Raw genomic sequence first — 128,861 nt, 5'->3', positions numbered from 1 at the left:
TAAAAATCCAAAACAATGTACCTATCACTTATCAGTATCTGCGCTAAAAATCTGAAAAATTACACCTGTATGATATACTTTATTTTTTTAGATAAAAATAAAACACGTTTTGACTTCAGAAACACAATAAAGTCCTAAGTATTTTTCGACCAACAACATTGCGGTTAGTTGATGTTGATAGATCCACCTCCACCGGAAACCGGAAGTGAAAAATCAGCGAGCTTGCGAATAACTTTGATTTGATAGATCCATCTCCACCGGAAGTGAAAAATCATTGAACTTGCGAATAACTTTGTTGGTTTATAGCTCGGATTTAAAATATAATCTGTATGATAATTGACTGATAATCTTATTGCATCAAGTGCACAAATTGAATCAATATTAAGTAGGCTAAAGCTAAAAAGGTAACTACCAACTACGAAGTGATTCGCAGTCAACATAGGTATTAGGTACCCAGTATTCTTTATACTTATCAAAGTGAATACCTTTTTGCTTTCTAGACTCCAGACGAAGAAAAAAATGAGGTAGGTAATAGATCAGGTACTATAGTACGTACAGATACAGACTACAGAATACCTATACTCATTCAATTACAAAATTATTTTTCCGGCAGCTCATTTTATTCCTCTAACAACTCGTTTTATGTTTTGCTTCACATGAATAATGTAACATAGGTCCCAATTCTTCGATTCTTCTGGTAAGCATGACGAACGACGGCAAAAGTTCTTGAATTTATTCATATTAGGTATTCTCCAACTTTCAGTGGCGGATCTATGTAGGCCTAAGGAAAAAGGCCAACAAAAAAAACACACAGAAAGGCTCATGATTTGGATACAGTAGGTAGGTACTGGAACTTGTAGAATTAATTTTCTTATGGTATCATCATGATTTTTTTTTACTTGAATATCAGTACTCTTGCTAGTAATTGCAATTGTGGAAAACAAAAAACAAAAAAGATGTCGTGAAATGTAAAAAATTACAAATTTTTGTTTCTCTCACCTCACCTTTTTTTTGCTCATTTTTGAACAAAAACTATGATCAAAATTTGTCAAAAAGCATGAATCAACAAAAAATTATGATTTATGAATTTTTAGTTTTTGTCAAAAACACATGCAAAAGTGTACCTAGATAATTTTTAGAATTTTACAAAAAAAAAAAAAAACAGAATCACCGAGAAGAAAATTAACATAATTATCACGATGAAATATCAGAGAAAATTGTGAAAAATGCATGAAAAAGTGTTGAAAATGTACAAAAATTATGTAATTACATGGAAAATTTAAAACGTTGAAAAAAAACCATTAAAATTACATCACTCTAAAAAGCATTAAAAATATAGAAAATCAACAAAATTGTTGCAAAATTTTAGCAAAAATTGCCAAAAACTGCTAAAATTTCAGAAAAATGTATCAAAATTGAGTAAAACTTTCATACAACATCGAAAAAACATGTTAAAAATGGCATAAAAGCATTGAAAAAAAAGTGTTGAAAATTAAAATCACTAAAAATTAAAAAACTAAAAAAAATGAAAAATTTTATTAGTTTTGGGTAATTATAATTTTCAGTGATTTCAACGCATTTTTGACAAAATTATTCATACAATTTGGATCATTTTTACCATATTACGTATTTGAGTGTTTTTAGATCACTTTCATGCATTTCAAACATTTCTTCGTGCATTTAGGGATAATGTTACCTACTGAAAAATCATTAACTATACTTTTGGGTAATTTATGGCGATTTGAATGCGTTTTTGACAATTTTCACATCATTTACATTATTCTGTACAAACGGTCCATAGATGACCCTTGGTCTTGTCTAGCATCTTATCAAGTTTAAAAAAATGTAATTAGTAGGTACAAGTTTCAAATTGAAATTGCAATTTCACCCCTTTTGGAGGGATTGTTGGCAATATGGTGATCTGAAAATTTGGTCATGGGAGTTTTGCACCACAAGGACTAGTCAATTTCAGAATTACAGCTGCCCCCTACTTTTTCATTCTATCCGATTTAAAAAAAAAAAAAATCATTCACAAAGAACTGTGTAAATATTTGATTTTTTTTTTGTTTTTTGTTTTCAAATTCAAGTCCTTTTGAATCCTTCTTAAAACTAGCTTCAGTGGTCGTTTTCTACAGAAGTACCTAACTACTTAAGGGTGGGTAAGGTAGCCCAAGCCCAATATGGACCACATTTTTGTTTTTGAATGCCGTGGTCGCTGTAATAATGAGCTAAAAACTTCATTGATAGCTTAAAATGTACCTACATCTACATATCTACTTATTATCATATCCCAAAGCCTCAACATTTTTTAGAAAATTTCAAGAGGGCCAAAAAAATTGTTTTCTGAAAAATGTCAAAAATTGAAAAGTGAAGTTTTGGTTCCTAATATGGACCACTTTGAAAATTTATTTTAAAAAAGGCTACAATGTTGTAAAAATACGTTCAATTGCTGAAATGCCGTTAGAATATGCTTAATTAAGGCAATAAGAGTAAATTCCAAGTGGTGCAAAAGAATTTTTTTTCCTGAAAAGAGTCAAAATTTGAAAAGTAAATTTCGGGTCCCTAATATGGACTACTTTAACTTGAAATTGTCAAATCCATAGAAAATCTACAGGTAGTCCATATTAGGCTACCCTATATGTAACTTTGAACTTTGAAAAATCATAACTACATATAAGTACCTACCTTGAATAATTACTAGAATGTCTCGATCGATTCAAAAAACTGTAGCACTTTTCTGTGTTAAAAATAAATCACATCATCGCGTTTCCCCGGAAAATCTTTCAAGAATCCAGATTTTCGTGAAACTTGAAAAAAATGTTGACCCTTTCAATTTCGTTTTTTCCCTCTCAGTTCGCGAATTTTGACTTTAGGGCTTTGATTTTGGTCTCATTGTGTTTTTCTGTGAAAAATACACTAGATAAAGCTTGTTCACGCTAGGTAGTGCTCATAGACAACGAAATCGGCCGGTGGTCCATATTGGGTTACCTTACCCTTACCTACTTGAAGAATGAAAAAATCGAAACCTGTACCGACTTTATACAATCATTAGAAGGAGGACTGAAGTTCTGAGTTTTTTAGTGTGCGTAGCACACTATTAGTTTCAGTCTGAAAGTGGAAAAATTCTTTGGAACGAATGTTCTCTTAGATGGATGGGCGGATTTTTTTGAAATGTTCATACGTAGATGTGGTCTAACGTGAAGCATGGAATGCCGTAATTATAATTGCAATTACTCTATTAGCTTCTTGAGTAATTGCAATTAATTACGAAAATTTGTACCAAAAAAAGAATAAAAAGGGGAAAAGGGCCATATCAAAAGCGAAGCCGACAAAAGCAAAGCCGACGTCATATAAATTTTGAAATTCATGTAACACCACAGGGGTTCTAAAATCTTTTCTATTGTTCAATTTTAGAATTTATTTTTCAAAATTGAATAATGGAAAAGATTTTATCAAAAGCGAAGCCGACATCTGTTTTAAAATGTAACACCGCAGGTGTCCTAAAATATTCTTATCTACAGTGTTATCTTTCCCATTGTTCAATTTTAAACATTTCTCTATTGTTCAATTTTGAGAAAGGTTTTTAGAACACCTGCAGGTGTTTCATTTACACACATTCAGTACCTAGACACTGCAAGCAGGTGGTTACCCTTTCGGAACTGAAAGCAGGTGGTTACCCTTTCAGAACCGAAAGCAGGTGGTTACCCTTTTGGAATCAAAACCCACCAGTCATTTGTGATTTTGCTGTGCTCCCAAGAGGTTCTCTCAGTACCTAGTGCTTTTGGAGTCGCATATGCTTTCAACTGTGGAGCTTTCAGAATAGCATAGTGTACTTATTCGGAATCGCTTTGTGCTTTTTATTTCAAAATTACGTTGTGCTTTTTTTCAAATTCGCTTTCTTTTTTTTCAAAATCGCGTTGTGTTTTTTTCTTCAAATTCGCGATGTGCTTTTTTTCAAATTTGCGTTGTGCTTTTTTTTCAAATTCGCGTTGTGCTTTTTTTCAAATTCAAGTGGTGCTTTTTTTTCTAAATCGCGTTGTGATTTTTTTCAAATTTGTGTTGTGCTTTTTTTCAAAATCGCTTGTTTTTTTTCAAATTTGCGTTGTGCTTTTTTTTTAAATTCGCGTTGTGCTTTTTTCAAATTCGTGTTGTGCTTTTTTTTCAAATTCGCGATGTGTTTTTTTTCAAATTCACGTTGTGCTTTTTTTCAAATTCGCCTGTGCTTTTTTTTCAAATTCGCGTTGTGCTTTTTTTCAGAATCGTCTGTGCTTTTTTACAAATTTGTGTTGTGCTTTTTTTACTAAATCGCTAGTACTTTTTTTCAAATTTGCGTTGTGCTTTTTTTTCAAAATCGCGTTGTGCTTTTTTTTCTAAATTGCGTTGCGCTTTTTTTTCAAAATGGCGTTGTGCTTTTTTTTTATAAAATTGCGTTGTGCTTTTTTTTAAAAATCGCGTTGTGCTTTTTTTAAAAATCGCGTTGTGCTTTTTTTTCCGAATCGTGTTGTGCTTTTTTTCAAATTCATGTTCTGTTTTTTTTCAAATTCGCGTTGTGCTTTTTTTCAAATTCACATTGTGCTTTGTTTTCAAAATCGCTTGTGCTTTTTTTAAAATTTGCGTTGTGCTTTTTTTTAAAATTTGCGTTGTGCTTTTTTTTAAATTCGCGATGTGCTTTTTTTCAAAATCGTCTGTGCTTTTTTCAAATTTGCGTTGTGCTTTTTTTTCAAAATCGCGTTGTGCTTTTTTTCAAATTCGCGTTGTGCTTTTTTTTAAATTTGCGATGTGCTTTTTTTCAAAATCTGCAAAATTGCGTTGTGCTTTTTTTTGCTTTTTTTTCGAAATCACATTGAGCTTTTTTTACTGGAATTGCGTTGTGCTTCATTTTGTTTTTTTACCGAAATCAGGTTGTGCTTTTTTCCCAAAAATCGCGTTGTGCTTTTTTTTGCTTTTTTTTGAAATCACATCATTTTTTTTTCGAATTCGCATTGTGCTTTTTTTCCGAAATTGAAGGGCCTGATGGAAGAAGGGCCTCAGGCGGCCGGAGGCCCTTTTTCCGCCTTTTGGTGATTTGAGTTCCTTGAAGTCTTTACTACCTTTGGTGTGAGTTTCAGTTCATGATCTTGTTCCTAGAGCAAGCTACGTGATGTTTTATTCATATCTCTTTGAATAAAACATCTCAATCGGCGTACTGCCATACTGTAGGTGCCTGTTACAGTTTCATAAAAATTGATCTGGAGGCGAAAGGAAGCATCCTACAAAAATTTCAAATATACAAAGTTGTAGAGAATTAAATTTCCAATCGACATAATGTCGTTAGTTTTTTCCTAAAATGCTTAGTTTTTGATTTATATCACGTAAAAGATGAATTTGAATGCAAATCAAAATCAGCTTATAGAAAAAAATTGATCTGGAGGTGAAAGGAAGCATCCTACGAAAATTTCAAGGAATCAAAGTTGTAGAGAATTAAATTTCCAATCGACATTAGGTCATTAGTTTTTTTCTAAAATGCTTAGTTTTCGATTTAATCACGTTAAAAGATGAAGTTAATGAAAATCAAAATCAACTTATGGAAGAAGGGCCTCCGATGCGAGTTTTTAAATCTCATTTTTTTTGAAGATGTGGATAAATTATTTGGCAGGTGATGGTCAATACTTGTTGCTGACACTTCAAATAAAAAAAAAACAGCAACCACAAATCAATACGTTGAGTAGTTTTTAATTGGCAACAAAAGTAAAACTTTAAATGTGTTTTTCTCAAAACTATGTTTTTCCGAAGAGGCCCTTCTTCCATCAGGCCCTTCAATTGCATTGTGCTTTTTTTTTACTGAAATCGCGTTGTGCTTTTTTTTCAAAATCACATTGTGCTTTATTTTGCTTTTTTTCGAAATCGCGTTGTGCTTTATTTTGCTTTTTTCAAAATCACGTTGTGCTGTTTTTTGCTTTTTTTCGAAATCACATTGAGCTTTTTTTTTTACTGAAATCGCGTTGTGCTTTTTTTCTGTAATCGCGTTGTGCTTTTTTTTGAAATCGCGTTGTGCTTCATTTTGCTTTTTTTACTGAAATCGCGTTGTGCTTTTTTCCCCAAAATCGCATTGTGCTTTATTTTGCTTTTTTTTGAAATCGCATTGTGCTTTTTTTTGAATTCACATTGTGCTTTTTTTTCGAAATCGCGTTGTGCTTTTTTTTCGAAATTGCGTAGTGCTTTTTTTTTACTGAAATCGCATTGTGCTTTTTTTCAAAATCACGTTGTGCTTTATTTTGCTTTTTTTCGAAATCGCGTTGTGCTTTATTTTGCTTTTTTACCGAAATCGCGTTGTGCTTTTCCCCCCCAAAATCACGTTGTGCTTTATTTTGTTTTTTTTTCGAAATTGCGTTGTGCTTTTTTTTCAAAATCACGTTGTGCTTTTTTTTCGAAATCACGTTGTGCTTTTTTTTTGAAATCACGTTGGGCTTTTTTTTGAAATCGCGTTGTGCTTTTTTAACCAAAATTGCGTTGTGCTTTTTTTTAAAAACGAAATCACGTTGTGCTTTTTTTACCAAAATCGCGTTGTGCTTCATTTTGCTTTTTTTTGTTATCGCGTTGTGCTATTTTTTACCAAAATCGCGTTGTGCTATTTTTACCGAAATCACGTTGTGCTGTTTTTTGAAATCGCGTCGTGCTTTTTTTTTTCTGAAATCGCGTTGTGCTTTTTTTCTGTAATCGCGTTGTGCTTTTTTTTCGAAATCGCGTTGTGCTTTATTTTGCTTTTTTACTGAAATCGCATTGTGCTTTTTTCCCAAAATCGCGTTGTGCTTTATTTTGCTTTTTTTGAAATCGCATTGTGCTTTATTTTGATTTTTTTCGAAATCGCGTTGTGCTTTTTTTTTCAGAAGTCACGTGGTGCTTTTTTTGAAGTCGCGTTGTGCTTTTCTCCGAAATCGCGTTTTAATTTTGAATTTACGCTGTGCTTTTTTTCAAACAGGACGTTTTTTTCCAAAATCGTGTTGTGCTTATTTTTTCAAAATTACGTTTTTATTTTCAAAATAGCTTTGTTTTTTTTTTGAAATTGCGCTGTGTGTTCTTTTTTAAAAAATCTTGTTGTGCTTCTTTTTTCAAAATCGTGTTGTGCTTTGTTTGGAATTTGTGTTTTTTTAAAAATTGCATTGTGCTTTCAAAATCAAAATCGAGTTCTGCTTTTGAAATCCCAATTGCATTTTTTCAAAACCACGTTGTGCTTGGTTTTTCAAATTCGCGTTGTGCTTTCAAAATCAAAATTGCGTTGTTCTTTTTGAAATTGGGTTTTACTTTTGTAACAAAATAAGCTACGCACACTGTTACAGCTGCGCAAGCGCAGCTGTCTAGTTTTACCATGTATTCGATTCAATTTCGGTTATCAACCAGATTCGTTGATTTTATTACTACTCTTCTTGATCCTTCTTCGACAACTCAGCACCTGAAAAATTTCAAGCTTGTGTAGGTATCAACCACTAACCACTCAATGAGTAGGTAATTAATCCGTCACATCGGTATTTTATTATAGCTCAATATTGTTGCAGTAATTCTTTCAACTGAAATTACATTCATCGTTCATCAAGATGTCGAGTTCAGCCTCAGGATGATATTCAAATAGGTACCCGATAATTAAAAGCAAAAAAAAATCGCATCAAAATTAAAGCAAAAAAAAATTCCTACGGTTAGGACGACGGAATTATTACACCGGAGTGAGTATTTGACACGAATCAAGTAGGTGTACGTGAACTGCATTCCATGGTTGAATTTATGAAATTTGCATATAAAATTAAATCGGCGGTGCATCGACCTGCAACATTAAAATTTCCAATTAAAAATATAGCTTTATCGCTACCACTACCCTTGCCAAATGGTTTAGGCTAATTTCAAATTACATAATTTTCTAGAAAATTTATAATACGGTGTCACAACCGAGATTAATAATTTATTCGAGTTATTTCCCGCATACGAGTAGGTATAGGCTATCCTGTACCTTGGTATATACCTATACGAAGAAGAAGAAGAAGATTGCCAAAGATGAGAAGAAAAAGAAATCGTAGAGAATAAATGAAGCGAAGTAAAATTCGTGTAATTATACCGAAGAGCGTGAAAATTTAAAAGATGATATAAAACGGAACCACCCGAATCTAAAATTAACATATTTTGGTAATTTTATCAAGTTCAGTAACTGAATAATCATTTTTTACTGCCAGCTTCCATTTTGTATACGTGTAATGAAGTGAATCCAGAGAAGATGGGCAGAAAAAATATTATCGTTTGTGATTCGTGATAGAACTCCATTTAATAAAAATTGCGCTGATTTCATAAATAAATTATAGAAACAGAAAATGAACGCGAGTCGCGAACGGAATCGGCCTAGATCGACCATTTTTCTTCCCTTCCTTGCAATCGACATGTGTACAAAATTAAAGCAACGATAATCTTATGGAACTTATCACCGTCATTTATGTATTCGATTCAAATATGGCTTCCATTTTAATAAAACTGGTTTTTTGATTTTAGTCGTAACGTATTTTCTTTCAGCAGCATTTTCGCCATAAACACATTTTACTTTACAATATTTTTAAGAATAATCCGTTGGTTGGTATAATTATCATTGTGAAGTCGTAAAGTCCAAAAGAGAATAATTCGCCGTTGAGTTTAGAAAATAGAAATAATAAAACGTTGAATGTATTCCATATAAAAACATGAATTGAAATTAATTAAATCTACACTTCAACAAAAAAAAAAAAAAAAAAAAAAAAAAAGAGAAGCAATCAATAAAATTTATTTAATGGCTGATTCAACGTTATTATCTGTATCCAGAAATCGTATTTTCTGGACTTTATGCATGACATTAGAGTAAGATATAAGATTAGGATTATTTTGAATTTAACAAAATACCAACTAGTGATTTACATTCGAACTATAAATTTTAATTTGTGACAGATTTTAATGATACATGTAAATTGGATAGGTAGGTCTCGAGAGGTAAGTACTTACATTTGCTGCGAGTTCAAAATGATAAAAGTAGATCTTCGCTATTTAATTAATTCATATTAAAAGCAATTTATAATCATTAGGATGTAATTTTTTTTGTACTTTCTAGTCATTTTATAGCTTCATTTTTAGGTAACACTCGAACATATGTGATTATAGAGCTTCGGTTTGAATAGGAATCCGTGTATAGAATGGTAATTGAGAACATTCAGAATGACTTACCTTCTCCGCGTATAGGCTCATTGTAAAGGTCAATTATCCCGAAAAATATTGTATCGGTTATCATACAAATTTATATACTCGGACTTCCAAACTATTATAGCAATTTACATATCTTTTCATAATAATATCCAATTACTACGAAAACCAAATACTAAAAAAAATCCAATTCTACGAAAAAATAACTTTCAAAAGCTAAGCACGAATCACTTCTATAGAGAAACAAACTGTAACATATGACTTTGAAAACGTTACAAATGATAAGTTCTGAGAAAAATGACGAAAAGCCTTCCAAGTATATCCCCAAAAATATCAATTTAAACCTGTCCATGTACCATAAGACGTATTGAAAAAAGCAATCCTGTTATTTTCAATGCAGCAAGGGATGTTGGCGAAAATGCATCGAGAAAAAACTAGATATCGTAGACTTGTTTTCATTTATAGAAACTTGTTTCAAGTTGCAACGATGAAGATTTTTTTTCTTTTTTGATATGTAGCCGAAACCGAAGATCAGGTTGGCTTATTACAGTAGCATTGGGAGGAGCGACTAGTTTTGAGGGCGAAAGTAAAAAAAAGTGAACTGGAACAAACAAAAAAATGCATTTCATTACATCTCATCTCCGATTACCAACAATTCGGCGTGTTTTTTTTCATCTTCCAGAGACCTGTGACCTGTTCGGATGAAAAAGGGGTTCTCGATGTTGTCTTACATATGAATAATTTCTATGAAATATTTTATAATAGTAACCGCAACGATGCGATGAAGGCTGTGGATGCTTTATCGAATTGATTATTTATTATAGGTTATGCAAAAAGGAAGTAAATTTTGGAAATTTTCACATCCTCATTCTTGTCGCCAAAATATATAGGTACTTACTTAATTAGAAAATTAGTTACACTGACTCGATAAATATTAAAATGGGCTCTTTCAGCCTGACCAATGGAATATATTACCTAAAATATATAATTTAATGCATTAATGACTAGATTACGTGTTTTCAATTTTTTTATTTCGCGTATTCTTCGGTAATTTGATAGGAGAATAAATTATTCGTTTGTCCTTTTTTTTTTTTTTTTTTTTTTATTTGTTATGTTATGCAAATGAACTGCCATACCGGATTTTGTCTCGAAAGGACGAAATGAAATATTTTTAAAGCTTTCATAACGAATGTGTAAAATTTGTTTGGATGAAACGAAAAACTCTTATTTCTATAATGATTTAGAATTAATAAATAAAAGAGTAAGCTATAAGTTATGAATTTTTGCGTTATTTTAGCTCGTAAAAATGTTAAACAACTATATCTCGAGTTTGCTGATTTAGTGAAGAAGATGAGAACCAGCCAATCCAACTTTTTCGTAAAATGTGTAATGGTAACCGGTGTTTAAATTGTTCGAGTAGGTACCTACAAATAAATTCACGTCTGGTGAGATGCTGAATATCAAGAGAAAAATATCTGAAGAAGTAAAGATGAGTAATTTCAAAAATAAGAATGTCGAGTGCCTAATTTCAACTGTGACTAGCCAATCACTATCCCTAACTCAGCAATTTAGAGAAGTTCAGAGGAGGTTATATAAAATAATTTTCAAATAATTCATAATGAGAAAGAGATCTTTCAGTAGGCCTAATCTGATTACTTTTTCATTTTTATTTGAGGAAAATATATGAATAAAATAATATAGAGTACTTAGCCTATATATAGGTACCAATCATTATTTTCAAAAAAATAAAATGGGAAAAAGTCTTTTACGAATTCTTATCCTAGGTAAGGCTTATTTATCTACTCATAAAAAATTTTCAACTCTGCTTGAAAATAATCTCATGTCTCGAACAAGTTTGGCTGCATAACCAAATTATATATTAGGAAAAAAGTACTGAGCTGGAATGGTGGTTTCTTTGTAGTTTACTAAACTTGTTCTACTTTGAGCCTTCCAATCTCGAAGTATGCTCTCTCTTCTTTCGGCCAGACAGCGAAGTCGAAGCTATTGTATTTTATAAAAAGCGAGGAATACCTAAGTACTTAGACTTACCCAGCTCAGCGTATGTAACATCATTCATGTCATGACTCCAGCTAGCTAGTTTAGGAAAAAAAAAAAAAACTTCAAAATGACCATCAACGCTTGTGCTGAGTTGATAGTTTCTTCAACGATAGATTTTTCTGAACCTACCTTTTTGAAAAAATTAATCAGCTGAAACTGAAGCATATTCTGAATTCAAAATTTTTCGTCATTCTGTTCATGGTTTGATTCCTTCTTTGTTTTAGCAAAATGATCAAGGTGTTTGTACTGGATTGTCTTACAAAGAAATCTCTCGAAACGTCCACCTCCAATTTAACCGGGACAGCGATTCTTGATTTCTCTAGAAGACATAAAAATCAATCTGGACAGCTAAAAATATAGCTGTGGCTTACTCTTACTTATCCTCGAACTGTGCCCAAATAGATTTCCACGCCTTCTGGAGATATTTTTAAATCCTGGAGAAATCTAAAATCGCGCTGGAAGCTTCAGGATGACTTGAAATTGCGAAATTCGTATTCGGGAGGGTTGGTTTTAGGCAAGATATCTACAGCCATTCGTGCAAATTTCAAAAATTTCCCTACAAACAGGAAAGTTTTGATTTTTTGAATTTTTTCTTCATGAATTCTATCTAGTAAAAAAATCCGCTTGAGGTGTCCATCTGAAAATTAGCTCAAATGCAGATACATAAATTCTTCAAACAGGTTGAGGATAAGCCTCAACTCATTTTTAGCTACTCAAAATAATTTTCATGCCCTAGAGAAATTTTAAAATTCCAGAGAAATCGATAATCGCGTTAAAGGCCCAAGAATGGCTCGAAATTGTATTCTCACTACTGATTGTGAGCTTCTAGGATACCTACACAGATTATTGTCTTTTGAGGGCTAGTTTTTCGTTTTTCCTTTGCGTTAGATTGGTGGATGTATTGAAGCATGAATTTCGGCTTACCTATTTATTTTGATTGTTGAACACATAACTTAATTTTACTCGAAGTAAATAGCGTCGCAGAATTCTGTTTTGATTTTCACCATTATTTCACTTCAGTTCACCATTCTTAAAATTACGACAAAATGATGTACAAGGGAACCTTCAGAACTCACACTCTCCAATTTTAATGAAACCAAGCTAGATCGATAAAGCACACATTAAAACCTCTGTAACGACGGTAACCACAGGTGCAAAACTACAGTTAATTTTCGTTCGGACTTTTGGCAAATTTTTAAAAATCTAAAAAATTCAAAAAAATTGTTTGTGAATGGCGATTTTTAAAATTTTCTCAAAGTAGGTACATACACTAGTACACTACATACACTAGTACACTACATACTTGGGTAAATTTTTTTTTGAGCGAAGTGAACCAGTGTAATTAATTAAACATTGGGCATCCGTACATACATCCTCCTGAGATGTGCCTTGGAAACTGCACTATGCAACCATTTATACAATGCCAAAACGGGTTGTGATGTCAGCTGCTTGAATTAGAATTACCCAACTTTAGCGCTCCACCAGTGTTGAAAGTGAATTACAAAGCTAAAAATCTCCAATGAGACTGCTCCGAATGACTGTACCAAATCGTTCATTGTTATGTTTTATGTTTTTTATTTTTTATTTTTTTTTTAATAGTAATCTTTCTCTTTTATGGAATTAAATTATTATACTCCATCTAGATAATTATTATAAATCATTCCAAATCACTTTCTAATAGGTACTCCAAGTCTCTAAAAAAACCAGTCTTATTCTTAAGTTAAGGGAATAAGTTTACAGTCAAGTTCAGTATAGCCCAGGGATGTCTAGCCAATGGGATTGGCTAAAGCTAACGGCTAAAGCTAAAAAAATTTAGTGCTTTGGCTAAGCTAACGGCTATTGGCTAATGTCTCTTCATTGGCTGGCTATTGGCTGGCTATTAGCTGGCTAATTTTATGATTTTTTAAAAATCGAGTGACCCCTCTAAATACTCCTCTAAATGAGCACATTCCCATTATAGATATTATTTATAGTTTTAGGAAATGATTATTATTTCACAAACGTGAATCACAATTATTCGCATTCACTCATTATTTGATTATATTCATAAACTGATTTTTCACTAATTTTCTGGAACACAACGATCATTGAAAAAAATTCAGAAAAAAAAACCGGAACCGCCAATGTCAAACTACTTTTTTGGTCTTTTGCTTTTGATTTTATTACGAATTTTAAAATTTTAATTTTTTTTACCCACAGGAAACCCATTTCCTCACCTAATTATTTTCAATTTTAGCCAATCATTTTTAGCCAAAATCAATTGGCTAAAGCTGGCTAATGGCTAAATTTTTTCTTGATTGGCTGGCTAATGGCTAATGGCTAAACGTCAAAAATTCAATAAGCTAACGGCTAATGGCTAATGGCTATTGGCTAGCTAGACATCCCTGGTATAGCCCCTCGCCCCTCCTTCAGAAAAAGAAAATATGATTTTCGATTTTTTTTTCTAATCATAAGAAAGATGAACCAAGAATGGTTATTATTGGTAGAATCGTGAATTCTATGAACTAAAAATTGAATTTCAAGCGCTCATAATAGGTATGTTTTTAAAAACCATAGAATTAGAATAGGTATGCATTTAAATGCGTTTGTCACCAATATGGATATGGTTATCGTATGGAAAAAAATTTTGGGCAAAACAAATAAATAAAATGAAAAAAAATGTAGGTATGCATCGTCAGGTTTTGTTCGAATTACATTTTTCATTTTACTTATTTAGATAAAGTTACATCTCATTTCTTTAAAGGCTTTTCTGATACGTAGTTTTTATATAAAGCTGAAATAAGGGTAAAGATCTAATTTTTTTTGGAAAATGATTGAGATACCTATACAATAAAAACTGCGAAAATGGCCAAAACATGAAGAAATATCAAATATGTACATAAGATTCAAATAAAACAATCGCACGAAGTAAATAGGTAACTTGTCAAGTGGATGTTTTGTAACTTCGAACTTGAATAATTGTTTGAATGGCGAATGCTACAGCTCTAGAACGTCGGCCAGCGTAAAAAAGATTAAATTCTGCATATTTTCCGTTTTAAACACTGATAGGTATGATCGCTAAAAATTTCAAGTTATTTGGAAACAAAGTGAAATTTGGATTCCCCGCAATTAGTTTTTACAACTTCGAACTTGAATAACTTTTGAGTTTGGGAAAACCTAAAGAAGATGAATTTCTGAAAACTTCCTTGAGCTAGGTATTTGAAAATTTTGAGTAGATAGGTAACGTTAACACCTCGAAGTTGAATCATTCCCCCGTACCCGCGCAACATTAATTATGTAGGTACGTAGGTCCTAGGTAGATACATATTTTCCATATACGAGTATGTGTTAATTTTTCAAGCAGAAGAGAAAAAATTATTAGTAGTTTAGTTGAAGTATTAGAAAGTGATTTAAAAATGATTTATAATTATCTAGATGGAGTCTAATAATACCATAAAAGAGGAAGATGGAAGCGTAAATAAAATAAATAAAAATAAAAAACATTGTAACACAACAACTGGTTTGGTACAACAGTCATTCAGTGATTCGGAGTAAGTTTGAGTTTTAGCTGAAGCATCTTGGTTGGGAAATCAATGTGGCGAAATATTTTATCAAATTTTGGTTGTGTTCGATCGTTATGTTTTGATTAACAGGATATTGTAATTTACCTCTCGAGACATTATTAATTAATTGAAAATAATACCGTTTAATTCGTTCGAACATTTTAATTCATTGTATGATTGTATTTTTTTAATTCGGAATTGTAACGTTATAAATATGTTCCGTCTTAAGAGCCTAGTACAAAGATTATCCAAATCGCTTGTAAACCAAAAGTAAGATTTTTTCTTTAATTAGCTAAGTTATGCTTTTTAAGGGACCAGGAATGGTTTCTTAGTGCTTACGTAATTCAAGTGTTACTATACTTACAATAATTCAATGATTTTATAATTTCAGTAAACAGCCGACGAAAACCGCCGCCGTAGTCGCTCCAAGTGATCAAGATAAGGACCAAATCATTCGAAACCTGACGGAGAAAGTAAATGGTTTAGAATCAGAGAATAAAGGTTTAGAATCGGAGAATAAAGATTTGAAATCGATAGTCGATTCCAGCTACGGAAGTAGGTACCACTCAGTTTCCTTTACATTATAAGGGATGAAAGTGAACTTTTTAACATCAAAGTAAACTTTGCTTCACTCGCCTTCGGCTCGAATCTGTCTTACATTAGACATTGAAATCAGGTCATAGCCCAGAATTGAACTGTGAAAATATTTTCTCGCATAGTTTCTCGTGCTAATCACGAAAATATGGTTTAAAAAAAGGAGGATTTTTGAAATATCTTCTCTTTTTTATCTTCGCTTGTTCTATTGAAGTGTCTGTGCCGAGTCCTCCCTTCCATTTACCAAAACCAATGAAAATCGACGTAATCCTACTGTCTACTAAAAATTAAAATCCAGAACGCAAAATTCGTGCCTTTCACGTAGATACCTATCTTTTTCGTATTTTTTTTAAAACGAAATTTCGCACCACGTCGTCTACTCATAGTTGACCTCCTCCCCCCTCACCACACACACCCCCACACATGTTTTGAGGGTGTCTTATTTTATAACCCATTGTTTATTTACCTATTTTTATGTCAAGATAATATATTCAAAACCTTTTTTTTTTTTTCAGCGGAGTTGTCCCTTTGGGGTCCGCGAGTAAGGAAAGAAGTGGCCGAGAAGGTCAACTTCTCCAGGTTGAGTAAGTACCAAGATTTTTATCCCATTTTTTAGTCTGTTTTATTCCGAAGTACCTAGTCATGAATTATTATTACATGCCCAAAAAGCCCTGAAACGTTCCATTTTCTCTCTAGACGTGAAAATGTCTCAGGTAATTTTTGGCCAAATTTGCCAAAAGTCCTAGTTTTTGTCAGAAAGTTATATTTTTCCTCAACATTTCGAAGTAGAAATCTTGTTTTTACAAAAATTGTCAAAAATTCTTGCTTTCTGTCTAATGTTTAAAAAAAATTCTGTTTTTTTTTCAAAATTGTTCTTTTTGTTTTTTCCCTTATTTTTACTAATCAAGCATTTTGACTCTAAAAATTCTGGCTTGAACAAATTTAAACCTTCTCTTCCAAATTGAACCCCCTTCCCCTTTCCATTTGAGTATAATTGAGTATTTGAAGTGTCTGGAAAATTTGAAAAATTGGTTTGGAAACCTGATTAAGGTCAAGGAAAATCATTTCTTCTGTAGAATGTACATCTGATGTGTCTCCAATGAGGAAGGTATCCAAAATGACCAAAAATTTGGATGCTCAAGTTCTTTCTACATTAAAATGTTTGCTCGCATTTTGACATTTTTTGTTTACTTTTTGGTAACTTTTTTCCTGCATTTTTGGTTACTTAATTGGAGTGCAATTTTGTGTCGTATAATTTCCTAAAATTTGATAGAGATTCCAGAACTGTTCCAAACCGGTTCCAAGTTTCAATCGGTTTTAGAGAGCAAAAGTCCTCGTACTTCATACCAAATTTTGGCTAAATTCTGATTTTTTTTGCCTGACATTTTGACCCGAATCTTATTTAAATCAAAAAAAAGAACTTTACTGTTTGAAATTTTTTTAGCTTGCTCTTTTGATCTACCTTTGTTTAGACCCGAAATTTTCTTCGGGTTTGAATACTTTTTTTTTGTAAGGGGTGTTGAAATTAATTACGAGGCTCAAAGCTCAACCGAAGGCAGGAGGGTGCTTCTCGAATACAATTTCGCAATTAGGGTTAGTGTAGTTCATTTCCAAACACCTTGTATCATGTGCGTGTATGAGTTTACAGTAGGTCCTAGATACTCGTATGTACCTATGTAATGTACATCTGCTAACCAGTAATAGCATCGAGGCGAGATCTCGTATAATTATCGGAATTATAATTATTGGATTAGAGTTATCGGTAACGAATGATTGCTATGATTAGAGAGAAATGTTGCCATATCACTATAAGTTAGCTTTTGTAGAAGAGCGTGTGTCGTTGACGACGACGACGACAACGTCGACGTCATAAACGAAAGGGATAAGATATCACCGAAGCTAGCTCGAAAGCTCGTGAAACCGGAGATGTGATCAGTTAGTCGTGGGTCAAAATTTACCGCAGTATTATAATTTATTCGCCTCGCAGTACATCGTGTGCCTGTGCACTACGTAAGGTGATGAATTTATATTACGTGAGAAGCGATTTATATAAGGTTGAGTACAGTCGAGTTGAGAGTTTCGAGCATTTTCGAGTTTTTCAAGGAGTGGAGGTGAGGAGTAAAATGATCACGAAATAAGAAAATGAGTGAGAAAAATAAAGTCACGATGAAAATGTGTGAAAACTCATATTTTTTTGTGAAGACCTATGATATTTCAAGCAATTTTTGCCAAGTTCATCAATTTTTGGCAAGCTATTTTAGTGCCCATTTTGCAGATTTTTTATGCTTTACCTACCTATGTTATTTTTGCCAAATTTTATTGATCGTTAATGATTTTTTATGAATTTTTTTGGTACCTATGTTTTATAATCTGCGCAATTTGCAGAGATATTTCGTCAATTTTTGGCCATTTGCAAAATTCTGTACAATTCATGATGTCCTGTTTGTTTGACATTTTCTACTCACTTCTTTCATTTTTTAATCATAAAACAAAAATTTTGAGGCTCTCGACCCTTCTGAAAAATATTGAAGTATTTTTGGGAAAATGATTTGTTTTTCATATATTATTATTAATCAATCAAAATGTTTGAATTTCTCATTTATTCTTCCCTCATTTATTATTATTATTCTTTTTGAAATATGAATTTATAAAAATTTTCTGCCAGGTGATGACGAAGGGGGGGGGCATCTAAACATAATGAAAATTTTGAATTGAAACAAACATCGAAATGCTTTCTGAAGTGGTGAAAAAGTAATATTGAACAGTTTTCAAGATCAAAAATGTTGCTTTATTTATTTCTAAAACATTTTTTAAAAACCGAACAAAACGTACTTGTTTCAAATGATTTTCGAATTTTTTTTTAGACTTCGACATTATCCGGCCATCTTTGGACATGAATGCGGGGTCGATCCATTAGGTCGACTTCGTTTCGGTTGTTGAGTTTAAGACGGCGGTCACATTCAAAGGGGTTCACCCCGGTATTATTACTGCAGTAAGAAGACGTAGGAATGACTTTAATGATTATATTTACGAAATTCTTACTCTGCCGGGCAGTTCCCAGGATGAACGTCTGACCGACCCGTCGTTCGTCACTGCGATGGACTTAACCATCGACGGTATTACACGACGTACGCTAATATTCGACCAAGCTCAGTGGGTCGACTATCGACATTTCGTGCAAAAAATCGGTTCGGTTGACTTTTCCAGTAATTCGGGAAAAGCGTTGTTGAATTTTAATTATAGTCGCCCGTTTGCTTATATATAAGAACTAAATGTCTAGTATTCTACTGTTTGAACATTTGAAATACCTATTTCTTTTAGCTGATATAGTAGCTACTTTATAGCTGCTTTTGGGGAAGGTATATTTATCTAGTTACATTCCTTTTATTCGCAATTGAAGACCCCTCGCCAAAAAAGGCTCGACTGTATTTTTTATGACTCCGAGAAAATCGCAAAATACGTGTACGCCTAAACTATATGTATCACATTAGCAGATGAAAAATGCTCGTTTTTATAATGACAAAAACATGTAAAAAAAAAATATTTTTCCACACATCTCGTATTAGCTGAACTCTTTTGCACGTTTTTTCTTTCATATCATTCTGAAAATGTTTTTGTATGCAAATAAATGTTATTCGTGAGTCATTGAACGCACAAAATTTGATCAACGATCATTGCTCATCGATTTTTCTTTCTCGTGGCTTCTCTCACATAAGAGCTCGGTCTCGGAATTCGTCATCGTTTGACATTTTAAATTTTTTATTTTTTCAATGAAGTTTTTTGGAGAAATCGGTTACGTCGACTTTTCGACTAGTTCGAGAAAAGCGTTGTTAAATTATAACTATAGACGCCCATTTATTTATGTACCTATAAGAACTGGATATCCATTATTTTATGTATTATGTATGTATTTTTCGTAGAGAGATTCTAAGCTATTAATATCTGTGGGCAAGTGTGAAATATCTAATGATGTTTTAGTGTTAGCACTTTTTCGTGCATTTGAGACTGAGACTGATTTTACGAAAATTTCAGCACGTTTTCATTGGCGATAATTTTTTTATACCTTTTTGACAAATTTTGCTGGAATTTCAGGGGTTTTAATACTTGTCGTAGTTTTTTTTGACGATATTTTTTTGTTAGTGAAGAATCGATACCATTTAGAATAATGATTTACGAAAAAATTATTTTAAAATTACGATCAGTTTAACGCGTTATCACAAGTAGAAATAACTCGGGCAGGTTTTCACCGTTAATTTTATTTTCATTTGATTCGCTATTGGGTGTTCGGAGATTTCAATTCAACGACCATTAAATTTTTTTTGGTTGATCTGTGTCCAAGTTTAAAAAAGCGATCTGTATTTTTTGAAACGGTTAAATGAGGTTATTGTACGTATACTTTCTCATTCTTTCAGTAATTTATTCGTGAAGACCAAAACACACGTAGGTACAAGTTCTATCTCGAAATCTATTGGTCAGAAAATCTTGAAATTTTTTCGTCTTAAACTTTTTTTGTTTCTTAATTTTTTCAACGAAACTTTACCTACATGATTCTTCATTTTTTAATGTATTCCGATCAAATGATTGACGCGTTTTTTTGTTTGTTTGTTTAATGTGATTGAATTTTTTTTATCTGTCTTTTTTATATTTGTTCTGTTAATTTACGTGAATTTTGTGTGTACCTACATATTAAAGATAATTAATTCACGATTATATATATAGGTACCTATATATCTATTTGCTTTCTTGCTGGCCCTATTAATGTTAATGATTATGCGTATGTAAAATTATTGAAATAATATTGAATTCTGTATATTATGTCGACGTAAAATTTAAATTATAAGTTGAAGAAGTGGCTCTTGTGTGTTTTATTTCACTAAAGGTTCATCTGCGTCATTTACGGTGCACTGTTTACAAGTGAAATCGATATTTAGTGCGTCATACGGTTTTTGTTCCAAATTTGATTGTGGGGGGAGGGGGGAGGGAGGGTGTTGGGAATTACAAATGAATCTCGATCAAAACACGAAGGTGATATTCGTGTTCAGTATTGAAATGACAATACCTACTTCATGTAGGTATCACATTACCCAAACAATTGTTTTGGAATTTGGCCTTCAAGGGGGGAGGGGGGTATGGAGGTTTGCCATGAAGCTCAATCAAAAAATTAAGGTCACTTTTCGTATTCTGAACTTCCAAAAACATACCACGATACCAGTTTATATATTATCACACGCTCATATTATTAAAATTTTCACCTAAACTTTAGGGGGGGGGGGACGTACCTTCTCATATCTACTTTTTTATTAGTGTTATTACAAATTAGCGTGATTTATAAGTTATTCCAACATTTCCAACGTACATTGGAAACGGAAGCAGTGAAGATCTTATCTATCGAGCCGGGCAGGTAAGTGTATCACAATTACCTAGGTGTAGGAAGACAAAGGCGCTAAAGAAAATCCTGTCAAAAAGATAAAAATGATTCGCACTAAATTAGATTTTTTCTCAAATTCAAAATTCAGATTAATCAATTTAAAAGTAAATCAAATTTTCAGATCAATTTATTTTTTGAAAAAATCAATTTTCAGATTAATTTTTTTAAAACTCAAAAATTTGATGAATTATGAATTTTAATTGAATCAAATTTAAAAAAATTTCATCATTCAATTTAATATGAGGAATGGATTTTTTTCAAATTACATAAATTACCTATATTTTTTTAAAAACAATTTGTAAAAATTCGAATTTAAAAATTAAATTTTTTAAAACCCCATTTAAAAACAAATTACAATTTCAGGATAGATTTTGAAAAAGATTCAATCCATTTTCGAAAAAAAAAATCAAATTTCAGATTAATTTTCAAATAATTCAAAAATGTGTGATGTATTTTAGACTATAGCTAGTCGATTTCAATTTTTTTCCCATCATATACTTGACTTAAATTTCAGATTAGATTTTTTTCTGATTCGAATTTCACATCAAAATTTACCTCGAATCGAATGAGAGCATAAAAATTGAAATTTTGTCCTAATTATTAGACCCTGGACCAATGAACCAAATAAAACAATAAGGTAGGTAAAGAACGGACTGAAAGTTTGTTCTATTACGTGGTAGCATAATAATTAGGATTCTCTTTCATTTTTTCAAGTGGAAAAAGTCTAAAATTATAAAAAAACTTATCAAATTATGAATTTGTAGAGTGTAGACATATTGAGTAGAAGTACCAAAAAAAATACGCATTTCAAGGCAAAAATATTCGAAAATATTCGAAATGAAAAAATATGAAGTTGGGCTTATTTCATTATTTGAAAGGAAACAAAACAAAACAATAATTTAATTTTCAGAATTCCAAAAAAATCTAAAGGAGGGTCTATACTGAACTTAACCGTAAACTTATTCCCTTAACTTATACTTTAGCTTGGTTTATACTGAATTTAACGTACGTCAACATAAAAGTTGCCTTTGTTTAACTTCTAGGGTTAAGTTTAAGGTTACGGTTAAATTCAGTATAGCCGCACCTTGATTCAAGCAAAATTTTAAATTTTATTAAAATTGAATTAAATACAATACAAATTTGCAGAAAAATAATTGAATTTGAAATTTCAAAATAATGAAAAAATATAAAAATTATAAAATGAAAAAAAAAACAAAACTTGCTATTTGTGTTGGTGTGTGCGTGCCATGCGCCGTGCGCACGCGTCACGCGTAATCATCCAACATTATTTCGTACACATCCATGAAGTATAGATTGAGTCGACAAAATCTGAAAATCTGAAAAAAAATCTAATCAGATTCGAGAGAAAACAGTGAACGTGTTAATTTAAGAACAATAAAATGCACTAATTGTTGATGAATTAATAAGAAAAATGGACGCTGCGAACACACCCTCGGTTAATGGCACTGACTGTATGTTGAAAAGTGAAGCCGACGATGAACTTTTCCACTCAATCATCGACGTAAGTACCATACATTTCATGACCGTGTAATTATTATTCTGATAAACTCGCCTCTATCTATCTCACTAAAAATAACCACTTATCGAACAAATCGGTACTCTATCGTCTTATCGGTCAATTCACCTATATCTGTATTGTTTTCTTGGTAAACTGACTCTTCGTACTTTATTTCAGTCTACTGTGGATAAAAATACTTTCAATGCAGCCGAAGACGAAGAAGAGAATGAAGAAGTTTTGCCTCAGAATACCGAAATCAATATGAATAACGTTTCGGAAGTGTTGGAAAATGTCAACGTTTGGGAGAATAATTCTAACGTGAGTATACGTTAGAGGTGTTCCTTTAACCGTATTGTACATATTGTAACCGGAAAATATTATTTTACAGGATCACAATGACGAATCCAGAGACCAATTCATCGATATCGCAGTTACCGAGGCGAATAAAATCGGCGAAGGTATGAGCGCTTATGTAACGTACAAAGTCGAAACCAAAACCAATATCGGTATATTTCGCAAGAAGTCTATGAGTGTTCATCGTCGATTCAGCGACTTCCTCGGATTACACGAGAAATTGGTCGATAAACATCTACGATCTGGACGTATTATACCACCGGCTCCTGAAAAGAACGCTTTAGGTTTGTGAAACCGAACAAATCCTCTTATAGGCGTATAGTAATTCGTATTCTGATCGATGTGTTCATTTTGTTGAATAGGAACTACTCGTGTTAAGATGTCTAATTCTCAAGCCGATCATAGTGGTGGTTCGACTGAGTTCTTGGAGAAACGAAGAGCGTCGTTGGAAAGATATCTAAAACGAACAGCTGCTCACCCTATTCTTAAAATAGATCCAGATTTCAGGGAATTCTTAGAATCCGGTTCGTATTCTAGAATATGTTCGCCTAGTTCGTGAAATCTTTACTCATATTTGATGGTTTTTTTTTTCAGAGGGCGATCTTCCAAAAGCCACCAGCACATCAGCATTGAGCGGAGCCGGTGTCAAAAGGCTGTTCAACAAGTTCGGTGAAACAGTTAACAAAATTACTTATAAAATGGATGAAAGTGAACCAGTAAGTAATCGCGGCGGAAGTTCCCTCCTACACGTCATCTGTATTCGTCGTTATCAGTGTCTATCATTTACGAGATAATTATTTATTCTCAATTCGCAGTGGTTCGAAGAGAAATCCACATTATTGGATAATATCGACTTGCAACTACGTAAATTACACGGCTGCGTCGAGATGCTAGTATTCAATCGTAAAGATTTAGCAGTTTCTACTTCCCAATTCGCTAAAGCTGCCGCTATGCTAAGTAATTGCGAAGAACACACTGGATTATCGAGGGCCTTATCTCAACTAGCCGACGTCGAAGAAAAAGTACGCTCGGTTTTAGGATTTATCGTAGAAAATGTTTATCAACGATTCGACGAATAAAGATGAATCTTTTTTCAGATCGAAAGCGTACACAACGAACAGGCTAATTCTGATTTTTCCATTTTATGCGAATTATTGAAAGATTACATCGCGCTTATAGGCGCTGTCAAAGTAAGTTGAGAACGTCTCGTCGTGTTAATTGATTTTCGTCGAGTGTAATTTTCAATATTCATGAGACGAGATTCTATTTAAAAAATTCTAATTAGTTGTTTTCGTGACGTTCGATTCACGTTGCGTACGTGAGCTTCTCTTTTCTCATATATTATGTTTAAAGAATATTGAAATGTTTCAAGGTCTCGTTTTAATTCAATGCTAGAGCTTAAGACACAGGGTAAGCAATTGAATCGGGTAATATTTGTTTACTTTTCGTATGGGAATTTTACCCTATTCAATTGTGCACCCTGTAAGAGAACCTTTACGAATCGTCAATTCTGATCAAGCTGAAATTTGGTTCACTTAAAAAGCATATCGCCCCGATCTCAGAGCCAAATTTTCAGCTACCGAAATTGATTTTTCGATTTTGGGAGAATTTTTGAAAATCAAAAAAAGCAAAAATAGAGAATAGAAATATGAAACTCGGTTTATATACTAAAGTCAGCGCCTCGAATCGATTGGTACCATTTTCCAGTCCATCAGTGGCCTCCAGTATAAGTTGATGTTTCTTCAGCAACTTTAAATCGCTCCTGAAGGCCTTGTAAGCAAATTCAGCAGCTGAAAATGTAATCCTGTATTCGATTAAATCTGGTGATTGCAAATCTGAGGTGACGAGTTGAAAACTGTATTTTCTTTCATCAGTTGATTAATCTCAATTCATAAAAAAACTCCAAAGTCGTCAATTTTGAAAAAAAATGGTTCAAAACTTCGCCCCCCCCTCCAGTATTGATTACCACCATTTTGTTAGGCATTATAATCAACTTCGGCTGCTGAAAATTTATCCCATCGTTTTTCACAAGTTGAGAAGTTCAGTTTTAAGAACTGCGATTTCGTTAATTTTGCCTCAATTTCTCCAAAAAATCTTCCACCTCCTCAAGTCGACTTACCCCCACAATCATGGCAGGCTCAGGGCTCATTTTTACAGAATCAAAAAAATGAATGTCGTGTTTTTGGAGTAGTATTGCGAGTTATTTGAAATTTCTAAAGAAAATGCCACTTTTGCTGGAACTTCCAGATCGATCTAAAAATAATGAAAATCGATTCGAGGGCAGATCTCTCGATCATTTTTGATAAGATCGATCACTATTCACTCCTTCTGATTGAAGCTGAAAATCATAAATCGATAAATCGGAAATATCAATTTAAAAAAAATATAATTTTGAAAAATCTTTTCCTAATAAAAATGGAGATGAAATTGAAAATATCGAAAATCAAAAAATCGTTTTCTGAGACTGAAGAGAAACGTACTATTTGTCAATTTTTTCTTGATCAAAACAAAAGGAATTGAAACGTACAAACGTACTAGCCTAATAAAATGATAATCTTCAACACGACCGATGAAATTGATAGATTTTTGGCGTTCGATCAATCGATTTTCGATCATGATCGATTTCTAATCCTGAGGTCTATTTTAGACACGTTTGATCATTTTGAGATCAGAAATGGTAAATGAATCGATTTTCGATGTTCGTCAATTTAATCGATTTTCTGGGTTCGATTAATCGATTTTCGATCACGATCGATTTTTTTATCCGGAAGTATTTTTTTAGGCTGAAATTGGATTTTTCATTTCGAAGCAAATTAATCGATTTTTGAGGTTCGATGTTCGATTTCCGAGGTTTGATTAATTGATTTTCTGGGTTCGATTAATCGATTTTTGATCACGATCGATTTTTTTATGCTGAAATTGGATTTTTCATTTCGAAACAAATTAATCGATTTTTGAGGTTCGATGTTCGATGTTCGAGGTTTGATTAATCGATTTTCTGGGTTCTATTAATCGATTTTCCGATTTTTTATCCGGAAGTATTTTTTTTCTCAGGCTGAAATTGGATTTTTCATTTCAATTGATCGATTTTTGAAGTTCGGTGATCGATTTTGATTAATCGATTTTCTGGGTTCTATATTAATCGATTTTTTTATCCGGAAGTATTTTTTTTAGGCTGAAATTGGATTTTTCATTTCGAAGCTAATTAATCGATTCTTGAGATTCGATGGTCGATCTTCGAGGTTTGATTAACCGATTTTCTGGGTTCTATTAATCGATTTTCGATCACGATCGATTTTTTTAGGAATATATTTTTTTCACTTTTTTGAGCGGAAATTGGGTTTTTCATTTCGAAGCAAATTAATCGATTTTTGAAATTCGATCGATCTATTTCCGTTAGTGATCGATTTTTCATCCTGAAGTTCATTTTTGAGGCCAAAATTCATATCTCATTTTAATCATGGTCGATTTTTGATCGATAGGGTCGACTTCAGGAGGTCCATAGATGAAATTTTAAGTAATTTGTTGCAAGAATTGACGATTTTTGTAAAGGTTCTCTTTGGTAGTAGAAGTGTATTGGATTCTGGTAACAAATTTATCAAGAATGAATTATCTGAGGATGAATTTATCGTGAGACTGATACAAATATTTAATTTTTTTTCTAGGAGGCATTCCACGAACGTGTAAAAGTTTACCAACATTGGCAACATTCTCAAATGATGTTGACGAAAAAGCGCGAGCAAAAGGCTAAAATCGAATTGACCGGACGTACAGAAAAATTGGAACCAGCTTCGAACGAAGTCATCGAAGTATGTACCAAAATCACCTAAATCTTGATTTTGCTGTCGAGTCTTTACTCAGATGATTTTTTTTTCTTCAGTGGGAAGCTAAAGTGGAACGTTGCGAGGAAGAATTTCAAAAAATCTCGAAAATTATTAAATCCGAATTCGAACAGTTTGAGAAGAATCGCGTCAAGGAATTCAAAGCGGTGGTTACCAGCTACTTGGAAGCTTTAGCCAAACACCAAGTTCAAGTAAATCAGATTATTTTCATTTCCAGGGGGAAATCATTGGATCTGATTCGATCGAGATATTTCGTGGGTTCGATCAGGCCGGGTCAGGTCAAAATTTCGATCGGATGGGATCAGTTGAGACTTGATCTGATCTTTATCAGACCAGATCAGATCCGCACATTCCCTGAATCCACCCAGATCTGTTTGAATCTGATCAGATCCAATCAATCATTTTCCACCAAGTTATAAAATAATATTTGGCTAATTTTCATTCTCATTATTATTTTTTTATCACCAGGTTATGAAACATTGGGAAGCGTTTTTACCGGAAGCCAAAGCTATTGTTTGATTAAATTTGAAATGTTGAAGATGTTTTGTTTATTTTTTATCTTAATCGCAATCTAATTTTGCATGTCCTTATTGTATCGTCAGTCCATATGTTAAATAATATGTTTATATGTACTATCGAATGTTGCTTAATGGAAATTTGTCTATTTACCATTTGAAAAATTATCGTCATTGTTATTATTATTATTTTTTTGTATAATATCAATTTCTTCGTAACATTTTCAAAAAATCGTTTCGCTTTTTTAAATGTTGAAAGAACTGTTACGAAATTATCAAGTTTAATTAAATCAAAAAAAAAAAAAGTAGGCACTACGTCTTGCCAAAAACTGCGCAAAATTTCCTTCTTGTTGTAGTATTATTGTTTTTTTTTTACATCTGTATTCTTTAAATGGCTATTTTCCAAGTTATTTATACTTATATTTTTTATATTCTATGTTTTTTTTTCTATTCGTTACAGGTATTTTCTATTTCTGTATATCAAAAAAAAATCATAATCAGTCCAAAAAACCGATTTTTCTTTTTAGTTATCTCGTTTTATTATTATTTAAAGATGTGATAAGTTGATTTTTATTATTTTTGCTAATAACGTTTTTATTTCCCTTTTTTTCTCTTTTTTTTTTATTCATCATACGGTTTTAACTTCACTACTATTGTGCTTACTTTTATGTAATTTATTTCCTCGAAAATGTATGTGATATTTGATATTTCCTATAATATACATTTGAGTATTGTGAATTTCGCTGTACATACTTACGTTTAGTTTGGTTAGATGAAAAGACCTTCGAAAATTGGGTTAAAATATTATCTATTCGGAGCGAATATAATGAAAGAAATGAATTCTACAAAACATCCGAATTGTTTTTTCAGATTTATAGCTCGAAGCAACGCGGCTGGTATGAGTAAGCATATATTATAAAAACAATCTGTTCAAACGAATGCCTACGGTTCGCATTCGTATTCGTACACCTAGAATACAAAGTAAATAGAATTACAAAGAAGTAACTACCGAATGTGTGTAGTTTGCCATTAAAGTCGCAATTTTACGGTTCTGACATCAAAAATGAGCGTGTTAACTTTTACGTTTTTGATAACTTTCGCAATTAAATATGCTTTATTGGCGGCGACTATTATGTTCGTGTTAGAAAAATTACAAGATATGCCGATGTTGGCGTTCCTCGTTATTGGACTAATTTTATGGTTTTTCTTTACTATTTTTTGATGTTCGAGAATTTTTTCTTTTTCGTGACCAGTGACGGTAATTAGTGCAGTACTTGTTCGACGATAAAGAGTTATAAAATGTGTTGGAACTGTTGGAAAATGAATCGTACTCGTAACTCGTATTGGTGGAGAATTTCGTTTATTTTAGCCACTTTTAACCGTAAGAAAATATTCATTTATATTGCTCTCGTAGGTAATTCGAACGAAGAAGGTTGAAGTTGAAATTTTCCTTCCAGGTTACGCAGCTATCGTCGTCGTTCGTCGTAGAACCGTAATTGTTTTTCAAACAGAGCAAAAACTGCAGTCAAATTCGAATATGAAATGTAGCCAAGAAATCAGGAGCCCTCAAGATAACGTGTTCGAATTCCATGTACGAAAGTTTCCCATCACCGTCGACGTCAGCTTCTTCGATTACTTTTTCGGCTATTTGAGTGATTTCTTCGGAACTCAGTTCATTTCGTGTTAATAAGTGAGCTGCTTGTTCTAGATCCGATAAGCCTATGTAACGATCGCCGTCGAAATCTGAAAAAATATATAGTATTTTGGTTTGATTATTATGTCATATTGTGTTCAAAGGTAATTTTGTATTAGGTGGATTGACTGACCGTATATTTTAAACGCGTAGAATACTTTGATTTCTCTCGGAGCTTGTTCGCTGAAGACTGATAATAGGTCTAGGAAGTCTTCGAATGTTAGATTTCCTTTTCCATCGCGAGAAAATACTTCGCAGATTCTTTTACGAAATGGGTTTTCCTGTTGGATAAAATTAAATGAGATATGAGATAGGTATTGAAATTAGAAAAAAATAAAGTATTAATACGTTGGGAAATTTCAAATAGGTTCTTGATGTGGAATTTTTTGTTCAGGTGAATTGAATTTAAATTGTAAAAATTGATCGTTTATCAATAAAATACCTGGTGGTGTAATTTGAAAAAAAAATTAAAAATAACTTTTTTCTTGACTTGTTTGCATTTTTAAAAATGTGATAACGAAATTTAGGAACCACTGTACCTATTTCTCATATTGAACCCCTTTTTTTGGTGCCAAAAGAACAATTATTGGGCTAAAAATTTCACCATCTTATCGTGTTGAATTAATTAGCCCACATCTTTGACTGTTTTTAATCAAGTTCGTTGATAAAGTTTCAATTTTGATTTGGTTCATGGAGCAAGGAGCATGAGGCTAATTTGCAATCTGCAGTGCAACAGGCAAAAAGTACTCTAGAAATTGAATTTGGCTGGAAATTTTGCGGTCCAAAAAATTCAGCTAACTTTTTATTGTAGATAACCATGGATCTAGAATGCCTAAAATATTTACACAAAAACGTTTTCTGAGGATTTTTGAAGAATTTCGAACCGAAAATTGAATCGTGATTTTTAGGATTTTTCAAAAAGGGTCCGCGATCGTATCAAAAAGGGAAATAAAAATTTTGGCAGAATGACAAAAAATTTCATCATAACTTTTTTGGGGCTATTTTGAAACGTTTTGAGCTCAAAATTGGTCAAGATTTTTGGTAATTTTGTAAAAAAAAGTCGTATAAACTATAAAGTGTCAAAATGGAATGAAAATTTGGAAAAAATTCAAATATTTTGACAAAAACGTTTCTTTGAGGATTTCTGAAAAATTTTCAGTCCAAAATTGGGATATGATTTTTGGAATTGTCAGAAAAGAGGCATAAAACGTATCAAAATGGATTGAAAATTTGGAAAAAATTCAAATATTTTGACAAAAATGTTTCTTTGAGGATTTTTGAAAAATTTTCAGTCCAAAATTGGGATATGATTCTTGGAATTTTCGAAAAAGAGGCATGCAACGTATCAAAATGAATTGAAAATTTAGAAAAAATTCAAATATTTTGACAAAAATATTCCTTCAAGGATTTTGAGAAATTTTTCAGCCCAAAATTTGGATTATGATTTTTGGGACATTTGGCAGAAATTTTACCAGGAAAACAAAAATTCACATCAACACCATATCTGAACATTTTTAAAGCATTTTGGGCACGATTTGTGGGATTTTCAAAATGGTGTCATCCAACCTACCAAAAGGGGTAAAAATTATGGAAAAAAATTGAAAATTTCTACAAAACCTTTTTTGAGAATTTTTGAAGAATTTTGAGTTTTTTTATTTTTGAAAAAAGATACCCATTAATGAGTTTATAACCTATCAAAAATACTTGAAAATTTGTAAAAAATTTAAATTTTTTGACAAACATGTTCTTTAAAAGTTTTTGAAAAATTTTGATCCTAAAATTGAATCATGATTTTGGAATTTTTGAAAACGTGCTATGCGACCTATCAAAATAGGTTAAAATTTCGACAGAAAAACAAAAATTTCTATTAAAACATTTTTTGAGCATTTTTGAAGAATTTTGAGCCCAAAATAGGGCTAGATATGTGGTAAAATTTTCAATTTTTTTGGAAAGTGTTATGGGGAGCATCAGGCGGTCCTATAAAGAGAAAGTGTAATGTTTTGAAAATTTCCAATGTCGAGAACATGGTCAGTAAAACTTTCAAAAAGTAGCTTCGAAAAATTTTGATCCCAAGATTGAGTTATGATTTCTGAGAATTTTCAAGAAGGTAGTGATATCATCATCTGTCAAAAAAATTGGACCAAAAATCTCTAAAACCGCGACCAAATTTTGGTCGGTCCGAAATTCTTCAAAAATTCTGAAAAACATTTTCATCAAAATATGTTATTTGAGATTGTTGTAAAATTTTAAGAAAATCACGACGCAATTTTGGGCTCAAAATTCTTCAAAAATGTTCAAAAAACACTTTTGTCGAGATACTCGAATTTCTACAAAAATGTCAACCCCTTTTTGGTGGATCACATCACCCTTTCTCAAAAATCTCGTAAATCAAAACTTTATTCGATTTTGATGAATCACACGACACTTTTTCAAAAATCTCGAAAATTACGAATTTATGACTCAATTTTGAGCTGAAAAAATCCTTCAAAAATACTCGAGAAACATTTTTATCGATTAAATTTTTATAAAAATGAGTCCTTGAAATACAAAACATGCTAAGTGCCCTGGAGTGAATTTTACAGGAGAGCAAAAAGTAGTTTTGCAACGATTACCTCGCAGCTGCAAATGGTGTACGAGTGTCGGTGATGGTGTAATAAGGTACTTTGTTCAATTCTGCATCTTTTGGTATAAAAATTTTTCCAAAAAAAACATTTTGAAGCCCCAATTTTTCAATTCAAAAATAACCTATTTTTGAGGGTTTTTTTTTTTTTTTTCTTTCAAGTTTGTTTTGGTAAAAAAAAAAGAAGAACAGAGCATAGAAATTCATTTTTTATTGTTTTAAACATCGATTTTAGGCACTATAACGAAGGGTATTCGTAAAAATATCGAATATATTGAAAATAATACTCGTAAACACTGATAAAACGACGTAAATATTTTCAAAACAGTTCCTGGATAGCACAACGGTAACAATGGCACTTAGCATGTTTTGCACATGGCACTTAGCATGTTTTGCACACAACGGCGATGGCACTTAGCATGTTTTGCACGAAAACCGGTCTTGGACTTAGAGAAAACGTGATCTTTAGGTAGGTATTTAGGTAGGTTCCGCAGTGTTGCCAAATTTTTTGAATATGTTGGTGGAACTGCGATGGCACATAGCATGTTTTGCGCGAAAAAAAACGAAATCGAAAAAATGGCACTTAGCATGTTTTGTATTTCAAGGACTCAAATGTTAACCTCATAATACAGGGTGTTCCGAGAATCGTCTGCCAAAATTCAACTGTAGATAGTCCTCGAGGAGACGAACAAAAAACGTTTTTATGACTGGTTGCCTATCTTGTGAATTGAAGGAGCTACGTGCTTCGCAAAAATCGAAATTTACTAATTTCGAAAAAATCATCAAAAATAAGGAAACGTTTGAATCATTTAAAATTGATGCCCATATCCCATATAGTACTCGAGTAGACGAATAAAAAATATTATTATGACAGATTGCCCATCTTCAAAATTGAAGGGGCAACCTTGATTCAAAATTTCTAAATTTGGGATGCTTCAAATTCAAATTTCAAAATGTGTTGGCGCCTTTAATTTTGAAGGTAGGCAATTTGTTATAATAACATTTTTTGTTCGTCCATTTGAGCACTATGGATTACTGAAGTCATTTCAACGAAGCAGACATTTTCTTACTATCTGTAAATTGAAGAAGTTGCACAATTTTTGGCCAAAAATGTACCAATTTTGTCAAATTCCCTAAAAATGAGAAAATGTTTGCATCATTTCAGTGACTCCACTAACTCATAGTATTTGAGTGGACAAACAAAAAAAGTTATTATGAGAAATTGCGTATACCTTCACAATTGAAGGGGCCAACACAATTTGAAAATTTGAAATTTTCAAAACCTAGGGCACTACAAATTTGGAAATTTTGAATCAAGTTTGCCCCTTCAATTTTGAAGATAGGCAATCAGTCGTAATAATATTTTTTGTTCGTCTACTCGAGTACATGGGTTATGAGCATCATTTGCATGATTCAAACATTTCCTTATTTTTGATGATTTTTTTCAAAAATTAGTAAATTTCGATTTTTGCGAAGCACGTGGCTCCTTCAATTCACAAGATAGGCAACCAGTCATAATAACGTTTTTTGTTCGTCTCCTCGAGGACGATCTACAGTTGAATTTTGGCAGACGATTCTCGGAACACCCTGTATAACACTTTTTCTGAAATACCAATAAGGTACCAAATTTTGGAATTAAAATTTTTCAAAAATGCTCGCTAAAAAAATTTTGATAGGAATTCTTGTTTTTTTTTTTTTTTTGGTCAGAATTTTAACACATTTTGATAGGTTGTAGTCGTGGGTACCTTTTTCGATCCTCAAAATTGAGAATCACTTGCAAATAAGTAGGTACCTATTTTCAAGAAATAAGATAAGTTTGCATTTTTCCTTGCAATTTTAAAATTATCTTTCCTAGAATCGACTAAATGTGTGTTTTTTTTTCAAGTTATCAATCAACGATACATTCACGTTCTACATTCAACAATCAACCTGAAAAGTAAGTAAAATATTGAATCAGGTAGGTACTTCCTATAGCCCAATATAATTTTACTTTTGAGATAAAATCTGATAAACAAACCATAAAGTTTCACGTGTAAGTACCGAAAGATTTCCCCGAATCAAAGCTTGCAGAATGCATATAAATGAAAAAAATTCGAATCCAATAGAATTTCAAGTGCCGTTAATAAGAAACCAGAATATCAACCTCGTAGAGGAAGAAAAAAAATTGGAAATTCGATTGCAGATAAATGACAAAAACATTGCCACCTGAACAAGCGAACAATACCTATTGAATTTTTTATCAAAGCTATGATACTTAATGAGAAAACTAGTTGAGACAAAATTGTATGTAGATATCTGCCAAAAAAAAGTTTCAAATCGTTCGAATCAAGTTTAATTCGCTATCATGGTGGGTGGGTTTGTAAGTATTCGTGGTATGAACGTATTAAATGTGTAGGTAATTAAAATCAAATAACATAATTTTGATTAGTACTAAGTATAAGTAATAAGAACACCGGAGAGACCAGCAACTGTGAAATGAACTCGGTGCACGTGGTTTTTATTTTTTAATTACTCGTTTATTATACCTACCTTCGTACTTGACCAGTCGTTTATTGGAGAGAAATGACTTTTGTATAGCTAACCACCTACACTTTATATCTCGTTCAACTTATCTCAGATATTAGTACATGAGCACGATTTATATCAAAATAAGCAGGTATTACACAATATTAAATTGTGAAAAAAAAATGAGTCTATGATAATTTACTTTTAATTCTGGTAACTTCTCCATGTATTCTAATGGCACTTTAACTGTTGCAGCTTCATTTCCAGGCATACATTGTGGAACTAGATCTGGACATGTTTCTCTGAACTTCTTGAATACCCTAATAAAATGGACCAAGCAATCATAGACTATTTTTAATTTTGTAAAAATATAAAAAAATTCTGAATGTAGTGATAATTTAACAACAAATCAAATTATATTAAACCTTCTAACGTATGATTAGGTACATAAAAGTAAAAAAAAAAAGTTCGTAAACAGGATTTAAAAAATACACAAATTTTACCTTAAAATTTCTTTCCTAGTGAAAAACGTACAATCCTGAAAATTCAAATCATCAATGATCTACCTATTTGAATTATTTTTATAGGTAAAAGAATCAACTGATCAAAACACGTACTTGATAATCTTCGATTTGAGCTTCGCTAAATACGGTAACTTTGTTTCCCATTTCTGAGCGGATTCCAACTGTTTTCAGCTGTTGATATTTCCAAATAGGCGGGTGTGGCCTTTGCGTGTTCTAATATCATTTGCAGTAAGTACATAGCGAATTGTACCGGACCGGACGACGATATTAATTACTTAAAAGCTTTGCAACGACTTATAGGTAGATATAATGCTACCGTGTGCGTTGCATTCTACGAGTATACGGATAATGAGAGCCGAGAGGTGACGAGTATTATTTCCTTGACATTTAAACTCAAATTGTACAATAATCTTTACCTACTCGTATGTATAGTGAAAGTAAATCAGTTGGTATGAGACATTAATGACTACATACTGCTTCGAGTATGATTATTATAGATTATATTTTTTCTCTCTTGGTGCATTGCTCAGCATTATTAGGTTTGAGTACCTATAGAGTTACATATTTGAATTTATAAGTTCATTGAGCAAAAATTTAGACAATAGAATAGGTATAGAATTACATCACAGATAATTCGTATATGTGAGATTAACATTCAACTGTGAAAACTTATACAATCAAAAGTTTTGATTTTAGGTTATAGGAACCTATCTGTCTGGTACAAGTTTGGTGAAATTATACAGAGCTGAGCACGTGGTTCGAGAATGGAATAACCTTCATCGAAGCTTGGTGCTGTGAAGCATTGTGTGCCATCTGCGAATTTCAAAATGTGAACATTCTACTTGAAAAATATTCCTACCTATGGTTTATTAACTCGTATAGGTTATAGGTTAAACTTCTGTCACTCATCACTCCCCAGTGCTATGTTCAGTGGTCCTAAAATGTGTTACATCGATGAAATTTTCATTTTTGAAGATTTTCAGCTACATTTTTTCGTACTTGAGGGAATGATGAGCTTGACTGGAGTCGTTTTTGAGATTTGGGAACATGATTGGGAAGGGATTTGGGGCTGTAATCACCCCCCCCCAACCTAAAAAAATCCTTAGATTGAATTTATTTATTTCGATTTCTGGCATAACAAATTTTCTAAAATTTTCATACTTGCTTTATTCAAACCAAATTGTGTTTTCCTACAAAATTTTCTAATTTTGAGGGTAGAAAATATATTTTTGCCCTCTTTTTGCTCAGTCAGTCCAGTTTGCTTTCCATTTTCGAAATTGAAATTTCTGAAAAGTTCTTATTTAAATCCGAGGAGTGTTACTTAAATTAAGATGTTTATCATAGGTACCTGATTATCTGAAAGAAATGTTCATCTGATAAGCGGATAATCGCTATGAGATGTACCTACCTATCTAGAAATTCTATCAAGTAGGTATAGTATAGAATCTAAGGCTTCTAAACTTACTCAGATCGAGTAAAAAATGAAGAAAGCTGATTTATTAAGTATATTTTTTTTGTTATCAGACTTCATTTGTTGTGTTATGGGTATTTGGAGTTCGAGAACTTTAGACCCATATGCAAGAGTAAGTACCTACCTACTATAAGTTACTGTATGTTATTTTCCTATGATTACCTTACATTGGTCTACATGACCATAAATTTTCTCGATTTGTAGGAACGAAACAAGGTACTTAAGGATTTGGATCACATAAAAACCTCACGTGAAGCTCTATTAGTAAGCTGGCTGGTTAATGAAAGAGTGGAAAGGACACAAAAAGAGGAGGAAATTGGAGTTTTAAAAAAAACTTTGGTAAGAAGTTACCTATTTTTCAAATATAAGTGTAGGTATGATGGTATGATGCTATAAATGATAACGTGTGGCTGATTTTAGTGTAATCTGATCTTGGCTAATCCCTTTGCTGTTTCTTTTAATGCTTTGGAGTAGAGCGGAGGGGGGGTTAAAAAAATGTAAATTACAAAAATATATATTTTTTAAAGGATGACACGAAGAACATCGCCCTGAAATTATTCGTAATTCCATACTTTTGTCAAAAATTCGAATTGTACGGAGAACATTGGGATACGAATCCGAAAGAAGTAGTAAAAGATTTTAATCCAGATGATTTATCTGGGACCAGCATTATTAAACATCACCTAGAAGATGAACAAACACGTGAGTTATATACAGCGAACGCCAAGAAATGGAACCGTATCTTGAGCAAAAGTGCTCACCCTCTTGCAATCAAGTTCAAAAAATCATTACAAGAGAAATACCCGGATGTTTCTTTATCTATCTTAGCGAAAAATCTGGGACTAGCGATAGCCTTATTAAACAACGCAAAACATGGGGTTGTTGTTGCTAACCTTCCAGAAGCTCTGGAATTATTGCAGACTGATTCAGCAATTGAAGCTTTAAGCAAGTGGGGTGGTTTGTCGGATCCGGTAATATTGGATGTTATTTATGAATTTGAAAAAACCACATCGAATCGACAATGGAAGCCAACATGAATCATTGTACGATTAAGATAATCTCAAAATTGTAAATATGTATGTTCTACATAACTTTAATTCTAAATAAAACTATCTAACCCCCCCCCCCCCCGGGAGAAAATCCTGGATAGGGGTCTGAGGAGGATACGTATGTCAATCTGATCAAATTTTCATTTTTTTTCATGAAAAATGAACCAAAATTCAAATGTTATAAAAATTGGTCAAAAATGGAAAAATTATTTTCATTTCAAAACCTGAAATTTTTACTTTAAGGGCGATTTTAAGGCAAATAAGGCACAAAAATAGCTGCTCAGATTTTTGATTGGACCCAATGTACGGCCTCCAACAATTTTTTTTGACTTTTACCAATTGGGGGAGGTTCTGGGAGCCATGGGTGAGGTCAATTTGAAAAACGACGGCTATATTCGTGTTCAGCGATATCGAAGACATACTATTTCATGTGTCACACGATTGAAACCATTTTTTTTTTTTTAGATTTCCCCCATTGGAGAGGTGCTGGGGACTGTGGATGGGTCCAATCAAAAATCTAATGTCATATTCGTGTTCAGCGTCACCAAAAACATACTATTTGATGTGTCGCACGAAAAAACCCCTATTGAACTTTTACCCCATCATTTGGGGAGGTGCTGGGGGCCGTGGATGGGGTCCAATCAAAAATCTAACGTCATATTCGTATTCAGCGTTACCAAAAACATATAATTCGATATATCACATGCCCCAGATTTTTTTTTGAATGTTTTGCTCCAAATTGGGGGTGGGGGTGCTCCTCCTCCATCAAGAGATCCCATCTCAAAACTTGAATATTTAGAAAAAACATCAAAAGAAACATCTATGGAAATTTTTTCAGAATTTTAAATGGTAGCTCCCACTTACAGCGCCATTTTGAAATTTAAACTCTCAATTTGACAGTTCAACGTTCAAATTGTGAAAATTTCAAAATAATTAAAAAGTTTAAAATGTAATATCCTTTCGAACTGTGAAATCAGTTTCGATCAAAGTATCATAGTTTTGGAGGAATGCGCTGCTGAAGTTGAATACCTCGAGACAATGTGAAAATAATGGAAGCCCCCCCACCCGCCCCCTGAGGTGGCTGGGACCAAACTGATTGCAGGTTTCTTATTTACGAGATGTGTAGATATTGTAAAAAAATTGAGCGAAATCGAAAGACATGACTCGAAAACGTTGGTCGAATTGACATGGAATGACCCTCTCATCAAAATCTCATTTTGAGCATTTCTGAAAAATTTTGATCACAAAATTGGGTTAATTTTTGAAGTGTCATGTAATCCATCAAAATGGGACACATCTTTTTTTCAATTTTAATTCAGTTCGCTCTGAGGTATCTCTGGATCTTTTGGACCTACAGAACCTGTTTTGATAGGGTCAGAAGTACAACTTTTTTTCATAGCCCATTCCAAAACCCTACTCAATTTTAAGCTCAAAATTCAAAAAAATGTTATCAAACATTTTTTCCTCGATTTTAAATCATTTGGATAAATCCCACGACACCGACAATGTTTCAAAAATCGCCAAAATCATGACCCAATTTTAAGCTCAAAATTTTTCAAAACTGCTAAAAAAATTGAAATGGTTTTGATTTTCTATCGAAGTTTTAATTTATTTTGATCGGTTGTCTGACGCTATTCAATTTTTGAAAAAATCCTAAAAATCATACTAAACTCAATGAGCTTGAAATTTTTCTGATCCACTCAAAAAAATTAATGGAAATTTTTCATTTCTGTGGAATAGGAGTGCATTCTGATTGGTTGCATTACATTTTTTTCAAAAATCATCGCCCCATTTTGAGCTCAAAGTTCTCCAGAAATGCTCAAAAAGTATTTTCGTTGCGATATTTGAGTTTCTCCTGACCAAAGTTTGGGAATAAAATTCTTCAAAAATGCTCGAGAATTACAATTTATTTTGATACCTAGGTTGTAAGACCAACTTTTCAAAAATCCTAAAAATTATTTCCAAATTTGATCTCAACATTTTTCAAAAATGCTGAAAATGTATTTTCGTCTCCAGACAAAGTTTTTATCAATTTTGGTGGGTTATTCAGAAAACATTTTCATCGAAATACTATTCAAAAGTTTTTGTAAATTGAAAATTCTTCAAAAATGCCGAAAAAATCTTTTCATTGAAATGTTTTTGTCTCTGGCAAAATTTTAACTCATTTCGATGGATTTGAAACATTTGAAGTTCTTGTAAATCAATAGCCAGTTTTTATACGTGGGTCACAAGACACGACACTTAAGAAATACCAAAATCAAAGGCTCAAAATTCTTCAAAAATGCTCGATGTTCTGATATGGACTTTTGTCTTTCTGCTAAGATTTTAACCCATTTTATTAGCTCGCATGACACTTTCCTACTTATACTCGTATACCTGTAGGGCACGGTACTCTCCTACAAACGAATCGCGGTGTCGATCTATAAGGCCGCAACTCGTAGCGTCCTGGTTCGTCCGTTTTTGGTTTTCACGCAAAAAAACCTGAGTGACCAATGTCTCGAAAAATCCAGGTGCGCGTCCGGAATAAATACCCCAATCGGATACATGAACTCTGTTGTTTTACGCCCGGAATAAGAACCCCGTGCGTGCCGCGTAATACTAACCACGAGCCAACAGACCCTACTACCTTAAAAAACTATGCCCGGAATGAAAACCCCGTGCACGCCGAGTGATGAAAACCACGAGCTAAAATACCCTAATAGGCGTGAAGAGAGCGCGAGAGAACGGAGCAAGTAAACCAACATTTAGAGAAGTGATATTATTTGTTTCGAACTGGTTACAAAGACTGAAAACTAAGCTAAATACAGCTTATATTTATATAAAAAGGCTTAATTCTATTAACCAATAGAAAAGAAGCTAGCCAGCAACCTTTTTTCGATAACGTTGTTTTGTAATGTAGATTGTTTAACCAATCACATTACAGAAAACTGTATAAGAAAAAAGGTTCATTTTAGGTATACTGGCTAGTATTCTTCACTAGCGTACTACTTCGTGATACATATACAAAAAAAAGCGATTTTTAAATGTATACGTATCACTGTAGTATGTAGAGGGTGGATGTGAATGCATCGGACTCGCGAGAACCGCTTTTAGATACCTGGAATGCCGTTAGGTAGAGTCGAACGTAATACAAAGGCATCTCGCGTTGTCAGATGCGATCACAGATACCCCTACAGGACTCCCCCCGTAGAGGCGGAGCCGATAAAAAAAATTGAAGAAATATGTACACAGTGTAAAAATAAACAGTGCAGAAAAAAGCAAAATTGACATAAGTTTCAAAGAATTGAAGCACTGTGAGTCAAAATTAAAACTAATTAAAAAGGAAATTTACATTAGAATATTAAGAAAAATAGCGAATATCTTGTAGGTTGGTTGCCCATGTTACTTGTTTTTTAGTATTTAGGGAAGCAACATACTGGTCTGGTTATTTGATTGTTCTCCCTGATCTCGTGGTGTACTGTACAGGAGCAGGATCAAGGTGAGGAAAATTATCAGGTTCATTCCAAGATGGAGTTTTGGGTTCATTGCTGTTTTCCCTTTGTTTTTCTGGGTTTTCATCCAAGTAAAATGCAGGCTTCAGTCTGTCAATGCTAACAGTTTTTATCGTACCATCCACATCAATTGTAAAGACTTTTTCAGTTCTTTTAATCACCTCATATGGACCAGTGTAGTTGAACGAGAGTGGCTGCTTTACACTATCCGTTCGGAGATATACTTTTTTTGCAGTGTGTAGTTTTGGATGAGTAAAGAATGATTTTGAAGTCTTATGTAAGAAGGGTGCCAGTCTGAGGGTGGTGAATGCTGTTTTTAATCTGCTTACATAGTCTGGAAGAGGTAGGATGTCTGGCTTATCTGTTGATTGAAGGAAATCACCAGGTAGACGAATTGCTTTCCCAAACATAGTTTCAGCTGGGGAAAATGGAAAATCATCTCTGCATGCTATGCGAAGTCCAAGCAGCACAACTGGTAGAGACTCGGTCCAGGTTGAGTTGTGGCATTTGAGTGCTTCTTTGAGGCGGCAATGTAGGCGCTCAATTATGCCATTACATTGAGGGTGATAAGCTGTAGTAGCGAAATGTTGAGCTCCGAGCAGAGTGATGAACGAATGATGGATTTCTGATATAAATTGGGTCCCTCTGTCAGTTGTGATGACCTTTGGGACCCCGTACCGGGAAATCCAGTTGTCCATTATGGTTTTCACAACGGTTTCTGCTCTGATGTTTGGAATGGGCACAACTTCCATCCATCTGGAAAATCTGTCAATCATTGTGAGCAGATATTTTTGGCCATAGCTTTCAGAAAATGGACCAACTATATCGATGTGGACTCGTTCGAATTTTTCGGAAGGTGGAAATGCCTGGTAGCTGGATCGAGTGTGTCTTGTGATTTTGGCTTTTTGGCAAAGGTCACAACTTTGAGCCCAGGTACGAATTTGTTTTCTCATTCCTGGCCAAATGTATCTCTGTTGAATTAGGCGTAATGTTGCATTTGGGCCAGGGTGAGATAAGTTGTGAAGTTGTTGGAAGATTTTGAGTCGAAGATTGGCAGGTATGTATGGCCTTGGATCATTGTGCTCATTTGTGTCGCATTGTAGAACTGAGTTGTCATCTAGCAGGTACGGAGTTAAGGTAAATGGACAATTTTTGGTGCCATCTAGCCATTTCTTCAGTTGAAGGCAATTTTTCTGTTCATTTGCAATAGTTGATTGGTTGATAGGTGCAGAAATTTCATGGACTCTGCTCAGAATGTCAGCTACTTGGTTGCTTTTTCCAGATATGTGTTTGATGTTGGAGGTAATTTGAGCAATTTCGTCAAGGTGAGCTGCGCGCCTGGCGTTGTATCGTTTATTGCTGACTGGTTTTTTCGTAAAAGCGTAAGTCAGTGGTTGGTGATCCGTGAAAATAGTGAAATTCGGATGACCTTCGATCAAATGGCAAAAATGGAGTAAACCTTCGTGAATGGTGAGAAGTTCGCGATCGTAGGTTGGATAATTTTGCTGATGTTCGTTCAATTTGGCAGAATAAAATCCTAGAGGCTGGATTACACCGTCCGGCTGAATCTGCTCTAACACTGCTCCGATTCCAGTGTCAGAGGCATCTGTGGTGAGTTGTAGAGGCAATTTGAGGTCTGGTATGGCGAGAAGTATTGCATTTGCCAAACGTTTCTTACACTCAGCATAGGAAGCTAGAGCATGGTCATTCCATGGAACTGGGGTTTTATCACGTTTCTTGGTGTGGCCTTTGAGTAAGTCGTTCATCGGAGCGAGTAGAGTCGCAGCATTCGGTATGTGTTCACGGTAGAACGAAAATGAGTTTATTGCTCTCCGCAATTCTGCTATGGTTTTTGGTGTTGTTAATCCAAGAATTTTGTTGACATTTTGCTGCTTAGGAAGGATACCATCTGCCGAGATGTTGCGTCCAAGGAAGGTGACTTCACATTGTCCCAGTTGGCACTTCGCTGGGTTGATTGTGAGGCCAAATTCGGATAGGCGCTTGAAAATGAGTCGTAGATGTTCTAGGTGCTCCTCTTCATCCTTAGAGAAAATCAGGATATCGTCCAGATAGCACATAACGAAATCAAAATCTCTCAAAATCATGTCCATGAAGCGTTGATAAGTGCGAGGGGCATTCTTGAGGCCGAATGGCATACGTAGATACTCAAAAAGCCCGAATGGAGTAGTTACAGCTGTTTTTTCGATGCCATCTTTATGGACAGGAATGTAGTGGAAAGCTTTAACGAGGTCGATGACTGTGAAGATTTTGCAGCCCACTAGTTTTGGAGGAACATCGCTCATGTGAGGCAGAGGGTATTGATCAGCTTTAGATATGGTGTTGAGTTGACGATAATCTCCACATGGTCGAAGTTCACCATCAGATTTTGGGCGCAGGAGTAGAGGTGAAGCCCATGGCGATTTTGAGCGTCGTACAATGCCCAAGCGTAACATATCGTTGAATTCAACCTTAGCACATTTATACATATCTGGTCGCAGACGTCTTGGTTTTGAAAATACAGGAGGGCCAGAAGTTTCGATATGGTGCACAACGTCGTGCTTCAGTTTTTCTTGAAATGGCGCTGGCCTGACCAATTCGGGAAACTTTTTCAGCAATTCGGAGAATTTATCAGATGAGTTGAGCATATGAACGGATGGTGTTTTTGCGGTTTTTATGGTGCCAGGAACGTACCAATTATTTCCCTTTACTAAACGGCGGCAGCGGAGATCAGTCATCAAGTCATGTTTGTACAAAAAATCAGCTCCGATGATTGGACAATCGACGTCGGCGATAATGAATTTCCACTCGGTCGATTTTGCAAAACCGAGGTCGACATCGAGAATTTCATAGCCATAAACTTTAATTTTTCCGTTGTCAGCGCCAAACAGAGAGAAAATCGGTTTGAGTTGTTTTTTTCCTTGAAATCGGGAGAGACTAGGTGGCAAAACAGAGAAATCAGAGCCGGAGTCGACCAAGTATTCAAGTTGAGATTTTTTGTCTTTGATGTGTAAGCGGCGAGAACATGGAAAAAGGAGCTTGTGTGCCGCAGCCACGAACCCAGTTCTTAGTTTTCCTGATTAGTTGGTGGAACCAGCGGAACGAATTTACACGGCTGGGTGCATTTGGTGGCGTCTGCACCGAATTTGTAGTGATACCAACAGTATGTGTAAGTATGAGAGCGAGATCTACTTCGATTTCTAGGCCTATCCTCAGAACGATCATGGTCTCGTCCTCTGGACTGGCGTTGATTTTGGATGGTCACGGCAGAAATTTGAGCGGTGTGCGCAGTGAGAGCAGCGACTTGGGCAGTCAATTCTTCGATTTTTTTACTGAGCATTTGTTCGAATGACGAGAGTTGAGGTGGAGCATTAGGTTGTGGTGAAGGTTCGGGTTGTGGCGTAATGCTGGCTATCGAACCGATACCAGGTAGCATAACAGCATGTAACGAGTCGGCCATAACTGCTAAGCTGTCTAATGGTACCCTATGAGTTGAGAGATGTTCTTGCATGCGTGGTGGTAATCTGCATAGCCATAGCCTTTTCAATAAATCCTCGTTAGGGCACTGTCCGGCGAGCAAACGCATTTCAGTTAACAAAACTGAAGGTTTTTTGGTTCCTAAAGAAACGTTTTTTAGGAGTTCATCTAATTTCTCTTCATCGGATACGTTGTACAGTGATATGATGCGAGCTTTCAATTTGGCAAGGGTACTGTCAGCGCTTTCATTCGATTGTAAAATATCACTGGCTCGGGCTACAACATCCGGCGGTAATTTAGTGCACAGAATTCCTAAGATTTCGTCTGGGTCTGTTATTTTATGGGTACAAAATTGTCGATCCGCTAATGTAAACCACAGTGAGGGGTTTGAATGTAAGAAATCTGATAGTGTAACTCGGTTGAACGGCATAGTTGAAAAAAATGGAGGTAAACCACTGGCTGATGTGGTTGTTGTGGTTCCAGGAGTCGAGGTTGATACGATGGTGATAGGCGGTGTGATGGATGGTGTAGAGATGGTCGCAGTTGTGGACGGAGTCATTTTTGATTTTCGCGATTTTTTCGATTTTTTAGTCCCGGGTTTCGGCACCAACTTTGTAGGGCACGGTACTCTCCTACAAACGAATCGCGGTGTCGATCTATAAGGCCGCAACTCGTAGCGTCCTGGTTCGTCCGTTTTTGGTTTTCACGCAAAAAACCTGAGTGACCAATGTCTCGAAAAATCCAGGGGCGCGTCCGGAATAAATACCCCAATCGGATACCTGAACTCTGTTGTTTTACGCCCGGAATAAGAACCCCGTGCGTGCCGCGTAATACTAACCACGAGCCAACAGACCCTACTACCTTAAAAAACTATGCCCGGAATGAAAACCCCGTGCACGCCGCGTGATGAAAACCACGAGCTAAAATACCCTAATACGCGAGAAGAGAGAGAAGAGAGCGCGAGAGAACGGAGCAAGTAAACCAACATTTAGAGAAAAGATATTATTCGTTTCGAACTGGTTACAAAGACTGAAGACTAAGCTAAATACAGCTTATATTTATATAAAAAGGCTTAATTCTATTAACCAATAGAAAAGAAGCTAGCCAGCAACCTTTTTTCGATAACGTTGTTTTGTAATGTAGATTGTTTAACCAATCACATTACAGAAAACTGTATAAGAAAAAAGGTTCATTTTAGGTATACTGGCTAGTATTCTTCACTAGGGTACTACTTCGTGATACATATACAAAAAAAAGCGATTTTTAAATGTATACGTATCACTGTAGTATGTAGAGGGTGGATGTGAATGCATGGGACTCGCGAGAACCGCTTTTAGATACCTGGAATGCCGTTAGGTAGAGTCGAACGTAATACAAAGGCACCTCGCATTGTCTGATGCGATCACAGATACCCCTACATACCCTTCGTCAATGCTTGCTCTGTAAACCTAATAGTTTACATAATAGTCCGGGAGCCCACTTAAGGATAAATTGCACCCCCCCCCCCGGTCGATCCTCCGGGACAACTTTTTTCTTAAAGAGGGAGTCCTAAGGAACATTTCTAGCCCTTTGTACTCAAAAAAAAGTGGCCTTACTTACAAAATGGCGGCCATTTTGATTGACAGGTCAGTCGAAATCGCAGATTTTGCGTTCCAACATAGGACTTGCACAAAATTTTTCAAACTGTACAAAGGTAGATCGAAAGATCAAGCACAAATTTATCACCTGTCAAAATTTCAAGTGCTAAAGTGCGTTTTTCGATTATTGGTGAATTTTTGAAAATCAAATTTAGGCCAAAAATGAGGAAAAAAAATCAAAATTTCACCAAATTGACCAAGAAAGCTGAAATTTGGGATACACCCTATTTTCGACGTGTCAAATCGATTGGAAACTGTTTCAAACCGTTTTGAGCAGTTCTGGAGCCTCCAGCAGATTTTTGAAACTCGAAATTCCCACAACATTTCACCCAAATAGAGTAGAAAAGCTGAAATATATTCTGCAAACTAATTTCAATACGCTACGAAGTCAACTGCAGGGGGATTTCAAGTCGTTTTGGTGCCTCCGGCGACTTTTTGAAAATTCCTGGAGCCTCCATCAGATTTTTGAAATTTTAAATTTTCACAAAATTTCATCAAATGCGGAGATGGAAAGCTGAAATTTACTCTACGCTCCAATTTTAACACCCTCTGAAGACGACTTCAGGTGGGTTCAAATCATTTTGGAGCCTTCAGCGCCTTTTTGAAAGTTACTGGAGCCTCCAGTAGATTTTTAAAATTTGAAATTCCCGCAACATTTTACCAAATAAAGTTGGCAAGCTGAAATTTACTTTGCAAACTAATTTCAATACGAAGTCGACTACATGGTGGTTTTAAATGGTTTTGAAGCTTCCAGCTACTTCTTGGAAATTTCAATTTTCCAAAAAACACCATAAGACCTCTCAAAAAGTGGCTGGAGTCTCCAAAACGACTTGAAATCCACCAGCAGCAGACGACTTCGTAGCGTATTAAAAATTAGTTTGCAGAATGAATTTTGACTTTCTATCTCCGTTTGATGAAATTTTCAGGAAATTTAAAGTTTCAAAAATTTACTGAAGGCTCCAGTAATTTTCAAAAAATTGCTGGATGCTCCAAAACGACTTGAAATTTTGACAGGTGATAAATTTGTGCTTGATCTTTCGATCTACCTTTGTACAGTTTGAAAAATTTTGTGCAAGTCCTATGTTGGAACGCAAAATCTGCGATTTCGACTGACCTGTCAATCAAAATGGCCGCCATTTTGTAAGTAGGGCCACTTTTTTTTGTGTACAAGAGCTAGAAATGTTCCTTAGGACTCCCTCTTTAAGAAAAAAGTTGTCCCGGAGGATAGACGGGGGGGGGGTGCAATTTATCCTTAAGTGGGCTCCCCGACTTTAAATAATGAAATACCTGTACCTACGAATCTAAACACAAGAACATTCAAATGTCAAGGTATAACTTTTCAAAAATATGAGCTTTGAATCGATCCTGAAAGATGATACGTATCGTATAAGTGATTAAGTATATAGGTAGTACCTACATTAAAATTGTGTAATGACGTCAACAAAAGTCAAAACCCACAACATAGGTAGGTATAGGTACATTTCTCACGCTAGGTATTTGATTAAAGATCGTATCTTACATGTTGTTAAAATTTTCAGCCATATTTCAACGAGGTTCAATTGCAGTAGGTATAACTGTTATGACTGAATACATTTCCATTGTAATGATCCACGATAGAAGAAGAGAGGAAAAAATCGTACATCTGGTAGTCGTGAATTCAATTCCAAACGAAGGTTAGGATTAGTTATAATCCTGCTACCTGTAAATTTTGGAAATTACCTGAACCTAAAAATTGAGAAATTTTGCCACATTTTAGACTTTGGTATACCTATCTGTGTCAGTAAAATGTCACAATTTACTGCTTCTGATCATATTTCGTCATTTGCAGAACTCCATGCATCGTTTGATACCCGATCAATTTGAACTTTGAAGAGAAAAAAACACACAACTTGCTGCCATTTACGGTAAGGTATAGAAAAGTGCAAGTCAATATTCCAACAGCGTATATGTCTCATGCATATGTAACATACTAGGTACCTATATAAGCGAGCAGATCAGACGAAGGTATAATTATTCTTTTTTAATCGTACCCACGATAATTGTTCGATCTGTATGACAGTGCGTGAAACCCAGTAACCTTCTGACCGAACTAGTTAACCATGAAAGTCTGGCATTACAAAGATTCTCTCCTCGTTCGCCCATTTCTTTCACTTATAGGCATATAAAAGTTCTAGTGATCGTGAACTGTAGGACGACTTCCTTCCGTCTGATGAGCGAGGGTATCGTCATCTTCGCTGGCAAACCAGTTTTTTGTTTCCTTCTTGTGTGTTTGCGGTTCAGTTGCCGAGTCAGGGCAGAGATGATGTCGATTGAAAATAATGTATTGCATAATAATTTTAAGATTGGTATCGTCTTCCTAATCTTTGCAAAATGATGTTGTGGTGTACTTTATCCGCATCCTAGTTTGTATGATGACTGCAGTTTTAAAGAATTTGGTGGTAGATTCAATGACTATAGAGTGATATCAGTTTTAGTTGGATGGATTAAAATGGAATTATTCATATTTTTTTAGATTACTTACCTAAGATACCTGTGAATTGAGCTAAGCCACGTGAAAAAATTAGAATATTACGTACCTCTACCTATACTTACCCATTCACATATAAAATTTGAACCCATTAGTACTCATCATCCTTTAAGAATACTATTTGGGTAATGTCGTCTTTACCTACACGAAAATCTACTTTGTTCCATTTCAACTTTTAAGACAAATATGGAAATGTAATCATTTTCGTACCATGGGGTTTGAAAATAATAAATTCAAAATTTTGAATACCACTCTACATCATTATAGGTACTTACGAATTTTTCGGTGAATTTTATAATACCCTCGAATATAAACTTCTCTAACGGGTTACGAATCAATGTAGCACCAAGACCCAAGGGTATTACCGAGGACTTGTTAGTTGTTTAAATTGCATTCATAGCTGCCGGATCCAATCACACCATAATTAGTTTAATTTTTCACGCTACAAATCGTCAGTTGATTTCCCAAAATGCATAGCCTTGTTCGCCGCGAACGACACAAGAGGAAGTTACGAATTAATTCATTTTTTCTTCATTTTTGAAAAAATTATTGTTGTAAAACCTGAATAGTGGATTCCAGTTTTTTTTCTCTTATTTTTTTTTTTTTTCAACACCAAACTTCATTTACCTACCTTATAACTTAATCTTGTTTTCGTTGCCTCATATTTGAATTTTTATACGTTTATTCGCACAATGACGTAAATAACCAACGAGAAGATCCGTATTGGTTGGTTCGCTTGTCGGCGTTATTTTTATGATGTTATGTAATTAGGAATGGAGTTTCCTTATTATCGTGCTGAAATAGATCTGTGCGGTTTTTGACGCAAAACTGAAAAGTGTCTACAATGTCGTTGTCGTGTAAAGATTTAAAAAGCCGAGGTGATTTTTATAGGTTGTTTGCAACGAAGAATTGAGTCTCCCTTCTCTTTACAGGATTTTTGAGTATTAATTTTTATTTAAATAGGTACAAAGTCATCTGCCTCGTATTTACAATCTGCTCATCTGCTGGATCATAAGATGACACTATGCGACGTCAGCATGACTAATTCTCCAGTTTCAAATTTGGTGGCTTACTTACCAATGTCTTTATAAAACACAATCAGCCTGAGTCAACTTTGAATAGGAGGTCATTCGTGTTTGGAGTGTCTTTTGGACAGCGAGAGAGAAAGGAAGGGGATAAAATTCATATTTAGTTGGGGAGCCCGCATGAGGATCTATTGCACCCCCCTTCGATCCTCCGGGAAACCTTTTTTCTTAATGGGGGAGTCCTAAGGAACACTTCTAGCCCTTGTCCTCAAAAAAAAGATGGCCCTACTTACAAAATGTCGACCATTTTGATTGACAGGTCAGCCGAAATCGCAGATTTTGTGTTCCAACATAGCACTTGGACGAAATTTTTAAAACCGTACAGAAGTAGATCGAAAGATCAGGCAAAAATTTATCACCTGTCAAAATTTCAAGTGCTAAAGTGCCTTTTTCGATTTTTGGTGAATTTTTCAATATAAAATTCAGACCAAAAATGAGGGGAAAAATCAAAATTTGACCAAATTGACTAAGAAAGCTGAAATTTGGGATACACCCTATTTTTGACATGCCAAATCGATTGAAAACTGTTTCAAACCATTTTGAGTTGTTTTGGAGCCTCCAGTGACTTTTTGAAAATTACTGGAGCCTCCAGTAGATTTTTTAAACCTGAAATTTTCGAAAATTTCATCAAATGGAGATGGAAAGCCGAAATTAATTCTGCAAACTAATGAGTCGTTTTTTGGAGCCTCCAGCGACTTTTTGAAAATTACTGAAGCCTCCAGTAGATTTTTTAAACCTGAAATTTTCGAAAATTTCATCAAATGAAGATGGGAAGCCGAAATTAATTCTGCAAACTAATGAGTCGTTTTTTGGAGCCTCCAGCGACTTTTTGAAAATTACTGGAGCCTCCAGTAGATTTTGGAAACTTGAAATTTCCGAAAATTTCATCAAGTATAGATGGAAATTCGAAATTCATTCTGCAAACTAATTTCAATACGCTACGTGGTCAACTGCTGGTGGATTTCAAGTCGTTTTGGAGCCTCCAGCGACTTTTTGAAAGATTGTATGGCGTTTTTTGGAAAATTGAAATTATCAAAAAGTGGCTGGAAGCTTCAAAACGATTTGAAACCACCATGCAGTCGACTTAATATCATATTGAAATTAGTTTACGAAGTAAATTTCAGCTTGCTAACTCCATTTGATAAAATGTTGTGGGAATTTCAAGTTTCAAAAAACTGATGGAGACTCTAGTAATTTTCAAAAAGTCGCTGGAGGCCCCAAAATGACTTGAACCCACGTGAAGTCGTCTTCCGAGGGCGTTAAAATTGGAGTGCAGAGTAAATTTCGGCTGTCCATCATCTTCGTTTGATGTAATTTTGGGGAAATTTCAAGTTTCAAAAATCTACTGGAGGCTCCAGTAATTTTCAAAAAGTTGCTAGAGGCTCCAAGAGACATTAGTTGCAGTGTAAATTTCGGTATTCCAACTCCATTTGATGAAATTTTGTGGGAATTTCGAGTTTCAGAAATCTGCTCGAGGCTCCAGAACTGTTCAAAACGGTTTGAAACAGTTTTCAATCAATTTGGCATGTCGGAAATAGGGTATAATCCCAAATTTCAGCTTTCTTGGTCAATTTGGTCAAATTTTGATTTTTTCCCTCATTTTTGGCCTGAATTTTATTTTCAAAAATTCACCAAAAATCGAAAAAAGCACTTTAGCACTTGAAATTTTGACAGGTAATAAATTTTTGCCTGATCTTTCGATCTACTTTTGTACGGTTTGAAAAATTTTGTGCAAGTCCTATGTTGGAACGCAAAATCTGCGATTTCAGCTGACCTGTCAATCAAAATGGCCGCCATTTTGTAAGTAGTGCCACTTTTTTTTTGAGTACAAGGGCTAAAATGTTTCTTAGGACTCCTCCTTTAAGAAAAAAGTTGTCCCGGAGGATCGACGGAGGGGGGGGGGGGTGCAATATATCCTTATGTGAGCACGCGGACTAATTTGCATCATCATTGCTACAAAATAATTTTCAAAATTGGATCTCAACATTGAGTGGGGGTGGACCTTGATTCTGATTAAAATTCAAAAAAAAAAAATTAATGACGTGACATTGATTGTTATTACGAGTAATTTAGAAGTTCTGAGTTCGAATATTAGCTTATTTTTTTGGTCCAATTAATCTCATCCTTTTCCTCCATCTGTGCCCTTCACATGGTCAAAATTTCAAAAAATTGAAAATGACGTAAGTACGATATCGATATGTTGTTTGTAAGGTTTTCATGGGTGTAGAATTCGAATACTTATTCGTGTATTTTTTAGATACCACGTCTGGATCTCCCGGTCACCTCCTCCTCCCCGTTTCAAAAGAACTTCAAAATACAGGTGTGACATGTCCATTTACGTCAGTTCAAGATTTTCGAGCTCGAATACCTATTCATTTTTTGAATTTTACCCTTTGGTGCCTCCCCAGTGATGCATTGGTGCTTCCAACTACCTCCTCTCCCCTCATTTCTGACAAAGATGCACTCAAGGAGTCGAGGAGAGAAACCAAGATGTTGAAAGTAAAAATTGTTTAGAAGCAGCGATTCTGAGTTGGCTTATTTTTTCGACATGAGTCCCTGACCCCCCCCCCCCCCCTTCAACGTTGACCCTAAAATGGTCAAAAAATTTCAGAAAATTCAAGTTGGGTACATTTTCGTAGGTGTGGAGTTCAAATTTTTGGAAATTTTTGGATATAACCTCCAAATGTATTTTTACTCCCCCCCACCTTAATTGTGAAAAATATCACGAAAATATAATGATGAGCGTGTCGATTCCCTCTGATTCGAGGTCACTGGGTTCGAATACGCAGTTGGGTACTTTTTGAATCTGATTCTTTGGTATTCCCTTAGCTACGCCTTTTCACCCTTCCTCCCCTATTTAAAAAAGTGAGAGTCTGGAGGGAATAAATCGAGGCTTTGGAAGTGAAAATCGTTCAAGCATAAAAATCGTAATAGAAGTTACTCCTAAAATTTTGTTTTTCCATTCTAATATTTCGAGAGGGGGATAAACTCTTAATTTTTGAAGAATTTCTGTTTTTTTTTTTTTTTTTGGAATATAGGTAACTGCATTTTGAAGGCTAATATGTAGGTAGGTACATATATCAAAACTAATTGAATTTGAAAAAATTTATTTTGCAGGGTTCCATGAAATAATGAATTAGAGAAAGAGATTTGAAATCGGTACCAAATTGAAACTTTAAAAGCTAAAGTTGAACTTCTACAGCATGAAAAATTGAATTTTTTATATCCAGTCCATTGTGGAAAAAACTGCCTCCTTTTTTCTAATGAACTAATTTTGAATTGGGATTTCAAAATTGTCCCATTTTTCGATCTAACCCCCGTGAACCCTTTCACAGTGCCTACACTAATCATGAGCAAACAAACTGTCGGTCAGGTCAAGTTTTTAAAAGTAAGTCATTTTTGAAAGTTTGGCATAATTTTAGCAATTTAGATATTAATTTTTTTGCAGTTCTCAAAAGTCTAACCTGAAATTTAAAAGTTTTGAATCGCTCACGTCTGTAGAATCTTAAATATCTATTTTTTGCTCCCTCAAAATAGGAATCCTCCCCCCCCCCAACACTTGGTGAACATATTTACCAAAAGTAACTTGATGTGCCAATTTTTTAATTTTTTATCCTTCTTTTTTTGACGTTATTTTCCCTAGATTTGCAAAATTTCTCAAGAATTCTGATGATCAATTTTTCAAAAAATTCTTCACTTGAGAATGAGAACCATTTTTCTTCAATTTTGTCCGCTATAATTTAGGTAGCAAAAAAAATTTCAGGTCACAATGGTCGATAAAAATCAAACGTCGTACCGGCTGTGAGGTGTTTTGAAAAATTACCCAAAATGATGTATTTTTAGGAGCAAAAAAGTCCAATTAAAAACATATATCGTTGTGAAATGTGTAATATATAGCGTAATAATGGCCCCATTTTTTAAATCCATTTACACTACAGACATTAATTAGCGCTGAAATTTGAACAAAAAACGTCATAATTCAGCTATTCCCGCATTACCGAAGTTGTTACAGATTAAAATTCAATATTAACTAATTATATTTAAAGAACCAGTTCAATTGGATATGACGCGAATGGATTCAACTAAAGGAGATACGATAGGTAGAATTTACATTTTTATCTGGTATAATTACGTACGTATTTTTACCCATAGATTCCAAGAGGTAGGTCATCCATAGGTGTTTATTTGCAGATTTTTATTTAAGGATGATACCATCGCCTGTTTCAGTTCAGGTAATCGAATATAGATTATTATTGACTCGAGAAGCCAGGGAAATTCCATAAACTGGTTTCAGCCGGTTTGTCAAAAATTTTCGTGGAAAAGATGGTGAAATTTTTCCATAAAAAATGGAGATTTGGAAAAGATTAGACGAAAGAAAATATTGCCATTTGATGCAATTTTGAAGAATTTCGCCCACCAACTGCTGAGGCAGAAGAGCCTGGGGCATTTTGAAATTACCCTAGAGGATGATCTCTGCACGAAGGAGACCTTATAGGTGCGCCAGGTCGAACCAATTCTGTAGACGAGACAACGTAGGATGAAGTGGATAGTCACCTTGATAAGAAAGATCACGACTTGGCAGAGGGGCAGGAATCTGGCAAGGGGAAGAGACCCATACACGAAATTAAAAATGTTTAAATTAAACGTTAGGTGCTCGTGTTCGAACTTACAGTGTTGCAATTATTATCATACGAGATCAGACATCTATATGAATTGGTTGCATTATTTAAAATTCGATTACATTGTCATAATTCAACAGTATTCAAACTATACTGCCGGCTTCAAGGTTGGTGAACGGCCTCCGGCAAAATTATGACGTCACGTGTCGCCTACACCACTGGCAAATCTCCGAAGAAAAAAAAGAATCAGGTTGGAATGTGCGAAAACCACCACAGAGCGGCCAATACCCTTTTCCCAAAAAACCACTAATGAGTGGAAGGCGGTAAAAAGTGAAAAAAATAGGTATTTCTTAATGGGGGAAAAAAAACAAATACACTTCCGTCGAAAGTTATCTAATTTATAGGTTCGACAGTGAGCTATGAAAAAACCGCTATAAAGTGAATGGAAACACCTAGGTCCTTGGTTTGTGCAGATGTACATGTCACGATATGGTATAATGCTGTGTTTAGTGTGTAAGTTACTTTCAAAAACTCGATGCGTGACCTTTCGTTATAATTTATCTAGAGCTGGGAGGGTTTTCGAAAATTTTTCCAATTTTTATGAGTCAGAGTCACATGAACCTATAACCAAGTTCTCTTTGCTATAGCTTGTTGCTTGAGGTTGGAAGTTGGAACGCTGATAATGCCACAGAGCCTCGTCTGTTGTCCTATTTAAATACGTAGAGGATTTTAATCGATGACTAGGTATAAAATACACCGATGCGAGTGTTCGAAGAAATTTTTCACTCAAACCGCCGAAAGATAATAGATTTATGTCAAGGTTTTGTTTATTTTGGAAATTTCTTCTCGTGTCGTTCTTATTTTTTGGTAGTTTTAAGATGATATTTGTTTATGAAGATCAATACATAGATTTCTTTTTTTGAAATAATTTTTGAATTATTCTGAATGACTGATGCGATTTCAATTAGGTTAATTTCTTGGAAATTCCAACTTAATTTTTTCAAAGATCATTGCCCACATTGCAACTAAAACAACAAAAGTAGGTACATGTTTAAAGTTGAATTATGATGAGCACTTCAACCTTGGCTAAAGCGTACAGCAAATCACCGATAACATTTCCCATAATATGAATAAATTTGTTACACTTATTTAGGATAGGTACCTACCTAATGTAATTTTTTTTTAAAAAAGTGTTTTAATTTTCAAATACTCGTGAGAGTGCATGACGAAATGAAACAAAATTTGAATAGAATGGGGTAGGTATATCTGCAGTCTGCACGTTTTGTAAAAATATTGGGTGGCCAAAAATTTTTGAGGTCATTGCCTTGTGTATTTTGCCAAATAGTATGAATAATAATTGAATATTAAATACCACAATCATCGTTTTTCAACATAAAAGTTTAAAAAGTTGATCATGACAAGTTGAATGGGAGTCTGTAAATTTAATGTAGAAGACATTCGAGGGTGATGAAGAGGGAGTTGATGAAATAGTGTCTACTGTCTAAATTCAATGTCAAATGTATGTGTGAGATTTTAAATTATCAAATATAGAAAAATGAACACTCGACTGATTTCATGATCCCAAATAAATATAATTCAAATGAATAAATTAGGATAAATAATAAATAAAGTATTACACACAATTCATTTGAATAATCTGAATAGGTAGAAGAAAAGAAAGAAAAAAAGAAAAAATTGTAAAAATAAATTAAACACAAAAAAAAGAGAAAAATTCACAGCTACGCTATAAATAATAATAAATAAATGTCGTTAAATAAATTAATCCAAAATAAATATTGCATTTAACAACATCTCAAAAACAACAATCAAATAACAAAAATAAATATGTACATTTTGAAACATACCTCATAGGATAGGGTAAACAAAAAATAATAAAGAAACACTCGTAATAATAAATTAAAAATACATCATTCGTGTAGGTACCTATTAAACATGAATAATGAAGGACTTGGTAAAGTTCCTAGTTCGTTTTTACCAGTAGGTACTTTACAACGTTGCAACGTATAAAATAACATGAAAAAATATTTTTTAAATGCTTATCATCATAATTTTTTTAAAATGTGGATACTTTTTAATGGATTTTTTATATACCAAAATACTTTTTACCAACATAGCTTATTTTTTCCCCTCAATACTTTAGATTCTTCCTACTACACTTTGACAATGAATAGAAGAAGAAAAATACTTATACATACATGAAAATCCATTTCGATTAGCATCCACATAATTTATATAGACCTATACTTTACTTAATAGAATAAATATCACATTTGGTTTAGGTAGGTACATAAAAAAAAGTCATAGTAGGACATCAGATGTTGTAAATACCTACATGTGTATAATTGCTGTGCAATATAACATTTTATATTTGACTTATAAAATTAATAATATTTATAAATGCAGTCAAATGATTTTTTACACCTATACCTAGGTATAGCACATGTTATTGGTCACTAAATTTTATTGTGCTATAGAAAACCATATCATTCCAGATTGGCATAGGATCACTTTATAAAGAAGAAAGATGGCACAATTGAATCTGATTACATAATAGTGTAGGTGTAGTTAAATACCTAACTTTAAAAGGAAGGGGCATAGAGAAAGAGTGAGAGGGAAGAGGAATTCTCACTCTAGATAAAATATAATAAATGTTTAAATAAAAAGACACTACCTTTTTAGTATACATAAGTTAAAATACTGAAGAAAAATTATACCGGCATTGTTTTCATTATTTAGGAAATAAGGATTGAAATGGGTCCACTTTAGGTGGAAACTGATCTCATCATGGACAGAAAGATCCCAATATATGGAGATTACTCTGGCAGAGCATACTCAATTAATTCCCTTTGAAATCCACGACCACCATCAGGACCTCGAGGTAACCGCACAATGGTATCAGAATTAGCCAAATTACCAATATTATTACCGAATGAGCGCTGCCTTACCATACCACGTCCTTCACAGTCAGATAATCTGCGACCAGACTCAGAAGCTGATGAAACACTGCTGTTACGTGACCAGGGACCATCGTTGTTGGTTTTTGTGATAGATGACCTCCTCTCAAATGAACCATTGCTTCGATGCAATGGATAATATTCTGGTATGGATTCTTTACGATAAGGTCCATCACAACTTTCCCCACTGTTGCAACGTGAAAGTGGTGCTGCATGGTAACCATCATCTGATCCCCTACCAACAGAGTAGCGACGTCCAGCACCTCCGGAAGACTCACATTTCGGGAAACTGCAGCAGCAGCAGTCGGGTTCTTTTCGAGGTAGTGAGTAACGACGCATGTGGAACACCTCAGGAATGGAGACACCGCTGTTGGAACGAGATCTGCATGAGCTGTAGCTATCCGAGCTGGATTCCCAGCCAGCTGAGAGACGTCTCTGCTCTGGAATGTAGTAAACTCCGCTGTTGGAGCGAGAACGTGAGAAACTAGAGGATGAACTGTCTGTACCAGAATCTCTAGACCAGCGACGTTGACCCCAATGCTGGTCACCAGAGTTATTGCTACCAATTGGTTTATTGGTCAAATGTGGCGATGAGCAGCGTCTTTGCATATGCAGTTTATACCTTTCATCAGTTTCAGAGCCACTGGCACAGGATGATGTGCCATAGTCTTGGTCATAAATACGGTTCGGGAATTTAGTTTTGACAGCAACCTTCTTTTTCGATGGAGGAGCATTTAGCTCGAGAACTTGGATATGATTTGGATCATTTTCCGCATCACGATTCAAAGCATTGTGAGCTGATTCAGTGCGCACAAATTCAACCAATGCGCTCACAGTATTATGCATTTCAGGATGCTTGTTGTAAAATGGGCGTACATCAGCTGGGATTGGATTGCCAGGCCTAAGGATGCGTACAAGGGCTATTTCACCACAAGTGCGGAATAACTCAGCTATACATTCAATAGTAGCCTTTTCTGGTGGGATATCAACTGCAACCACAGTTCGTGAAGGTGTAGTTTGGTCATACAAGGGTAGCGGATCTTTTCGCCTGAGCTTAGTGCCAGCTTCATTAATCTCCAGCTTGGTGGATTTCTCCAAAGCTACACGAACAACACGCCAATCTCTAGCTATATGTTTAACTCGTTTAAAGCTGGCAATCAGCTTGAGGGAAACGTATCCCTCTTTATTTCGACGAACATGTTTGAGCAGGAAAGCATCCTTAACAATATTCTCATCAGAAAAATAATATTCTACCTGATCAACAATGCGTTTGGTGAGCTCTTCATCAGGTGCCTCAAATGGTTCTTCGTCATTGCTACTATCACCACCACTATTGGTTTTTATCTTCTTCGATTCATTACCAGAGACAGCTGCATCAGAAGATGAATCTGTGTGGCTGCTACTGCTATTGATACCAAAATGGTTCACAATCTTAGACTCGTCATCTGTGCTGATGGTGAGTGAACTACGAGGTGTAAATGGAACAGCATCGTAAGATAAGGAAATACTGCTATCCACCGATGATATGCTACAACGATTTTCCAACAATTTTGCTGATTTTGTGATGATCAAGTCACCCGATTCAGTCTTCTTGACAGCTGGATCCAGAGCTACTGGGACAGGCACAATGGCCACTGCTGTTTCCTCATTTGAGCTGGTAACATCTGACATTTTGAGATATTTTTTGCTATTTAACAGGCGAATAACGAACACACGCACAAATCACTATTAAAAAATGAGACCAACGACGAAACACAATAAATACTATGAAAATTTAAAAATTTGATAATAAATATATCCGAGAAATAAATTACGATATACGATAATAAACAAATAAATTAATGGATGATTGAAAACGAAACCGAAAACAGAAATCGTTCATCAAGCCGGTTAAATAAATAAAAACATCGCGCCAACACGCACTTTCACTGTTATTTAGTAGCAGCAGGAATGCAACAGACTGTGTGGGAACCACAGTACACTTGCCTCCAAAGTTGATGCAGACTGAAAAGCGACTTATATAAACGATTATGTCAGGGTTACAGTGCAACACTCTGCCACCACCACAGCCATCCACAAACTCTATGTACCTACCTGGTTTTTTCACTCTCTTTACCTGCTACCGTCAGTGAGAAATAACAAGTACCGCGTGTGCGCAACAATTCCAAAACCAGACATACCTAATGTCAGGGTCCTCGCGACATTGCACTGATCATTTCCGATTATGTCTTTCAAATCCAAATGTTGTTTTCCTTCCGCACATTTGTTGTTGCCGAGTGGACTTTGGTATCACATCGCGAGGTCGATCCATATTCTCTGCACTCCTCACACCATCTTTCATCGCCCCCTCATACTCGAATACACGAATCATCGACTGAATCTTACCCATAGAATTTTTTTAAGAGTATGCACATGCAAGAGACTCTCGATATACTCGTAGGACCTTGCCCATGAAGGTGGCTTTGTTTATACCAAGGGTGAGAAACCTAGGGGGACAGAGACGTAAAAAATTACAGAAAATAAACAAACCTCCTACCAAAGCCAGTTCCACGAACTCATTTTTATTACACGATCATTCGCTTCCTTCCTATTTGCAATTTTTCATAGCTGAGGCAAGATCTCAAGCACCAGGGATGGCAGTGTTGAAGAGTCAGTTGTTCCAATTACGCAGTTGTTGTGGCACTGATTTCTTGTTTTTTTGCGATGACTCGTGTTTTTTTTTCTTCTTCGATGTTTTTTGAACAAATTTTTTTCTCATTTGCTTAAAATTGGATGATTTGATGTCGTATTATTGTTATATGGTCGTGTACTATTCATAAAAGTAATTGTTTTGTGATTCGAGGTCGCAATTGGAAGATTTCGAGTGTTAATTGAAAGAACTGGCAGAATAAATTTTGATGGGTTTTTTCTTTCAAATGACGACGCGATTGTTGAAATTTTATCGAATTTTTTTCTTTTTTATTTTACGAGGTCGAAAAATTAGCAAGAAGTACTTATCTATCTACCTAGTGATTTGATTGCAGAAATCAATGTTTTTGTGTCATTTTTAAATTGTTTGCCATGTGAATTTTTACTGAATTGTTTTTTTTCTCGTGATTTCAGTCAAATTTTTATCTTTAATTCAATTTTTAAATTCAAGTACATACGAACATTACAAAGGCGAGGCAGGGTTCATTTTTTTCAATATTTTTGTCGCACAGTTTCTTACTTTTATTTTTAAGTTTTCAAGTTTCTTACTTGATGTTTTTCGTGATTTTTACGTATTTCTGTAAATGACACGTGGAAATTCAAAAAAAAAAAAAAATGTACCTAATGAGGAAAAAAGAGGGTTATATATATTTTTGTTTTGAAAAGTAATGCTTCGAACTTTCTAGTATCTATTTGTTCGTTTTCTTGGCGAATTTTGGGAGTTTTCATTTCAAAATGAGCGAAAATAACTTTTTTACTCAGATCAAGAATCATAAATTATTTTTTGAGTGTTGTATTATTTTATCACTACAGATTGAATTTAAGAATTGAAATTAAAAATTGAGATAGATATTTTCAATGAATTTATAGAAATGGCGTTGTTCTCTAATTCGAAATTTCAAGGATTTGTTTTCACAGTCTCTGTTTTATCGAAAATGTACTAGAATGTTTTTTTTTTAAATTTTATTTTCAACTATTCGATAAAAACTATCAATTTTGACTTTGATATTTATTTTTAAAAATCTCTCTATTTTGTGATTAAGTAAGAGGAGGGGGGGGGGTACGAAGAGATGAGAGGTCGTTAAATTTTTTTTAAAAGACTGCTAAAAAGTTGAAAAATTTGACGTTTATTTTTAATTTTCTTTTAGAACATTTTTTAGAATTTCTAAAACTGTCTTCTCGATTTTTCAAAGTTTAAGTTGAGGAAAAATATTTTTTCACTTCTTATGAAAATACGTACCTAGACCTACCTACTTAATTTTTTTTTTTTAGAATTTTCATTGTGTGATGAAATGAAGAAAGTATGGAGCACAATATTTAGTTCTTAAAAGTCGGAAAATATGATCAAAATTTATTTTTCAACTTTCATTTAAATAGTCCAGTCATTTTAGCAAAATTTATGGTCGAACCTCGAAAAAATTGGGGGAAAGCTGAATTTCACATTATTTGTTCAGGTTGGTCTCTAGAACAACCCATCAAAAGTTGTACCCTGCAACTTGCCAGCTACCCCCGCAAGAGGTCATTAACCTTTGCCGATCCACGTTTTCCGGCTGTATCGCCGAAATGAAGAGTCTGAGAGAAAAAATGTTTGAACAAAAATTGTTCCACGCTAAATTTCCTATCAGCATGACCAGTTCAGCTTTTCCCAAAATGGCGATTTCACCCTTACTGAGGAGTGGGTAAAGTTATCAATTTTATGAAAATTGTTTTTAAAAGTGAAAATCGACAATTTAAAACGTGAAGTCGATTAACAGTAGACTCGAAAATATTTTGACCAAAGTTGCACATCGCAATTTGTCGGCCACCCCCGCAAGAGGTCATTAACCTTTGTCAATCTACGCTTTTCGAATGTATCGCCGAAATGAAGTGTCAGAGGGAAAAAAATGATTGAACTTAAAATTATTCTACGTCACATTTCCTATAATCATGACTAGTTCAGTTAAAATATGTTTTTCGATTTTTTGGTGAATTTTTGAAAATCAAATTTAGGTCAAAAATGAGGAAAAATCAAAATTTTACCGAATTGAACTATAAAGCTGATAAATTTGGATCATACCCTATTTTCGACCTGCCAAATCAATTGGAAACGATTTCAAACCGTTTTGAGCAGTTCTGGAGCCTCCAGCACATTTTTGAAACTTGAAATTCCCACAAAATTTCATCAAATGGAGTTGGAAACCAGAAATTCACGCTGCAATCCAATTCAAACACGCTATTAAGTTGAATGCTGGTGGGTTTGAGTCATTCTGTGGCCATCAGCAACTTTTTGAAAATTCATGGAGCCTCTAGTAGATTTTTGAAACGTGAAATTCCCACAAAATTTCATCAAATGGAGTTGGAAACCAGAAATTCACGCTGCAATCCAATTCAAACACGCTATTAAGTTGAATGCTGGTGGGTTTGAGTCATTCTGTGGCCATCAGCAACTTTTTGAAAATTCATGGAGCCTCTAGTAGATTTTTGAAACGTGAAATTTCCACAAAATTTCATCAAAAGTACTTTAATTTCATTCTGTGTACTAATTTCGATACGCTAGGGAGTTGACTGCAAGTAGATTTCAAGTCATTTTGGAGCCTCCAGCGATTTTTCGAAAATTCCTAGAGCCTCTCCACCAGGTTTTAAAAATTTGAAATTTCATTAAAAGCAGTTGGAAAGCTAAAATTCACTCTGCAAACTAATTTCAATACGCTATGAAGTCGGCTACCGGTAGATTTCAAGTCGTTTTGGAGCCTCCAGTGACTTTTTGGAAATTACCGGAGCCTCCAGCAGATTTTTCAATGCTCGAAATTTCCATAAAATTTTGCCAAACAGAGACACTTCATTTTTGACATTATTCTGAGGTGGATCGCAGGCAGTTTCAATCCGTTTTGGAGTCTCCAGCAAATTTTTAGAAACTTTTGTTTTTCAAAAAATGCCACAAAATCTATCCGAATTAACTTTTTTGGAATCATTTTTGATTTCAGTCGACGATGATTACAGATTTGTCTGTTCGAATATCGTTCATATTATAGGTAAAGGAACTATCACCTAAAGCATATTATTACCTACTTCCGAAAAACAATTGCGGTGCATTAGACGGTAACAACCTTCACAATGGACGCGATAATATTGCAAATGGGTCTCGTCTATGGACATAGGATTGACAATATGGTGACAAATAAAACCGATTCTGATTTGGGCATCTTGGGGAATTTTTCAAAGTCAACTTTAACCTTAAAATTAATTGCTTTCGAGTAAATTTGTGTGAATGTTTGCAGAACCATTTGTCTCATACGTGTGTATAAAAGTAAAAGGGCCTTGGATAATGCAGAAAAATACGAGTATATACCTATCTTTCTCCACGACGTATAGGATCTTGTTGTGAGGCTTGATGGAAGTATAGCGAGTACCTATGTATTTATGCAGGGCACATTCGACCTTAAGCAGTTGCCAATGTACTTAATAAAGGAAAACTTCCGCTTTATAACTTCTTCCTGGTTCCTGTGGCAGCATTTTTCCTCGCTTCTGACACAGTCTTGTTTATATATCGAAGTTGATTATTGCTATTATGATTTTTCTATACGCTGTTCCAGCTATTAAAAAAATACGAGTATCAGCGACCTTGCCAAATGCTATATCGGAAGTAAATCCGACTCGCATAGCACGTTTTGATAATCATAAATGTGAATATGTTTCGAATACCTAGATGGATAGGTATATAGCTACAATAACTAGCTATATATTTAAACTATGTACGTATTATGCGAGTAGGTATATCAACTACCTATACAAATGTCATTGTTGTGTATTACGTGAAGGATTTACACGCTTCACAGAGTAATAAGATTATCATCATTAAAACCAGTTTGCCATACGAGACGAGCACGTGGTGCATTATCATTTGATTTTAAAGAAAGACTAGGTACTCTTATCTTGTTACATCCTACTTTATTACGATCAATATACAATGTGGTGATCTCCTACAGAGTCCATGTGGGTTTGGACAATAAAGAGAGACTGAAGACTCAGACGATTCCTTAAATACATCAAGCAATAATGCCCGCGGAAATGAAAATGAGACCTTGATTTTGATTCCATTTATATCCAGCTCCAATTTGCTTGGACAAATACACCGAAAAGGAAGTAATTAGATCAAGGTATAGGTATCGGAACTCGGAAGTGCCACGAGCCTGAATTGTATAGGTTGCATTTTTGTAGAAACGTTCCAATGTTCTCGAATGATAATCACTTTTAGCTACCGTAATTAGTTATATATGTACGTTTCATTAAGTTTTTGACGTCCATTTGGCCAAATTTATTTATTTATTTTTTTTAGATAAAAATGTAGGACGTGGTGGTGAGTGCTTTCACTTTACTCTAATCATCACTGTGTTGTAAGTAGGTACCTAATGCACCTTCTAGTCACACATTCAACTGATCTTGACCCAATTCTTTATTCTTTGCACCATTTCCTTACTTTTTTCAAGTTTTCAGTGCATTCATAATATTGTGTGCGGAGGGCAAACTTTTTTGTGTTATCTGTGTTTTATAATTTTTTTTTCTCAAAGTGACTCGCGGGCACGTTCCTGATAAGCGAGTGAGTTTGAATTTGCAAATTTGTTGCAAAACTGGAATCGTACCTACTCTAATAGGTATTTTCCTTTTTTTATTTCGGTGGAGGCGAATATTTCCCATTTTTTATGAGCTTTTCCGGTTTTGAGGAAAGCTTATAGTTAGATATGGAAACTGGTTCGACGATGTTTGGGTTTTACGAGGTGATAGAAGTAAGCTTTATGGCCTAGGTAATGGGCTCGGACAAACTTTGAAATGTGAACTTGACTCGTTATACAGGATTAATTAATTTGGTGGAGGTATCATAATTTCAATGAAAAGTGTGAGAGGAAGTGGTCGTGAGATGAGTTTTTCCATTCCATCGAGTACCTATTCAAGGTAAATAATATGTAATATGAAAGTTTGTCGTATGACTATGGAAGAGGGAAAAGAAGAGAAGAGGTAGAGTAAGCGAGGCGAAAGGAAATTTTACCTATGTCACATTGAAAAAGGAAATTTACCTTAATGGGAATTACGTTGTATATTTTGATTTTTATCATTATTTCTCGTTCATGCATGAATCATTTTACTCATATTTGACATGGAATACTTATGTATCTACTTATTCCATGCATACATCGTATTTCTTGGTATACGTAGATCGATTCAGGGTCAAGTCGATTCCAAATCATGTCGATTACATACTGTTATTTTGATTTATAGCCTGCTTACTGCTTTCATTCATGGACATGCCTGCTGTCTCACTTTCGAAGCCTCTTGAAAATTATTTTTTTGCGATTGTTTTTCATGATTGGAAAAAACACGTTGAAATCATTTGGGTAAAAATAATAATTTAAAATCGCGAATTTTACTTGAAATTAGGATAAATTGGAACTGGGTCAAAATTATAGCTGAAAGTGACCTTGAACTTTCTTATGGAAGTATGAGTCTTCGGGAAGTGATCTACATACGAGTAGGTATGCCACTTTCAGCGAATTTGAAAAAAAAATAATTCATATTCACTGCAGGATGAAATGTTTTTTCATAAGTACCTACTTAATTTAAATTTTTGACTCGTATAAAATACTTATACACAAAAAAAAACATTCGTGGTAGGACCGTGATTTTTGAAGAAAAAAAGCGTGGTTTGAAATGAACAAAATTTCAGCAGCCCAAATCACTGTTTACTGGAGAATTTTTTGAAAATTTGAAATTTACCATTTTTGGCGATTTTTAGAAAATGTGCTATTCTTTACCTACTTATTCAGTAAAAATGATGGAAATTAGTTCTGAAATACTAATATCAACTCCCTCGAATCGAATTTCACCATTTCTGACCATTCTGGAGCCTCCAGTGTGATTTTTGGATTTCTTCAGAATTTTAAAATTTCTCCAGAAAGTGTGGAAATAAATTTGAATTTGAATAGCTCAAAAATCGAGTTGTTGTTTATCCTCGACCTGTTTAGAGGTTTCATCACATTTGAGCCAAATTTTTTTCAACTGGAATATTATTGAGAAAAAAATTTAAAAATTCATATCATAACTTTTCTGTTTGCAGGGAACTTCTTGAAATTTGCAGCACGAATGGATGTATATTTTAATTGCCTAAAATCAATCGCTTTGAGCCATTCTCAAACCACCACCACGACTTCTTATTTCTTCAGAATTTCAAAATTTCTCCTCCAGAATGTTTACAGAATAGATAAATTAAACTGCTGATACCAATCGATACCTAGTCGCAGGCCCTGCATAAGGATCTATTGCACCCCCTCCGTTGATCCTCCGGGACACCTTTTTTAAAAGGGGGAATCCTAAGAATATTTCTAGCCATTGTCCTCAAAAAAAACAGTGACCCTACTTACAAAATGGCGGCCATTTTGATTGACAGGTTAGCCAAATCGAAGATTTTGCGTTCCAACATAGGACTTGTCCGAAACTTTTTAAACCGTACTAAGGTAGATCGAAAGATGAGGCGAAAATTCATCACCTGTCAAAATTTCAAGTGCCAAAGTGCCTTTTTCGATTTTTGGTGAATTTTTGAAAATCAAATATACAAGTAGGTCAAAAATGAGGAAAAAATCAAAATTTCACCAAATTGACCAAGAAAGCTGAAATTTGGGATATACCCTATTTTCGACATGCCAAACCGATTGGAAACTATTCCAAACCATTTTGAGCAGTTCTGGAGCCTCCAGCAGATTTTTGAAAATCGAAATTCCCACAAAATTTCATTAAATTTAATGGAGTTTGAAAGCCGAAATTCATTCTGCAAAATAATTTATATACGCTACGAAGTCTACTGCAGGTGGATTTTAAGTCGTTTTGGAGCCTCCAGTGACTTTTTGAAAATTACTGGAGCCTCCGGTAGATTTTTGAAACTTGAAATTTCCCAAAATTTCATCAAACGGAGATGGTAAGCCGAAATTTACCCCGCACTCCAATTTTAACACCCTCTGAAGAGACTTCACGTGGGTGTAAGTCATTTTGGAGCCTCCAGCGCCTTTTTGAAAATTAGTGGAGTCTCCACTAGATTTTTGAAACTCGAAATTTTCACAATATTTCATCAAAATGAAGTTGGAAAGCCGAAATTCATTTTGCAAACTAATTTCAATACTCTACGAAGTCAACTGCAGGTAGATTTTAAGTCGTTTTGGAGCTTGCAGCGACTTTTTGAAAGGTTGTATGGTGTTTTTTGATCCTTATGCGGGCTCCCCGACTACGAGTTGTGAGCCATTCTGGGTCTTTTTAACGGATTTATCGACATTTGAGCCGATTTTCAGGGAGACATCTCGAGTGCGTTTTTTTGGCCAGAATATTTTAAATGATAAATGGAGAATGTTGCTCAAAAAACGCACTCGAGGCACCCGCCTAGAAATCACTCGATTTTTAGCTGCCTAAAATTATCCCCACGCTTTCTGGATATGATTTAAAATTCTGGAGAAATCGAAAATCGCGCTGGAGGCTCCAGGATGTCTCAAGACTTCAAAATTCGGATTCAAGGAGTTGTGTACATTTCAACATTTTTTCTGCCAACAGAAAATTTTTGATTCTTTAAATTTTTTTTCTCAAAAAATATTCTGGTCAAAAAAATGTATTTATCTCTACGCTTTTTGTATAAGATTTAAAATTCTGGAGAAATCGAAAATCATGCTGGAGTCTCCAACATGGCTCGAAATTTTGAAATTCTGATTTGAGGAGTGGGTTTTAGACAATGAGACAACCACTCGTGCAAATTTAAAAATTTTTCCTGCAAACAGAAAGATTTTGATTTTTTGAATTTTCTCTTCAAAAATATTCTGGTCAAAAAAATGCACTTGGAGTATTCGCGCCTGGAAATCGGCTCAAATGCAGAAAAATCCTTGAAACAAGCCGAGATAAGCCACAAATCAATTTTTAGTAGCCCAGAGAAGTTGATATTGATTTTAGGGTTGATTTCCATCATTTTTACGGAATAAGTAGGTATGGGTACCTAAACTTTTTTTTAAAAACATAAATCACCAAAAAAATGGTCAATTTTGAATTTTCCAAAATTCGTCAAAAATTGAAAAACCAATTTGGGTGGCTCAAATTTTATGGGGGTTTCAGACCATGCTCTTTTCAATAATCACGGTCCTGTTCGCATTGGAGGTGGATGCCTTCGTGAGTTTGATTCCATAACAAGGGATTTTCCTAGATTTCATTTTGCTCAAAAGACGTTATCCAATGTATCTATAAAGGATCTGATTTTCCAATTTATGAAATAATTGATCACTTGTGAGACGAAAGAGTTTTGGATCAAACAAAATTAAAAACAACATAAAGATAAATCTGAAAAAAATAGGCAACCTCAACATTGTCAAAATGTCAGCTGAAACCAATCAAAACTTTGGGTCCATATACATCATATAAATGAGGCTTCACCTATATTTTTCCATCTATGTAATAACCAAAGTCAATAAACTCGAAGCCTTCAACTGGATGCCAAAGAGTTGGAAACAATTCTCGATGTAATGAGTCAAAACGCAAATTAGAACCTTATTTCAGACGAGAGTGCAAGTGAGAGAGACAGAAGTAGGTTGAGAAGAGAGCAGAAGAGAGAGAAAAACTGGGTTTGTAAACATTATGACTATGACTAGTTATCCTTGCTAATCCATCTTCGATGATGTGATGCTGTAGACATGTTAAACTTACCTATTTATATACTTACTAGATGATCATAAATGGTTTGAAAAATACATTTTTCTGTGTCCATAAGGACAAGGAAGGCTCGCTTAAAAATTGTATTTTAGTACTAAAAGGTGATATTTTTTTAGCATTCACCACCTCTTGCTTCTGTTAAATCTAGACTGTACCTCAAGATGAAAAAATGATACAAATTGATCCAATTATTCGAGATATTCAGAGGAGAAAGATGCTGCATGATGCTTTATAAAAACCTCATCACTAGTCAACCAAGGCAACCTTAGATCATTATAATTTTACATCGTAAATGTACTCGTAGGTAAGTTACGAGTAAATTGAACCGGTTGTGTGCAGTTAACAGCCTCTATATGTGTTTTCTTTACTACACTGCCGACTTCCTTTCCGTTTTCCGATTCTGTTGACCTTGCATGTATTTACTCTGTGTGCATTTTAATCGATTCTCGAAACGTTACATAATACAAGAGTGTCTGCTGCTACGAGTTTTAATTATCGACCAAATCGTCCTAATGGTGTGGTAACCCTTTTTTCGATCTTCTTTGTCTTCGCAGGCCAGCAAATGGCCATTTTACTTCAGAGATGAGTTATTTTTGCGATCAATGATCATAAGTAAATTGTATAGAATATTAATCATTCGTCACATTTTCTTGTATTATTTTTCATTTCAATTAATCTACATTTTATGCAGATGATGAAGCTATTGTCTCATGCCTGATTGTGCATTATTTGGAAATGATCCAAAAAATCAAATGTCAGAAGGAAATTTTCTATAACTAACAATGTAAGTTTTAATACATATGTATTTGCTAATGCTAATTTTGATGGGCATGAAGTTGATGGTAATTTTATTAGCGTTCGGAAGGTCATAATCATACGAGTTCATTTACGTGTCAGCTAAAAATATGTAGAAGGAGAGCCGGCGAATAAAAATATAGAATAATAATATCTAATTGTAATTGTATAAGTAAACAACCATTTTATGGTTCAAGTTACACACGATGAATTAAAAATTATTATATACCTATTTACGGAAATGCTGAAAAGTTGAACGATAGATAATTCAAATAGGTAGGTATCTACTCTTTGAGCAATTTTACTACCTACCCACCTGGCTATTAACACCCAAAAAGAGCACATTACACGCTCATAAAACTGGACAAACGGATATCCGATCAAAAAACGATTCTCAAGTGATGCTCGTGCTGGTGACTATGTCCTTAGAATCCAAGGCAAATTGCATTGAATTGATTTTATACGCTCTGGACACTATAGCGTAGGTAGGTATTAATACGCGGATGTATAGACGAAAAGACGCCAGTTGGAGTCGTTTGCGAATTGTACAAAAAGCAGGTAAATAGGTAGGTACATAATAAATAAATAAATAAATAAAAAATAAAGCTGAAAAAAACAATACGAAGTATGCTTAAGGGTATCAATATGAGAACAGTGGTAGGCCTCGTCCCAATTTTATTACTCCCATCATCTGCACGTTTGTAAAAATTCAGCGAATTCGATGATTAATCAAAAATCTCCAAGACATAAGGCTATACCTATAGCTGATGATTGATTTTTTTCCTTTTATGTTTCGAATTTTCTCCTACACTTGATGCGATTTTAGACATCCTAATTAGTAATTACCTATAGTAGGTACCTGCCGATGTAAAGTTTCGAGTTGAAATTTCGTCGAGTTGAATTCGGTTGAAAATTTTTTCAACTGCGTAGTAGAAAAAATTTCTATTATGGATTTCTGTTTGGAAAATTTGTCATATGGTTGAACGGTAATTCGCAACGGTGACTGTACCGTGTGTACTGTGTACCTGTGCCCTTTATATTGTGTGCTCGTTAATTATGTTAGAAGCCGATGAAAATTGATGGCTTAGCTCAAGTGTCACTTGTCATCGTACACGTATTTACCTACGTTGGTAGAATACCTGCCTGCCTGCTTGTCTTTTGAAAGGTCTTACTCTGAATGACGTTTTTCTAGATGATTCAAGGATCGATGTAGATACGTAGATTATCTTTTTTTTTTTATTAAAGTGACATTTAATGAGTAGGTAGTAAGTTGAGGTCATTGATGAGTATGGCAGACTATATACTATATTAGGGCAATGACCTGGGTTTTGATTTTGAACGGGTATTGAGCCTTCAAAGGATATCATTTTTTTTTTTTTAATACATACAGGGTGGCCCATCTAAGAGTGTGCTCATTTTTTTTATTTTTTTTATTATTTTAATTTTGAGATCAATTTGGAGGCGAAATGGAGCGTTCTACGAGAAAAATATATCGACCAAACTTGTAGAGAATTGAATTTCCAACAACCTACAAGAGATTCATTTTTCTCCAAAATGCATATTTTTTCCGTTTTTTCTCAAAATAAGAAAGTTTTACGAATATCATCATAAGATCTTTGTTTTTTGAGAAAAACGGAAAAAATATGCATATTGGAGAAAAATGAATCTCGAGTCTTTTAGGTTGTTGGAAATTCAATTCTCTACAATTTTGGTCGACATATTTTTCTCGTAGAACGCTCCATTTCGCCTCCAAATTGATCTCAAAATTAAAATAATAAAAAAAAAATGAGAGGCGTTTCGCGATATGGGTCCTTGTGGTGATTCGATGTTTTTTTTTTTTATTGACGATTCCGACTTACTTTTTCACGAGAAATCGAATGGTGCAATCAGATTTCGCCTATCTCATCAACTTCTCGTTTAAAAATTACTTGAACATGAATACTCAAAAACTCACATTTTTGGGAAATCGAAAAACAAAGTTTTTGTTTGTTTTTAATTTTTTTAAAAAAAGAAAAAAAGGTCGATGGAAAAATTATTTTATTGTTGTTACCTATGTAAAATTTCATGGCGAATCCGAATTTTTCCGTATTTTTTTGCGGGGTAGTCTGTAACGTTGTGTAAATTCGGCTGTTCACCACAAGGTCCCTTTTCTAAATCAGGGATATCAGGCGATGATGAACGAATTTCGTCAAAATTTCACTTCCAACCTATGCGCAAGACAACACTGCACCCAAAAATCAAAAAAAAAAAAATCGAAAAAATCGAAGCAATTCGATGTTTTCTCTCTCCTGAAAAAATCGAAATATCACCACAAGGGCCCTTATCGCAAAACCCCTCTCAAATAAAAAAAATGAGCACACTCAAGATTTTTGTTTTTTGAGAAAAACGGAAAATATATGCATTTTGGAGAAAAATGAATCTCTTTTAGGTTGTTGGAAATTCAATTCTCTACAATTTTGATCGATGTATTTTTCTCGTAGAACGCTCCATTTCGCCTCCAAATTGATCTCAAAATTAAAATAATAAAAAAAAAAAAATAAAAAAAATGAGCACACTCTTAGATGGGCCACCCAATAGGTAAACTATTTTCTCTCAATTAACTGATAATTACTTTTTTATTTTGAAATTTGATGTTTAAAGAATTTAAATTTTGTAAAAAGAATTATTACTTACTTACGTCTTTTAATTCTGAAAGCTGATTTTTTGCCCTCTTTAGTGATTTCAATTCAATTTCAACTTTTAAAATTTTTATTCAATTTTGGCGAATAGTTATACTTATATCACGTTTTTTTTTCAGCTGGAGTCGATTTTTGATAAACATTTTGTAATTTCCAAAAAAAAATCAATTTGTTTAAAAGTTTTTGATTTTTGTGTCAAAATCCTTTTAAATAATTCCCTTTTAAAAACTTTTTCTTCAACTTTTCAAATAATTATTGGTTCCTTTCTTTGATAGAGCCCTTCAGAGTTGGCAAAAAACGAAAATTCAAGTCTGTAGGAAGTTTTTTTAATTTTTTCATTTCTGGTCAAAATTCTTCTAGGTTGTTTGAAGGATCAAAATTTTGACCAAGAAAGAAAAATTTTCAAAAAATTCTCACAGATTTAAATTTTTGGTTTGTTATTTTTGGAAATGGGTGGGGGGAGTGGGGGGGGTGTCTATACAAGAAGATCCATATTGTTTGGAGAGCCGAGGATTTTTTTGAAATATCATTTTTATTCCATTTCATGATTTACTTCCATTTTATAAGTTTCTGTGAAGGGGAACCGAAATAGCTTGAGGTTAAGAAAGATTCTATTTCCTCAAAAGTTTGTTTTTTTTTTCATTTTCTGCAGTTCTGTTCATGTATGTATCAATGGAAATATTTTAACTCGAAAGATTTTTGGCTAAGTGAAATAATTTTTGACTGGACCTTTATCTCTTCATCCAAATCGAAAAATCTGAAAAAAATTTCTGATATTAGTAAGTCATTTTTCAGGCAAAATCAAAATTTTTTAAATGTTGGCCGAAAATTGGCAGAACTTAATAATTATTATTATTTTTGCCAAAAAAATTATAAGACTTTGATCTCGACATTCTTGATAAAAAAGGCTCTATTTTTTGCAATTTTTCTACAAAAAATATTTTGGTAATTTTGACAAAAAAGTGAGAATTTTTTTATGATTTTGACAAAACGAGATATTTTTTTGGCAATTTTGATAAAACATGACTTTTAAAGAGCATTTTTGGCCAAAAAAGAAAGGAAGACGTCTTGTTGGTCGGTTTGGTCGACAATAAGCTTTTTTTGGAAAACTATTTCGATAAAAAAAGTATGTAGTAGGTTTTATGGGCAAGTTTCTTTGGTGGAAGAAGTACATAAGTACCTACCTATAGGTAAAAGTTTTCAATATTCGATATTTATAAGAAAAACGAGTTTTTTTTGGCAATTTCGGTAATTTTTTGAATACCATTCGAAAGGCCAAAGACTCTAGTATATTGTGTAAAACAAAATTTTTTTTTTGTTGAAAACTCACGGAGAAATTTGAAATTTAGAAAAGTGGCATAAAAAGTACAAATATGGACTCGGGTACAAATATGGACCCCCTCAAAAAATGAATAAAAATTTCAGAAAATTGTACAAAAATTTATTTAAAGATGTTTTTTGATGCTTTGGACTTGTCTTCTTTTCTCGGTATTCTAAAAACCATTGAATCAAAATTAGATGGGAAAAAAATTTAGGGGTCCGTATTTATACCCATGCAAACAAATTGGTCAAGTTGATGAAAAATGAAAAAATCATGGTCTCATTTTTGACACTTCGGACTTGTCTTCTTTGTTAATAACACTTTTCTCGACATTCTAAAAAATATTGAATCAAAATTAGGTAAAAAAATTTAGGGGTCCATATTTATACCCATGCAAAAAATCGGCTCAGTTTATGAAAAATGAAAAAAATTATGAAAATCAGTTGAAGTAAAGACAAATATGAAAGTAAATTTTGAAAGTACTCATTGTAAGCTATTTACTTCGCTAATAATTTTTTTCCAAACTTTATTTGAAGTTGATGAATTACCGAATGAAAAACTTGTAAAATTTTCCATTGGGAAGAAAATAATGCGCAAAAAAAAACAATTGCTGATGAGAGACACCCAAGTATGCATGGATCCGAAATAAGTACTTGGATCATCGATACTACACTACTAGTATAATTTTTAGTACTCAGCATGACCATAGCGCTAGTAGTTGTACACTAAACCATGGGGGGGGGGGGTTCATATTTGTACCTGGGTCCATAAGTACCTTCTCCTCTAGTACTTTTTGGAGGCATTTTTGGCAAAAAAAATGTGAGGCTTTTTCACAAATTTTGGTGAAAATGAGGCCTTTTTTTGACAATTTCAGCAAGAAATATAAGGTAAGTAAGTAGTTCTTTTAGAAAATTTTTTGATAAAATAATATCTACCTAATTTTTGATACTCAAATTTTTACAAAGAGAGAAGTAGGTATACCTAAAATTCTATATCTAGTAATTTTGGTAAAAAAAAAACCCTTTCGGTTACTTTGGCAAAACATGTACCTAGACTTTATGACTATTTAGGCAAAAAAGGAAAACTTTCTGCTTTCTGAAGATTTCTTCAAAAAAAGGAAGATTATTTTGCAATTTTGACAGAAAATTATAGGTATTTTTTGGTAAAGAAAAAAAATGAAAACTTGAACAAAACACGAGATTTTTTCGACGACTTGAACGAAAACTGAATTTTTTGGCAATTTTAGACAACAACAGATGTTTTCTGACAGTTTTGCAAAAAATCGGGCTTCTTAGGCAGTTCTGTGAAAAATTGGAATTTTTATCCATTTTTGCCAAAAATCAAGCGTTTTTGTCAATCTCGTCAAATGATAAGACTTTTACGAGATTTTTACAATTCACTGTTTCAACTCTCAGTCTCAACTAATTCTGCCAAGTCAACTACGTGTAAACTATGGTTTGATTCATTATTTTTCAAAATGTTGAGGAAAAATGATGTGAAAAAGTTAAGACTGCCAGACTTGGAATTTTTCAACATTCGTGTTATTTTTTGAATCCTATTCTTAATTCTCGTGGTGGTGGGGGCGGGGGGGGGGTGGATAAACTAAGAAATTGTCAAATTAATGAAATATGAAATCAAGGCTCCCAGTTTAATGAAACTATTTGTCTCATTTAATTTCACCGATAAAATTGGAAAAAAATATTAGTGAAAATAGCAACTTAAATAATTTCCTAAAATTGTTGTTTCGAAAGTTTGAATACCCCCTTTCAACTTCACTAAAACATAAGAATAATTAACTCATTAAAAGATGATAATATATGTAGGTACCTATTTGTGGTATTTTCATCATACAAAAGCAATTTCTTAAGCAATCAATACATTGTACCTACCTTTTTATTTTCATTACCAAACCACTTGGCGAAATTTTTCAATGGGAAATACAATACATTCACTCTGTACTTCAAACTAATCGCCAAACTATCAACCTTCGAAGAATCATATTTATAATTCGAGCTCGTGATTCTTTCATTATTCATCTACAAAAGTTCCTATCTACCATTTCTCATTAGGAATGACAGAATAAATATCAAATATGAACTAAACCATGGCCCACTTAACTTTGTTTTTTTTTCCAACATTCATTCGAAGAATAAAATTTTGACAAAGGTTCCTATGAAAATTTAACTTCATTTTTATTTTTCTTCAGTCTCCCTCTTCACACTTCATATGCCTGAAGAATAGAAGCTGAAATTACTCGAGCATTACAGACACGTGGCAATGAGACGTGAAATTTCACTGCATCATCGGCTTAATTCGTCCTTCAATGGTTTAATACTAACATTTTTCCAAACTATTATTGCTTCGATTGTTTTCCATGAATAGGTGCAGGGTAGGTACCTGTAATAGGTAAGTGCAGATTTCTAACTCAACTGTAGGTAACATTTAACAATGTGGAAAAACATCTTGTAAATTTTTTTTTGTTTTTTTCAAGACGATTTTCATGTTTTTGTTTTGAAAATGTCTGTATGAAGTAATCAAGTATTATTGCCTATAATAAATTAATACTTACCTATAAAATTGAATTAAGTGTTGTTAACTATATTTTTTTATGCTCAATACACAGATTGGTAATACTTTCATAGTACCTACATAGATAAGTATTAAGTATGAATGATTCACATAATACTACAATGTTCAACATGTAAACGTTTCTTCTTTGATTAAATTTTACAAGAAAATCATACTGATAACTCGAACATATTGTTCATGCCTACATGAACATTTTCACGTGTCCTTAGTTTCTCTCTTCCACACACGTGCGGTTGAAGTACCTAGTTGATAAGGCAGTAGGCAGTTACATGTGTTTGGATTGTTGATATAATTGTCAAAAACCCTTACTCGCGCGGAATCTTTCTCCGAAAAAAAAATTCTGTCTACGAGGACAAGCCCAGGTACAGGTACCATGTGTTGAACGAAATGAATTCTGTCATTATAGTTATAAAATACCGTACCGGTCTACCGGTACAACCATACTTTTTAATGAACCGAATCGAAGAACTTTTTTTGTTTACCAGCTGTAAAAGTACGTCATATTTTTACACGAGGTATAAGTACTGTATTGCAGCGCACATGATTACGATTGCGACTTGGCAAGAGACAATTTGCCAACCAGAAATCAGACAAGTCAAATTATAATTCATCAACGGGCTCGTAGTGTTATAGGAACTGTTACACAGAACCCGATTAATGAAATTTAATCATCGTTATAATTCTCAATTCAATATGAAATGAAAAAAAATTGAATGGTGTTTCAACACTGTGATAAATTAGATACCTAGCTATCAGTAGATAAGATCGAAAATGAATTTTGAGCTTATGTACGTGTTAAAGTACCTACGTACCTATTGCAATCGTGTAAGTAGGTAACAAACTAGACTGCAAAACGTAAACAACGAAAACTGAAAAAATTTAAAAAAATAAAAATTGCTTTGCCAATATTGTCGAACAGTCTTGCTTTTGTGCCAAAATTTTTATAATAAAGTTCAATTTTTTATCTTTTTTTTTAGTTCGATCATTTGATTAAATAAACAGAAATTCTTGAATTGTCAATTTTTTTAAAACCTAAAAATACTTTTTTTTTTCAATCCTGTTTTGTGTCGACATTGCCAAGATTGAATTGTCAAAAGGTCATTTGTTTCGCGTCAAAATTTCCATGAAGTTCAACTTGTCTCGCCCAAATTTCCAACAATATATTTTTTTGTCAAAATTGCGAGTAAAGACTTGATTTTTTTTCATTTTTCATTAAAACTTTAGAATTTTTCATTTGTTTTCTTCTTCTTTCAAAATTTTGAATTTTTCTTCATTATGAATTCTCTTTGTAAAAAAAAAAATTGATCTGAAAATTTTATGAACCGGATGTGTTTATTTTACCTTCCTCGGTTCCTCCTCTCCTACTCATCTCCCTAAATTGAAACATTTACATGCGTCCCGGTTTAGCCAGTAGTCCTATTTTTTCGACACCCTGTTAGTGATTTTCCTTGAATAAGTTGTTCAAAAATGAAAAATTTAAGAAGTTCTCTGGAGCATTATTACCCACGTGGGTATGCCGTTCAATCTCACAGGATAGGAGTACTTAACAATCGATCTTCATTATAAATAGAATATGTTCGAATGGTTGCCTATAGTTTATCTTTTCAGGCACTTGTCAAGATCGAGGCATGAATATCAGAAAATAAATGATTGAATAATTCAGATGAATTAGTCAGCACATGACACATGAGAAAAATATAAAACAAAAATAATTCATTCATTTTGTGCCTATGCAAGTGTGAAAATGATTTTTTTGTGTTCATTTTCAAATAAGTTGGTGTATGTATTATGTATTTATTACTTGTTTGATTTCTCACTAGTTTCATAGATTGGATTTGCAACTGTATTTGTATTTTTTATGCAGAATTAAGCTTGAGTATAATATCAATGTGTACATTTTTTCACCTTTTGGTTCTTGTTATTGCTCTATTTTATTTTAATTTTGGTTTACCATGTTTTTTTGTTTTTATAATAAAGAACCAATAAATAATGGCACATTAAGACTATATATGTACATAAAGAGACTTAATTACTCAAGCCAATAAGCAATTGCTATTCTAGCACATAGGTAAAGCAATAATTGATGTCAATAAGTACAGGAAAATTTATTTTAATTCTGCACGTTTGCACGCCTGCACGTTTGCACGCCTGCACATTTGCACGCCTGCACATTTGCATTACTGCACGCCTGCACATTTGCATTACTGCACGTCTGCACGACTGCACGTCTGCACGACTGCACGTCTGCACGACTGCACGTCTACATCCGCACGACTGCACGACCTCATGACTGCACGACCACACGTCTGCACATCTACACGACTGCACGTCTGCACGACTGCACGTCTGCCCATCTGCACGGCAACACATCTGCACAACTGCACGTCTGCACGTCTGCACAACCACACGACTGCACGACTGCACGTTCGCACGACTGCACGTTTGCACGACTGCACGTTTGCACGACTGCACGTTCGCACGACTGCACGTTTGCACGACTGCACGTTTGCACAACTGCACGTTTGCACGACTGCACGTTTGCACAACTGCACGTTTGTACGACTGCACATTTGCACGACTGCACGTTTGCACGACTGCACGTTTGCACGACCACACATTTGCACGATTGCACGTTTGCACGACTGCACATTTGCACGGCCGCACGTCTGCACAGCCGCACGTCTGCACAACCGCACGTCTGCACGACTGCATGTCTACACGACTGCATGTTTGCACATTTGCACGACTGCACGTTTGCACGACTGCACATTTGCACACCTGCACATTTGCACGTTTCCACGACTGCACGTTTGCACAACTGCACGTTTGCATGACTGCACATTTGCACGACTGCACGTTTGCACGACTGCACGTTTGCACGACTGCACGTTTGCACGACTGCACGTTTGCACGACTGCACGTTTGCACAACTGCACGTTTGCATGACTGCACGTTTGCACGACTGCACGTTTGCACAACTGCACGTTTGCACGACTGCACGTTTGCACAACTGCACGTTTACACGACTGCACGTTTGCACAACTGCACAATTGCACGTTTGCACGACTGCATGTTTGCATGACTGCACATTTGCATGACTGCACATTTGCACGACTGCACATTTGCACGACTGCACGTTTGCACGTTTGAACAACTGCATGACTGCACAACTGCACGTTTGCACAACTGCACGTCTGCACGACTGCACGACTGCACATCTGCACGACTGCACGGCTGCACGGCTGCACATCTGCACGACTGTACGTCTGCACAACTGCACATCTGCACGGCTGCACGGCTGCACGTCTGCAAGTCTGCATGTCCGCATGACTGCAGGTCCGCATGACTGCACATCTGCACGACTGCAAGTCTGCACGACTGCACATTCGCACGACTGCACGTTCGCACAACTGCACGTTTGCACGACCGCACGTTTGCACGACTGCACGTTTGCACGACTGCACGTTTGCACGACTGCACGTTCGCACGACTGCACGTTTGCACGACTGCACGTTTGCACGACTGCACGTTTGCACGACTGCACGTTTGCACGACTGCACGTTTGCACGACTGCACGTTTGCACGACTGCACGTTTGCACGACTGCACGTTTGCACGACTGCACGTTTGCACGACTGCACGTTTGCACGTTTGCACGACTGCACGTTTGCACGACTGCACGTTTGCACGACTGCACGTTTGCACGACTGCACGTTTGCACGACTGCACGTTTGCACGACTGCACGTTTGCACGACTGCACGTTTGCACGACTGCACGTTTGCACGACTGCACGTTTGCACGACTGCACGTTTGCACGACTGCACGTTTGCACGACTGCACGTTTGCACGACTGCACGTTTGCACGACCGCACGTTTGCACGACCGCACGTTTGCACGACCGCACGTTTGCACGACCGCACGTTTGCACGACCGCACGTTTGCACGACCGCACGTTTGCACGACCGCACGTTTGCACGACCGCACGTTTGCACGACCGCACGTTTGCACGACCGCACGTTTGCACGACCGCACGTTTGCACGACCGCACGTTTGCACGACCGCACGTCCGCACGACTGCGTGTCTGCACGACTGCACGTCTACGTCCGCACGACTGCACGACCTCATGACTGCACGACCGCACATCTGCACATCTACACATCTGCACGACTGCACGTCTGCCCATCTGCACGGCAACACATCTGCACAACTGCACGTCTGCACGTCTGCACAACCACACGACTGCACGACTGCACATTTGCACGACTTGCACAACTGCACGTCTGCACGTTTGCACGGTTGAACAACTGCACTTCTGCACATCTGCACATCTGCACGCATGCACGTTTGCACGACTGCACTTTTGCACGACTGCCTATTTGCACAACTGCACGTCTGCACAACTGCATGTTTGCACGTCTGCACAACTGCACGTTTGCACAACTGCACGTCTGCACGACTGCACGTTTGCACAACTGCACGTCTGCACGACTGCACATCTGAACGACTGCACATTTGCACGACTGCACTTCTGCATGTTTGCACGTTTGAACAACTGCATGTCTGCATGTCTGCACATCTGCACGACTGCACGTTTGCAAGACTGCACGTTTGCATGACTGCAAGTTTGCAAGACTGCACGTTTGCATGACTGCACAACTGCACATTTGCACGACTGCATGTTTGCAAGACTGCAAGTTTGCACCACTGCACAACTGCACATTCGCACAACTGCACATTCGCACGACTGCACATTCGCACAACTGCACATTTACAGTGCTTTTTAATAATTATTTATCGTATAATGAGTGCATTTCTAAATTGTTTTCATTTTTAATTAATTTCTTTGGTTTTTTCAGGCTAATTTCAGTATGAGTTTGTATTTGCAGTGGTTAGGTGAATAAAATAAGATCATGTGAGTACCAATTAGGTGAACAATTATATTTAGAGCTCAGATTTTTATGCGCTCAAAAAATCATTTTATGCGCATAAAATATGCACTTATTTTGATCAAATTATGACAAAATAAGCCCTTGTCCATCAAAATATGCACTTTTATGCAACATCAATATGGGTATCTATAGAAAGGATTTTTCATTTTAAAGGTGAAGAGAAGGCTAGAAAATTGAGAAATTCAAAAAAAAAATAGGTACAAGTCTTCAATTTTACTTTGAATAATCAATTTTAGGTCAGCATACAAATCGCCTCAACGTAGTTAAAAAATTAAAAAATAATTTTTTCAATTTTTTTCCAGAGTTTTTCGATTTTTAATGAAAAATACCTTACCAAAAACCGATGTTTTGGCCAAAATTTCCAAAATATGACTGAAAAATGGAGAAAATGGCCAAAATATGACGAATATGCGCTAAAAATGTCTAAAATATGCAAAATATGCACTAACAAGTTGGGCTCATTATACTCAGAATTGTATGATTCACAAAAATCCATAGGATATGCGCGATCTTCTGCGATGAATAAAAATATGACAAATCATAAAAATCCGAGCTCTAATTATATTATACATACAAGATACTCGACATGAATTTCTTGTTGAATTCATATCTGTTTGAAATGAATTCATCAGCAAAATTTAATACCTTTATTTTAAAGTTCATATGCTTTAAAAAGTGAATAATTGACTTAATTTTATCAGTTTTATAAAATCTTGCCAGTTTTTTTTTGTTTTGTTTTATAACAACAGAAATAAAAATGATTAACTATGTTTACATGTCTTTTTCCCCCTTATTCTTCCTTTTACAGCGATACAGGATTCGTGAAAAATGTAACACTGAATGGATTAATATTTATCTACTCGCAGTTCAATAACGATGAATGTGTGAATGACAATTGAGCTGTCTACTTTGAAAAATGAAGGCATCACGTCGTAATTCGAACTTCGAAGAATTTTTCTAACAAAATACTGGCCAGATACGTTTCCACCTTTCCTTTAAAAAAAAGTTGAAAGGTCGGAAAACAATCACTCCAATATCGTATTGTTAATAGATCTCATTTCCTGCATGAATCACTATTGAGTATTGACATTTCAAAAATACCGTTTGATGGTTTTAATCTTGAAATACGATAAATACTCTAATGACGATAATTCTTTCTTCCATTTTCCAATTCTCAGAATCATTTTTGTCTTAGGATAATAAGATGATATGTAAGAGCTAAGAGACGGCGTCACGCTGTTAAATTTCATAATGACGCGGCCCAAACTAACTGTATTACTTTGCTTCTGCCAGAATAAAAATATCCTAATGTTGGCGAAACGTAGAAATAGATAGTTTCATTTCAAGCTCTCGAGTTGTCATGCTTCGAAAAGCTCGTAACTCGCGAGGTATTTTTCTGCCCTGCCTCCTTCATTATTATTATTATTTCATTTACATTTTATTTAAAAGAGGGGAACGTGAAATTGAGTCAGCCTAATTTGATTTCACAAAAAGAAGTAAGAACCTCTTTTCCAGACAAAATCGATACTTGGAAAGACGCTTTCTTCCTAAGTGTACGAGCTTTTTAGCGGGAAAATAATGTACTTGCGGAGAGGAAAATGGGAAAAAGCTTGTTGATCAGCTTTTTTGCCGGAAAACTCGGTTCCGGTATTTTCCGAAAAATTTCTCAGAAAATTTTCTGTGATTTTCGAATAGTTAGGTAGGTGAACGTTTACCTATATTTTGATTATCGAATGAAACGACAACAAGACAAAATGTTAAATCTTGATTATAACTGCGATAGTTCGCTTTCAAATGATTAATTAATGTATTTTTCGAATTAATAATATCATTTAATTACAAAATAATTCGAAATAAATCGAAAAATACGAATAAAAAAAGAAAAAAACGAATAAATCCAACGTCACGTTTTCGGTAACGTCACCATTTCGCGCGACCGGATGCCACTATCCAGTATACGTTCGTAACACGTGGGATGTGAATTAACTTTTTTGTTTTGTTTGATCACATGACGAAAGTCTTATAATCTCCATGTCGTTCTGAGGTAGGTATGTTATTATTAAATTTCTTGGTTTTATTAATTTATTACGACATGTTCGATTAATTCCGTTGTTAGTTATGAATAAATCGGTTCTATGATCAAATTATCGTATCTGTAGAAATTCTCGTCGTCAGGTAAAGGTGCACTTTTCACTCACGATTCGTCATTCTCTCTGTTATTATTATTAATGGCGTCGCACATGTTTATTAAATATCCGGCTAAATTATTTTAAAATGGCGGTATTCAGCGGCGATAATTAAATTTCCGTATAAATATCCGATTTACCGGTACGAATAGTGATGCAACGTAGATATCGTATGTGCCGCGTATACTCGTTCTTTGTTAAGTCATAGAAGTGTTTATGGAAATGGCACACGAATAATCACGGCCGTAATAGCATAGTATAAATGGTGATAACACATCGTCTCTTCCTAGTAAACCTTGTTTATCGCTTACTAAGAATAATTCGAATCGAGAGTTAGGCTCGTAAGCCTACGAATTAACGATATTTGATTAGTTAGTGTAATCGTGTACGGTTTCGTTATCGTAGCTCGAATGTAATTCGGTATGTTTGGTGTGTATTTCAGGTTTTATAGTACTGTAAATACATTTGTACATAGTGGGTGTTTGTCACACAATGAGCATGGTGAACCGTGCTGCTGGACGCAGTAGCAAAAATGTTAAAATAGACACAGCTTCTGTTGCCAAACAACAGATCACAATTACAGAAAATGTCAAAAACACAGAAAAGGAGAAAAAACAGGTACCTAATTCTAAATACATTAAAATCAAATTAGCGTTATACGAACTCAGAGATGAGTAATGTGTTTGTTTATCGAATATTTTCGCAGCCAACTCCTGATCAAATTAGACTCGCATCTTTAATATCTGATAAAGGCGAAACGCAGTCGCGAGAAATACAAGAAAAATTGGATAAAGTAATTATTTCTACGATGTGTATCGATCGAGTCGATCGTATTAGATATTTGTAACCGGTAATGGTATTTTTCACAGATTAGAGATGTTACTTGCAAAACAGAAGATGAAATCGTCACAGCTTTATACGATTGCGATAATAACGAAGAAGCGGCTATTTCATACTTACTCGAAGGCAAAACAGTACGTTCGAGTTACTCTGCTCGATTCACCTGTTTCGGAGTAGGATATTGAAACTTCTCTGTGTGTTTTCAGGACGGCTGGTCAACGACAACTAAAAAGAAAAAGAATCGAGCTGCCAGCGCATCGAAAAACGACACGGCTGTAAATAATTTTAAAGAAAATACCGACAATTCCGAAGAATGGGATAAAGATACGTCAACGAATGCCGCCAACCAAAGCGATAAAAGTAACCGTGGATATCGCGGCCGACGAGGAAGCGGTCCTAGGCCAAATGATCGAGGTTCCTACAATAGAAACAAATGTAAGTATCGTCTACGGTCATCGAACTACCCTCCGAATCGTTCGCTAATTTGGAGACCTTTTTTTTTGTTCAGGGCGTGGACGTGAAAACAAAGAAAACGAACGCAACGCCGAAGACGGTAGCTCGAATAATGCACCTAGTGGTAGAGATTTCCGTGGCAGAGGTGATCGTGTCATGAACGGACCCTCCAGACTGGGCAGAGGAGGCCGAGGCACCAGAGGCGGTCGCGGACCCGGTACATCTCGTACGTTTCAAAGTAGAGATAATAATGATCGAGGAGGTAGTGGCTTCCCTAGAAATATCGATACCTGGAATAATCCAGAAACTGAGAATACTATTAGTAAAGTCGGTTCGTATCCGAACCCGTTCTAATTAAACCTCGGTTTGCTAATTATTCCTCGCTACGGTACATGTTAACGTGTGTTTATCTCGCGCAGATGAATTCCCCTCGCCCGAAGACTGGGATAACGAAGAGTACACAGGGTCTTTAGCCGATAGTAAAGTATTCACTCCTAGCACAACTGTTGAACCTGAGACTGCCGATTCAGCGCCCGTTATCGAAAGTGAGATTAAAGAAGAATCGTTATCGTTACAGATGTCGATGCAGTCCTCGCCAAATGTAAGTTTCTCTAAGCCTTCATCTTTCCTGATCGCGTTTTTGGGATTAATGGTGGATGTATCGATTACATGGTTGTAAATGTTGATGTTTTCCTTATCACAGTTTAAACCTCGGATCGCGTAAAAATACGAACATATTTTTACCTCACGTTATCAAAGTCATTATCGTCGAACGTTTCTCTATGTTTGTTTTTATTTTACCTACGTTTAATCGTTTTTAAATCCTTGAAAATTATGTTCGGTTACCAGTGATGAGTCATTGGAAAGGGGTGGGAAATTTTTCGTCGACTGTTTCATTCGCTAACGTGAATGATGATATCTGTATTCTGTACTATAATTTCATCAGATTTCAAAGTTGTAAACGTTGGATATTTACAATATTTCGTTAGGTTTTCTTCAAGTCCCTGGGAATGATGAAATTAACTGCATCGTTACTTCGCCGTTCTAGGTTTTATTTTAGTCGAGATGTTTGGCAAAGTAATCTAAGAATTAGATGAGCTTTTCTTTCAAAAAAATGAAAAAATATTGCATCAGGTGGGAAGAAATGAAGGCCAACTCCATTTTTGAAACCCGAAGTGATGATTTTCGTTCTCCTGCCTCTTTCAGTAATTTTCTTTCGGTTCTTTCTTGATTCTAGGTGAAAAATAATCAAATCTTGTGTGTTATTATGATCGAATGTTTTTCACCTGTGTAGCTAATAGCTATGTAGGTGACACGTGCAGTATGTTTTGAGTAGAACGGATCGGTTGTGAGTCATTGAGACGAGCGCGCATGCGCACTTCTTTTGTTTGGCTAACGAACCAGTTCCGTTATGTGTGGTTGTACTGGTTGTAGAATCATCAATGCTCGAGAATATTGAAGCCGGAAGAGGAAGGATGAAGGAGAAAAGAGCTGATATTTTTTTCTGAATGATTTCCTTTGATTTTGTGGCAGGGCTCGTATTCGGTCAATTTTTCAAAATTTTGGATCTCGCTTCGTTGCATAAAATTATAACGCCTCACTTAGTTTCGCTCTGTGGCCAAAAATTGCCAGAAAGCCTTAATTGTTGACAAAATTGTCACTTCTCACTCTTCCTCAACATTTTGCATAAAAAGAGTCACTGTTTCTCAAAAAAGTTGAAGAAATTCACTTTTTTCCAAAAAAGTTGAAAAAATTTACTTTTTTCCAAAAAAGTTGAAAAAATTCACACTTTTTTAAAACGAAAATTGAGAAAACTTCTCTTTTTTTACCGAATTGCTAGTAAAATCTTCCTTTCCAAAAAAATGTCCACTATCTCACTTTTTGAAAAAAATTGTAAAAAGTCTTAGTTTTTTTGGACACAAATTTTTTTTTCAAAAATTACTCAATAATCTTGCTTTGTGGTTGAAAATGACCAAAAAGCCATGATTTTTGCCAAAATTGTCACTTCTCACTCTTCATCAACATTTTTGAAAAAAGGCACTTTTTTTCAAAGAAATCGAAAAAAGGTCACTTTTTTAAAAAAAATGTTGAACAAGTCACTTTTTTCAAATATGTAGTTGAAAAGAGTCACTTTTTAACAAAAATTGAGAAAATTTCTCTTTTTTTTACCAAATTGCTAGAAAAATCTTCCTTTCCAAAAAAATGTCCACTATCTCATTTTTTTTTTAAAATTGTCCAAAGTCCAATTTTTGGACACAAATTTTTTTTCAAAAATTACTCAATAATCTCGCTTTGTGGCAAAAAATGACCAAATGCCATTATTTTTGCCAAAATTATCACTTCTCACTCTTCACCGACATTTTTCAAAAAAGAGTTACCTACTTTTTGTAAAAAGTCACTTTTTAAAAAAAATGTTGAACAAATGTCACTTTTTTCAAAAAAGTTGAAAAAAGTTACTTTTTTTAAACAAAAATTGAAAAAAATTATTTTTTTACCAAATTGCTAGAAAAAGATTCCTCTTCAAGAAAATGTCCAGTCAGAAGTCAATTTTTTTTAAAAAATTACTCAATAATCTTGCTTTGTGGTCAAAAATGACCAAAAAGCCATTATTTTTGTCAAAAGTGTCAACGTTTTCTCTTTTGCCTTCGTTTTCCAAATTAAGTCTTTTTTTGTACAAAAAAAAAGCAAAAAAGTCTCGCTTTTTTTCAGCAAAAAAGTACCAGTTATTTTCAAAAAGTAGATATTGCTTTTGGCCAAAAATTAACAAAAATTCTCGTTTTTAACAAATTGCTAAAAAAGTTTGCTTTTTTATCTGAAAATTGTCAAGAATTTGACTTTTTATCCTACATTACTAAACATTGTCTTCTTTTTGCACAAAAAAAAAATCAAAATTGATTGTCACTGCAGCTTTTTTGCCAAATTGGAAATTGTAAAATTTTCTTCAGTAATTGCCAACAAGTGTTTTTTTAAAGAAATATGTTGAGGTTGTTTTCGTGTTTTTATTCAAATGATTTGCTCACGTCTTGTAACTTTTTTGGAAGTTCTGAAGTTACTATTTTTTTTTTTTTGTTGAAAAATTGAGTACGAGCTCTGGGCTGGTAATGCTTTTTGGATGCTGATACCGATGACGAAAATCAAGTCAGATTCTGAAATTGAAATCAATTTCTTAAAAAATTCATATTTCGAGTTACGAATTGAAATTTTGAAAATTTTTGAGTTCTATTTTCCCCCTCAGAGCTTAATTTGGCACCGAAGAGTCTTATAAAATTTTGATTTTAACTCCTGTATGAAAATGTCTCAAACTTCGATGCTTTCTCTGTTCCTTGGATGTCCATTTTTGAGAATAAATGTCGAGTTTGATGTAAAAATTGAATTCATTGTTTCCTCAGATCCGAGGTTTCGCATCAAAATAATTGAATTCTGACCCATCCTTTGTCATAATCTATTCCTGCACCGCTCTCACCCTCTCTTCTTCTACGAATCTAGTTCTTTGTTTCTACGTAATTTCAACTCGATCGGTATATTGGCTGATTTCAGGCGCCCATTCAATCGATGGTCGCTGGTACTAATCAATTAACGCCGGCCGAACGTCAATACTTCAATCAGTTAACGGCACAAGCCAGCGAGAATCGCCAGAAGCAGGCCCAACAGCAAGCGCAGTCGACCGTACCGCAGCCTTCGCAACAGCCGGCCGGAATATCGGCGGGCAAGACACCGTCGCCAGCGCAACAACAGCCGTCGTCTGTGATATATAATTCGTCTATTACGTCTCCTCAGCAGCCGTTCAAGTCGCCCGTAACGCAATCGTTTGCCAGCGTTTCGCAGTCTACGTATCAATCGGTGGCGGCGTCTCAGCAGCCTCAACCGCAGCCGACGTACAACGCTATGGTCTCTTCGCAAACGTTCCAACAGTCGCCTAATGCTTCGTATCAAAGTCCGTCGTCGATTCCGGGTACCGGTACGGCAGCTTCCTATTCCAGAACAAGCTGTAAGTTGTCGATGATATTGATAATCAATCGGTACCTACTCGTTTCAAGTGAAATAATCGAGAATGATTTGTAATGAGCATTTTTTTTTTGTTACGCAGCCGAATACACGTCTTCGAACTTCAGCGACGTTATGAATAATTATAATTCGATGCACGTTGGTCTGCAGACGAACGGTTCGTTACCTCAGAGAAGTAAGCCTCAAAGGCCTACGTCTAGACAAGAAACACCCACCAAAGTAAGCCATCTAGCTTCACCTACAGAAGGGGAATCGGACGAAAAGACGCTAATATCTTGATGTGTTTTACAGGTGATGCCCGGATCCGTAGATATCCCTTCGGCGGACGGTTCGATCGCTATTAAATATTTAGACGCACAATTCAGCGCGGCGTTGGACTTCAACGCAGCGGATAACTTCGATGGTACGGCTTCCGGCGCCGATCAGTCCTCCGTCACGGCGGCCTTGTCTAACAAGTACTCGCAAAGCGTGGCAGCTAACGCGCCCCAACACGGTGACCTACCGTCCATCAATTCGTTCCAAGCCTCGCAGCAACCCAAACCGAATCTTCCATCTAGTACCATTGCCTCGGTTTTGAGTCAAACTAACGAAGTAAGTACCAACCTACGTAGGTGAACTTCTAAAGGATTTGTTTCCATCTCGATACTAATTCATAGTTGTTTGAATGTGTGCAGCTGTCGTCGGACGCATCGTTACAGAACGACAATAGCGTGTATTCATCGCAGACGATAACTAATTCGAGAATGGCGCCGGCTATGCAGGATTTGAAGAGTACGAGCGAAGTATCCTCGCTACCGTACGGTATCTCGGAAGCGTACCAATCGCAGCAACAGCCTCAGAGCTTTCAAAAGTCTACTAGCGTTTCGCAAACGTTTCGCGGATCGACGTACGGACCTACGACTCCGGTGAGTACGACAGCTAAATGATAGAACTCTTTGTTGGTGGGATTGTTTGTGTTTGAAAGCGTTCTGAATCGTAGGAATGATGGTTTTTATGACGATTGAATGTGATCGAAAGTGGTGAAATTGAAAATTACATATCTGACGATCGGATTGCTGTAGAGAAGTGAGTTGGCTGATGGGTGATTGAAAGGGAGAGAGGGGGTCCTAAATGATTCCAGAATGTGAATGATGGAAGAAATGGAGGAAAGTTTTTTGGAATGGAAATTTGAATTTTTTGATCTGAACTTCTCAATTCGTTGTAGTTTGAAAATTTTGAAAATGCTGCTAGTGTTGTGAGTTTTCTGACCGGGGGGGGGGGGGGGGTATCCTTGGTTTTTCACATTTCATTCTACAATTTTCGTTTTTTTTTTCAATCATTTTTAATTTAATACGTAAAATGATGAATTGATGACAACGATGATGATGTTTTATCCACCTTAAATGATATTGATGATTTTGATTTTAACATGCACTACCATCTGAGTTGTTGTTCCATTATTTTATTTTCATTTTTGAGAAATATTATGAGTTTTAGTTTTGTTTTTTATATTTTAATGATTTTTTTTTCCGAGTCGACTGATCTCAGTTTATTTTCTCCCCTCCCTTCTGATTGAAAAATAATTTTTAATTGAGGTTCTCACGATGATGATATTTTTTCCACCTTTAATGATATTGATGATTTGGATTTTAACATGCACTACCATCTGAGTGTGTATTTTTTCTCATTCTATATTTTTTTGAAAAGCTTCATTTTCACGATCATTGTAGTGTAGATTTATGTTGTTGTAAAGTCGTTAAGTTGATCTCTCCATTTTTTTTTTTTTGAAAAATAATTTTCAATCTAATGTTTGAATGATGACAGCGATGATGATGTCTTATCCACCTTAAATGATTTTGATGATTTTGATTTTAACATGCACTACCATCTGAGTTGTTGTTCCATCATTTTATTTTCATTTTTGAGAAATATTATGAGTTTTAGTTTTCTTTTTTATATTTTAATGATTTTTTTTTCCGAGTCGACTGATCTCAGTTTATTTTCTCCCCTCCCTTCTGATGGAAAAATAATTTTTAATTGAGGTTCTCACGATGATGATATTTTTTCCACCTTTAATGATATTGATGATTTGGATTTTAACATGCACTACCATCTGAGTGTGTATTTTTTCCCATTCTATATTTTTTTGAAAAGCTTCATTTTCGCGATCATTGTAGTGTAGATTTATGTTGTTGTAAAGTCGTTAAGTTGATCTCTCCATTTTTTTTTTTGAAAAATAATTTTCAATCTAATGTTTGAATGATGACAGCGATGATGATGTCTTATCCACCTTAAATGATTTTGATGATTTTGATTTTAACATGCACTACCATCTGAGCTGTTTTTTCATAATTTTATTTTCATTTTTGAGAGATTTTAGTTTTATTTTTTATTTTAGTGATTTTTTTTTCGGATCGACTTAATCCAATTTTTTCTCCCCCTCCCCTCCGTTTAAAAATTATTTTCAATTCAGGTTTTGACGATGATGATGTTTTTTCCACCTTCAATGATATTGATGATTTTGATTTTAACATGCACTACCATCTGAGTATTTTTTTTTCATTCTACATACATATATTATTTTGAAAAGCTTCGTTTTTATGATTATTGTAGTCTTAACTACGTTGTTAAAAAATCATTAATTTAATCTCTCTCCATTTTTTTTTTTTTTTTTTTGAAAAATATTTTTCAATTTATTACAATATGAATATACCTAAGTATGAATGGTGACAACGATGATGATGTTTTTTCCACCTTTAATGATATTAATGATTTTGATTTTAACATGCACTACCATCTGAGTTGTTTTTCCATCGTTTTATATTCATTTTTTGGAAAAATTACTACTTTTTGTTACGTTTTTCACATGCGATGATGGTTTTTTTTTCAAGTCCATTGAATACGTTACACGTACGTTTATGCCAATTAAATTAATTTTCTACCCTCTATCTCTCGTTAGAAAAATGAATTTTGAACTTGTTTTTGACGATGATGATGTTTTTTCCACCTTTAATGATGTTGATGATTTTAATTTTAACATGCACTACCATCTGAGTATTTTTTCATGTTTCATTTTCGTTTCTGTTTTCTATCTTAACGTTTTTTTCATTTTTTTTTTCGCTCAATGACTCCTATTTCATTTTTTTTTTCAGTGCCTTCTATTTGGTTTATCATTAAGTAATGTTTTTTTCTCTTTTTTGTTACCCTTTTACCTTCAATGATATTTTATTCCTGCAGTTTTAAGGAGGATTACGTATGTAATGAAAAAATATCAGTTTTTTTTTTCGTTCTCGAGATAGAGAAAAATATCACTAATACAAAATGTTTGAATCTCCCTACCCTCTTCGAAAAACTTGAAATTCTGTCTAAAATGTTGAGCAATTTTTTGGTCAAGGAGGGATTGGCATTTCAGGGTGCAGAGCGTTCAATTTTTATTATTTTAATCAAGTTCAGAGCAAATTATGTGATCTTAATGGAACTTTTAGATAAAAAGACTGGACTTTCATCAGATTTTTTGCGAAACTTTGGCAAAATACATATCCCCCCCCCCCTCAATTAAGTAATTACTAGATCAGAGAAAAAGATCAAGAGAACCTGTAGAACGTTGTGTAATTTATATTTGACATGAAAAATTTCTCAACTTCGAAAGAAATTGTTCAAAAATTGAAAACGTGAAAAAAAATTCACAAATTTGTGATTTTACTTTATAATATAATTAATTTCTCTATCTGCCAAACTTCGAAAAAAAATCGCTCGAAAATGATTATCCTCCTCGTTTTGTTTTCATGAAACAGAATTGAAATTTTCATAGGGTAATTCATCCCCCCTTCCCCCCGATTTCCTTTTCCCATATTTTGAGAAAATTATCTAAGTTCCTGGAATTCGCAATTTTTTTTTAAACAATCCAACTGGTTGGATAAATTTTTCCAAGAAATGGACCAGTTTACGTGTCATATTTTTTTCAACACCAAAAGTTTCGAATCCAAAAATAAGTAATTCCTACTTGATGAAATTTTTGAGATTTTTTTATTTTAAGGGGCTAAAAACATAATCCTTTGATAAAAAAATTGAAGAATCGAGATAGAAGTTGAAAAAATTCCCAAAGAAATGATTTTGAAAAAAATGAAAAGAAGTTTCGAAAATATTTCCAACAGTTTGGTAGTCTTTTCTCCGAATTAACCCCCCTCCCCCCAAATTCACTCTATAATTTCATCATAAAATGGGATGGATTTTAACTGAAATTAATTTTCAATTATAGAATTACATAGTCAAATTCATTAAAATTTAAAAAAATCTAGATGAAAGTTATAGAAATTTCAAAAACTTGAAAATTTTTAGGTTAGTTGATTTTTTGATTTTTGGCCAATTTTTGTACACTGAAAACCGACTCATTTTGTATGAAAAGTTCGTGAAATTTGAAATATATATGTTCATCTTGAATACTCAAAAAATAACTTTTTGATTCATTTTTACATTTTGAAGCGATGCTTGTCCATTTCGTGCTTCTTTATCAAAGCATCCAGCGAGATAGTTGAGTTTGGAGTTCGGAAGCGAGAAGTGACTCTCAAAAATTGAGTCTTTGTTGAAAATCGAAAAATCAACCAGGATGACTAAGAATATAGTGGTAGGGGTAGAAGGGTTAAAAGGAGGGGGAGGGGTACCATTTTGCCTCCAAATATTCAACATTTTGAGATTTATTTTCTCCCTCTCCTCGTTTTCATATTTTAATCTTATGAATTTCACAATTGAAGTTTTTCCAGAATATTTTTATTTTTTTCGGAAATGAGTATTGGGCGAATTTTGTGAATTTTTTCGGCTTACTAATCTCCATTGACGATGATGATGATTTTTCCACCTTGAATGATACCGATGATTTCAAGTTTAACATGCACTACCATCTGAGTACCTATTTATTTTGAATTGGTTTATTCCTTTGTGCATTTCATTAACAATTTTTGGGCTCTCATATAACGATGATGATGATTTTTCCACCTCAAATGATACCAATGATTTTGAGTTTAACATGCACTACCATCTGAGTACCTATTTTATAGCTCCTTGTTTGCATTTTCAACAGTTTTTTTCATCTCTTTACATTTCATTTACAATAATTTGAATCACACGTGACGATGATGATGATTTTTCCACCTCGAATGATACCAATGATCTTGAGTTTAACATGCACTACCATCTGAGTACATTTGTGATGATCTCAATTTTTTTTAAATAATTCATTTTTCATTTTTTACATTATAATTTTATTCCTCATCGAAAAAAGTCTCTCAATTTGAGAACTAACATACCGTAAGAGAAAGATGGTCGTACAAACTCTTTTTGATATTTGGACGAGTGTTGGGAGGGGGTGGTTTCGTATTCCTCAAATTTGATAAGTACGTAGGGTTTTTCCAACATTTTTGCCAGTAATTTTCAAGTGTTTTTTTTTCGCGATTCTTTTAGAGTATTTTAATGACCTCTCTTACTAACGTTTAGTTTGTTTTTTTGTTCCAATTTCGCAGATAACGACGAGCGCCGGAAACGTGTACTCTGGTCAGCAACAGCAACAGGCCTCGCAGCCTACGCAACAGCAACAAACGCAGCAACAGACGCCTCAACCGCAACAACAACAGTCACAGATCAGCGGTAGCGGCGTTTCGAGTGGCGGTAGCGGTACGGGAGCCGGCAGCGGCGCCGGTACAGCGTATCCGACCAGTTCGACGTCTTTCTCGGTGTATAGTAGTAATAGTCATAGCGTCGCGACGGCCACGCCGCCGCTACATAATTCCGTTTATCATAACAGCTCGTACCATCCGTCGGTTACGGGCAGTTTTCCTTCGTACGTGTCGTATCCGGGATCGCTGATGCAGCCGTATCAGGTACGTGGATCTAATATATACCTCTGTCTGTATCTTATCGAGTTATTTTACGATGGTATGATTTCGTTTTCAGGGAGGCGCTGCCGGATTAACCCAAGCTCCGTACCTGGGAACGCAGTATGGCGGCCAATCTTTGCCTAGTCTCGGCGCTACCTACGGAGCAGCACCGTTCCATAGTAACTACGGCGTTAGCGGTAATATGCAAACTCCCGTAGCCACTTTACAACAAACCCATAAGATTTCCAGCTCGTTATCGACCAGCGCCGCTGGAACGAAGGATACGCAAGTGAGTGGAGATTTTCTCAATTGTAATCAACGGTGCTGTGTGTCGATGAAGGATGTGTGTAATAATCGAATTGTTTCTATTTTCGCAGTATGATAATTTACAAAGTATTACGTCGGCATCTAGTAATACGGCGAATACGACTAGCGGTAGCGTGATTAGCGGATTATCTCAACCGTCGTCGACGACGTCGTCAGCGAAAGTTACGTCTAGTTCAACTTCAGGTGTGTATTTAGCCCAGATTAGAAGATCATCGAGTCGAACGTGAGTCCAAGTATACGGGAATATGATACTAATGAGAATATTTTTCCAATTACAGGTAGTAAATCGAGCGGCATGTTACCGAGCATTCCACCCGGAGTAGCGCCTCTATTAGGACCCCAATATATTATGAGTCAAGGTACCTTACCGCTGTATCAGCCGGCGTTCACGTTAAATTACGACGATATTCAGTATTTGCAACGTGGAATGCATCCGCCTATGGTGAGTGAAAACGTTTTAGAATCGAGAATCAATTTTTGGTTCGTTGTTTTACTACTTGTGAACTCGTTCTTGGAATCAGAAGGGTACTAAAAGGGTCCCTATTGAAAATGTTTTCAAACGAATTGTGCATTTAACCCTAGAGTTCATTCAAGTTACTAGGAAAATTTCGATCTGGGCTCTCTTTCTCTTTCAATTTTGAAAAGCTTTCAGATTCAGTTTTTGGCGATTTTGAAAAGTACGCAAAATCGACTGAGTTTGAGAGAATGAAAACTGTAACGAAATCGAGAAAAAAAAAACTTACACATTTAGTTCAAACCCCCCCCCCCTCCCCACTTCCAAAGGGCTTTCCTATCTAAAAAGAGAACTCTTCAAAAGAAAATGTTCCTGGCTACTGATAACTGGCAGCTAAGTCATTGAAAAATTTTAATCTGAACCCCCTCCCCTCCCCCTTCCCAATGTTACGAAAACCGAATCGTACGTATAAGTGATGAGTAATAATTCCAATTTTTCGTGGTTCAGTCAGAAATTTAAAATTGTTGGGAATTGAATTCAGTTTGAAAAAAGAATAAGTATACGAAAATTCAAAAAAAAAAAAAATCAAGTTTTGAAGTTTTGAGCTGAGTTGGAAAAAACTAGAAAAATCATTCAAAAGCCAAGTTTCATTTGGCTGACGTTCTATTTTCGACTTCTCAAATCGATAAGCATCGTTTATTTTGGACTCTCTCTAGCTTTTCGTTGATTTTTAGATTTTCTGGTTTTGAAAAATACCATAGAATTTCTCATTATGAAATTCAACGCACTACAAACTTACGAGTTGATTAATAATTCATGCTCTCATGTCTCCTTCAACAGACTTTAGCAGAGTTTTCCTAAACACTTCTCTGATGGTTCAAACGTCAAGGCTCGAACCCAGCTACTTTTCAACGTTTTGGTTACTGAAGTTGATTTTTTTTTGGAAACAAATTTTCAAAGATTATTTTTTTCATACATCTTGAAGGAAAAAAAATGTTGAAAATCAACAAGTAAATAATTTGCAAAAGTGATCAGGTTTTTTTTTCTAAAATTCTGAAAGTTATGCTTTGTGTCAAGAATATCAAAAAGTGGTCGCCTTTTCACTAAAAATTCCAAAAATTACCTTTTGCAAAAATTGTCAAAAATTCTCGCGTTTTCGGAAATTGAGAAAACTTTTCTTTTTTGAAAATTTTCAATTTTCCTGCTTTCGTATGAAATACAGTTCCTACAATTTTCAATACAGGAAACTTGACTTGATACGAGTAATATTCAACCAAACAAAAGTCCTGTTTTCTACAAAATTGCTCGAGAGCTTTTTTTTGTCGATTTTTCCCTCAAATTCTTTCATTTAACGAATTGTTTGAAAATTATTGTATTTTTTTTTCAAAAAATTTCAGTTTCACTTTTTTATAAAATTGGTAAAAGTCTTGATTTTTTCACAAAAATTGAAAAAAAGTCTTGCAATGACAGACATGTTCACTTTTTAACGAAGTTGTTGAAAAATTTCACTTTTTCTCAAGAAATTTCGAAGTCTTACCTCTTTCTAAAATTGGTCTAAAACTCTCTTATTTCCACCAAAATTTAGCAATATTGCCAGAAATGGCAAAATATTTCACTTCGTTGCCAAGAATTGTCGAAAAGTCTCGTGTTTTTTTTTTTCACCAAAAAGTTGCAAAATGGTCTGCAATTTTTCAATTTAAAATGTTCTGTTTTTTTTTTTTTTGGTGACTTTCTCCACATTAAAATGTTTTGCTCGCGTTTGGTCACTTTTTTGATTGTTTTTTTGAGCTTTTTATACTAAAGTTGCTTTTTTGGGGAAAAAATTAACAAATAATTTTGAAAAAAATCCTATCTGGCAATTTTTTTTTCAAATATTCGTAGCTGAAGGGTCTTTTTGTATCAACTTTACCTAAAAAAAATGCAATTTTCAGTCTCATATCCTCCGATTACGGTTAACCTACTCTCCCAACGAGTAAGGGAAAACAGAATTGATTTGCCCAAAGCTTCTGAAGGGGAGAGAGGTGAAAGCTTCGTTGCATATCGTGTAATTATGATGTTCAGCTCAAAACTGACCTCACCTCTCGAATGCACGTGTTTTTGATTCTGAAACTTTCACGAAAGTTGAGCTTTTGAATTGAAAATTCCACTTTCAAAATGGCGCTGTAGGTGCGAACTATGGTTCAAAATGTACATAATATGTAAAATCGTCATCGACGTTGATAACTTTTAATGGAAGGGAGCACCTCCCCCAACCCCCCTTCGAAATTTGGGGCGACGTTTGAAAAAAATGATCGAAATCGAGCGATATAACATTGAATTATGTTTTTGAAGGTGCTCAACCCGGATATGTCCTTATTTTTTCGATCTGACCCTTTCCACCCCCCCCCCGCTTCTCTCCAGCTTCTTTACGCGGTCTAAAACTGGAAATATCTACGAAGTAATCTAACCCCCCCCCCCTTAATTCGAGGTGTCAATGTGTAAAGAAATTGGCATAGCAATGTGACGTATCGAAATTTTTTCATGTTCTCGAATGTGCTAAACGCAAATAAGATCTCATTTTTTCGTTTCAATTTTTCCTAGCCCAATGAACTTTCGCTAGGAATGTCCATTGGAAGCACAGAGAAACATGGAAGGGTCAAGTCGAAAAAATAAGGTTATTTTTGGCGTTTATGTATCGCATGACTTCGTAATTTTTTTACAATTTTACCCCCAAATTTAGAGGAGAGGCTCCCCCTTCAATCGTGAGTTCCCATAAAATCAAACTTTTTTCAATAAATGCAAGTATCTGCTAGTTATCGACGGTCAAGTTTGGTCAATAAATGTCTGTGGGAAGTATTGTTGGAAGGGTGGGGGGAGGGGGAGTGGCTCCTTTAGAAATGGGATGAGGGAAACTCGAGGTATATTCGAGTTTTTTTTTTTATTCTGAACAATTTTTACTCTCGATTTGGAGTTCAATTTTGGGCAGCTTTGATGAAAATCGCTAAAAACCAGGATTCGAAGGATTTATTGTGCAACTTCTCAATTTTTTTCTTATTGTGTTAATTCGCATACTAATTAGATTTTTGATTGTTTCAGCCTACGGGATTCGTAGATTTGCACTATCCGGCAGCACCTCAAACGAATTTGGCCGCAGCCGGACGCGATACATTGAGTGTTCCTTTCTCGACGATATCGGACGTAAGATTCCCACGTCCGGATAACACAACGTCTCCCGTACCTCCGGCGGCCGCAGCCGCAGCTAACGCATCTCTATCGCAACAGGTTAGTGACCGTGTGTGTGTGTGTGGTGTGCGTGGGTGTGTTTCGAAGGTATGTAAAATGATGTGTGTATACGCTTAAGGGTGGATATTTGCGTGTGTGGTGTGATCTGTGTGTGTATGTGTGTAAGATGATGGCACGATTTATGTACGTACCAAATAAGAAGCACGACGAGTAGAGAAAGACTCTAAAAAAAAGACGGTCAAGCGTCGATGTACGCTCAAAAAAAAAAAGAAGATGATCATTTTTTTGGCATTTTGATCGATCGTCTCGTGGTCTGTCTCTCTGTCTCTGGCCGGCTTTGGCTTTGGTATCGTATAAGAGAGATTGTATTTGTAATGTTTAGAATACGGCGCCAACGCATCAACAACCCCATATGCCATTGTTGCAGACGTACGCGGCAGCTTATATCTATCCATCGTACCAGCAGTACACGACGCCAGTCTATCAGGTATGAACACGAAACCGAATTGTTGTTGTTGTTGTTGTTGTGTCCGCAAAAAATACGACCTACCTACCTACCTCTACTACCACCTAAGTAGCCTACCTAAATAACTAGACCTACTTAATGTACTCCCTCGTACGCTACTACTAGTAAAAATAACCAGTATATCCAAGGCATACTGGGGGGTAACGTATTTAGTTCATAATGTTTTTTTGTTCTTTTTTTTATTTTTTTTAATATTATCTACTTATCTAATTACACCGAGCTTTTCAGCTTTTGGGTGATATTAATCTTGCTTCTTTTTTTTTTCTCGTTAATCTGTGTTCTAAGTAGTCTTCTATTTTTTTTTCATTACTCATTTTGTACTATCGAAGGTGGCACCTACCGCAACGCCAGCCGCTCCCGGATCGTCGAATAACGCCGCTCTGACGGGAACGCCATTCGCCAAAGCTCCTACCGGATACAACTCGACCGGATACGCGTCGCAATACGACTCGTTGGGTAATAACCAAGCTAACGTCGGAGATTACACGAAAGGTAACTCGGCCAGCTCGTACTCGAACGCGCAGCAGTCCAGTAAAGCGAACCCTAACGCTAGTAACGTCTCCGGTCAAAATGCCAACAGCGGTAACAGCGATTTATCTATGTATGGGAAGTCGCATACGTCTTTGACGAAGGTGAGCCATGTTTTTAACCGCATCGACGAGGGATGGTCTCCGGTGAGGAGTTTTTTTCGAGAGTTGATTGGAATTATTGTTGTTGTGTTGAAAATTCGATGGATCGGTATCTCGAATGGTGTTAAGTTTAGTACATAGATTCTGAGATTTTTGTGATATATTTTTTTGTCTGTGACTATCGAGTCTCTAGAAACAGCCATAGCCATAGCTCGTGAGTCGAACTTTGACACATCTATAGGATTAAAAATGACAAGCGGTCCTAATGATTTCATTCAATTTTTCGTACGAGTTTCGGTTGATGGTCGTGTAAGGTGGAAATGATTATTCCGGGCCCAATCGTGTCGTGAGTAAGGAAGGAAGGAGGGGAGGGGGGCTCGAAGACGTATATCTCAAGACTAGTCGAACGAAAAGCGAACTTGGTGAAACGGGCGAGTAAATGGTCAATTTTAAATCGATAATCGAAATTCGAACGTTCGAGGTCGACGCTTATTTTTTTCATAGGTAAAAAAGTTGAAAACCAAAATTTAAAAATTTGAAAAAAAAACTTCAGTGAACACACTTTTTTATTCTCTTTGTAACAAACGAATTTTTTTCGAAATTGATCTCAGAATTCTTCAGGGGTCCAAAATCTCTCAATTTCTTTCAAAATTCAAAACGAAATCCAAAAGTGGAAGTAGCATATTGATGGTTTTAATTTGAGGATATTGAGTTCGAATATTGATTTTTTTGCGATTTGATCTCTTTGAGGCACCCTCTCCCCGTAGGCCCTTGAAGATAGTAGAACTTCCAAAAAGTTGGAAACGACGACGTGTGAAGTCTCGTTTGTTAGATTTTTGATAGTGCCAAATTCGAATATTGATTTATTTTTTGGATTCGAATTTGGGTGTTCCCCTCACTCCCTCTTTTTTTCCAAAATGGAGAGTTAGGGTGACTCGGAGAAGTTGAACTCAAAATTGTATTAGGAATTTGATCTGAGTAACGTTAAATTGTTGAGATCGACGCGCAAGAATTTTGTTTTCATTTTTCGGCAGTTTTTCCCCGAAATTGGTAGACTTGACTCCCAAAATGCATTTTTTTCTCAATCGAAGTTTTAGTTCAGCGAGAATAACTAGAATAACTCTGGTTCCCAGGTTTGGAAGATGCTCACAAAAAAGACATGCGCGAGATGAAATTATTTCATACAGGCTCACTTTTTACCGAGCTGAAATTTACTGTTAAACTTTCATTAAAATCCGATGGGTAGTAGAGAGAGCGGTATGAAAACCAGGTGAAATTCATTTCATAGCGTCAGGCTTCAAAGTCCAGTATTGAATTTGAGAATTTGATTTCTGATTCCTGGAAAAGGTTTTTTTTTGGGATTTAGTTCTGGAATTGGAATATTTTTTTAATGACGAAGAACTCTTCGTCGATGTTGGATTCGTGAGTAAAAATCTTCTAATTTCAAAAATTGGTAATTTTTTTAGAAAAGAAGTTTTTTGATATTTATAAGTAGCGAAGAGTTGTGTTGAAACTTGAAAAATTCACAATTCGAAAAATTTTGGAAAATGGTAATCTTTCATGTTTTTCTGATTAATGTATGTACTTGAGGTGCAAGCTTTAAAAAGCACCGAATTAGAACGTCGGAGCCGAACTTGACACTTGAGGTTGCATATTTTTTACGGAAAAATATCAACAAAAAAAACTCTGGAGCCGAGTAGGGCCCTGAAGTCAAAAATAACGACCTTCAGCTCCTACGAGTATTTGCCCTAAAATTGATCAAAAATTCTACTTTTTGGCCAAACTTGCGAAAACGTCCTTTTTTTTAAATCTAAACTTTGAAATTTTTCATTTATTTGCCTTTTTTTTTTTGAGATTTTTTTTCTTGTTCACTTCAAAAATAGAAAAATTTTGTTTTGAATAATTTTAACTGAATCATTTGAAAAAATTTTCTGTGGCCGGGAAGTCTTGTTGTTTTGTCAAACTTGCCAAAAAGTTCTCATATTTTGTCAAAATTTAAAATAGCTAAAAAAAAATCTTGCTCATTTCCATTTTTTTCAAACAAGCTCAATTCAAGTATTTTCTGTTTTGTAAAAAATTTTGATTTTTCCGTTTTTTCTAGTTGTTCTTTGAAAATGAAAAAAATTGAATTTTGACTTGATGAATTTCAACTCGACTCCCTCCCCTTTCACTAATTGAAACATCTGAAATAATTTACTGTAGGAAGTCCCATAATTTTGCCAAAATTTAAAATTGCTAAAAAAAATCTTGCTCATTTCATTTGTAACAAACTCAATTGATTTTTTTCTTCTTTCAAAATTTTGATTTTTTTAAATTTTTTGTTTTATTAAAATGACAGAAAAAAACGTTGAGTGAATTTTCACCTCTGTATCCCTTCAAAAAAAGTTGTAAGTAAGACACTCCTTTTTTTCTGCCAATTTTCGAAATTTTTTGTTCACTGTCTCTTTTCTTTCTTTCGACATTTTTATTTTCTTATTTTTTCAAAACAGAAAAATTTTGACTCGAATCTTCCCCCACACTTTTTTTTAATTATTATTATTGTTTAAAGCTTCTCTATAAAAATTCTGTTTTTGGTTCTCAACTTCTCATGTTTTTCAAGTCACTTAAAGTTTGAATATAAGTTTTCTGTAAAATTTTAATTTTTAGGAAAATATGTACATAGAGGTTTTGATTCTGATTCAATGAAAGAAGGAGCTCTGATGCTTTCACATTGAATAAATTCATCAATTTTTGGACAAAAGCAGCAATGGACTTACTCTCTGCCTTGGACCATTATCGTTGCTGCGATTTTGATTGTTTTAGTTGTCGATTGGGAACCTATTGGTATTTGAAACGTTGATTCTTAGAATTTGATTTTTTTTAAGCTCTTTTATCAGATTTCGAAAGCGAGTTAATTTATTGATTGGTTTTGATTTATCACATTTTGATGTGTAATCGATTTCTAATGTTCAATTGCTGCGTCGATTTCGGAAAATTTATTCATTTTTTTTTCGTAAATGTGAGAAGAATTTTTGTTAAGGGTTTGAAAAATGGCTAATGCAATGATGTATCGATAGTTCATCTAATTACATCCTTTTTTTTTGCATTGTTATGGACGTTTTTGATTTAGATCAGAATGTTTTCATGGCTCAGATCATAATTCAACTGGATATGACCCCCCTCCCCTCATTTCTTCTGCTTTAATATGAGATTCCTCAGTCGCCATTTTCACCATAGTAATCCTTTGGTGATGTACGACTTTTGACTAATCGATAATCGTTCATTTGATTATTAGTCGGTCCATGATGAATAATTGCATTTTTTTATAAATATGAAATTGAGCTGGTAGTTTATGGACGATCCATTGATTTTTCGATCAATCAACGATCAATTAATTTTAATAAACTGGTTTTTTGAAGAAAAAAAAATATTTGTTGGATCTGAGATGAATGTTATAAATTTTCAAAATTTTATTCGTTCATCGATCACTGATTAATCGTGTAATTTGATTTTAAACGAGTTGTTTTTTTTTCTTCATTTTTTTTACGCAGTCATACGACAAACAGACGTTCCATTCGGGTACACCGCCACCGTTCACGATGCCAGGTAGCGGACCAACTTCTAGTAATTTGGGCAACGTGCCGAATGTAAGCGCTGCGGCCGGATATGGTCCTCAGCTATTTATACCAAGTGTACCATCAGCGGCTGCGGCCCATCAGCAACATCATTTGCATCAGAATACACATCATCAGGTGAGCAAAGTAGATGATTCATCAATTGATACAACCAATTGTACATATTTCTGAATAGTTAAATTAATCGTTGGTGATTTTGTTTCGCAGGACGGTGGAGATATTCGTAACAGTGGAAATAGCGAAAGGAACTTCTTCTTGTCGTCGAATCGGTCGACTTACCGCTGAATATCGTAATACGCAAATATCGTCTTAACATCCCGTAAGTGCTTTTTATTTTTTTTATTTTATTTTATTTTGTGTAAGGGCAGGGAAATTGATACGATTGACAAGGTTTCTAAAATTTGATTTATTTTCTCACGTAGGTTTAATTGGTGCCCGTTTCATGTGTGACAAACATTTTGCATAAATTTTTCATTCAAAAGGATCACCTTTACACAATACCTACTATCTCTCGAATCGCAAACGATGCGAAAAAATGGTTATGAAAAATATCCAAGTTAAATTATTGATAATTTATTAATTTGAAATTTTCGTCGATTTGAATATACTATTTTTGATTTATATGTTGAAAAAAACAAAATGAAAGTTGAAATTTATATGTATTTTGGAAATGTAATAATACTGTGTTTTTGTTTTTGCTGTTTGTAATGTTTTTTTCTCCCTCTCATTCTCTTTTTTTGTCTTACGATTTATTTGTTCGTATTATTCTATTAATTGGAAGCTAAAAAAAATTAATTAGTGTACTATATTACTTAGAGGTAGTTATTTTTATAAATTTAATTACGCTGTTTGCGATCGCAATTAAAAATACTATTTACACAAAAGTGGTTTATGTTTTGGGCTTTTATATACGCAAAACAATAATTTGTATAATACATGTAGGAAAGGATCGTTGAAAATTATATATATTTTATATATTTTTAGTTGTATTTTTTTTATGAATATTTAATACTTGAGTATATATACGATTGATATATATAATACATTTTTTTTCTCTTCTTTTTTTTCTCCTCTGAATTTAAGTACCTTTAACCAAATATTGGAAATTGTTAGTTTGTTCGCATAATAACGATACGATTATGTCTGAAGAATTTATAATAAAAAAGTTATTTTCGGTGTAAATGTAATAATTCAGTGGTTTTTTTGGTATAATGGTGGGGAGGGAGGAACTGGTGATGAGTAGGTTATATTTCAGTGGGTGAAAAGATCAGTTTTTTTTTAATTTTTTAATTTTTAGAGTTACGAAAAAATGTTTCAAGCAGTGTTCCAATAGGAAACGTTAATTTCAATTTTTTCTAGTGTCTCAGTGGCATACATAAAATAGTGTGACGAGAATGAATCTGTTGCTCTGAAAAAGTCAATTTGACTGAAAATTTCTAATGCTGATGTTTGGTGGATGACTCGTTTTGAAATTTTCCACTTCTTCAGGAGAACAAAATTGGATCTGTTGAGATCTGGTTCAGATTCAATCAGGTTTTCCCCTGTTGGATCTGAACTAGACAAATCTTGTTAGGTATAATTTGAGCTGAGAAACGTTCCCCCGGATCTGATCAAGTCTATTCAGATATTAACACATCCAATTCCAATCTAGATTCCTCTACATATAGAAATTAGAATTTGATGAATAGATGCAATCTGTTCAGGTCTCAACAGATGTAATTTTCAAACTGATTGGATCTGAAGAATTCCCAGATATGAATCTGATCAAATTCAGCCAAATCTAATCCAGTATAATCACTGGTAGGTCTCCCCCCCTCTAGTTTCCCCTATTGAATGTGATCAGACTTGAACAAACCGCATGTGATCGTAAGGTTGATCTGATACGATTTTGTATGATCAAATCAGATCTGATGGATGTGACAACTGATTGAACAGGTTTGATCAGATCCATTCCAGTTTCTTCTGATGGATGTTCCTGGATCTGATCTAATCAAACCGGTGTTATCGAAATCAGATCTTCAGATTGAATCAGGTTACCGCTATTGGAACTGATTGGATCCCATCAGATTAAATTGAACTCAGGAAATGTCTGGATATAAGTCTTATTGAATGTAATAAAATCTTATGAGATCACATTAAGATTGAGACTGACTATTTAGATCAGGTAGGTACAAACCGGTCTAATTTGAGCAGCTCTTATCTGATCAGGTTTAAGCAGGCCTTATCTGATCCGATCTCAGTCGATCTAATATAATCAGATTTAATTTGATCTAAGTAATCAAATTGGAGCTGGGAAATGTTAGAATATAAATCTGATCGAATTGAATCAGATCAGATCAAAGTTGAACATATGTGCAAGCAGCTGTAGTCAGATCAAGTCTGAGCAAATCTACATGGTCTCGGAGCTGGGAAGTGTTAGAATATAATCTGATCGGATTGAATCAGATCCGATCAAGGTTCCCTTATTAGAACTGATCAGGCCTAATCAGATCAAATCTGAACATGTGCGAGCAGCTGTAATCAGATCAAGTCTGAGCAAATCTACATGGTCTTATCAGATCAATGTATCTGAGCCAGTTTGGGCGTGTCTTATCCGATCAGGTTTAATTTGATCAAAACATTGATGTACCTAATATTTGGTGATATCAAATTGGATCTGGATAATTCTGGGTGTAATTCTGATCAATCAAATCGAATCAGATCCTATGAAGGTTCTTCTATTAAAATCAATCAGATCAGATCTGATCTGATCTGATCTGATCAAGTTGAAGCAGCTGTAACTAATCTGATCAGGTGCAAGCAGATGCAGATCTTATCTGACTAGGTCCCAACTGATCTTGTCTGAGCAGGTCTTATCTGATCAGGACATATTTTAACAAAATCTTGATCACATCAGATTTGGATTGATAAAATCAGATTTGATGAATTTCCATTTTCCAGATGTAATTTAGGTCAAATATTTCTAATGAAACCAAAGCCGATCCGATCAAGGTTTGTCTATCAAAATCAATCGTATCTGATCTGATAAAAGTTTGAGCAGATCTTATCTGATGAGGTCTGATCAGCTCTTCATCTGATGCAGTCTGAGGAACTCTTATCTGATGAGGTCTAAGTAGATCTTATGTACTTGATGAAGTCTGCGCAGATCTTATCTGATGAAGTCTGATCAAATCTTATCTGATGAAGTCTGAGCAGAAATCCAATTTGATCAAAATGTTGATCTGATCAGTTTTGGTGCGATCAAATTAAATCTAGAAAATTTCTGGGTGTAAATCTAAATGATCTGATCAAATTTAATTAAATGGAATCAGACCCCGCCGTTAAAGGTTCTCCTATCAAAACCGATCAGGTCTGATCTGATCAGATCGAATTCGATCAAAATGTTGATCTAATCAGATCTGGTCTGATTAAATTGGATCTGGGGAATGTCCAAACTCTGGATGTACTTAAACCTGATCAAATGTATTCAAATCGAAACAGATCCCATCGACGTTCTTTTGTTAAAACTGATCAGCTGTGAATAGATTTAATCTGATCAGTGATCAGCTCTGAACAAATCAAATTTTCTGAAAACGTTGAAGTGATCAGATTTGGTCTGATCAAATTGTATTGTGAAAGTATGCGGATTCAATGTGATCGTTTCAGATTGGATCAGATCGGAGCAACCTGAATCTGAGGAATGTTCGAATGTAAACCTGATCAATCAGATTTTTCATGTCAGGCAGATTCAATCTGATCTGATCTGCCCAGATTAGGTCTGATCAGAGTCAATTTATTTTTCTTTGGCGAATCCTTCGAGAATGCATCATTTTTCGCCTGGTTGGTATGTCTCCAACACTAATGTAACACGAGTGTTCGAATTTTTTATCATTTAAGTAGCCATTCGATTTGATAAAAAAAAAAAATAGAAAAAATATACTTGACATATGATGTATGATCTATGTGTATTTAAAAATATGTATTTACATTTATTATTGACTTGAAATAATTCTTACAATGAAAATGTTCGATTATTTACCCAACATAATTTTTTTTCTCCTTGATACCAGTGATTGGTACTTCAGGTTCGCTCCACTCTCGCAACATTCTCGTTATCGTTTCAGTCTTAGGATACGGAGTCACCAGCAAAGGGATAACAAACTTCACATCCTTATAGCTGGACATCGTAAGCGCCGATTTATCAGATTCCTCCGCTTCATCGAAAATGACCTTCGTTAACCGCTTATAGAATATTGCCAACCCTTTGGCGAATTCTTCTTTGGTACAGTTGCTTTTTTCAATCCGTTTAATTAAATCGTGAAAATCCCAAAACGTTGCAGGAGGATTTTCCAAGTAGAATATCCATCTTTGCCTTCTACGTTCGGCTATACGGTCGTAATCGTCGCTGTAGCCGATGGAGTCTAGTAGCGTTTGGTCTAACTGGAAGGTGGAATTCACATGACGTAATTCCAGGTTATCGAATTCCCTTTCGTAGGAGTCTACGGTTTGTTGGATGATTACTTTCCATTCTAATTGGAATTTGATGTTGTTACTGTTGGACTGCGAAGGGGGAAAATGACCAAATGATGGATTACTTTTGTAGGTATATTTGAGATGCATATTTTAATAGTAGGAATAGGCAGCTTATTCTTACCAGATTAGCTCTTAGAATTGATCTCTCGAGATTTGACTCCTCGTATAGTCTTTGTAAATCATCGTATTTACCTTGGATGAAGAGTAGTCTCTGATTTTTCTCTTTCACTTCATCGATGTTTTTCTTCAGACGCACATTCTCGTAGTATATCTTATCGAATGATAGTCTTAAATCGTCGTAGATATGCACAGGAACGTACTTTAAGGGATAGTTTCAATTGGAATGTTAGGTAGGTACCAAGTCGTGTTTAAATTAATGTGAGAAAAGAAACTTACCATTTTAGTTTCGTTATGTTTTTCAGTAGCTTGTGCAAAGATGGAAACGATATTTAAATATGAGACAACCACCGTTAAAATGTTCTTCATCGTGAGTCTTTTTTCGTTACGATCTCACAAATGTTTTCAGAGGAGCTATTGTAGCTATAGGGACGTTTCCTGCACAAATTCAAAAATGAGATAACTTACGAGTATAACTGATAATCCTGAAGGAAACAGGTTAAATCTGATCAGGACATTCAGGACTGAACAGTTCTGATCTGGGTAGTCATTAAAATCCAGTTGGATCAGGGAAATGCACAAAGAAGATTCACTCAAGTTTCCTTTGTTTGATGTGATCTCCTGGTCTGGTCTAAACAGATTTAATCTCATAGGATCCGATTTGATCGAGAAAATGACCAGATGTTATGTGATGTTACTTGATCAGAACCCATCATCATATTCCTCAGGGCATGCAAAATTATTCAATCCAACATTACTCACCTTCATCAAACGAAAACCATCATTGTGAAAATTTAAATGTTCTTTTAACCAAATTGATTTCGTCGGTATCTGCCTCGTATGAATTCTCTACGTTAATTGGGTTTCATTCCACCTGAATTAATTATTCCCAATTATAAATAATTGTTTTTTTGTCGTTAAGAAAAAAATTTCAAGAGACAAATTGTAATGGATTAATTTTAAAATCAATTCGTGAAACAGAAATGGGTAACCTACATGAAGCTGATATTGAAAAATTATCATTTATCATTCTTCAATGAATCAAGTAGATATTTTTATCTACATAGGTTCATTTAATCGATAGATTCAATAAAACTGATAAAATTGCTCAAAGTGTAAGCGAATTTGATGAAATTTTGGATGAGCGTGTATTTGCTCCATTTCATTCATTTTCGGTTAATTGGTTCATTGATCATGGCTCATCTATATTATCACCTAATTCAGTGAATATCTTTGTAATCACCTCTATTCTCTTATCTATCTATAGTCTGCTGATAACCAAATAATTGCAAAAAAATTCAAATATTTTTGAGGAATTTTGAGCCCAAAATTAGACCATTTGTTATTTTTAGGATTTTGGAGAAATATCAGAATTTTGAGTCCTAAATTGGCTCATGATTTTCGGAATTTTCAAAAAAGATGCCAAACGTACGGTTCATTAAAATGGGTTTAAATTTCGGCAGAAAACCAACAAAAAAAATTCCATCGAAACTTCTTTATAGCATTTTTGAAGAATTTTAAGCCCAACCTCGGGTTATGATGTTCACATTTTTGAAAAAAGTGTCTTGAACCTAATCATTAAAATATACCTATGTAGTATCCAGAAAATCAAAAACATCCATCAACATTTTTGGAATGCTTTTGAAGAATTTCAAGTCCAAAATCGGATTCTGATCATGATTTTAGGAGGTTTAAAAAAGCTGTTACGTAATCAATCAACATTGGTTGAAATTTTGACAGATGATGAAAAAATTGTTTCCAACATTTTTGAACAATTTCGAGCCTTAAATTGGGTCACAATTTTAGGGATTTTCAAAAAAAATGCTATACAACATCAAAATTGGTTCAAATTTTGGCAAAAAATCAAAAATTCTTATCAAAACTACTTCAAAGCTGTTCTAAAGAGTTGAAGGCCAAAATTGGATTATGATTTTCAACGTTTTTGAATAAGGTGTCATGTTGTCATGAGTCTCATCAAAATAGGTTAAATTCAGCAGAAACTTGAAGAAGTTTGGGCCTTAAACTGGAACATGATTTCCAAAAATGTGCCATGCAACATCGAAAAAAAGTTTAAATTTCGGCAGAAAATTGAAAAAAAAATCCTATCAAAATTTTTAAAAGCTTTTTTGAGGCATTTTGGGCCCAAAATTGGGTCATGATTTCAACATTTCTGAAAAAGGTGCTATTTGATCCATTAAAATGTATTGAAATGTTGACAAAAAATCAAAAAAATTGTTGATGAGTGCTTTTGATGAGTTTTGAGCATAAAATTGGATTATAATTTTGACTTGAAAAAGTCACATGTAACTTATTAAAATGGCCAAAAACTTCAACAGAAAATCAAGAATTTCATTCAATGTTTTTTTGGGTACTTCTGAAGAATTTTGAGCTTAAAATTAAATTATGATGTTAAGGGGGAAAAATGTCTTGCGATTCGTCAAAATACTTGGGTTAAAATTTGAGCAGAAAATAGACAATTTGTATCAAACATTTTCCTGGGCTTTTTTGAAGAATTTTGATCCCTAAATTGGATCATAAATTGACAGGATTTTTAAAATAGATCAAAATGGCTTTAAATTTTGACAAAAATTTAAAAAATCACATCAAAACCTTTTGAAAGTACATTTAAAGAATTTTAACTCAAAATTTATGATTTTGACTGAGATTTTGAAGAAAGTTTTTTGAAAAATTTGTCATGTTATCCATCAAAATGTTTTCTGAGAAAAAATCAAACTCTTTTTTTTTTAGCAATTTTAAAGAATTTTGAGAGTTAAATGCGAGGTCAATGAGATTTTTTGAAAATTTGTCATTTGGTGGAAAGTCAAAATTTTCTATCAAAAGTTTTTTCAGTGCTTTTGAAAAATTTTCATCCCTATTAGGTCATGATTTTTTGGGTTTTAGAAAAAGATGTCACAAAATCAATCAAAATGTGAAAATTTTGACAGAAAATGAAAAAGTTCCTTCAAATTTGCAACCTGTTAAATGGGTTAAAACTTCAGCAGAAAATTGAGAAATTTCTTTCACAACTTTTTCAAGCACATTTTGAAGAATTTTGAGCTCTACATAGAGTAATTTTTTTGGTGATTTTCAAAAAAAGTGCCCTGTGACTCACCTGCCAAAATGGGTCAAATTTTTGGCAAAACCAAAATCAAAAATTCCCATCACAAGTATTTTATTGAAGCTTTTTTGAAAAATTTCGAGCTCAAAATTGGATCATGATTTTTTAGTTTTTGAAAAAGCTGTTTCATGCAATCAACATGAGTTGACATTTCAGGAGAAAATCAAAAAGTTCTACCAAAATTTTTTTGAGCAATTTTGAAGAATTTTGAGCATGTATAATTGGATCATAATTTTCGAGGTTTTTAAAAAAATTTAACAAAGAAATCAAAAAAAATTTCAAAACTTTTTTCAAGACTTTTATAGAATTTTAAGCCCAACTGGGGTCATGAAATTTGAAGTTTTCAAAAAAGGCGTAATGCGACTTATCAAAAGTGGTTTAAATTTCGACAGCAAATCAAAAATTCCTGTAAAACAAGAATTTTGAGCCAAAAATTGGGGCATGATTTCGAGATTTTCGAAAAAGATGTAAGATATGTGACCCTCAGAAACTCATTACAATATTTCAACAGAAAATTAAATATTTCTCATTTGTAAAAAATATAACAAATCAAATTAGAATGAATAGGTACGAACTTTATTAGGTACTCAACTCAACAGAATTACGAGGCTCTTCTAATCTCGATTTTTAAATTGCGCCAAGATTATAATCTCTAAAATATGGACAAACTTACAATCAACTCCGATGAAAAAAAATACTCGCATTAATTCAAGCTACTTTTTCATACCTTATCAACAAACTCGACTTAAAAATCACCGATAAGAACTAGAAAGTGATACCTATTTTATCTTGTCACTTCCATTCTTGAGAAACGTACTCGATGCTACTAAAAATTAATTCATCTCAATTCCTGACTCAGGAAGGTGGTTTACCCGATTGCAACTCGCTGAAAATAGCATCTATCAATTTAGTCCTAGGATAATCGGCTAATAACAAAGGAACAATAAAATTCCACGTTGGGTAATCCATTAAATATGGATCAGTTTGCATCGTTCGACTAGCCATAGGTACAGCGTAAAAATTATACGATATTTCTCTATAGAACTTCGCCATTCTTCCGCAAAATTCTTCCAGCGTGAAATCACTTTTTTCTATACGTTTCACTAAACGATCGAAATAAATACAGTACGGAGGCGTTTTGAGGTAAAATTCCCATCTTTGCTTTCGTATTTCTACAAAATGCGAATCCTCGTAATAATCGAATGTATCGTTTAACTTTGGCTCATCTAATTGAAAGCTCGGTTGAGAGTATTTCAAGTGGAGTTTTTCGAAATGCTCTTCGTATTCGTCCATCACCAGCTTCATGAGTACTTTCCATTTGAATTGATAAAAATGAACGTGAGTTGCATTCTAAAAAAGATTCCATTGTTAAGTCATGAAAATCTACACAAAAAATATCGAATTTGTCACCTGAAAGTGGTGATACTGAATCGTATACTTACTATTTCTTTGCTCAGATTTTTCGCATCTATTTGGAGTTGACAATTTTCTTCATCTATTAAAAATAACTCTCTCCTCAGTCTTTGCTCCTCATCATCACTATTATTCGTACAAGTGTATCCAAGGGTTAAATTATTTGTCGTGGAAGATCCATTTGGATTGTTTGTTGTCATTTCGATGACTTCGTTTGTCTTTTCTTCTGACATTTCTTCAACTGGATGGGCTCGTAGTTCTTCTACTCGATGTTCTAGATAAAAACCTCTACTTTCCATCCTCTGACATTTAGCTAGTCTTTTGCTGTAGAGTATTTTTGATATCATCTGGAGGATGGATAATGAAAAGCATTAAGATGGTGTATTTCAGCAAAATTTGAAAGTTTTAAAGTTGAATATGAAAAATTGATAAAATAGGTACCTACTCCTGGAACAATCGGTTGGCGGCTGCGAGGAGAAAATATCGTTTTATTCTTATTATTATTTTTTCCATTTGTGGGCACAATATGGATAAATGAAACAAGCAGAAATAAAGTAAAAATCACCCTTAACATGCTTTAGTGTTGAAATAAATATACTTGGATAAAAACTACCTAGAATACTGAATAAACATGCATATTTTAAATTATCAATAGGTACAGTGTTGAGTGTACATTTTAATTAATGCTTCGAAAAGCAGTGATAAGAAAATTGTGATAATTAGGCCTGTATAGATTAATTTATCCCAGTAGGTTAACCTGACCTGACTCCACTTCACTGAGAATAATCTCGATCAATTTAGTTCTAGGATAGTCAGCCAATAACAAAGGAACAATTAACTTCATTTTTCCGCAATTGGAAAAATATCCTACAGTATTCTTAGATGTCAGTACAGTTTCCAAATGGGAGTTAAGTGATACATCTTTGTAAAATGAAGCTAACGTTCTACAGAATTCTTCCACTGTGAATTTACTTTCTTTAATTCGTTTCACTAGAGCACCGAAATAAACTTCGCAATAAGGGGGTGTTTTTAGATGAAATTCCCACCGTAGTCTTCTGAGTTCAGTCAACTTATCGTAAGATTCAATCGTCAGATTTATAAGTGTTTGGTTTAATTGGAAGACTGGTTGGGTACATGTCCAGCGCAGTTTATCGAAATGTTCTTCGTAATCGTGTATTACTCGCTGCATGAGTATTTTCCATTTGAATTGATATAGGTAATGATTGGTTGTATTCTGAAAATGATTTTTGTGTGATTATTTTACTACAGACGTAGTGGAAATTAGAAAATATGATTGGATCTGATTAGATCCAGTCTCTTCCTGATCAAAATTGACCTGATCAGACTCTGGTTTTGATTGAATGAGATCTGATATTGATCCAATCATTTTTTCCAAGGGAATACCTACACATAAATACAGGGCTTAATTGTATACTCAAGCTGCCCAAAATTGCTTGAAATTGTCACTTTTTGTAAAAAAAAGTCCCACTAAAAAAAAATGTTGAAAAGTTTTGAATTTGTGCTAAAATTTTTAGACTTGCTAATTACAAAAAATTTACTTTTTCACCAAAAATTCTCAATTTTTCAATTAGTCACACTTTTTTGGTAAAAATTGCTGAAAAGTTTCACAACATTTCTAAAAAGCTCTGCCTTTTGAAAAAATTAATCAAGTTTTGCTTTCAAACATAAATAGCAAGAAGTTTATCGTATTTTGTCAAAGATGCCAAAAAGTCTCATTTTTGTCAAAAATTGCTTAAAATTTTCGTGTTTGGCAAAAAATTTCCAGAAAGTCACATTTTTTTCAACTTGGATAAAGGTCTTGCTTTCTTTGCAAAAATTGCCAAAATGAGCCGGCTTTGGAGAGTCTAGCTTTTTTACCTATACAAAAAAATGTTGAGAATCCTTTATTTTTGCCAACAATTGCTAAAGTCACATCTCACTACTACGACACAAAAAAACACCAAAATCTTACCATTTTGTCAAAAATTCCCTAAAATTTGCCAAAAATTTGTTTTATAAAAATTTACTTAGGAAATTCAAATCCCTAAAGCCCTGCCCTTTGCCAAAAAAAGTCTCGGTTTTTCAATTTTCCCATAAAATTCTATAAAGTTACGTCTTTGAAAAAAAATTGCAAAAAAAAGTCTCATCTTCAACAACAACAAAAAATAAAGAAATCTCACTTTTTTAAACAAGAATTTCCAAAAACCAACAAACCTCACTTTTTTGGTAAAAATTGCTAAAAATTATTGCTTTTCCAATTTTTTGTCAAAAATTCTCTTGCCTCGTTTTTTACAAAAAAAAAAAAAAAATGTGAGATCTCTTTTCTTCCAAAAAGAATACAACAAGTCTCACTTTTCGCCAAAAATGTCCGAAAATTTTCATTTTTTTTACCCAAACAGTTTTTACTGAAAAACTTTAAAAAGCCATACTTACTCTTTGCTAAAATTGTCAAAAGTTTAAAATTTTTTAATGAATTCCTAAAATTTTCACTTTTTGGCAAAAATTGTCAAAGTTGTATTTTCTGCTAAAAAAATTGCAAAAAAGTCTCACTTGTTTGACAAAAAATGCAGTAAAATTTCACTTTGTTCCAAAGATTCCCAACAGGACACGTTTTTTTGATAAAAATTGCTAAAAACTTTTGCTTTTTCCAGTTTTTTTGCCAAAAATTCTCTTGTCTAGTTTTTTGCAAAAAAAATTGAAAAGATCTCACTTCTTTGACAAAAATGCAGCAAAGTTTCACTTTTCGCCAAAAATCCCCATCAATTTTCATTTTTTTTACCCATACAGGTTTTACTTTTTTTGGTAAATTGCTGAAAAGTTTTCTTTTTTTTCATGAAAAATACTAAAAAGCACACTCTTTGCTAAAATTGTCAAAGTTTTAATGTTTCTGAAGAATTCGTAAAATTCTCACTTTTTTTCCAAAAATTTTCATGCCAGTTTTTCGTAAAAAAAAATTGCAAAAAGTCTCACTTCTTCGAAAAAGAATGCATCAAAGTCTCACTTTTCGCCAAAAATCATCAGAAATTTTAATTTTTTTACCCAATTAGCGTTTACTTTTTTGGCGTAAATTTGCTAAAAAGTTTCAAAAAGTGATATTTTTCTGCTAAAATTGTCAAAGACTTCCTTTTGTCCAAAATAGTCCAAAGTTTTCACTATTTCAACAAAAATTGTAAATAAATCTCACTTTTTTTTGAAACTTTCTGAAAAATTCTGTTTTTTGTTGAAATTGTTAACGATTTTCCTTTCTGCCAAAAATCAAAAAAATCACACTTTTTTCCAAAAATTTACATAAGTCTCACTTTTTTAAGAAATTGACATAAAAATATGTAGCCAATAAGTCTAGCTTTTTAACTAACAAATTGCAAAATAATCCAACTTTTGTTACAAAAAGTTCTACGAAATATTATTTTTTTGCCAATAATTTGCAAAGTATTCCAATTTTTGCTGAACTTGTTAAAGTTTCGATTACGTTTTTTGGGTGTTTTTTTTTCTGCAAATGTTTCACTAGTAATTTGCAACTTTATTTTCTTGATTAGTTTTTGGTTACATTTTGAGCTTTTTTTGTTCTTGAAGTTATTTTTTTTTTTGTAGAAGAAATTGAATAAGAGCCATCGTCAGGAAGATTACTTACAATTTCTCTTGTCAAATCTTTTACGTCTTTTGGGAGCTGACGATTTTGTTGGTATACTTCCTTCAACTGTTGCCTGAGTCTTTGCTCTTCAGTAATACTAATACTCGTATTATTCATCATCGTTTCGATCGTTTTGTTTGCCTTTTCTTCAGGTCGCATTTTCTCAGCTAGATGAAGGTCTCGTAGCTCTTGTATTTGTCGTTCTAGACGAAAAACGGTGCTTTCAGCTTTCTGGCATTCGGCTTGCCTTTTATTGTAGGCTGCTCTTGATATCATCTAGACATAGGTACACTATTTTAGGTATTTCAACTTGCATAAAAATTTTTGAACCTGATAAAACTAGATCAAAAAACCAATTCAAAAATATACCACCAGTCAAAATTTAAGATGCTAAAATATATTTTTTGATTTTTGGCGAATTTTTAAAAATCTAATTTTGGCCCAAAAATGAGAAAAAAAATCAAAATTTTACCAAATTGACCTAGAAAGCTGAAATTTGGGATATACTCTATTTTCGACCTGCCAAATCGATTGGAAACGTGTTCGAATCATTTTAAGCAGTTGTGGAGCCTCCTGCAGATTTTTGGAACTTGAAATTCCCACAAAATAACAAATTAATAAAATACCTACTCCTGGGACCCCTTCGTGGTCGCAAGTTGGAAAAATCGTTTCATTCTTGTTGAAATTTTCTCCATTTATGAGCAGGATATGGGCAAATGAAACAAGCAGAGGTAAAGTAACGATCATCTCCTCATTCGAGATATAGAAAAAATGAGTTATTCGAAGCCAAGTTATCATATGTAGGTACCTTTAGAACAAAATAAAATTTACCTGAGGAGTGAAGTAATCAACTTTCAATCGGATAAAAAAGAACTGATATGTATATTTTATAGATTAGAAATACTAATATACTTACATTTTAATTAAGCTTACATAAACTGACTTGAGAAGTAGGTAGGTAGGTAATGATAAGAAGTAGGAAATTTATAAAGTAATCACAGCAAGTAAATCTTATCATTTCAAATTGAGAAAAGAACCTCTGCATACCACTGTGTGGGCTAATACATTATGTATTCGTAAATAATCTCAGGTGGTTTACCTGATTTCACCTCATCACACATATGTTTTATCATCGTCGTAGTTTTAAGATAATCGGCAGTTAATAAAGGAACAATAAAATTTAATTTCGGGTAGTAGGATAAATATTCACCACCATCGCTAAGTATAGATGGTTTAACAGTTTCCAAAAACGGATCGAATGATATTATTTTGTAGAATCTCGCTACTGCTTTGGAGAATTCTTGTACGGTGTATTCACTTTCATTGATACGTTTCACCAAACGTCTAAAATAAGTTTTACAGTAAGGGGGTGTTGAGAGGTAAAATTCCCAGCGTTGTCTTCTTACTTCTGCTAACTTGTCGTATCTCCAAGATTCGTGTGTTTCGTTTAAAAGTGTTTCATTTATTTGGAATAAAGGCTGATAAATCTTTAATAATTCCAGATTGTCTAAATTTTGTTCATGACTGTGTATCACATTCTTTAGAAATATTTTCCATTTGAATTGATAGAGATAATGGTTCAATGTATTCTGAAATTACGAGTATAATAAGTACACACTTATTTCAATAATGTCTCCTCGTGGGTTGGTCTAGGTGTAGATATTTAGGTACCTAATCGAAATAAAAATATGTTTACTTACATTTTCTGTTTTCAAATCATTAACTTGTTTTTGCAGTTGTTGATTTTGTTCGAGAGCATCTTTCAACTGTTGTTTTAGTTTTTGCACTACTGTATTATTTGTAGATTCAACAAGTGTTACATTCTCTGTCACATTTGATTCACTTGGATTTGGATGGTTTGTTGTCGTTGTGCCTTGTGCCATTTCATTCTCCTGTTCTTTTGCTATTCCCTCAGCTATTTTTTCGTAGTAACTTATTGGCTCAGCTCGAAGTGCTTGAATTTGTTGTACTAAAGTTAGCACATTTCCTTCAATTTCTAAGCACTCAGAATGCATCTCGTCGTAGAGTTTTTTTGATATCATCTGGAAGTATACAATCCTAATGTAATTTATGTTGAAACTGTAGGTGTATTTGTAAAAAATATCAATCGAATATCATCAATGATTATAATGAAAAACAGGTGTAAAAATGACGTATCTCTGACAAGCGAGAAAGTTTTGAATTTTGAAAAGACGAATGAATAAAAATGTAGGTAGGTACCTACTCCTGGAACGAATTCGTAGTTGGGAATTGGAGAAATCGTTTCATTTTCATGAACATTTTGGCCATCTGTGGGCAGAATGTGGTTGTGAATACATGAAACAAGTACGAGTACTGAAACAACAATCATCCTAGATTCCTGAAAAATAAATTATTAGAAGTATGATACCATCAGAAAACTAATTGATAAATTAGCATAAATACTCACCTTGATAAAATTTCAACCGACGAATATACCAATTACCGAAATCCTTCGTTTATTTCATCCTCAAAATCGCCATATTTGTATTTTGATTAAAATCACGATCAAAGTAAGAAAAAAATGAGGGCCTTCACTTCATGATTTGTAGGTGTAAATTATTAAACTTTTACGTATATCAACTCGTCTTTACTTTATTGTGAGGAATTGTAGACCTATAACATGGCTCCACTGAACAATTTTAAGCCAATCTGATGAATCTAATAAAAATTTCGATTATCAAAAAGTTGTTTATCTGCAGTGGAGGTTTCTGTTACGTTTTAGTTTTCTTGGTAGAACTGTAAATTTAATAGTCTCACGTCAGTCCTACTGGCAAAACGTGATCCAAAAATCAAAGGCTGACATTTTTGCTACCCAAAAAATTCATTTGAGTTTTTGTACGATGATAGCGCCCCCTTCAATTTCAGTAAAAAAAATGAACCGTTTTACTAATAGAATTATTCAGAGGTGACTTTGCGACCTTACCTATCAAAATGGTTTAAATTTTCTCAAGAATCAGGTAGGTACAAAATATTTCGACGAAAAAGTTTTTTGCACATTATTGAACAATTTTAAGGCAAAAATTGGATCAATGGTTTTTGAGATTTTTGAAAAAGGTGTCATGCGAATGCGACACTTCCAAAAGTGGTTAAAATTTCAGCAGAAAATCAAAAACACTTGTGAACATTTTTTGAGTAGTTTTGAAAAATTTTGAGCCCAAAATGGGAAATTTTAATCGATGAGGTCACATTGCCATTTTTTTAAAAACTCCATCAAAAAATTTTTGATAGAAATTTTAGTTTTTTTTCTCCAAAATTGTAACCTATTTTAGGTCGTATGGTGTTTTTTGAAAGATTCAAAAAATGATTTATGTATAAAAGCGTTCATTTGTTTTAAATAAGGTTGATTAAGTAGGTACCGCAAATACATATTTTATTAAGCCTAAATATTTAACATGTTTGCACTTTAAAATCGATAGGTAGGCAATATGCATAAATCACTGAGCATTACTTATGGATGGATCATTTTCTTGCAAATAATACATTTTCATATGTACTTTCGGGTATAGAGCTTTGAATTCACCATTTGGATAGTCAATACTCCATCTGCAGTTCTTCTTATTATCTCCTATCGCTGCTTTCAATTCAGCGTCACTCAGCTCAAAAATATACACGTTTCGGTGGTAATATTCGGAATAATACTTCTCAGATTCGGTCAAATAAAATATCTTATCTAAAAGCTGACATTGAATGACGGGTTCGTACCAACTATATCCGATCAGGCGATCAACCTTAGAAAAAAAGGTCTCGTGCGATATAGAAAATTTTTGCTCAGAGTAATCGAAGATATTTCGGATTCTGTATTATAATGAACCTTCGCAAAACATTGACAGATTTCTATTAATTTATTCGTTTTCAAAGTAGCAATCTGTTGGTCATCTCCTCTCCAGATACGTCGTACTGAAACCAGTTCGTAAGCTCAAAAATTAATGAACCGACTTAATATTATTCACAATGAAGGTTGAAATTCGTAGTCAAGGCTATTCCAATCCAACGGACAAACGCATTTTTGAACCGGAGGGATATGAAAATTGAAACAGTGTTTGAAAATATCATACAACATTCGACCAAACTGCGAGTGCTGGGTATCCTTTTTATATTTTTAGTCAGTTTTTACGTAATTCACCTATTATGACGTTTTTTAGCTCAACTTGCAAGTTAAAAAACGAAAGGGGCTACAATTAATGGTTTTTAATTTCAAAAAATCGCAATGAAATAAAGTAAAAAATGCGGAAATGAGTACCTACTACGTCGAAAAATGAACTAATTTTGTTATGATAATTTTTTTTCTTACTCTAAAATTTAAAAAGTTTTTGGGAACTTGAAAATTTTTGATTTGTTAAAAATTTTTATTAAATTGGCAATTTTCGAGTTCCAAAACCATAACAAAATTTGTAGTAGCAGGTATTCATTTCCGCTTTTATTTTTTTTATCGCGATTTTTTTAAATTAAAAATGATCTGTATCCCCTTCAATTTGCAAGTAAGGCAAAAAGTCATGGCAGGCAATTTTGTTCATTTTTCGCAAGTACGTACTACCGACCCACATGGCCAAAATTGGATTTTTCTCATAATTTAATCTGCGTTTCAAGGGAACAGCCAATGTAGGTTAGGGAGAATCCCCTCTCCCCTCCAATGAAAAAGTAAGTAAATGACCAAATTCAGCAGAACCCTTCACTTTGAGCTGAAAGTCACTCAGAAAACATTTTAGCCCCGGAAGTACCCGTGAAGATGGGAAATGGACTCTCATAGAGAGGACAGTCTAGAAAAAATCGTGTTTTTTCACTCCTGTCGCTACCCAACCTGCTGGCTGCTTATGTATTCGTGTTTTGAAAATTTGTATTCTATTAAAAAAAAGAAGAAGAAAAAACAATACATATTTCGCATCGAAAGGTATGATTTTTGAAACAGGGGAAATATTTTGGAACGGAGGGGGTGCCAATTTTTGGACCATTATTGCCAATTGTCACCAGTGCGTTTCAAAATTTTCTCCCCAGTTTCTGGAATGATACTCAAATTTATCCAAAAATAAGCGATTTGCGAATTTTCTACTGTTCAGTAGAATCCTTAAAGTCCTAACGAGGGAACCTCTTGAGGTGTCACACTCCGATTTGAACGGGACCGCGATTTTTGAAAATAGCATAGTCTAAAACCCCCAAAACCAAATTTTCAGCTGCCCAAGTTCATTTTTCGATTTTTGGCGAACGTTTGAAAATTCAAAATTGACTGTTTCTGGCGATTTATGCACTTTTTAAAAAATACGTACTTACTTGATCAGTAAAAATGGTCAAAATAAATCCCAAAACTAATATCAATTACCCAAATCCAAATTTTACAATTTGCAGGCGTTCGCGTTCTGGAGCCTCCTGCGCGATTTTTCAATTTCTCCAGAATTTTGAATTGGCTCCAAAAAAGGCGTGAATACGAAATTGGGCAGCTAAAAATCGAGTTGTGTATTACACTCGACCTATTTAGTTTATTCACATTTGAGCAGATTTTGAGAGTGACACCTCAAAAGTGGTTTTTTGACCAGCTTTTTTCAAAATTGAAAAATCAAAAAATCAAAAGTTTCACGTTTGCGTGGAAATTTTCAAAATTCACGCGAATCGCTGTATTTTGTCCATAACTAACCCCCCAAATCCCAATTTCACCATTTCCAGCCATTCTGGAGCCTCCAGCGCGATTTTCAATTTCTCCAGAAGGCGTGAATATGCATTTGGACAGCTAAAAATCGAGTTGTGTATTATACTCGACTTGTTTAACGAGTTTAATATCCACATATATGAGCCGATTTTGGTAGCTGACACCTCAAGAGTGGTTTTTCGACCAGCTTTTTTCATAATAAAAATCTCCTAAGTACTTATTAAAATTTCTGAAAAACTCTGAGGACACCTTGAAGACTTGATTTCATGGGGCGGGGTGGGGGAGTTAATTGTGGGTAAGTTTGACGACTTTGACCCAGTACGAAAACACTTTTTGTCGATTGGACTGTAGACTACTTCAGGTAAGCAGTTGAAAATGAATACTCACCGGGTACTCCACGTTCGCTTATGTACTGATTTTTGATTTCGTCAAAATTACGGATGTTTGCTTTTTCGTTCAAAGTACATTGTCCGGGACCTATTACATTATCAGATTGTACTCCAGATATGAAATGAATTCCAAACGCAATACACGCACAAAATAATGTTTTCAAATTCATGATTATTGAAGAAGATTTCGAGTCTTTCCAAGTCTTGTGTTCGCTGCCAATACCAACTCGGTATAAAAACTGTATAGGAACATATGCGAGGACATGTACATGGTCAAATTTCTGTAGGTACCTACACTTGCACGCTAATGAACAAATGGCAAGTGAACAAATTAGCTCGTTTTTAGTAATTTGTGTGCTCGACTTCGGTTTTCAGAAGTCATTCAAAAATTAATACTTGTCTTGTTGTACTTTGTGAATTACTCGTATGAATGTAAGAAACTGAAAAATGTGAAAATGCGCATTTATACATATGTTTTTCATTACGTATCCACTTCAGTTTTTCACTTTAATTGTTTCAATACCTATTTACTTTTTTACCTTCAAGGTGACAGAAGTCTTATCCACTAGAATACTCAGTCTGTTTCTTAGACATTTTTCGAATCCGTAAGTACCTACTTAGTAACTTGGTCACTCAAAAAGTAATCGCGAGTACGACCCTGAGAGCAGGGTGGAGGTACAAACCCGATCCTGTTCATGAAAGATCCCGATTACATTTTCAGTGAATCCGAACAGAAACAGAATCCGATCCCTTAAACCATGAACCTGATCCCTATATCTTCCCAATCATTATTCGGGATCTTTCAGATTCAAGGTCTGAACTGCTGGAAATGAATAGTTTTTTTTTTGAAAATCGTTTCAAAATAATTTGAATAGTTCCTAAAACATTAATATCTGGGCATCATTGGAACCACGGAATGCGCAATTTTTCGAATTGTTGTGGCTTTTGAAAGTTGAATTGAAGGGTGGTTCTAAATCCTAAATAAGATTTGAAAAATTGAGAAAAAATTGAAAGTATTTAGTCCGGCATATGACAATAGGAGTAATTGCACCCCCCCGGCCGATCCTCCGGGACAATATTTTTCTTAAAGGGGACATCCTAAGGAACATTTTAAAGCAAACTTGCCAAAAAAAAAAGTTGGCCTTACTTACAAAATGGCGGCCATTTTGATTGACAGTTCAGCCGAAATCGCAGATTTTGCGTTTTAATATAGGACTTGCACAAACTTTTTCAAACTTTACAGAGGTAGATCGAAAGATCATGCAAAAATTTATCACCTGCCAAAATTTCAAGTGCTAAAGTGCGTTTTTCGATTTTTGGTGAATTTTTGAAAATCGAATTTAGGCCAAAAATGAGGAAAAAAATTAAAAATTTACCAAATTGACCAAAACAGCTGAAATTTGGGATACACCCTATTTTCGACATGCCAAATCGATTGGAAACGGTTTCAACTCGTTTTGAGCAGTTCTGGAGCCTCCAGCAGATTTTTGAAACTCGAAATTCCCACAAAATTCCATCAAATTGGAGTTGTAAAGCTAAAATTTATTCTAAAAACTAATTTCAATACGCTACGAAATACTGCAGGTGAATTTCAAGTCGTTTTGGATCCTCCAGCGACTTTTTGAAAATTCCTGAAGCCTCCAGTAGATTTTTGAAACTTGAAATTTCCCCAACATTAATTTATCAAATGGAGTTGGCCAGCTGAAATTTACTTCGCAGACGACATGGTGGTTTCAAATGGTTTTGAAGCTTCCAGCTACTTTTAGGAAATTTCAATTTTCCAAAAAAACGTCATACAACCTTTCAAAAAGTCGCTGGAGGCTCCAAAACGACTTGAAATTCACCAGCAGTCAACTTCGTAGCGTATTGAAATTACCATAGTTTGCATGAATGAATTTCGACTCTCCATCTTAGTTTGATGATATTTTGGGGAAATTTCAAGTTTCAAAAATCTACTGGAGGCTCCAGTAATTTTCAAAAAAGTCGTTGGATGCTCTAAAATGACTTGAAATCCACCAGAAGTCGTTTTCAGAAGGTGTTAAAATTGGAGTGTAGAGTAAATTTCAGCTTTCCATCTCCATTTGTTGAGAAAATTTCAAGTTTCAAAAATCTGCTGGAGGCTTCAGGAATTTTCAAAAAGTCGCTGGAGGATCCAAAACGAATTGAAATTCACCAGCAGTCAACTTCGTAGTGTATCGAAATTAGTTTGCAAAATGAATTTCGACTCTCCATCTTAGTTTGATGATATTTTGGGGAAATTTCAAGTTTCAAAAATCTACTGGAGGCTTCAGGAATTTTCAAAAAGTCGCTGGAGGATCCAAAACGACTTGAAATTCACCTGCAGTATTTCGTAGCGTATTGAAATTAGTTTTTAGAATAAATTTTAGCTTTACAACTCCAATTTGATGGAATTTTGTGGGAATTTCGAGTTTCAAAAATCTGCTGGAGGCTCCAGAACTGCTCAAAACGAGTTGAAACCGTTTCCAATCGATTTGGCATGTCGAAAATAGGGTGTATCCCAAATTTCAGCTTTTTTGGTCAATTTGGTAAATTTTTAATTTTTTTCCTCATTTTTGGCCTAAATTCGATTTTCAAAAATTCACCAAAAATCGAAAAACGCACTTTAGCACTTGAAATTTTGGCAGGTGATGAATTTTTGCATGATCTTTCGATCTACCTCTGTAAAGTTTGAAAAATTTTGTGCAATTCCTATATTAAAACGCAAAATCTGCGATTTCGGCTGACCTGTCAATCAAAATGGCCGCCATTTTGTAAGTAAGGCCAACTTTTTTTTTTGGCAAGTTTGCTTTAAAATGTTCCTTAGGATGTCCCCTTTAAGAAAAATATTGTCCCGGAGGATCGGCCGGGGGGGTGCAATTACTCCTATTGTCATATGCCGACTAATTGGTAAGCTGTGAAATGGATCTGATAGGTATCTATAAAAATTGAGGGTTTGAAATTTTTCGCTTGTTTATTTTTTTCTACATATTTTTTTTTTTTTTTTTTTTTTAAAGGACGAGTGCGATCTTTTTTATACAGAACAAGTTGAAATTTCAGATGTAAATACTTTAAGGGTAAAATTTGAAATTTTTTGGACATGATCTGTTCATAATTTTACGACCCCCAAAGGCAAAGAAACTATTCTGCATCCACGTGACTTTGAGTTGGGTACACTACCTAGATCTTGTAAAAACGCAAATGGTATAGCATAGCTCAAAATTCCATTTTAGGTAATTTTAATGTAAAACTAAAAATTCTATTTCATGGGGGAAAATCCAAAAAAAAAAACTGCTTTCCATAAAATAGAACTTCTACCAATTGTTTTTGTTTAAACTTTTCCTGTTACTTTTCAAGGCCATTATCAAGAATCCTTTCGAACTCAATAACAGCAGTCTAAAAATCCTTCACAAATGAGCAAAAAAACACAAAAATTTGACTAAAATTTAATATCATTATTACGTATTGTGAAGCGTTTGTTCATTAAATACTGTAGCTAAAGCACGTACACTGTTCTTATAAGAGACAAATACTTGAATAAGTTTGCACCATTTCATCCCATGGTTTCTGAAAAACCTACCATAGGCTGCTTTCTCCTCACCCGTGGCCATCTTACCATTAACGTCTGGTTTAATTTGCAGCACCACCCCCTGATGTTTATACGTCAGCAAAATATCCGTCGGTTGATCCGATACAATAAATTGAAACAGAGGATCGCCATTGATCAAGGCATACTTGAACAAAGATATCATCACGTTTTCATTTTGCTTTATAATCGTCTCATTCAAAGCGTTCAATCGATTGATCCTTGTAAAAGTAGGTATTATGTTCAGCAGATTCTTCACAGAAGCTTCAAACTGACTGCAGACGATTTGATTATCTGTAGTGGACCTTTTAAACGTTATACCCAAGTTTTCAAATAGAGCTACATTCTCAGGAGTGATTTCCACACCTAATTTACTCAAATGGTAATTGGATAATTGAACAGTGACTGCTGATCTCACTTCGTAACTGGGCATTTGGATCATAACGTTGTACTGATCTGATTTAGAGTACGTGTTGTTCAGACTCAGGTATCCATACATGCATAAGAACTTGAACACCACGTCTACTGTGGAAAGTAAAGAGATATCTTTGTTTTCAGCGAAGTTCTTGGCCGTTTGAGCTATACCTTCGAAATCCAATAACGTGTATTTCAAATTACGAAACTCATCGATCGTGTAATGTTTCTTGGTGAGCAACGAGCAAAGAGCGTTATCGAATGAAGGGATATAGAGTAATTTACCTATCAACGGTTCTATCAGTTCTTTATCTCTCCAAAAGATCTCAAAATCTCTGGAATTTATGTAATGAGCGACAGACCAAGGATTGGCGATATTCGTGTTGGAATTTGCGCCACTTCTGTAGCCACCGTACCATCGATGGATTCTTTCTTGTTTTTTAGTCTGGAACTTGAAGTAGCTGCTGAGTAAGCCTACCTCTCTGCTTTGGAAACCGTAAAAATTGAATATCGGATCGTCGAAGAAACACCTTTCGTGCATGAATTGCGAATCAAAAGATGTTTCAGAATTTTGTCTGAGGATTCCGGTTAATATACCTTTGGCCATGTGAGGATTACTTGTTAAGGTTATCTTGATGAAATCTTGGTAAAACTGCACAGTTGTTTGTTTATCCGGATACTTTGTATCGAGTAGAACTTTGTATAATAAAGTCAGGTACTCGTCTACTAAAATATAAACGTCTCTTTTAAAATACCCTTTTAATACTTGACTGAGAAACGTTACACTGTGTAGTAATTCTTCTTCGGTGGATTTCATTCTGAGATGCCTTTTAAACTTGGATCTATCAAAAGTTGCAAACTTATCGCCACTGTCGCTCCCCTCTGAACTGATTTCACTAATATCGGTTTGCTTCAAAATATACCTGAAGGGACGATAAATTCGTCTTATGAGTTTCCTAAATTCTTCGATGAAATCTTGGTGGTTTCTTTTCTTCAAACCTCGAAGATCTAAAAATATGACAGGATGTTTTCCAAGATACTTTTGAAATACAGTGTGATTTTTGCTAATGAGTAATTTATTCTTCAACGTAGCTATCGAACCGTTGGCCAAGATTATTTCACCTTCTTTGAATAATTTATAATTTTGGGTATCTTCAACGGGTGTAATTTTTTTACCATTTTCGTAAACTTGTATTTCTAAAAATGTTTTAATCATGTCTAGGTTAACCGTTTTGCCCCATTTTCGAGGACATACGAGTAGAGTTAGTTTGTAGGGATCTTTTAAAATCTCTTGAATGAGTAAACTTTTATCTATGAATACTCTGCTTAGAGATACTAATTCTTTGTAATTTGATGTTATTGCGATTGGTTCTTCGATGGTGTCGTGTAATCCTTGATTTATGGCTAAAACGGTTTCTTGACAGTTTATGTAATTTGAGTGGAGTGAACAAATTGAGTAGAATGTGATGAGGAAGGGTATCATTTTAGCGGAAAAACCAGCAGTCCACGAATCTAGAATGTTCAAAATATTTTTCAGTATACGAGTACCTACTCACTTCATTTATCAAATCTTACAAATATTAATCGATTGTTTTTTACGGAGGAAATAGGTACTCACCATGATCACACATGCTGATTTGAGATTTTGTGTGTGCTAATTTTTTAAAAACATCTGCATCACGTAGGCAGTTTCATTTTAATTATAGCTCCCGAAAATTAAACAATTACTATTTTCAATGACCATGAACGTGAAATAGGTTTAACCGCAACCAAAAAAAGAAATAACATAAACAGAAAGTATGGAAGATGAAACACGTCAAATGAGTTTCTTCATAAGACACGTTCATTATGAAGTAGGTACATAGTTTAACTATCATAGATCATGCACAAATTACTTAATCTTTTTAATGATGAATGAGAGATAAAAAATTCAATTCTCAACATTTCATTTCCAATACCTACCTTCCGATATTAAAAATATTCAACCAAGTACCTACTTCAAATCATACATAGGTACTTACTTATATAAAATGAAAAAAAGTTTACTTTTGTGGCCATTAACTGCAATTTTAAAACATGGAACTGTGATTCTCTTAAAATTTCAATTTTAGAAATGAAACGTGAATAGGCTGAGCAAGCTGTGAAACGATCGGGCGAACGCTTCGAAAATTTACCATTCACGAAACTGAACTTTGTCATTCTTCACATGAGATTGATACGTTCATTTTTCAGACGTTAATATTACCTAAATAAGTACCTAATTTTAAAAATTGAAAAGAATTGTCCGAAGTAAGAGCCGGTATAACCGTATGAATAAAAAGGTACATGGCATGCCTGAAATCGTCTAATTTAAACTTGAAACATCGACGTCGAAAAACATGAACGACAGGTAGGTACCTATTGTTAAAAATACCTCTTGGTGACAGTTTCATCAGAAGTCACCAAGTGAGTTTTCGACTATTTTTCCGGTGAATTTAAGGTGAAAAAATCACGAGAATTTCCTATAATGACCCTAGAAATTGTTTTCAAATATGTGGTGACACATTGGTGAATTCTGGTGACTTCTATAAAGTCACCAGAGTATAAAATATGACTTTTCCATGTTCTGGTGAATCCTGATGACTTCTGGTAAATCAGTCACCAAGATTATTCAGAAGTCGCCAAGTTTACAAAATCACTCAAATATGGCCACATCTTGGTGAATCTTTCACAAAAAAAGTCACCCAGGTATAAAATATGACTTTTCTATGTTCTGGTGAATCCTGATGACTTCTGGTAAATCAGTCACCAAGATTAATCAGAAGTCGCCAAGTTTACAAAATCACTCAAATATGGTCACTTCTTGGTGGAGCTCACACCAAAAAGTCACCAGGGTACGAATTCAATGTTCTGGTGAATCCTGGTGACTTCTGGTAAATCAGTCACCAAGATTCATCAAAAGTCTCCAGGTTTACAAAATTGCTCAAATATGGCCACTTCTTGGTGGATCTGTGACCAAAAAGACACAGGGTATAAAATATGACTTTTCTATGTTCTGGTGAACCCTGGTGACTTCTGGTGAATCAGTGAATCAGTGAATCCTGGTGACTTCTGGTTAATCAGTCACCAAGATTCACCAGATGTCACCAGGTTTACAAAATCGCTCAAAATGGTCACTTCTTTGTAAATCTTTCACCAAAAAGACACCAGGGTATGAAATATGACTTTTCAACGTTCTGGTGAATCCTGGTGACTTTTGGTGAATCAGTGAATCCTGGTGACTTCTGGTGAATCAGTCACCGAGATTCGCCAGAAGTACCCAGGTTTACAAAATCGCTCAAATATGGCCACATTTTGGTGAATCTTTCACAAAAAAGTCACCAGGGTATAAAATATGACTTTTATATGTTTTGGTGAATCCTGGTGACTTATGGTGAATCAGTCACCAAGATTCACCAGAAGTCGCCAGGTTTACAAAAATTCACTCAAATATGGTCACTTCTTGGTGG

The 128,861-nt window shown here is 34.5% G+C and overlaps 8 protein-coding genes and 11 non-coding genes across 32 annotated transcripts; 14 read left to right on the top strand and 5 right to left on the bottom strand.

The window, feature by feature from the left end:
- Positions 1 to 14,792: 14,792 nt before the first annotated feature.
- Positions 14,793 to 20,232, top strand: LOC135843062 (uncharacterized). The gene is made up of 4 exons (XM_065360804.1): positions 14,793 to 15,053; positions 15,175 to 15,338; positions 15,893 to 15,961; positions 18,242 to 20,232. The coding sequence occupies exons 1-4, from the start codon at positions 14,998 to 15,000 to the stop codon at positions 18,292 to 18,294; spliced, it is 342 nt and encodes a 113-aa protein (XP_065216876.1). The 5' UTR covers positions 14,793 to 14,997; the 3' UTR covers positions 18,295 to 20,232.
- A 1,873-nt stretch (positions 20,233 to 22,105) lies between these two features.
- Positions 22,106 to 28,807, top strand: Snx1 (sorting nexin 1). Its single transcript, XM_065360513.1, has 11 exons — positions 22,106 to 22,327; positions 22,502 to 22,642; positions 22,713 to 22,962; positions 23,041 to 23,202; positions 23,273 to 23,394; positions 23,494 to 23,700; positions 23,776 to 23,868; positions 26,344 to 26,487; positions 26,559 to 26,711; positions 26,989 to 28,416; positions 28,493 to 28,807. Exons 1-10 carry the CDS (start codon positions 22,238 to 22,240, stop codon positions 27,037 to 27,039), a joined length of 1,413 nt encoding a protein of 470 aa, XP_065216585.1. The 5' UTR covers positions 22,106 to 22,237; the 3' UTR covers positions 27,040 to 28,416; positions 28,493 to 28,807.
- On the bottom strand, positions 28,379 to 34,723 carry Cib2 (Calcium and integrin binding family member 2). Its single transcript, XM_065360514.1, has 5 exons — positions 34,471 to 34,723; positions 34,357 to 34,391; positions 34,056 to 34,173; positions 28,862 to 29,009; positions 28,379 to 28,778 (listed from the first exon to the last, which is right to left on the bottom strand). The coding sequence occupies exons 1-5, from the start codon at positions 34,519 to 34,521 to the stop codon at positions 28,561 to 28,563; spliced, it is 570 nt and encodes a 189-aa protein (XP_065216586.1). The 5' UTR covers positions 34,522 to 34,723; the 3' UTR covers positions 28,379 to 28,560.
- An 8,729-nt stretch (positions 34,724 to 43,452) lies between these two features.
- LOC135845120 (uncharacterized) lies at positions 43,453 to 44,421 on the bottom strand. Its single transcript, XM_065363585.1, has one exon. The coding sequence runs from the start codon at positions 44,419 to 44,421 to the stop codon at positions 43,453 to 43,455; it is 969 nt and encodes a 322-aa protein (XP_065219657.1).
- A 10,880-nt stretch (positions 44,422 to 55,301) lies between these two features.
- LOC135843492 (la-related protein 6-like) lies at positions 55,302 to 58,788 on the bottom strand. The gene has a single exon (XM_065361406.1). The coding sequence runs from the start codon at positions 58,374 to 58,376 to the stop codon at positions 56,565 to 56,567; it is 1,812 nt and encodes a 603-aa protein (XP_065217478.1). The 5' UTR covers positions 58,377 to 58,788; the 3' UTR covers positions 55,302 to 56,564.
- Positions 58,789 to 82,341: 23,553 nt separating this feature from the next.
- lig (lingerer) lies at positions 82,342 to 103,596 on the top strand. Of its 5 annotated transcripts, none has more exons than XM_065365027.1 (21): positions 82,342 to 82,476; positions 83,061 to 83,236; positions 83,325 to 83,411; positions 83,488 to 83,592; positions 83,665 to 83,893; positions 83,967 to 84,242; positions 84,331 to 84,512; positions 87,449 to 87,899; positions 87,999 to 88,135; positions 88,208 to 88,507; positions 88,591 to 88,821; positions 93,412 to 93,768; positions 93,842 to 94,054; positions 94,143 to 94,275; positions 94,371 to 94,534; positions 97,622 to 97,807; positions 98,151 to 98,255; positions 98,624 to 98,926; positions 102,454 to 102,654; positions 102,745 to 102,856; positions 102,960 to 103,596. In XM_065365027.1, exons 2-20 carry the CDS (start codon positions 83,111 to 83,113, stop codon positions 102,820 to 102,822), a joined length of 3,864 nt encoding a protein of 1,287 aa, XP_065221099.1. In that variant the 5' UTR covers positions 82,342 to 82,476; positions 83,061 to 83,110; the 3' UTR covers positions 102,823 to 102,856; positions 102,960 to 103,596. The 5 variants fall into 5 exon arrangements, with proteins under 5 accessions (XP_065221099.1, XP_065221103.1, XP_065221102.1 ...); XM_065365031.1 differs by having other exon boundaries at positions 82,469 to 82,607; positions 83,967 to 84,137; XM_065365030.1 differs by having other exon boundaries at positions 82,469 to 82,607; positions 83,967 to 84,173.
- On the top strand, positions 89,268 to 89,346 carry LOC135846124 (small nucleolar RNA Z195/SNORD33/SNORD32 family). The gene has a single exon (XR_010558902.1). It is a non-coding gene; the product is annotated as a small nucleolar RNA Z195/SNORD33/SNORD32 family (small nucleolar RNA).
- On the top strand, positions 89,493 to 89,571 carry LOC135846130 (small nucleolar RNA Z195/SNORD33/SNORD32 family). The gene has a single exon (XR_010558907.1). It is a non-coding gene; the product is annotated as a small nucleolar RNA Z195/SNORD33/SNORD32 family (small nucleolar RNA).
- Positions 89,715 to 89,793, top strand: LOC135846125 (small nucleolar RNA Z195/SNORD33/SNORD32 family). Its single transcript, XR_010558903.1, has one exon. It is a non-coding gene; the product is annotated as a small nucleolar RNA Z195/SNORD33/SNORD32 family (small nucleolar RNA).
- LOC135846128 (small nucleolar RNA Z195/SNORD33/SNORD32 family) lies at positions 89,940 to 90,018 on the top strand. Its single transcript, XR_010558906.1, has one exon. It is a non-coding gene; the product is annotated as a small nucleolar RNA Z195/SNORD33/SNORD32 family (small nucleolar RNA).
- Positions 90,160 to 90,238, top strand: LOC135846122 (small nucleolar RNA Z195/SNORD33/SNORD32 family). The gene has a single exon (XR_010558899.1). It is a non-coding gene; the product is annotated as a small nucleolar RNA Z195/SNORD33/SNORD32 family (small nucleolar RNA).
- On the top strand, positions 90,371 to 90,448 carry LOC135846131 (small nucleolar RNA Z195/SNORD33/SNORD32 family). Its single transcript, XR_010558908.1, has one exon. It is a non-coding gene; the product is annotated as a small nucleolar RNA Z195/SNORD33/SNORD32 family (small nucleolar RNA).
- LOC135846123 (small nucleolar RNA Z195/SNORD33/SNORD32 family) lies at positions 90,624 to 90,702 on the top strand. The gene has a single exon (XR_010558901.1). It is a non-coding gene; the product is annotated as a small nucleolar RNA Z195/SNORD33/SNORD32 family (small nucleolar RNA).
- LOC135846132 (small nucleolar RNA Z195/SNORD33/SNORD32 family) lies at positions 90,877 to 90,954 on the top strand. Its single transcript, XR_010558909.1, has one exon. It is a non-coding gene; the product is annotated as a small nucleolar RNA Z195/SNORD33/SNORD32 family (small nucleolar RNA).
- Positions 92,726 to 92,803, top strand: LOC135846133 (small nucleolar RNA Z195/SNORD33/SNORD32 family). Its single transcript, XR_010558910.1, has one exon. It is a non-coding gene; the product is annotated as a small nucleolar RNA Z195/SNORD33/SNORD32 family (small nucleolar RNA).
- Positions 92,862 to 92,937, top strand: LOC135846134 (small nucleolar RNA Z195/SNORD33/SNORD32 family). The gene has a single exon (XR_010558911.1). It is a non-coding gene; the product is annotated as a small nucleolar RNA Z195/SNORD33/SNORD32 family (small nucleolar RNA).
- On the top strand, positions 93,019 to 93,096 carry LOC135846127 (small nucleolar RNA Z195/SNORD33/SNORD32 family). Its single transcript, XR_010558905.1, has one exon. It is a non-coding gene; the product is annotated as a small nucleolar RNA Z195/SNORD33/SNORD32 family (small nucleolar RNA).
- Positions 103,597 to 106,464: 2,868 nt separating the features above from the next.
- Positions 106,465 to 117,994, bottom strand: LOC135843222 (uncharacterized). 10 transcript variants are annotated; one of them, XR_010558268.1, is made up of 12 exons: positions 117,757 to 117,994; positions 117,553 to 117,687; positions 117,029 to 117,370; positions 116,245 to 116,917; positions 115,959 to 116,136; positions 115,329 to 115,604; positions 112,139 to 112,931; positions 111,727 to 112,044; positions 110,860 to 111,634; positions 107,446 to 107,604; positions 107,171 to 107,368; positions 106,465 to 107,076 (listed from the first exon to the last, which is right to left on the bottom strand). XR_010558268.1 is itself a non-coding variant. In XM_065361029.1 (4 exons), the coding sequence occupies exons 2-4, from the start codon at positions 107,533 to 107,535 to the stop codon at positions 106,552 to 106,554; spliced, it is 813 nt and encodes a 270-aa protein (XP_065217101.1). In that variant the 5' UTR covers positions 107,536 to 107,604; positions 107,929 to 108,169; the 3' UTR covers positions 106,465 to 106,551. The 10 variants fall into 10 exon arrangements, 1 of the variants encoding a protein (XP_065217101.1); XR_010558266.1 differs by having other exon boundaries at positions 112,143 to 112,931; positions 117,757 to 117,993; XR_010558263.1 differs by having other exon boundaries at positions 112,143 to 112,931; positions 115,959 to 116,075; positions 116,160 to 116,917; positions 117,757 to 117,992.
- Positions 117,995 to 124,803: 6,809 nt separating this feature from the next.
- LOC135843666 (uncharacterized) lies at positions 124,804 to 127,277 on the bottom strand. Its single transcript, XM_065361623.1, has 2 exons — positions 126,992 to 127,277; positions 124,804 to 126,885 (listed from the first exon to the last, which is right to left on the bottom strand). The coding sequence occupies exons 1-2, from the start codon at positions 127,002 to 127,004 to the stop codon at positions 124,832 to 124,834; spliced, it is 2,067 nt and encodes a 688-aa protein (XP_065217695.1). The 5' UTR covers positions 127,005 to 127,277; the 3' UTR covers positions 124,804 to 124,831.
- Between the last annotated feature and the right edge of the window lie 1,584 nt (positions 127,278 to 128,861).

This window comes from Planococcus citri, chromosome 4, assembly GCF_950023065.1.
Source record: "Planococcus citri chromosome 4, ihPlaCitr1.1, whole genome shotgun sequence".
Taxonomy (NCBI): Eukaryota; Metazoa; Arthropoda; class Insecta; order Hemiptera; family Pseudococcidae; genus Planococcus; species Planococcus citri.
The sequence above is the reverse complement of the archived record's forward strand: the minus strand, read 5'-3'. Positions and strand labels throughout refer to the sequence as shown.

Coding starts and splice junctions, on each gene's coding strand:
- LOC135843062 (XM_065360804.1), top strand. CDS start 14,998: ATGTTCCGTCTTAAGAGCCTAGTACAAAGATTATCCAAATCGCTTGTA. Junction 15,054..15,174: donor AAATCGCTTGTAAACCAAAA/GTAAGATTTTTT, acceptor TTATAATTTCAG/TAAACAGCCGACGAAAACCG. Junction 15,339..15,892: donor AGTCGATTCCAGCTACGGAA/GTAGGTACCACT, acceptor TTTTTTTTTCAG/CGGAGTTGTCCCTTTGGGGT.
- Snx1 (XM_065360513.1), top strand. CDS start 22,238: ATGGACGCTGCGAACACACCCTCGGTTAATGGCACTGACTGTATGTTG. Junction 23,395..23,493: donor AAATGGATGAAAGTGAACCA/GTAAGTAATCGC, acceptor CTCAATTCGCAG/TGGTTCGAAGAGAAATCCAC. Junction 23,869..26,343: donor CGCTTATAGGCGCTGTCAAA/GTAAGTTGAGAA, acceptor TTTTTTTTCTAG/GAGGCATTCCACGAACGTGT.
- Cib2 (XM_065360514.1), bottom strand. CDS start 34,521: ATGGGAAACAAAGTTACCGTATTTAGCGAAGCTCAAATCGAAGATTAT. Junction 34,392..34,470: donor CTCAAATCGAAGATTATCAA/GTACGTGTTTTG, acceptor TTGAATTTTCAG/GATTGTACGTTTTTCACTAG. Junction 29,010..34,055: donor AGAAGTTACCAGAATTAAAA/GTAAATTATCAT, acceptor TTTATCCAACAG/GAAAACCCATTTCGTAAAAG.
- LOC135845120 (XM_065363585.1), bottom strand. CDS start 44,421: ATGACTCCGTCCACAACTGCGACCATCTCTACACCATCCATCACACCG.
- LOC135843492 (XM_065361406.1), bottom strand. CDS start 58,376: ATGTCAGATGTTACCAGCTCAAATGAGGAAACAGCAGTGGCCATTGTG.
- lig (XM_065365027.1), top strand. CDS start 83,111: ATGAGCATGGTGAACCGTGCTGCTGGACGCAGTAGCAAAAATGTTAAA. Junction 84,513..87,448: donor CGATGCAGTCCTCGCCAAAT/GTAAGTTTCTCT, acceptor GGCTGATTTCAG/GCGCCCATTCAATCGATGGT. Junction 87,900..87,998: donor TTCCTATTCCAGAACAAGCT/GTAAGTTGTCGA, acceptor TTTGTTACGCAG/CCGAATACACGTCTTCGAAC.
- LOC135843222 (XM_065361029.1), bottom strand. CDS start 107,535: ATGAAGAACATTTTAACGGTGGTTGTCTCATATTTAAATATCGTTTCC. Junction 107,369..107,445: donor AACATAACGAAACTAAAATG/GTAAGTTTCTTT, acceptor TATCCCTTAAAG/TACGTTCCTGTGCATATCTA. Junction 107,077..107,170: donor CAATTCTAAGAGCTAATCTG/GTAAGAATAAGC, acceptor CCCCCTTCGCAG/TCCAACAGTAACAACATCAA.